Source organism: Prunus avium, chromosome 1, assembly GCF_965620075.1.
Source record: "Prunus avium chromosome 1, drPruAviu1.hap1.1, whole genome shotgun sequence".
Classification (NCBI taxonomy): Eukaryota; Viridiplantae; Streptophyta; class Magnoliopsida; order Rosales; family Rosaceae; genus Prunus; species Prunus avium.
In genome coordinates this window covers 6,713,461-6,856,286 of record NC_142284.1, presented here as the reverse complement: position 1 = coordinate 6,856,286, position 142,826 = coordinate 6,713,461, and the positions used below count along the sequence as shown (strand labels likewise).

General features: G+C 35.5%; 13 protein-coding genes across 19 annotated transcripts; 10 read left to right on the top strand and 3 right to left on the bottom strand.

Annotated features, from left to right (window-relative positions):
* The first annotated feature begins 7,041 nt into the window (after positions 1 to 7,041).
* On the top strand, positions 7,042 to 9,566 carry LOC110753463 (P-loop containing nucleoside triphosphate hydrolases superfamily protein). Its single transcript, XM_021954373.2, has one exon. The coding sequence runs from the start codon at positions 7,701 to 7,703 to the stop codon at positions 9,297 to 9,299; it is 1,599 nt and encodes a 532-aa protein (XP_021810065.1). The 5' UTR covers positions 7,042 to 7,700; the 3' UTR covers positions 9,300 to 9,566.
* An 8,537-nt stretch (positions 9,567 to 18,103) lies between these two features.
* Positions 18,104 to 25,721, top strand: LOC110753429 (SET domain-containing protein). 2 transcript variants are annotated; one of them, XM_088252703.1, is made up of 12 exons: positions 18,104 to 18,257; positions 19,151 to 19,243; positions 19,758 to 19,886; positions 20,133 to 20,424; positions 20,606 to 20,721; positions 21,369 to 21,501; positions 22,775 to 22,851; positions 23,720 to 23,917; positions 24,258 to 24,447; positions 24,614 to 24,792; positions 25,078 to 25,178; positions 25,300 to 25,721. In XM_088252703.1, the coding sequence occupies exons 1-12, from the start codon at positions 18,243 to 18,245 to the stop codon at positions 25,460 to 25,462; spliced, it is 1,686 nt and encodes a 561-aa protein (XP_088108829.1). In that variant the 5' UTR covers positions 18,104 to 18,242; the 3' UTR covers positions 25,463 to 25,721. The 2 variants fall into 2 exon arrangements, with proteins under 2 accessions (XP_088108829.1, XP_088108833.1); XM_088252707.1 differs by lacking the exon at positions 19,758 to 19,886.
* A 2,448-nt stretch (positions 25,722 to 28,169) lies between these two features.
* On the top strand, positions 28,170 to 33,271 carry LOC110753447 (uncharacterized). Of its 2 annotated transcripts, none has more exons than XM_088246781.1 (6): positions 28,170 to 28,601; positions 29,645 to 29,759; positions 30,123 to 30,767; positions 30,999 to 31,131; positions 31,844 to 31,916; positions 32,862 to 33,271. In XM_088246781.1, exons 1-5 carry the CDS (start codon positions 28,519 to 28,521, stop codon positions 31,867 to 31,869), a joined length of 1,002 nt encoding a protein of 333 aa, XP_088102907.1. In that variant the 5' UTR covers positions 28,170 to 28,518; the 3' UTR covers positions 31,870 to 31,916; positions 32,862 to 33,271. The 2 variants fall into 2 exon arrangements, with proteins under 2 accessions (XP_088102907.1, XP_088102906.1); XM_088246780.1 differs by having other exon boundaries at positions 30,123 to 30,797.
* Positions 33,272 to 37,233: 3,962 nt separating this feature from the next.
* On the bottom strand, positions 37,234 to 38,863 carry LOC110753430 (uncharacterized). The gene has a single exon (XM_088253470.1). It carries the CDS (start codon positions 38,679 to 38,681, stop codon positions 37,908 to 37,910), a length of 774 nt encoding a protein of 257 aa, XP_088109596.1. The 5' UTR covers positions 38,682 to 38,863; the 3' UTR covers positions 37,234 to 37,907.
* A 5,968-nt stretch (positions 38,864 to 44,831) lies between these two features.
* GS1 (Haloacid dehalogenase-like hydrolase (HAD) superfamily protein) lies at positions 44,832 to 49,733 on the top strand. Its single transcript, XM_021954386.2, has 6 exons — positions 44,832 to 45,093; positions 45,602 to 45,826; positions 46,038 to 46,098; positions 46,289 to 46,436; positions 46,823 to 46,902; positions 49,387 to 49,733. Exons 1-6 carry the CDS (start codon positions 44,838 to 44,840, stop codon positions 49,517 to 49,519), a joined length of 903 nt encoding a protein of 300 aa, XP_021810078.1. The 5' UTR covers positions 44,832 to 44,837; the 3' UTR covers positions 49,520 to 49,733.
* A 6,650-nt stretch (positions 49,734 to 56,383) lies between these two features.
* IAA33 (indole-3-acetic acid inducible 33) lies at positions 56,384 to 57,461 on the bottom strand. The gene is made up of 2 exons (XM_021954385.2): positions 56,917 to 57,461; positions 56,384 to 56,667 (listed from the first exon to the last, which is right to left on the bottom strand). Exons 1-2 carry the CDS (start codon positions 57,336 to 57,338, stop codon positions 56,589 to 56,591), a joined length of 501 nt encoding a protein of 166 aa, XP_021810077.2. The 5' UTR covers positions 57,339 to 57,461; the 3' UTR covers positions 56,384 to 56,588.
* An 8,056-nt stretch (positions 57,462 to 65,517) lies between these two features.
* Positions 65,518 to 68,294, top strand: LOC110753418 (putative small nuclear ribonucleoprotein F). Of its 2 annotated transcripts, XM_021954327.2 has the most exons (5): positions 65,518 to 65,679; positions 66,278 to 66,365; positions 66,499 to 66,536; positions 66,679 to 66,743; positions 67,876 to 68,294. In XM_021954327.2, exons 1-5 carry the CDS (start codon positions 65,674 to 65,676, stop codon positions 67,949 to 67,951), a joined length of 273 nt encoding a protein of 90 aa, XP_021810019.1. In that variant the 5' UTR covers positions 65,518 to 65,673; the 3' UTR covers positions 67,952 to 68,294. The 2 variants fall into 2 exon arrangements, with proteins under 2 accessions (XP_021810019.1, XP_088108744.1); XM_088252618.1 differs by lacking the exon at positions 65,518 to 65,679 and having other exon boundaries at positions 66,272 to 66,365; positions 67,876 to 68,182.
* Positions 68,295 to 72,614: 4,320 nt separating this feature from the next.
* On the bottom strand, positions 72,615 to 77,684 carry ATR2 (P450 reductase 2). The gene is made up of 18 exons (XM_021954347.2): positions 77,072 to 77,684; positions 76,879 to 76,938; positions 76,685 to 76,761; positions 76,516 to 76,573; positions 76,307 to 76,390; positions 76,129 to 76,165; positions 75,918 to 75,987; positions 75,612 to 75,809; positions 75,423 to 75,515; positions 75,064 to 75,289; positions 74,881 to 74,964; positions 74,626 to 74,777; positions 74,339 to 74,435; positions 73,977 to 74,126; positions 73,801 to 73,878; positions 73,555 to 73,677; positions 73,346 to 73,459; positions 72,615 to 73,074 (listed from the first exon to the last, which is right to left on the bottom strand). The coding sequence occupies exons 1-18, from the start codon at positions 77,420 to 77,422 to the stop codon at positions 72,994 to 72,996; spliced, it is 2,133 nt and encodes a 710-aa protein (XP_021810039.2). The 5' UTR covers positions 77,423 to 77,684; the 3' UTR covers positions 72,615 to 72,993.
* Positions 77,685 to 86,576: 8,892 nt separating this feature from the next.
* Positions 86,577 to 92,568, top strand: LOC110753462 (Afadin/alpha-actinin-binding protein). 4 transcript variants are annotated; one of them, XM_021954372.2, is made up of 16 exons: positions 86,577 to 86,822; positions 86,905 to 86,933; positions 87,062 to 87,173; positions 87,254 to 87,351; positions 87,641 to 87,737; positions 87,821 to 87,910; positions 88,018 to 88,080; positions 88,232 to 88,306; positions 88,402 to 88,467; positions 88,543 to 88,620; positions 90,258 to 90,368; positions 90,452 to 90,529; positions 90,623 to 90,742; positions 91,714 to 91,757; positions 91,857 to 91,884; positions 92,306 to 92,568. In XM_021954372.2, the coding sequence occupies exons 1-16, from the start codon at positions 86,790 to 86,792 to the stop codon at positions 92,318 to 92,320; spliced, it is 1,137 nt and encodes a 378-aa protein (XP_021810064.2). In that variant the 5' UTR covers positions 86,577 to 86,789; the 3' UTR covers positions 92,321 to 92,568. The 4 variants fall into 4 exon arrangements, 2 of the variants coding, with proteins under 2 accessions (XP_021810064.2, XP_021810063.2); XR_015833024.1 differs by having other exon boundaries at positions 86,578 to 86,822; positions 91,683 to 91,757; XM_021954371.2 differs by having other exon boundaries at positions 86,580 to 86,822; positions 91,827 to 91,884.
* A 1,171-nt stretch (positions 92,569 to 93,739) lies between these two features.
* Positions 93,740 to 94,776, top strand: LOC110753477 (uncharacterized). The gene has a single exon (XM_021954387.2). It carries the CDS (start codon positions 93,775 to 93,777, stop codon positions 94,579 to 94,581), a length of 807 nt encoding a protein of 268 aa, XP_021810079.2. The 5' UTR covers positions 93,740 to 93,774; the 3' UTR covers positions 94,582 to 94,776.
* Positions 94,777 to 102,183: 7,407 nt separating this feature from the next.
* Positions 102,184 to 107,277, top strand: LOC110753421 (replication protein A 32 kDa subunit B-like). Its single transcript, XM_021954329.2, has 10 exons — positions 102,184 to 102,414; positions 102,749 to 102,859; positions 102,932 to 103,029; positions 103,134 to 103,175; positions 103,458 to 103,535; positions 104,855 to 104,933; positions 105,044 to 105,103; positions 105,183 to 105,262; positions 106,749 to 106,817; positions 106,940 to 107,277. The coding sequence occupies exons 1-10, from the start codon at positions 102,313 to 102,315 to the stop codon at positions 107,022 to 107,024; spliced, it is 804 nt and encodes a 267-aa protein (XP_021810021.1). The 5' UTR covers positions 102,184 to 102,312; the 3' UTR covers positions 107,025 to 107,277.
* Positions 107,278 to 111,391: 4,114 nt separating this feature from the next.
* AIL5 (AINTEGUMENTA-like 5) lies at positions 111,392 to 115,118 on the top strand. The gene is made up of 9 exons (XM_021954388.2): positions 111,392 to 111,888; positions 112,007 to 112,418; positions 112,584 to 112,666; positions 113,082 to 113,090; positions 113,339 to 113,427; positions 113,537 to 113,610; positions 113,747 to 113,797; positions 113,871 to 113,947; positions 114,038 to 115,118. Exons 1-9 carry the CDS (start codon positions 111,765 to 111,767, stop codon positions 114,757 to 114,759), a joined length of 1,641 nt encoding a protein of 546 aa, XP_021810080.2. The 5' UTR covers positions 111,392 to 111,764; the 3' UTR covers positions 114,760 to 115,118.
* Positions 115,119 to 128,824: 13,706 nt separating this feature from the next.
* On the top strand, positions 128,825 to 130,139 carry LOC110753449 (uncharacterized). The gene has a single exon (XM_021954360.2). It carries the CDS (start codon positions 128,889 to 128,891, stop codon positions 129,822 to 129,824), a length of 936 nt encoding a protein of 311 aa, XP_021810052.2. The 5' UTR covers positions 128,825 to 128,888; the 3' UTR covers positions 129,825 to 130,139.
* The last annotated feature ends 12,687 nt before the right edge of the window (positions 130,140 to 142,826 follow it).

Genomic DNA, 142,826 nt, shown 5'->3' with positions numbered 1-142,826 from the left:
CATATTACTTAAACTCTCATCTCTCTCATCTCTTTCCATTTTTTTATTCTTTTTCTTCTCCCCTCTCTATCTCTCTTTTTTTCGGTTGTTTTCCTTCTCTCTTCTCTCCCTCTTTTTTTTTTTTCTTTCTTTTCCTTCTCTCATCCCTCCTCTCTTTTTTTTCCGTTCTTTTTCTTCCATCTTCTCTCTCTCTCTCTCTCTCTCTCTCTCTCTCTCTTCCTTTTCCTTCTCTCTTTTTGTTAGAAAAATATTACCTACATTACTTATGATTATTTAAAAAAATTTGTCTTGCACAAAGATAACTATTTCAGAAATTATGAAACATGATTGATAGGGCTATAGAGCTCGAGGTGGAAAGCTAAAAACGGATGTCATAATAAACGTTTATAAAAGGAAATAAGGGGAGAAATGAGGTCACAACTGGTTTTAAAAAATTAAAAAAAAACCTAGCTCCGCCAATTTTCTTCCTTCCCATTTCTCTCGAAATAAATCTAATTTTTTTAAAAATTAATGTAGTCCCCTATTTTATCTTTCTTTTTAATGTAACATTTTTTTTTTCTATTTTTTTCTTTTAATTTTTCTTTTGGTTTTTATTTTAGTTTTTGTATTTGTAGATATAAATGCATTTGAGAGTAAGGCTTATTATGTCTCCTCTCACTATGTAATTTTTTTTTTATGTTTATTAATGAAATTCACTCGTTTCGTCAAGTTTGTTATATAAATTTTGCCCGGCCGGCTTTCGAATCCTGGAACCGCCACTGCCCTAAAACGATAAAGATTTGCATGATTAAACTCTAAACGCTGGCAAACTGGGTCTAGCATAGTTGAAAAGGGCCTTGACTTGCAAATTATTAGTTTCATGTTCAACCCCATGACACTTTGACAATGTGTGTGAGAAAACTCTCCCTTAGCTAACTTCGGCAACAACAAAAAAACCTCTAAACCTAGACCAAAGAGGGAAGGTTTGCATGAGCAACACAAAAAGAGATGGCAATGCAAAAAGGAATATTTGGCGTGATGATACACATCCATTTATTAAGAAATGTTGTTGTTTCTAAACACTCAAACGCAAACCTATGCAGAGGAAGAAGTACCTTGTAGATGAAGAATTATAAGCTCAAGTTCTGGATGTGGAAAGAAAAGAAAATTATTTAAGTTGAAATATTGAAGGAAACTAAAATGTTGAACTGTATTTGCCCAAGTTGAATACGACTTATGAGATTGGCCTAGACGAAGTCCGTACTGGGAGGATAAGGCTTTGATGAGTTTTGGTCTATTGCGTCATTATTTCTCAAATGAAAAGGAAATGAACATTTGGGCTCCAATTAATAGTCAAAGTAACCAAGAACATACAGATGAGAGTGAAATCCAGAATTTGTTGGAATTGGCTTAAATGCTTTCAGCTTTGTTTTGGAAAGCTCACGGCCCATCTATTTGGCTGACCTAAAGATTTTGGAATCAGCATATATCATGTCACTTTTTTGGTCTATTTGGTGTGCTAGACTGCAAGAAGAGATTGTAAGATTCTCTTTTTTTTCCTTATTGTTTGCTCTTTTGTGCTTCACACATTTGTATTAGCTCTGGTTTGGGTATTTGTGTGAGCAAGAAATGTGAACTTTATTCTTGGCTTATTTGTATTTGACATATTTTGCGTATGTTTGTTATCTGTCTCGTATTTGTCACAACACTATACACAGGGGCGGAGCTACAGCAGGGCTGCCATGGCCTTGGCCCCCATTTAATTTTCAATTTCTTGTTATATATTATAAAATATATGATATAGCAATACAATTACTGAAATTATTAGTGCTGGCCCTCCAGTTGAAGGTGAAAAACCTATGTGGAAGTGATTTTGAAATTTTAGCCCCTCCATATTAAGAATCCTAGTTCCGCCACTGACCATACACAATCCTCACCTCAACATCATTACAAAAGATTTCCACCAAATGACTTATTGAAAATTTTCTCTACACTTGTCAGCATCTTCATAATTCTTGTAAGAAACTTATATTCCAAAGTTTTCCTTTCAAACTGAAATTCATACAGCAACAGATTTATCTTTTTACAATTTCTCTGCTTTCAATCTCTCATCACCAATGCGCGTTGAAGAAAATTATGAGAATTTGAACAATGAATAGATTGAATTTGGAATCTCTCATGTTGATATTTAGGTCTTTGTATTACGATGAATGAAAATAGGTTTGTCAATTCTTAATTCTTAGCGAAAAGTATGACTAGAAAACATGGAAGGGAAGATGTGCAACGGTAGGTACATACATGGAACTCAACTGAAATCATTGATGCTTATAATACATTCGGTGAAGTTCTTCTGTTTTGTCTCTAGGAATTTTGTACTCGCAATAGTTTCAAACGTAAGAGTTCAAGTACATGAAAAAATGCTCTTAATCACTTGAGCTACAAGCTCTTCACAGCCCGACCGCTAACTTAACTTGACTCTATTAATTTAAATTTTGAAATGTGTCAACTGAATCAATTGATCTACCCCCACTCCCCATTGGTTTAAAACGTGTATACAGTTAGTGAGATGCCAAAAATCTAACAGTACAGCAACCACAGAGCATCATGTCAGTGAGATGCCATACCACTGCAAACCCACAGTGTGATAAAATCCATGCTAGTACAATAATCAAGTCAATGTAAACCCGTTTTAATTTTTGGAAAGGGAATTTACTACTACCATAAAATGAGTTTAGTTGACCAAAACAGCATCCAGGAAAAGAAAAACGCATTTGTAGATAAAGATTGTGATGCATATTTGACCAGATTTTGATGTTAAGAAAGTCAGAAGTGCAAGATTTTGAGTGAAGGCTCAATGGGGAAAGCAATTGCAACACCTTTTGCATTTGATTCACATGTTGTAACGTTTGGTGAGCAAACAAACACTTCCTCCATTAGGATTCTGATGAAGTAAAAGGCAGAAAGAGCTTTTGCTGCATTTCCTCCTTAAGAATTTGGAATTGAGTGTGATAGGACTTGACAGCATAACTTAAGGCTCGGCAGTCGGCGCCCCCTCAAAACTTTTAAAACAAATCAAAGGCAAACTATGATTCCTTTGAAAAACCAGTTCAATATCCTGAGATTAGGCACACCTTACTGTTTTAGAATTTTTTTTTTTAGAGTGATTATGTATAGGCCAAAAAGCATTTCTATAGAGAATCACTTCTCCATATAATCACTTTAAGTGGTTTGAAGTGATTTGATGGAGAAGCATTTGCTTCTCCTCAGAATCACTTAAAATCACTTAAAGTGATTATGTGGAGAAGCACGTGGAATGTGCTTCTTCCCAGAAGTGATTATGACCTATCCAAAATCACTCCCAAACAAACCCTAATACTTTTTATTATAACAAAAAAAGGAGTGTAAGTAGATAAAAAGAGGAGTAGGAACATACAATTTCCAACAAAGGGAGTGTAAGTGGACAAAAGATGAGTGAGAAAATCAACTTCCTTTTTTTATGGCATGTGATGTGTTCAAGTCCGGATTCTCTTCTCTTTTCACATTCCAAATTAAAGATAAGTACAACATTGTCAAAATATTTGGCTGGACTCCTATAAATTAACGACAAAAATTAATTAATTAAAGTTGGGCTTAATCAACTTTCCATCATTCTTTTCTTTCAATGCATTATAAAATAAGTGTAGGGTTTCTTGTTTCAATGAGTTTGTGTATGAGTTTATAGGATGTTTAAAGAAAGATGGAGCCCATAAAGTTTAGAGGATTTATGTGATCAGCTCAAAAAAAAATAATAATTAAAAAAAATCATACCATATAAAAATCAACATAGACATACATGATGATTCACTCTATCTAATATTTGACAAGCTAAAATTCATTCGTGGTACTTTAATCAAATGGGTGAAAATTTATGTCAAATATATGGTGCCGAAGATCCATTTTTATTTTATTATTCTTGTAAGGAATGGCTTGAAATAAGGTTACAATAATGAATTTTATAAAACAAGGGGTTTTTAACTGTAATGGTCCATGAACTTATACACGAGTTTCATTTTTGTAATCCAACTCGTTTTTTTATTCATTTTGGTCCTTACACGCGTGTTCTAACTTAGTTATGCCGTCAAATTCCATCAATTTAAGGGATAAAACTGTCAACTTGGATACAATTATCATCTAAAAATGAAAAAAAAAATGTTGCACATAATGACTAAATTAGAACATGTACTAGAGTTGGACCACCGAAATTACTCAAACATGAGTGTGATGATAAAAAGAAACTCGGGTACAAAGTGAGGACTATTGCGGTTAAAATAGCAAAGAAAAATGATCATATTCCTTCCTATTAGCAAGACCTATGAACCTATGGACCTACGGTGTATGAATGAATGAATGCAGTAGACGTGTCACGTATGGAAGAGCATCAAATGAAGGGCATGAGTACTGTGTTTGTGTTTTTGCCCAGTCCCTCCCTTCTGTATTTTGTAACTATCATTTTTTTGATTACGTGTGAGTGGAAGAAATTGTACGGTCCCAAAATCAATGGCAGGTTGCTTTGCGTAGTGGACGAGCTTTACGTGCAAGTGTGGTTGATCCTATCTCTCTGCTGCTGCTGCTGCTGCTGCTGCTGCTTGCTGTGCTCTCTGCAGCCTCTGTTCACTTTGTGGGGTTGAGTTTCTATTATTTTTTTTAATTTAGATTATGAGCAGGTGACGAAATGATGGGAAATTGAGTCAGAATTAACGAAGCCCAAAAGGATTCTCTTTATTTTTCGATTTAACATCTCATGCAAGCAAAAGGCTTTTCAGAATTTATAAAGATCCACCTCTCTCTCTCTCTCTCTCTCTCTGAGACACACATCAAACAGTTTTTACACACCTCCCCAACAAAACTAAATAAAAGAAGAAGGAAAAAAAAAAAAAGGAAAATGGAGGTAACTATTACTTCACTTCTCAGAACCAAATAAAACAAAACAAAACAGATGAGGAAATAGAGTTGTATTCTTATCATGCCCTGGTATCTCTTAGCTGGTTTTTTAATATCTTTTTTTTAAAATTACTTTGGTTAATCTTTTTTACAGTTCAAAATGTATTTATTTCTAGCTGGCTCAAGCCTTTTTTTATTTTTTTGGTCAACTAGCTGGCTCAAGCCTTTTTTTATTTTTTTGGTCAACTAGCTGGCTCAAGCTGTTTGTCATGTTGGAGGAGACATTACATCCAAAGCTCACAAACCAAAATTTCACACAACAATTATTATTTCCTACAAAGTTTTTTCTTTTTTGCTATGCTCGCTCAGACCCTTAATAATAGATAGATAAGGTCCCCACCCTTGAGAGCAATGCATCATAATCTAGATTCTAAGCACTTCAATTATACAACAATAATGCAAACAAACAACAAAAGCAAACTATATTTGGGAAAACTAAAGTGGTCCATACCATTTATCAAGTGTGGTTTGAAATTAGTCTTTTGTAATAATGGTATATGTTTCCCAAATTGTTTTAGGTTGGTTTGGAATATTTTTTTGTGTGGATAAAAACGATAAATTGCATTTATAATTCACGCACAAAGGTCATCTGTCACAAAAACCAATACAAATACAGATAACTACACAAGGTTATTACAAATACGAAGCACAGTAACCACAACGGGTTAATCCAAATACGGAAGACTTCCGTCATAAAGGTCACAAACTTGCAAAAGTTAGGCATAGACCACAACGCACATAACTACAACTGCAAACTACAATCTTTAAATTCTCACGAGTAAAAAAAAATTACAAGCAGAGACTACGAACATGCAACAAACTCAAACACATGAAGTAAATCAAGTGCTGGAACCCGAGATTTGCAAAACGACCCATCAAAACCAATAAAGGCAGCCACGTAGTCCTCAAGCAAATTAAAAGTCCGAACCCTAGATGTGTTAAAAAAGAGAAAGTAGAGGGAAGGTCGGTGAAGGGATGGGTGGGTAAGAAGGAAGGGGAGGTAGAGTGGAAAGGAGATGAGAGGACAAGAGAGGGAAAAGTAGGGGAGTAGAGGGGGATTTATGTGTCAAAGAAGAGAGGAGGGGGGAGGAGAAGGAGCAGTGACCTCCTCCCCCTCAAGGTTTGTGTGGCTAGAGAGTTTTTTTAGCTGAGGATGAGGCTAGGGTTTACCAAGCTGGAAATTAGAACTTAGGTTGGTTTGAAATTATTTGATTAGTTTTTGTTTTTGTTTTTCATAAATTTTAGGTGAAGACACAATTTTTATTCATCACACATATATTATAGATACCTACCAACTTATATAAAAAAACTAACCATTAATTGGGTAATAGCATAGGCTTTGAATATCCAATTAATATAAAGGGTCTTTCTCATACCTCTAAGACAGGAGAAACAGGGATAACACATTTTGTTATTCTCGCCCAATAATGCAATGACACATGGGCTAACTTTTGCACATGTCATTGTGTTATTGACCGGAATAGCAAAACAGTGTTATCCCCGTTACAAACAAGCTTTTTTTTGCTAAGACTGGCTAACAACATGTACCTCTGGGCCATCATAACAAACCTACAAATGCATTAATAGGCAGCACCCTAAACCAAAAGTGGCCTCAAGTTCCCAATAATGTTAATTTCAAAGTTAAGATCTTCTCAATCTTTCAAGATTTCCTTCACCAAATGAAGCAACTTTGGCAGAATATATGGCAATTAGTAACTAACAAACCATTAGATGTGCATATTGCATCCTCTAAACACAAACACCATATAAATATGTTTGACATGTGACCCAAAAAAGTTTAATGAGTCCAATATTCTTTCTGTTTTTCTTTCTTATTTCATACAATTTTGTTAAGTTGGTAAATTCATTAAATTATAATAATGTGAAGAATTGCATTATATCATGCCTGCAAACCCGACATGCACATATCCCTATCAAGTACTTCCCCTGAGATTTTTTTTTAAACTTGATTTATAAGCAGGGGCTGCAGCCACAAGGAAAACCCTCCAATGGTTAACCACATTCTTTGTCCCATTCCAAGATCTTGAAATATCATCTCCTCTCATTTCACAATCCCTTGGTCCTTCATGACAGAGCAAGTGAGCAACTCTTTCAAATCCTCCATAATATTGTACAGGGAGAAAGTCCAACAAAACCCCCTGGAAATCACTCAACCTCTCAACCCAAAAACCCAATAGGCCCCATCTCTGATTCTTCCCAACTCCAAACTCCAGAAACCCTTTTTGTTTTTTAGCCCCTTCTCTTGCTGTTCTCCTTTGTACTTATATCCCTCCTTGGCCAGCCAATTTTCCCCATTTCAAAAGCTAGCCCTTTTCCCTTTTCAAGCATTTTTTTTTTTCACCCTTGCTTTATTCTCTCCCTCTCTCATCCACTAATTTCAAAGAAACAATTCCAAAACTCCACCACTCCACTCCCCTCTATAAATTGAGCAAAACCCATTGCTTAGAAAACCCAAGAGCTCCAAACTCCACCACTCCCTCTCTAAATTGAGCAAAACCCATTTGCCAAAACACTCAAAGGTTCCAAAATCCCATCACTTTTCTATAAATTGAGCAAAACCCATTTCTTAAAATCCCATCACTCCCTCTACAAATTGAGCAAAAACCATTAGATTAAAAATTAAAAAAAAAAAAAAAAAAACTCTCATCTCCTCTCCTCAAAACCCAATTACACAAAACCCATAAATCTTCTTCAAAACAGATTTTCAAACCACACCAGAAATGAAAGAATATTGGACTTCTTTGGCCTCTTTGCTAGGCGTTTTAGCCTTCTGCCAGAGCATCCTTCAAACAGTCTTCCCACCAGAGCTTCGCTTCGCCTTCTTGAAGCTCTTCAACAAGATCTTCCACTGGTTCTCCTCCTACTACTACTTCGACATCACGGAGATCGACGGCGTCAACACCAACGAGCTCTACAACGCCGTCCAGCTCTACCTGAGCTCCACCGTCTCCATCTCCGGCAGCCGCCTCAGCCTGACACGTGCCCTCAACTCCAGCGCCATCACTTTTGGGCTCTCTAACAATGACTGCATGGTGGACGCCTTCAATGGCGTCACCGTCCTCTGGGAGCACGTGGTCACGCAGAGGCAATCCCAGACGTTCTCATGGCGGCCATTGCCGGAGGAGAAAAGAGGCTTCACTCTGCGCATCAGGAAGAAAGACAAGTACCTCATTCTCAACAGTTACTTGGATTTCATAATGGACAAGGCCAACGAAATTCGAAGGAAAAACCAGGATCGGCTTCTGTACACAAATTCGAGAGGTGGGTCGTTGGATTCTCGAGGCCATCCTTGGGAATCTGTGCCCTTCAAGCATCCAAGCACGTTTGACACATTGGCTATGGACCCAAAGGTGAAGAAGGAGATTATGGATGATCTCAAGGACTTTGCCAATGGCCAAGCCTTTTACCAGAAGACAGGGCGCGCTTGGAAAAGAGGGTACCTTCTGTATGGTCCTCCAGGCACTGGGAAGTCAAGTATGATTGCTGCAATGGCTAATTTTCTTGGGTATGATATTTATGATCTTGAGCTCACTGAGGTGCACACCAACTCTGAGCTGAGGAAATTGCTGATGAAGACAAGTTCCAAGTCTATTATTGTGATTGAGGATATAGATTGTTCAATTAATTTGACTAACAGGAAGAAGAACAATGGTGGTGGTGGAGGAGCTTCTGGTAGGACTTATTATGATTCAATGGAAATGAGAGGAGGTGGAGGTGGGGGTGGTGTTTCAGTTCCTGGAGAAGAAGGTGGTGGTGGAAATTCAATTACACTTTCTGGGTTGTTGAATTTCACTGATGGGTTGTGGTCTTGTTGTGGGAGTGAGAGGATTTTTGTGTTCACAACCAACCACATTGAGAAGCTTGACCCTGCATTGCTGAGAAGTGGAAGAATGGATATGCATATATTCATGAGCCACTGTTCATTTCCAGCGTTGAAGATTCTGCTGAAGAACTATTTGGGGTATGAGGAGGGTGATTTGGATGAGGAGATTGGGAAGGAGTTTGAAGGGGTTTTGGAAAAAGCTGGAATGACACCAGCTGATGTGAGTGAGGTGTTGATCAAGAACCGGCGCGATAAGGGCAACGCGGTGAGGGAATTGTTGGAGGCATTGAAGGCAAGGGCAGAGAAGAACAATGTAGGGGGTGGTTCAAGGGAAAAGATTAATGGAGGCCATGATTTGGAGGAGGAGGAGGAAGAAGAGCAGGAGAAGAGGGCCTTGGAGAGCCCTAAAGAAGAAGGGTGTGACTTTGTTGAGGGCAGCTGCAAGAAAGGTGATGAGAAGGATCCAAAAGAAGATAATGAGATTATAGAAAAATGAAGGGCACCAAGGTTAGGTTTTCTTTTTCCTTTTTGTGTTTCTTTTTATGGGTGCAGAGCAGAGAGAAGATGGGGTTGGAGATTTGGAAAAAAGAAAGGCAAAAGGCTGATTGATTATTGCATTTGGAGTATTGGATCTTCAAATTTTGTTTTGTTGGGATAAGAAAAGTTAGAAGCTTTCTAGTTCTAATATTATCCAAATTCTAACATGTTATAAAAATCTGTCTTTGTAGTTTCCAATAATGAAATCAAAATCCATTTACTTGCACACTTGCAGCCAAAGGAATAATCATATCAATATTATTGTATTATATGATCCATAGATAAGGCTTGTTTATTTGCATGTGGTTTGGTTGGCCATATGATATGATTTCTTGTCTACGTTGCTTTATGTGTTAAACAAATTGGTGCAAATGTTTCTGTTCATATCTTCGATCAGTTGTTATCCTCTATGCATATGCTTGCATTGAGCTTTGCTAGCTGGCTCAGTTGCTGCTGCTGCTTCTGAGACCACATGGCCAGATTTTCTTCTCGATGGAGATGCTGGAATTAAACTAGTCATACTATTTGAACATGAACATTTCTGGTCATATATATTTGGATCAAAATCCCATGGTTAGCATTAGTTTAAAAAAAGAACTACTTTAGTGGTGACCAAGTGATGAAACTCGAAGACGTTGTTGTGACAACAGGGGTATGGTTTGGTTTTGTACGGTTTCTATTAGTAATTAGGTAAAAATGTGAGGTGCATAGCTTTAGAAAAGAATATTACTTATCGTTCACATGCTGTTCAAACTTGGAGATCCGAGTCTACAAGTTAAGATCATTTTCTACTGGGTTAGTTGACCATTTTCTACTGGGTTAGTTGACCATTAATATGATCGGTGTCATTTCAACTCGTGACAAAAAAAATTATTGAGGGCCATTGATTAAGGGCTAAAAAAGTATTTCATTGCTGATCACAGGCTGTTTTTGAAAACAAAAAAAGGGTTTGGTATCCCAATTGAAGTTTGGGTTGTCGATTTGTACTTAAGTTTGTGGTAATGATAATTATGATATTGTTGAAAAAAGAAAAAGAAAAACTGTGTCAATGGATAGGAAGAGAGGAGGGGTAGTTTGGGAAAAGGAGGCTTGAAAAGGTGAAACAGGTAAACAAGGCCCAGATTTTGTGTTTGGAAAAGGAGGATTGAGTTTGCAAAAAGCAGCAAGAAAGTTTTGGTTTCTAATGAGTAAAAAGTTGACATTTTCTTGTTGTTGTTGTTGATTTTGATATTTGAGTTGGAAAGGCACTGGGTTGTCAAGCCTAGAGTAGATCTTGGCCTACGTGGCGACATGTGAAGTTTTTTGTTTCATGAAAAACATGCCTTGTGAGTGAAAGGTGCACCTTCTCTTGCCTGCTTTATTTGCACGCATTATAAAATGCAAATAATTTTGACCATTTTAATCATTCTTTAACCAAGGCCAACATGGAATATCCCTGGCGCCTAATACAAATAAACAACAAGTTGCAGATAAGGTGGTCTTGAGATTTTGAGGGCCCTGTACTAAATTTAAATTGGGGTCTCGCATAATCTATATAAAATACTTATAACTAAAAGTCATCATCAATAAACATGTAATAACAAAAACATACCTTACTATTCAAAAATCATTCATATTGTATTTGTTATCTTTATTTAAAGAATTAAAACTATTACAATAGTTTTTTTTTCCCAAAGGAAAAAAAAAACACAACCAGTACAAACTTAATGTATGAAAATTGATTTTCTTGAATTTTTTGAAGAGAAATCATCAATCAAATGTTCATAATCAAGTTTTTTTTTCTTTCTAGAAGTTCACTTCCAATTGAAATCAAAGTTAGTCCGTTTAATCTTTCTTGTGACAAAAATTGTCAAAGGATTGAAAAAAATGAACCAAAGAGAGATTGATGAATGATGATGATTACTTACCAGAAAATCAGAGTTTAAGAGAAAGAAGCTAGGAAGTTATTTTTTTTAGTGGAAGAAAGTACTTTTTTTGGAGGAGAAGGCGTTTTTTTTTCTTTCTGAAGAATGATAGGGAGGATGACTTCAAATTTGTTGTTATAATGCAAAAAATAATAATAATAATAAAAATGGGTAGAATGACTTCGAGCCCCTTCTATTGACAAATATGCACTACAAAGCCAACTCCGCCGCACACACTTTTGTGATAATATGCAGCATGCTAAAGTATATATATCATTCCTATAATATTAATACATAAAATATAAAGAATTTTTTTTTCGGAGGCCCTCCAAATTCAGGGGCCTTGTGTGGTGGCGCCACTTGCACCACCCCAAGGCCGCCCCTAGTTGCAGAGAAGATTTGGCTAAACAAATAGCAACGGAAACTACGACTAGAAGATTTGGCTAACACCATATAACTTATATGCCAAGCTAAAGAAGTTGTTATCATGAAGCTTTTTCAAATGAAAACGTGTTGTGGGCAATTGTGAATTGTATTATTTTGTGTCAAGTTAGAAAATGAAAATACGTAGTAAGCAATTGTGAATTGTTTGTACTATTTTTTGCTCCATTATGAATGAACATTTTGTTAATTAATATTTAAAATCTCTCTTCAAACTAAATGCTTCACACTTCCATATTTCACCCCTAACACCGGATCCGCCACTACATACAAGATGTAAAAATTTATTATCTAAATTTTAAATGTATTATAAATGGTTGTTCTATGTCTATTATATATATATAATTTAGTGTAAGTGATAGTCTAAATTACATAGGGAGGGGGGTTTTCACACAACTACCATGGTGCCATGGGGGTTCGAACCTGAGACCACTAATCTACAAATCAATGACATTTTCCACTATGCTAGACCATATTGACACTGAGACATTATTTTTTAGGGACAAAATCTACTCTTAAGGACAGTAATTACACGCCTCAACCTAAAGCTCTTAGTCCCATCAAGCTTATATATATGAAGATCTGGTTTCTATATTCCAAAAGATAAGTATTTGACAATAATTTTATTTAACTTGATAAGTCAATGTAAATTATAATTTTTCAAACATTTATTTTATGTGATGTACTGCAGGAGAAGTAACATCCATCAACCAAATTTTCCAACAAGAATTTAGTGCAAGTAGAATGTAAGCATCTCATGACCATAATGCAATAGCCAGTGGCGGAGCCACTCCGAGACCTGGAGTGGCCCTGGCCCCCCATATTTCTATCCCTCCTCTATTATATTATATATAATATATAGAATTTGTAATAAACAACTTAGAATTTAAGTTAAAATTTACTCCAAAACAAATTAAACATGAGTCAATTAGAAATATTTAGCTCTAAATATTTAATTATTGAATACTTAGGTGTTTTATATACTTGTATTTTCTACTTCGGCCCCCTCAACTTTACAATTGTGGCTCCGCCCCTAGCAATAGCCATCTATTTTCTAAGAACTTGTAGCTCGAATAGTTAAAAGTATTTACCTTTCACCTAACCATGTACTTGTTCCTACAGGAGAAATCTTGTGTCGGTCTCCCCTTCCACCATCAAAACCCACGAAATGCTAGCTTCATTGCAACAAAATTAGGCTCCCTATAAGAATGATGAATCCGACAAGACCCAATGGTTCAATGATGATGGCCAAATAACCACTCTTACTAGCAATCTCCAACTCATAGAAAATGGCCTACAAGCATACAACAATTTTCAGTCAAACGTAGCTTCCCAAATTATCAATGTGAAATATTACATGTTGTTCGGTATGTTGTTTGAATGTGCGGTTCAAATTGAGTCGTTTGAATGTGTGATCTAAATTTAATCATAAATATACAGATACTTAGCACGAGAACATTCCATCTAAAATAAAGATGAGCATGCGCGCATGACCCCTCACTGAGTATGAGACGTCGGAGGTGAAGCATGCAACATGTTTTGACCCAGCCAGCAGGGAACTCCACTCTTAAACAACATAGTCCTATTCTTCAGTATTTCTCTCCCATGGAAATCAATCAATAGAAAGATTTTTATTCTTTTTGTTCCCCATTGAGCCATGTTACTTGTCCCACCAAATAAATATATAATAAAGGAAGTACATTTTCCATTGGCATATCCAAAAATGAGAATAAATTCAATGGTGTGCGGCTTACTGAAAAGTTAAGGAAAAAAAAAAGAAAAGAAAAAAAAACTTTCCAGTATGAGGATCTTAGACCAATTTGTTGACTGGACTAAAATAAGATTACATGGATATGGATTAAAATCCGAATAAAATTATATATAATTGTCACAAATGTAGCCAGCAATTTGTCAAAAGAAGAATCTATATCGCTTCCATTCCATGCATCTGTGAACCATTGGAAAAATATGCAAATCCAGGCCCTGCTGGTCAATGTGGCCATTGGTAAACAAATTCTTCACCAAGAATATAACCATGAAGTCTCGGGAAGGACCTATAATAACAATTCCAAAATAAATAAATAAAACTATAAGTTGACCCAAGAACAGTATAGAATTATAGATTTTCAATATAGCTATAGTGGATGGAGACATAAGCATTTTTGTATTGTAGTAAAGAATTGTAAATTTATTATGCTGATTTTTCATTCTTGGTGGAGATAAATAGTGGTATTCCCTAGTAGAGGAGGTGGACAGGTGGGTGAGGAGATTTGTATGTTCTCTGTATTTTGTTTTATATTGTTGGTTGGCAATGGTGAATTTATGTAAATGAAAATGATTGGGATTCTAGCATTAGAACATGACATTAATTTGCTAACTCTTTTTTCTTTCCCAATTTTAGATAAGGAGAAGAGCAGGAGGTCTACCTCTCTCAAAACCCTAACTCCCTCTCTCTTAAAAAACACTCTACAACCGTTTTCACTTTGACTCTTTTCTGCCCCTCTCCCCTTCTTCCTTCCTCCCTTCTCCTCTTTTACTCAATTTTCAGAGACAAAAGGCTTCCTCCATTTGTCTTCGTTTTATAATGATTTTCCTCCACTCATCACATGCGGATGCATCTCGGCATCAGATCTTCACACGCATTTCAGTGTTGGATCTCTACCACCATTCTTTTTTAGGTTTCTTTATGTTTGGAATAAGTCGCAGAGACTCTTTAGAGTTTTATGTGTAGTTTTCATCTCTTCTTTGTGAGAGCTTTCCACCTCTCCTTTGTGAGAGTCTTTTTTGTATTGTTATGGCTTGATTTTTTCAAGCTTTATCTATTTTTGGTTGTTTTGAGTTCGCACTCTTAGTTAGGATACCTATGTTAGAGTTTCTTTGATCCTGCGTGATTGTTAGTGGAGGAGCCACAAGGTGTCTTAATTTTTATGTTAGATCACTCTGTTATTGTAATAGCCCTTTGTGGTTAGTTTGTATTGGCCCTTTATGGCTAGTGGTTTTTTGGCTGAATTATGAATGCAATTCCAGAATTTCTCAAAAAAAAAAAAAAAAGATAAGGAGAAGAGAGAAACTCGGAAGTGTCAGAATAAGTGCTCTACCACTATAATTGCAATGCTAAGAAGTCAATACATTATATGCTAATTGGATTACATGACAATAAGTACTTCTTTTCAAAAAAATTTGAGGTCATCCAATTTATCCTTTTTGTGGTTAGTTTGATTTCAACACCCCAACAGTTTCAGACCAAGAAAAATAGAGGAAAAACTAGAAATAAAAATAAAAATAAAAATTATTCGGATAGCAGAAGAAGAATCAAATTCTGATTTGGTGAAAAAGGAGTGGTGACAATTGTTTGTATAGTACATTACAAATTTAGACCAAAGAGGAGTACGGATGATTTCTCATAATTCTTTCACACTGTTAAAAGAAGGGCATGGATTCTCTCATACCAATAAAAGCAATTTGGTGAATTGACCAGCTAAATGTTTGCGTTTTCTTATGCCGAACTTATCTTGGATCGATTTACTTTATTTCTGTCCAATCACTTGAAAAGATAAAAAGATCCAAAATTGAAGTGGAAAATTGAACAAGAGTATCAAAGAAGGGGGAAGAACCAAATATGTTTTCCTAGAAAGGTTCATGTGAGCAAAACAACATTATTTACTAATGTGGGAACAAATTTGTACGAGCTAAATGCAATGACGACTATTATATTAAAAAAATATGAGTTCTTCGTACATTGGTGTGATTTAGCCAAAGAACTTCGGATGCCTAAGACTTTGAAAATTTTAAGAGTATGTATTCTTAGAGGGCAGATCATGTACCTCATGTATGTTGATCTCAATTGACAGTGGATGCATGGCTGGAATTAAATCTTTCCACCATTTATGTGTTCTCACAACTACATACATATCAGTTTTCTTTTTACATATGATGATATTTGAATTCCAATCTGTCATTTTCCTACTTTACTTCAACGTCACGTAAGGAAGATAATCTCTCAAAACAAAACAAATTTGACTAAGATCATGTTAAACAACACAAATAGTCTTATTCATTTTAACATCGAAATTGTGATTATGTTTTTATTTTTTATTATAGAGTGGAGTGCCGTGATCCTTTTTATTTTGTTTTGTTTTTTCTAGTACAAAACAAAGCCCAAATAGACCTTCTGTTTTTTTCCATTATAGAGTGGAGCGTCGGTGATTCTTTTTGTTTTGTTTTTGTTTTTTTTCTAGTACAAAACGAAGCCCAAATGGACGGTTTTTTTTTCGGTCAATAGCCCAAATGGACCTAGGTTGAGTAATAATAGGTAGGAAGGGTTATCAGCCTAAGTTTTGCTCCAAAGACCAAAATCAAAATTTGCAATAGTTTTATATGATGTGGGATAAAACATGATGGAGAGTAAATTGTTATAAATATTTGAGGGTGCTTATGTGTGAAGATGGATTCAAGGGTAAGGATACGGTTGTGGTATCAGTCAAAGAATCTTCAATGCTTTATTTATTTATTTTTTATCGGAACTGAGAAAAAAGAAAAATATACAACTTCAAGCTCTCCCGGGATATACCAGCAACAGCAGCACAGAGACTAAAAGAAAACAGATTGTTTTGAACAAGAAATGGAAAAAGAGCCCAATAAGGGTCGTTTTGGGTATGCCTGCGCACGGTCCGATTCTCACCCCAAACAGGAATCAGAATTGATACTTTTCACATGGTCCAATTTTGTTTTTTTATACAAAACTTATATTAGAACCGAACCAAACCAGATTGGTTAGTCTGATTCGGTTCCCAGTTCTCACCATTTGGGCCTACTGTAAAAGCCCATTTGAGTTTTTTGTGTGTGTGGATATTTAAGCTTTATGACCAAAATTTTAAATTGTTGGGCTTAAACAAAGCATTCTTTGGCAACAACAACCAAAAAAAAAAAAAAATCCCTAAATGAATGAAGAGTCATTATCCCAATCACAAGAACCACCAATGTCTAACATGCTAACTTTAGTTGCATCAACACCTTTAATGTCTAACATGACTCTAATACTGAAACTTTTAAAAAAACTATAACCAATGGTTTCAAAATTACAAGCCAACAACATAACAAATAAAATAAAATAAAACAAATTTGTTATAAAAATAGAGGAAAATTGTAGAGAGAAAAAAAAGAAAGAAAGGAAATAGAATTTTCTCTATCAACTTGTTATATTCATCTTTGATAAACGCCTATTTATAGGCTTAACACAGAGGTATTTAACCCACAATTTATAGCTATTAATTACAATAATGAGGGCATAGGTTACAAAGCAATAAGGGGTGGAGGTAATGGATGTTATGATGGTCATCCACATTCTATAGATTTATAACACTTCTCATTGGATGACCACCAAACAATGACATAGTTGCCTTATTAAAAACCTTGCTTGGAAAACCCAGTAGGACTAAACCAAAGCAAAGGGAAAAAGAGTGCAACATTCTTCTAGATCATTGATATGGTGTTGGATGCGCTTATTCTGCCTCGTTAAAACCTTACGAGGAAAAATCACATGGGAGAAAACCTACTTGAAGGGAAAAGAGTACAACGCACATATGTCATGTATATGTAGTAGAACTGTGATGCTCTCCTTGATTGATATCCCCCATGTTCTTCAACAACTTAGTAAAGAGGTATGCTTTCATCACTCTTGATGAACCCTTCCTTGACTTTTGTTATACAAGCAACAATGTATTCATACATGATCCTCGAAGCTTTTACTATTTCAGGAAGATCACAGCTGTTCCAAACATAATGTTGAAATATCAAAGTGAGTTATATCCCCTGGGTGCAAGTCCATAGGATCAATTTCAAGTGACAGGTTTACAAAAATCCCTTAAATATTCACTAAAGAAATGATAATTAATACATAATTACTAATTAAAGTAATCCAAAAGGGCTAAGATATTGCTTAATCACATATATTAAACTAAAGAAGTTGGCCAAAAAAAAAAAGTAATGAAACTAATTTTATATATTTAAAATTAAAAACAAAAAACAAAAACACCTCTCCCGACGAAATTTCGTCAGCACAGGTCTATGCCAGAAAATATTTACTGGATTAGAACTCTTTCAATGAAATTTCGTCGGCAGAGGTAACTTTCGTCGCAAGATGTCTAATCCGACAAATATTTGCTGGCATAGATCTATGCCGACGAAACTTCGTCAGGAGAGGTTTTTTCTTAGTTTGCTATGTACAGGATATAGCCGGTCGGCTATACTTTAAAATATTCTTTTTTTGTGGTATAGCCGTGCGGCTATACGGTTAAGATATATATTTTTTTTATATAGCCGCACGGCTATACTTAAAAATATTCTAAATATTCTGTTTTGGAGTATAAACAGAAAAAGAGGAAAATAAAAAAAGGAAGCGTTTCCATTAAAACAGAAAATAAACAGAATAAACAGAAGATACGTTTCCCCCCTGGCTTTTCCAAGTTACAACAACTCACTCTTGCCGCCCAAACTCACTCACTCACTCTCTCTCTCTCTCTCTCTCTCGTTACGGTTCTTCTTTGAGCTGCGCTTCAATGGCTGTCAATAAAGTAAACCCCCTTACTATTCAACTTCTCTTTCTTTGTTTAACTTCCTGCGACTTTGTTGCTTTCTTCTATGTTCTTGAAATTTCATTTCCATAGATTGCATTCTGAATTACAACTTTGTTGCTTCTTTTGTCTTCTCTTTACGTGCTTAGAAATTGGAAGAACACCTAAAAACTTTCGATCTTGTATTCAATTTCAACTCCTTTTCTGCAAGATTCTTGAATTTATTTCGTCTCTGACGATTTCCAAGCAGACGGTTTATTGCCTCCATTATTTACAAACTTTGATTTTTAACCTAATTTGTCCCTCATATCTCATGTCTGTGCTTAGAATGTTTTCGTTGCCTTTCTCTTCTTTGAAGGACTTTTCCTCAATAAGCTTCATATCTCATATCTGTGTAGGGTTTAAGTTTTGATATAGACACACAGCTATACACAATGCTATATATGCTCAAGAAACAAATGATCTTTGTGTTCTTGACTGTCTTTTATTGGTGGGTTTCTCCTTACTGTTTTTTATTACTGTTTTTTATTGGCATGTGCTTTACCACGTTATATGTAAAAGTCGTGAAATTTGTGCATTGCTTTCTAGTTAGGATTAAAATAACTCTGACTCTTCTGGTTTCTTAAATTTCTTTGATCAGTTCTTTTTTTAGTCATTTCTACAAGATTCCTATAAATCCCGTCTCATGATTTAACTGCTTGTATGCATAATGTGTAAACAAATGGAACCTAATTTTTTATGTGGGACAGTGAAACATTATTAAGTAGTATTTGAATCCCCTCCTGTGGTACTCAACTAATATTAGTGTGCCTGTGTTCGCTTTGTTGTGGGTTTTTTTTGTCCTTCATTATCTATGGATAAATTGTTTTTTATGCTTTATTTGTAAATCACAGCCATTATCATCTCATGATGCCATGGAGTTGGATAAGGACTGCTCAATTGTGCTTGAACTATCTGAAAGTGACCCCCTTTTTGATAAAAAGAAGGTGAGAAAGCAATAAATATGAGATTTTTTATTTGTTTTATATATGAAATATGTTGTTTATAGGATTTCATATGAAGTCTAAATGATAGTAGTAAAGGAAATGTGAGAATGGAATGGTATGCAGTATGTACAGTGGAGAAACTGAGCAATCACCCCTTTTTGTCAATGAGCTTCTGATACTCTTAGATTCAATGACTTATATGTGAGCTGTTGGACGTGTGCTGTTAACTAAAGTAAGAAAGGCCAAACTAATTACTGTATGAATTTTTTGTTAGATTCTTGTTAATTAGGCAGTTTAACTAAAATAAGGTGAAAACTACCTGGGGAACAACTGTCAATACTTCCATTTACTATTTGTACAAGATTTGTACATGCTGCTAGTTTTTCTATTTCTGGTAGATTGTATTATTCTTTAATAACAGTTAATTTCTGGTGATTGGCGTATTCTTCTGAATTAGTTGAGTTGTTTCTACCATCATTGTTTTAAATTTTTTTTTCTTCTCATCTTCTGGCAGAAATTGCTACAAGATATGGGATTTAGTACCAAGGAAGAAATACATGTTAAAAGGTCTTCAGATCCTAATTGGATCAGAACCTCCTTGAAAATAATGCTTCAGATCGAAAGAATCATAAACTCAGATGAGGTAAGTTCATGTTAAGGATTTACTGTAGAACTAGAACAAAGCCAAATTCACAATATTCTGAAAAATGAGGCCTTTCCTACCTAATGAATCCCTCTTTAGATACTTCAAAACGCATAATTCTGAGAACTTCTTGGACTGTTTAGGCAAAAAAGGGGAGAGAAATGGCTTTAGAGTTGCCTGATAGTACCTTGATTGCACTGTATAATTAGCAGACTAATGATGAAATAATGGGTTCAATCGGTGCAGACAGAGCTTTATTTTGCTGGAGATGAACCAATGGATATGTATGGCCCCAGAAATGAGCTAGAGGCTCTCAATTCAATCCTTCAGCTTGTTGAAAGCTCACTCTCTAGTGCTTGTCTAATGCAAAAGAATGTCCTGCAAGAATTCCACAATGCTATTGTTGATATGATGAGTCAGTCTGGGAACAAGAACATTTTGGAGACTACAATTGTAGAAGGCTACAACTCTGATAAAGAAAGAAAATTGTTACAATGGGGTGAAAACAATGGTGTCAAGACAAGGTTGGAGATAGCTTGTAAGTCTTAGCTCTTCACTGCTATGATTACTGCTGTTGTAACTTGTTTATTCTTTCCCTCATTTGATGGGGTTTTCTGAGAAAAGAAAAGAAAAGAAAAAACCTAACCATGTACAATAGAAGGAAACTAGTGTGTAGTGTGTACTATATCATGTCTTTTGTGCTTCATTCATCATAATAGATGTCAAAGGGGCTGGCAGAGGAGCCATAGCTACAGAGGATCTGAAAGTTGGAGATACTGCTTTGGAGATCCCGACATCTTTAATAATTGTTGAGGAGCTTGTGCAAGCTGATATGGTATGTTTATCACGTGAAAACCCTTTTCAATACTTTTAACTTTCCTATAAGTATTACCTCTGTGTTTAGTCAAGAAGTTTCTAAAAATATATGGGCAGAAACAGAAAATCAAAGTGAACCTACATAGACTCCACATCTAGCAAGGGGCTGAGTTGCTTCAAGATGAAAGTGAAAGAATTTCATGAACTTGGCTTTCTTCATGTTCACAAAGTTGGCTCTAGATTTTGTTGGATGTAGAAACGATTGATGAATGATGATCAATTTTTATGAACATCTGTTTATCTGCTATATGTGGAGTTTGAGGTGTCATTCTACTGAACGTCAATGGTAATTTACCTAGCTGCATAGAGTTACCATTTGAACCACAAGCAAAAACCAGACTTTATTCCAGATGTAAATCATAAATAAACTTCACTCCACTATGTCTTGATGTATCATGTTGGATCTCTCTGTTAGTGATGCTTTTTTTCTTGTTCTTTCTGAGGTGGTATAAGCATGGACCAACAGCTAAAGTAGGTTTTAGGTCTGTATCTTTCATATGCATATAGTCTGTTGGCTCAAATAAATATTGCGTGGATTATTAAATGCATAGTCTATGAACAAGAAAAGTGGCCCAATATATTACTTTTTTTTTTTCTTTACTGCAGTATCATGCATTAGAGAAGTTTGAAGGCATTTCCTCTGAAACGATGTTGTTGTTGTGGAGCATGAAGGAGAGGCACAATGGTGATTCACAATTCAAGATCTACTTTGACACACTGCCAGAAGAATTTCATACTGGTACATGCTTTGCCGATGAAATTTCTATTTTAATTTTGTGCAACTGCAAAGTTCATTTTATGTGAAATAGCATTTTGGATTTTAGTTTTCTTTTTTAAGAATTTAATCTTTCTTTCAGTAGATAGTAATGGTTTGATGTAAGTCAAATATAGAATTTATACATTTGTGTAAAGTTTATTGTTAAGCTGCTCAAGGTTTAGTATATCAAGTAATGATAAAAGCAAGATACGAAAACAAAATTAAGATAAAATTATATGTAACTCAAAAAAATAATTACCCATGGGAATGAGAAAATATTATATTCATTACCTTTTTTATTTAATACTTTCAGAAATTTAAGTGTGAGGTAAGATAGTAACTTGCATCTAATTTTTGTGCAAGATTTTAATTTTTAATTTTTAATAAATGCAAGTTGAATAATTGGTATTGTTTTACTTTATCTCAATACATAACTATGATTTTCTCTATGGTCACTTTTGTTATAGTTTTTCTTCTTTGGGAGTAAAACTATTTAGATATGCTGGAAGAATTAGGCAAATGATTTTATCAAGTACAAGAAACATCTGGGGATATCAAACTTACTCTAGACCCCAGGGAAGTTTACAGTTGTGCTTTGTTATATGTCAGTTTTTTTCTGCTAATTTAAATGTGAAGACGTACCTCTTCTCCCGTTGTTGCTGCGAATTGTAAAATATACGAAAAACCTTTGCTGTCTGCAAGTTAGTTACACTAGCCTAAGGTGACAATCATTCCTTTTGCCGTGGGTTATTACTAAACATTTTTTGTAGATGATGAAAAAAAAGACGCTACAAAGAATGATTGTACGTTTATGGATAGTGTTTCATAAAACTCCAAAATTCTCATTCTCACATTTGCACCTTAAAATCTATGAACTAAGATGGACTTGCTATAAAGGTGTATACTATAGGGAACAGTGTTGGTTTCTTGGAAGTTTGAACACCTCTTAGGAAGTAGGAAATAATGGTACCTAGAACGTTAATAACGTCAAGTCCGAAGCAACTCATGTGTAACCGACTTTTCCCTGCTATGGGTTTAAAACAACCATGATAAGTATACATTGGAAAATTTGGTGGGAGGGATGAAGTTATTTGTAGAAATCAAGAAGTGGATGAAGTTATTTTGTGTTAGATTATATAAAATAAGCATGTGTATTTGGAATGGATTTGTCAAGTCTGATATGATTACACTGATTTATTTGTTTTAATTTATCTCATCCTTTCTTTCTTAATATTCCTTCCCCAATATGTTGCAGGGTTGAGTTTTGGAATTGATGCGATGATGGTTTTGGATGGAACCTTGCTGTTGGATGAGATTACGGCAGCCAAAGAGGTTATTAGCTTTCCAATAGTCTTATTAGATTAATTTGTTTGGCATTTATGCTCTCTTTCTTTCAGTTATAAAGAGAATATCAACATTGTTAGATGATTCATCCATACAGAGGTGGCAATTTGGTTTGTTTCATCCTGCCCCTATAAGAATGGTTTTAGGCATTCCTAAGTAGGCTTGAGGGAGAAATAGGGAAGAGATTAAAATACAAGTGCCAAGGCAAGCTCAGGGTGAGGAATTATGGGTGCTCCATTCAGTTCTGTCCAACAAAAATCACCTGATTTAGTATACAGTTTTAGTAGTCCTTCATAATCTACCTGAGTTCTCTCAAAGGTCCTACACTCTGCAGTGATCACACTCCTACTCTACTCTTCTTCTCTAAGATTGTTTGCATCTTGGGGAATATTGAAGTTCACATTCTTGGCTGATAATGTTGCTTGTTTGCTGTCTTTCCCATTTATAAAAGTAGGATTTGATTATTTGTACCTGGTCTTGAGTTATTCTATATGTTGCCTTTTCAAGTAATCTTTAATAGAGAATGCTGCCCAATAACAAATCTACTATGAGAACAAGGTCTGACCCAACCTGAATGAGTTAGTAAATACAGGAAGAACATGGAGATGCCCAAATCAATTATGGAGCCTCCAGCCAATACCTTTCCAATTGCCATTGAAATATTTGATCTCTCACTTTCGTATAAACTAAGAATGGAATGTTGTATTTGCATCCCGTTTCTTTCCTTTTTTTTAAAGTTTCTGATAGGATTTCATCATAGAACTTTCTCATACCTATATATATATATAAACTTTATTGAAAGGAAAAGCTTACTAGTAATTAAACATTAAGCATCTAAGTCCTTTTCTTGTCACAGCATTTGCGTGCTCAATATGATGATCTCTTCCCTGCACTGTGCGAAGATCATCCTGATATCTTTCCACCAGAGCTTTACACATGGGAGCAATTCTTGTGGGCATGTGAACTGTGGTACTCAAATAGCATGAAAATCAAGTTCCCTGATGGAAAGCTGAGAACATGCTTGATTCCCATTGCTGGCTTCTTGAACCATTCGGTATGCCACCCTTTCTTTGTGCCCCAACATTTTATCCTGATTGTTGAGATAAAATAAAAGTTTAAAATATACTGAGAATTTCTTCCAACAACTTATCATAACCATCTTCCGAGTGTACTTTTCTGAATTGGTTGCCAGATTCCAGAACAGTTTCTTTATATTGTAGAAACTAAGAGGTTACAAGGACAAGAATGACCTTGTGTTATCTACTTTCTGGACAGTCAGTTTTGGGTTTAATTAAGATGTGTTTGTAATGGTTCATGTCATTGAAAAAAAAAACTTTGAGTTCATATCAATGTGATATCCTGTAGTCATGTTTTTGCTTTATGCCTTATCACAGCTAGACCCCCATGTAGTGCACTATGGCAGAGTAGATTCTGCAACAAATACCTTGAAATTCCGTCTATCAAGACCATGCAATGCAGGGCAAGAATGCTGTCTTAGTTACGGAAACTTCTCTAGTTCTCATCTAATTACGTTCTATGGCTTTGTACCTCAAGGTGACAACCTATATGATGTCATTCCTCTAGGTGAGTTTTATTGCTCTATCTCACTCATGGATATTTTTTACAATTGATCAAGCAGTACCAAACGTGGCATAGTCCTGATATATCTTCAACATGCCATTGTATTGTTGTTGAAAAATTGTCGAGGACTTGTGCTCTCAAATATTAACTAGTAACATTTCCCATGCAGATATTGATGCTGCCCAAGATGATTTTACTGAAGGCAGCTCCATATCGAACTGGACTACTCACATGGTGCGGGCTACTTGGTTATCACATAACTGCAATATTTTCTATTACGGCCTGCCTTCCCCATTCTTGGACTGCCTAAGGAGAGCTCGAAGCCCCATGCCGCATACTAAGGACCTAGTAATTTTCTTTGCTTATTTATGTTATAGTGGTTGACATCATCTTCATCTTCTTTTGAATCTTTTTCATTAGGAAATGGAATTTATTATTGTGTATGATCTATTCTAATGAAATGCTATTATTACTTTCACATTACTCTTGTGTGTTAAGAACAAAAAAAATATTTTTCAGATTTGCATTTTCTTTCCAATATTGTTTAGCTTTAGTTTGAAATTTCTTTCTTGATTCGGTTTTTATGTCGATTCAATATTCTCATATATGAACTTCCAATTCTTTATTTCACAGCTGCCGGAAAATTTGAAGAATGAAATTGAAATTCTTGAAGATCTTCGCGCCATCTGTGATGACATGATGGATAATCTTGGTGATGCAGACCTTGATGACAGGTAAAGTCTCCTAACACTTTATCACATAATCTGTGAATCTGTGATTGATTGAAGCGGCAGAAATTTTCCTTTGTTGAAATGAGAATGTGTATCTTTTTTTCTTTTCTTTTTTTTGTTGCAGGAAAAACACTAATTGGGATGTAAAGCTGGCAATCAAGTTCAAAGATATTCAAAGAAGTATTGTCTCTTCAGTTTTAACTTCATGTTATTGTGGCCTGAAACTGGTGAAAGATGAATTGTCTAAATGCCTGGCTGAGGACACTCCAGGCTCAAAGCAGATATAAGTTTACAAATAAGAAAGCTTTTTAGTGTACAACTTTGATAGGGCACAATTCTGTTTTAGTAGAGAATATACCAAACCAAACTAGTGATCAAATTTAGGCCACAAGGTCAATGATCTGTCAATATGAGCTGACAAATTGACAGAATTTTGTTTGTCCTCATTGTATGAAATGAGCTGCTTGAGCATAGAATATTACTTTGGTAAAGCAATTATGCTTGTCATTGTGCTGTTTTTTGTATAATATCCCTACCTCAACTAAATCTATATTTTGTGATTTTTGTATTTGGTGGGGAGGAGGTGGGTTGAAAAGAAGAATCATGAAGGGCCAAAAACGAAAGAAAACAAAGGCATGGACATTGCTTTTTGAATGTGGTCAGTGTATTCTTGTCAATTTTATATTATTGTAGGAGGGCAAAAGTATACTTTTTGGAATGAGATAAGGATGCCAACGTTTGACTCAGAGCCTTCCATTAATTTACAACTTTAAAGAATGACCCTCCAAATTATGTATAAGATGCAATGAGTTAAATGGCTCTTATTAGCCTCCACAAATTTGAAGGACTTAATTTCAAGATTATATTCCACATGCAACTCGTTTCGCATTAATAATTGAAGTATATAAATATTTAAATATTATATACTTTCTTCCCGAATCAACTCTAGAAAAATAGGTACAGCTCAATGGTTTTACATGACCGTTTGGCCATGCCAAAATTATCTACCGAACTTGGCAAAAGAATAAGAATAGTGACATTGACTTAAATTTTATTCAATCAATAATAACTAAACATACAACAAAGTTGTAATACAATGAATCCTAATAAAGCAGAATAGTGACATTGACATACGTTCTAGGGTTCTTGCACTCGATGCCCTATCACGATATAACTATCTATGTTCTACGATTATAGCACTCGAACTCTAGATTTTGGCAAATTGATGTTTGCTGTGACACTTTATTAGAATAGACATATGAACAAGAGCATAACTACATGGAGGTTGCCCTGGATTGTAGCCTAGTGCAACCTTGGTCCAAAATATTTTTTAGCCACATTCACATTCACCCTTGAAATTAAGATAACAAAAAAATATAAAGATAAATGAAAAGGGTTAAAGGTAGGCTAGCAGCCATAACTAACGTTAGTTTTGTTACTAAGTAATATTAATTATAAATATAATTAAGGCAGATTTTTTGTCAAAACAAAAGTAAGAGAAGTTTGAATAAGGAAATGGTAGTTAAAGTGGTGGTTAAGGAGGTTGTGATTTTTATGTTGAATATGATGTTTACGTGTTTCCTTCCCTATGATCAATTCATTACATCATGATGATGATTAATTACTTTTAAAATGGCGTGGAATATAAAGTCCTTTAAATAATGGTAAAAAGTTATTTTGGGTCCTTGTAGTTTGTCACTTTTGTCACGTTGGTTCTTGTCGTTTCAATTTGATTAATTTTGTCCATGTGGTTTTCAATTTAAGCAATTCAAAGACAAATTCTAATTTATGTCAAAATAAGGCATTTCCATTTATTCTCATAAAAATGATTTTTATACCTGTCATCCTTAGACTCGTTTGGGAGTGATTCTGAGAAGGCCAAAATCACTTATGGGGAGAAGACATCTCTCACGTGCTTCTTCATATAATCACTTTAAGTGGTTTTAAGTGATTATGCAGAACCATGTGAAGTGATTCTTTGTAGAATTGATTATTGGCTTATCAAAAATCACTCACAAACGAGCTATTAATCAATTGATTTATAATATACACTTAATTAAAAGATATTTCAAATACGAATATTATAAATACTTATTTTGTAGTTTTTCTATTAGACTTTAGTTAAGAAGGAGCCCTCATTATAAAAAAAGAAAAAAAAAGGAAGGCCCTCATTATATAATTCTAACCTTTTATTTTTTTTGTTTTTTTGTTTTTTTGGTTGTATAGGATAAAACAGCACTTGATTTCGTCTCTTGTTGGAATTTTTAACCAAAAGAATATTAACAAAACAAAAATAATAGGAGTGAGACGAACTTGGGCTTTTGGATATAGCGAAAAGGTTATGGTTCACCTCAACACTAATGACAATCCAATTATGGTTCACCTCAGCAAGTAATGAATAAGACAACTCATGTAAATGAACTATTAATTTCATGGATTGTGTTAAATGTACTCCTTAAAATATTCAAACACAGGACCTAAGGTGCATGAATAACTGCTCTTAAGTGCTTGAATTATAACTGCTCTTAATCGCTTGAACTTGTGGTAGTATTTTTCAAAGGAGTAGAAGGCTAAAAAAAATCAAAACATTCCTCCAAATGTTGATGCAGAATTGATATGGATGACGTGGCACAATGTGACTCATCACCCATTTTGTTGTTGATGTCTAAGCTGGCAAAGGTCCCATCCCAATAAGAAAACATACATTGGCTGTAGCCAAGTGGGCAGCCCACCACCCCTTCTTTTCTCATTTGTCTCCAACCGCCGACGCCATCTTTTACTCTCTTCCCAACTTTTCTCCTCTGAGTCCAATAAAAACAGCTTCTTCTTATGTTAACGAATAGACACTTCCTAGTCGTTGACCAAATGCCAATCTGTCAACGTGCCGAAACCTCAGTGGTTCCTCACTTCATCTGCTTTCTAGGGTGCCGCACCTGATCACGGCTCTATCTCATAAAACTTATTTAATATTTTTAATTGTTAAAAAAAAGGAAAAAAGAAAGAAAGAAAGAAACACACAAAGATACAGAGGGAAAGAATGTAGTGAGAAAGTAGAGAGATAATAGGAACGCTTTTACGTCTCCTTCTCTGTCTGTGTTAGCCCTCTCTCTTCTTTCTTTCTCTTCCTTCTTTGCTTGGGAGAAGCAAAGAAGAGAAGAGACGAGAGGAGACAGCCGAGAAACAGAAACCCACCTGCCCCAGCAAGAAATACGTTTTATTTGAAATTTTTTTGAAGCTTTGTACAGGAAAATTATTTTTAGAGCTTTTCTGCTGGCTTTAAGGGTCGGACTGGAGTTGGGTTTGGTTGCTTTTGATTGATTGTGGGTTTTCGGTGTTGGTCAAGATGATGGTGGCAAGCAGTTTTGATCTTTGGAAAAAAGATGTCTTCTTTCCTGCAGCTGAGGAGGTGCAAGAATCAGTTGATATGTACGTTTCCTTTTGCTTTTCGTTGGTTTTGATCATGTGGGTTTCAGCTGCTTTAATTGGTTTCTGCTTATATGTGGACTTTGTTGTTGGAATTTGGAGATGGGTGTGTTGAATTGTGTTTTTATGAGATTTTCTGAAGTGAAAATGGATTGTATTGGGTTATATCTTTCATAGTGCTCTTAAGATGTGTAATTTGTTGGAGATTTTTCAATTATGTGGTTGTGCTGCTGGTTTTGAGTTTCAATTCAATGGGGGATTTTGGGTTCTGGTATTTTAGATTATATCTCTTTTTCTCTTCCCCTTTTCCTTCTTCTTAAAGTTTTGATGATGTAGGTGATGCATATTGGGTTCATTTTCAACTTCTGGATACATTTATGATAAATATGCTCTCATGGTGTTGTATAAAAGATAATTTGTTTACAAATATACAAGGTTTTGCCTTTTTTTTTAACCATATATTTAGAATTATGTGGGTTTTCAGTATAGCTTATAAGTGCTATAATTTAGTGGGTTAGTGTGATTGTATCCTTTGTTTTGGATGATAAGAAAAAATTCCGCACTGTCTGAGAACGGGAAAAGATTACATTCTTTTATCCTAATCATTTGGCTAAAAAGATGGAAGGGACATGAACATATGGTGTTGGATGACTTCGTGAGCCAGTCATATTCGGTAATGGTAAGGCTTCTCTAGTTGCACTGTTAAGATGATGATAGACCGCCCTATATCCCAGGAATAGGCAAATGAAAGCTGAAAAGCCACTTTCTTCCGCTTCAAAAAAATTTGAGTTGTTACTGGACAGGTTGTCAGCTCCTTATGTTCAGCAATCAATGATCATAGGGATTAGGTCGTACTGTACTACTATTTCATCTTTAAGTTTTTGCAAAGATTGAAAGGAGCTTATTCACATTTTCCACTCATTTGAAAAGTATAATTCATTGGTATTTATCTCTGTCTAGAATGTCCAACTAATTCGGAACTCGAAATAATTTTTCCTTTGGCCGCCCCTTATTATTATTATTTTGTTGTTGTTGTGGTTTTTCAGAATGGAATCCACGTACAGGGCATGGGTTCGACAGAAGAGAGAAAGGCTAGCACCAGACGATTTGGATGGACTTTGTAGGGAGCTGCAAACTGCTTTAGGTACTGCCAAATGGCAGGTAGGTCTCTTGTCTCTGATTAAGCTGACTACTCTTTCCCGCCTGTTTATTCACTGTATAAAAATATTAATGAGAATATGTGATCCTACCCGATCTAGATAAGGTTTCCATCAGTTTGGTTTCTGGAAAGTCAAAGACTCTTCTCAGCTTTAACCATTGTTCGGTCTTTTGTTTCAAAGTTTCCTAAGATGGAGATATATACTTTCTTTAGTGGCAATATCCATTCGCACTCAATTTCCTGATTTGGTTTCCCTTATTATACCAATTAGAAATCAGAGAAAGTTTTGTCTGCAAGCAGTTTAGCCGATATTACAATTTTACTTACTGTAATTCTGTTGTGTTGAATTGTGAATGCTGGTTTAGTTGGAAGAGTTCGAGAAAGCTGTCAGGTTGAGCTATGGACAACGTGGTGATGATCATACAACAGCTAGACATAAACAATTTATTGCTGCCATTGAAAATCAAATTTCTCATGTTGAAACAGCATTAAGGGAATCATTTAGTGTGGAAGGAAAGCAACCCCTTCGATGGGTACACCTGGATGAAGAAGAATCTGATGATTTTGCTGCATTTCTGTCTGGGACACCCCAGAGTATGCTATGTGCCAAAAATGAATATGTAGAACTTGGACCTTCTGTGAAAAGCTCTGAGGAAAATGACTTTAGAAGAAAAGACGTGGACCTTAAATCTAATGCTGCCTGCAGCAGAGACATTTCTGATGAAATAAAGGGTGTTAAAGATGTTATTACTATATCTAAGAATCCAAATTTTGTCATGGAAGTAAAGGGGAAAGAAATCGCAGGAATGAGGGATGATATAATTTATGATGCAGATAGAACAACTAGTACAAGGAAGGCATGCAGTTCACCAAATTTTGGTGAGTTGAGGATCATAATAGCTGACGAAGTTAAACACAGACAAAAACTAATTCCGGGGTGCGAGGACACACCTAAAGAAAAAGGATCCAAACTTGTCTTTTGGAAGCAAAGGTGTGCGCAATTGCATCAGGTAACAGCAGCAGTTAATTTGTTCAACCAGGTCAGTCTGTTACATATTTGAAAGGAAGAATTGATTATAACATTAGATTAAAAGGCGATACATCTTACACATGCAAGGAGAAAGAAGAGAACAATCATGGATTCTTATATTCTATTTGTTCTCTCCCCTCTGCTTTCTTTCAGTTGATAGATTATTATCGTTTGTTAATTCCAAGAAAAACTTATAAATTGTCTTATGCAGCTGTTTGGTCGGGTCGGTGCATCTCAGAAGCAAGTACAAAGTCCACAGAAACAATGGCAAACACCACTACGCTTACATAATCGTTGTTCTGTTCAAGCTACCCTTGGTTTAATGCTCACTGTTTTCCTGCTTGGTAAGCTTGATTTGCTTTAACTTGAAGCATTTCAATCATCAAGAAGTCAATATACCATATACTAAACTGAAAATGGTCAATACTTTCCAAACTGTTTTAATCAATTGCTTTAATTTATAACCTTCTCAGGCAACATGACATATTAAAATGAGTTAGTAGAAGATATTAGCTGTAGGCTGGGCTCTGTCAGGAAACAGTTTAAGAAATATATTTCTTTATATGTATGTAATATAAACAGAAACAAGAATAGGAGTTTTCATATCAGACTTTGGTGATAATTTCATGTTTCAAATTTGTGCAATTTCTTTCCCCAAAAAGAATACAGCCCTTCATTTCAAACAGATCTCATCCTTTGTAACTAAGACTTGATTGCAGCAGAACTCTCTGGGTATTTGTGTATCTGCTGGTCATATTTAGCAGGAAAGCCTTTTAACAGCCACTAGATTATTGTTTCTGGTCTAGTTTATGCGGACACATGATAAAATTTCATGACTTCTAGTGCCCATGTACATCATGTTGCTTCACTTGCTTCCAGCTTGTATGCTGTCTTATCTCTGTTGTTTCCAGTGACATTATTGAATAATAGAGGATATGGGCTTACAAGTATTTAGACGTAATTATTTGAAAGTGTTAGTACTTTTTTTTTAATGAAAAAAGTGTTAGTACTTTTAGTTCTATAAAACTATGCTTATGAAGGGTTCTCTTTTTGCAGTACCGTTTGTATTTTATTCAAACTGAGATAAAGTGGTACATACACTGCATCTGATCAAGATGAAAACTGAAAGGTATTTTCAATTGCTTTCACTCATATTTTATCTTATAAATTTTGAAAATTCTTGAAGTGTAATGAGGTTCGGAATACAGTTGTATGTCAAAAAGAAAAAAAAATTCCTTATTTCTTAACAGAAGTCCTATCTTGGTCAAATTCTGACAATAAGGTGGAAAATTTATTGGATGTGTCCTAGGGATGAGTTTATTTATTTATTAATTATTATTTTTAACTGTTAAGAGCTTCTATGAGGAATTTTTCATTGTGAATGACAATATGTTGAAATATGAATCACATCACATGATTATTCTCACAGCCCCATTGCAGTTGATAGTGAAGTGTATTATTCGTAGGAGATTTGCTTAATTAGTTTGATAGTGTGTTTCTCTGTTGAAATGTATTCTCAGTCACATTGTCAAATTCTAAGATTTAAAATCCTTCTGAATCCAGTGATGGTCACGTTGAGCTCTGATCTGATCATTAGTTCCAAAGAGGGGGAAGTATTTCAACAACCCTCCCTTGGCCTCTGTTTTGTGGAAATATACTTTGAACTGAATCAACTTCCAAACAACAATTTCTAATCTTTGTCCTGGGAACATTTTGGCTCATCCTCAATTGAGTAAAGCAGAGAGTTTGAGTGAGCATTTATGAAGAGTTTTTCTGCCTTTGAAGGCAACACTGTGTGGTGTGCTCCAAGTTAAACAACACCCTTTTTCATGTGGATGCTTAACCTCCACCCCGTTTTGCCTTTGCAATTAAGTAATAATGTAAAATGATCTGACCAGCGAATGTAGCCACATTTCTTCTCTAAACCCTAAAGAGGTCTCGTAATTCACATCCCTAATCCCACAGATGGTGTTACTAAACTAAAAACGTTAAAACAATAGCTCGAGCCTTTTGCTTTGCTGGAATGATATAACTCAAGTCATTTACAAAACATCTCAATGTTGTTTTTCTGTAGGTATTGAAGCTGTTTCTAAGGTGAGAAGAGTCTGAAAAGGGAATGCTTGCGACTAACGTCGCCTTGGTTGTTGTCAAGGCTATGGAATAGGCCAAGCTGCCTCGCTTTTGAGTACTAGGAGAGGAAAAGGCGACGGGAATGGGGTAGCCATCCTTTTAGATTTCCTGATTCCATTAAATTGTAAATGCATTCAGGTAGCTTCTAAAACATAAGAACAACATTTGTAAGTGTAGACATTCCACAATCTCACTAAGCTTGAAACTTCGATTATGACATTATGGTATGATGCCAACGGTGGACATGGACTCGAAAATCCATGCCGAAGATGTTCTGCCCACCTTACTTGTAAAGTCCTTTTTAGTGCAAGGAATGAGCACAAATATAATACAAATGCAATGTTGTGTGATTCACACGATTCATTTCCACCAACATTTTGATGAGAGACTGAGACTTAAAATGTGATCAAATTATGAAAGTACTTTGTAATTCAACTTTCGCATGGGAAGAACCCTCATGATATGCTGGGATTCATGTGGGAACTTCTGTACTGAAAAACAGAAAACGAATGGCTAGTAACTCAAATTCGGGTGGGCATGGTCGAGTTTGGCAGGTAGAATGGACGACGAATGACTAGTAACTCAAAGTAGGGTTGGGCATGATCAAGCTACAAATGTACTTTCCTCTATGGGACATTTTGTCCATGTTTGTCCTCGGATTCTCTCATGTCGCTCAAATTATTGTACTATAAATATCTAGATCCTGGAAATAAACAAAAAGATACAATAGAAGCACGACTCCAAAAATAAAAAATAAAAGATCAATCAATATTAACACAAGTTATGAGGTTAAATAAGCTTAATAACAATGTGACCATCTAAGAAACTCCCTCTAAAAAAACCCCTCAGCAACTCTCTCTGTAGGCATTTCAATTTCTAAAACTGATAGCATTTGTCAAATCTGTGAATCTTGGGCGTTCCGAGTACCGAGTGGAATATTATCAGTGACAGTTTTCCTCCCTTTCTCCCATGTTTCTTGTTTCTTGTTCGACGACGATGTTGTGATTCTTATCTTCCAAGCCTGTAGAGTGAAGTGTCTCTGAGGTTTTGGTGGAACCATTTGAAATCAATTCTGGGACCACGACGTGCTTCAACAGTTACACTAACCAAACTGGGAGGGTATGAGCTAGCAACAGACAAAGTAGTGCATGAGGAGTCTATTTTTCTTGATTGCCTTCTTTTCTTGGTGAGGAATGGATCATTGCTCAGAAGATTTTTATTTTTATTTTTATACAAGCGATATCGAGGGTAGGGAGAAATCGAATCTAGAACCTCGAGTGTAGGGGTAAACGCTCTTAATTACTTGAGCTACAAATCCCTTCAAGTGGATTTTACATCTTCTAGGGACAGTCACATACATGTAGCCTTCAATGCTGATCAAAGTTAACAAGCTTGTGATCAATAGCTGCCAAAATGTATGGAGACAATGATCTGTTGCTAACTTGTGTTGCAGTTTAAATTGCATATCGCACTTGGAGGACAGGTGTCATAAACTCATTGGTTCATCCAATTTCCCCCCATCAGTGGCAAGACCTCATCTGAGTGGGTCCCAATCCAACAAAACTTCGAACGTAAGACACATATTTGTGAACATTATGGACCAACATACATCACACCAATTAACTTTTTCTAGTGTCTAGTTACTTTCCTCTAAATTTCACCTACTCCATGTATTGTCTCATTTTACAATAATAAATATGAAATTGCGTAACTTAGAGTAAACCTATTTTTGGCTAATGATGTTGCAAATGTTATCAATTAAAATTATATTATCATACGTGTGGCCAAATTACACACGTATTGCCTTTTCTTGAGAATATCTATACTTTTTTTGGGGATAAAATTGCAATAATACATAATAGTTTTAAGACTGGTGTAGTGTTGTCAAATGCTAATACAATCATTTTACTTTGCATTATTTTTCGGTTCATGATCATACATATATATATTTTTTTTATACAAGCGATATTGAGGGATGGGAGTTTTCTCACACACACACACTGTATGGATGCCATGGAGCAGTTCATATCTTAAACCACTTATCTGCAAGTCAATGCCCTTTCCGTTGGGCAAGACCCGGTTCACACATACTATTTAACAAAACTAAAATAAGTTCCCCGTAATAGGTTTGTTACAAAGATATTTGTACAATGGGATAACACACATGACGAAGTTACGTCTTCGTAATAAGGCTAGCTACAGCGAGTCAATGCAATAAGTCAAACCTCCAGCACATGATCTAGAATCATCAGCCGGCCTTCAAAAATTCAAAACTCGACAGCCCTTGACAAGATTTTCAGGCTTTAATTGCGAAGAAGAAATCAGGGTTTCTAAGTCCTGCATTTGAACTTTAGTTCCAAGTCTCACCCAATAAATTGGAAATATGTTGTCGGTTCTTCACTATGAATCCTTTCAATCCTTCGAATTTTTTAATTTTATTTTTTTAACAAAAACGATATGATATTATTGAAATAAAAAAGTAGTACATAACTTATGCAGTTCCGACGAGAAGTGCACCTCTTCGCGTCTTTGTGGATCCGCCATTGTACATAGAACACCCTCCGAAAGAATTAGGCGAGTCACTTATCTTTACTAACCAAGGGTTAGATCAATTCGTAAAGTCATGCATCAATTAATGTGTTGCATGGAAGATTCCCAACCTATTGGTGGAACACTTCACAAATGGCATCAGCGTACAACATATGGACCATATAAATGGTGTATATTGGGTTTCAATTTTCCATTCACTTCCATTAACATAGTAATTATATAGGGTTTGGCATTCTTTTTCCTCCATCTTAGGTTTTGTCTCACTGGATTTTTCTGAGCTAAGTTTAATGAAGTCACGATTGTTCGTTCGGATCTATAACCATTGATAATTTAATGAAAATTTACTACTTCCTCTATAAAAATAAATTTAAAAAAAATCATAGGTTTGGCAGTGGTGACAATATAATATTTGTTGTAATGATTTTTAGCACAGTGCACTACTAATGCTTATTTGCTTCGCATGCTAAAATATAATTATTTAGCATTCATTGAAAATAAGTGGATGCAATGAAACAAGGCTATAAACAATAATAACTTGGATTTTCCCATATTCAACATACTTTGCCAAAATGGTTCGACAACATTATATTTTAATAGTTTAGATTTAGTATTCTCCATTGTTAATAGACTACTACATGTACAATTAAGTAGCACTTGATGATGATTCTACATAACCATTTAGATTCATTGCTTGCAAATACAGAAAGGGATGAGTCAGACGAAACAATATAATAATCCACATCATCATACCTTCACCTCTTTTAATTCAAACATATAATAATTTTATCAATGATGCATGTTCTTCACGTCTTAGATATAGGTACTTGGTCGATGATGGTGAATAAAATTCTTAGTCCAAAGATCGCACCAAAACGAACACAATTACACGAATTATTCCTCCAATTTTGAAGCTATAACATAATATCTTACTAGCTAGACGCAATTTAACATGTTATGCACTATGTCGTTATCAAGGAAATGATTTACGCTATTGATTTTAGTCTTGTTATACAAGCAAAGTTCCTGAACCTGTAGCTATTTAACATGTTATGCACTATGTCGTAATCAGGGAAATGATTTACGCTACTGATTTTAGTCTTGTTATACAATCAAAAGTTCATGAATGGGTTCAGGGGTAGGAATCTCATCCACTTAAACTACAAATCCCTTGCAGAATACTGATAATATTACAAATATGTTTGTTGATAGAATATTTCTTGATATTATAAGCTATAAACATACTAAATGATTAAAATCCTTGTGCTTCTGACTTCATATCAGTATTTTCTCATAACCCAATTGCCAACTTGCCTTTTGAACATGTGGTACAACGTTTTATAAACATATATATATTAAATAAGTTGGGTGTCGGCCTAACAGTGTTCACAAGAAGTATCCAAAAGGATAACATTCTGTTTAGCGGACATTTAAATTCCCTTTTTATTAAGTCACCAGTCCTTATCAATACATCATTGGTAATATATTCCACTAAGCACTAGAATCCAACCATTTAGATAACAACCAAATAATTAGAATTTTAAAAAAATATATTAAAAAGCTTTGCTTTTAGCTTCATGCAGTTGTTGTGGTTGTACAAGATTCACTAATTAAAACGTTTTAATTTATTCATTAATGATGATTATAAGGTTGAGATTACAAAGTAAAACAATAAATCAATTAAATTCTTGTATTTATCTATGGATTTATATGATAAAGTATATTTATCATGATATCACCCTCCACCAAATTCCACAAAATCACAAATATAATATCAATAAAATCGATAATAATAATTTCCGAAACTGATATTTATGAGCGTCACATAAATATTCACATCAAATTAACAAAATAAATAAAACAAAATTACAAAAAAAACATGAGAATTTAATGTCGTAATCGGGGCTCTCGTGATTTTCATTCATTTCATTTCTGTGGGCGCACCGGCCACCTAACAACCAAAACCTGCTTCATCCTCAATTACCACTTAGAGTGAGAGAGGGCACCATCGTCAACCATGGCTTTGCTACTGTACTTAGTCCTTGCTTCTACGGAACGTCATCAACCATAATTATAGTAATTTATCCCCACGTCCAAGCAAACCCATAACTTCCGGTGACCATTTTGCCCCTCTCATGCAAATCAAAATCATTATCATATTCAAACCTTGATCAAGCCAAACTCCATGTTGATTGTAGTGAAAATATTCTATTATCATACAACCGATCGAACATATTATATTATCAAACTGTCAATCTTTAATAGTTAATAAAATAAGATTTTGTTTAAAGATGTGATTCGAATTGACAATTCGATAATATAACATGTTACATTGTATGATAAAAAGAATAATACCTCAATCGTATAATCCTATTCATGAGTTAAGGGAACAAAGTTATGATGGCTCAGCACATGCATGGCACGTGACGAGAAGTAGAGCCTCTCACACTTGTGTACAAAACGGCGTCGTTACGGCAACACTTGCATGGTCCTTGCAGCTCAATGCCTTGAGCAGTCTCCAAGAGCCCTTCCCGGCAGCGGCTTGTCGTGGAAACATCGTGGTGGACGGGTTTCGCCGAATCTGCCGGTTCTTGATGTCGTTGAGGTCCATCTCCGCCGGGAACTTCACAATCCCGAACATAAGAAAAAACCACTTCGGCTTATTATTACCACTCTTGACCTTATCGGATTTTCCAACGCTCCTCACCGAAGAATTCCTCTCCATCTCCCCAGGCGTCGGCGACACCATCGAAGATTGCCGGTGAAGCTTTCGATAGTCCAATGATCGGCTGTTCCTCATCATGATCTGGTTTTTTGAGCTGCTCGATCTTGTCACCGAGCTTTGTAACTCGGAAAGTGACTCGGACCGCCTTCGAAAAGATGGTTGCTTATTCTTGTGAGAATCGTTGGTGTTTCGAGGAGCCTTGGGGACTTCGGTCATGTGTTGTTTGAAGGGTATGAGTTTCCCGCAGACGATGATGTCTTCGGCGGAACACATGAAGCTGTCGGAGCTGATGTCGCTGAAGAACTCGAATAACTGATCGGAGGAGGAACGACGAGCTTGTAGGTGCTTAGACGACATGTCGTGGAATTCGTGGACTTGGTCATGGGTATTGTCTAGTGGAAGGTCGCATAGAGAGAGTGCCTCTTCTGCATCTTCTTCTTCTTCTGATTTGTCTTGGTAATGGAGATGGTCAATGTAATTATCGTCTTCCATTTTTGATGAGTTGATGAAGGAAATGAAGAAAAGGGTATGGGGGGTTTGGAGAAGAATGGGTTTGTGTGTTGAAGAATGGCTTCTATATATTTCGAAGAGACCAAAGGGAATATATACATAAAAGGGTACAATATTAAGAGAGAGAGAGAGAGAGAGAGGGGAAGGTGTTATGTCGATGATTTCTTGGAATATTAATTCTAGATTTAACTTTTTTGTTTGGAGTTTTTATAAAGCGACATGATATTTGGAGTCTTATAGTCTTCTAGAAGAGAAGAGAAAAAGAGAGAAAAAAGATAGAAAAGGGCATTTCTCTATAAATAATTTTTTTTTAAAAACCCAAAAACAAAGTGAGAGAGAGAGAGTGACTGAAAAGAGATGAGTCCAGAAAAAAGAAGGGAGACCTCAAAGGGTAAGAGACTTAGCAAAGGGAAAAGAGATACTTGACTTTCCCGTCCATTAAAAAAGTTAGCGGAAGTTTCTGGGTACCTTGCACTTGCAGCCGTCGTTAGGTCGTATGGGTGGTGGTTATTGGTTGAAGTCACTTTTGTATATGACATTTGTTGGGCGGCTACAAAATCCCCAAATGACATGATAAGGATTAGCTAACGATGACAATTAAGGTAAATGTATAACTGAAATTTATAATCAAACAGAATTAGTTAAAAACAATAATAATACGTCGCGTTAGCTAATGTAGAATAAAACTAACATGATTTTGACACAACAAACTTATCTAACTCGTATTGAATGAAGACTAATTAACTTTTTTCATTTTTTGATATGGTATTTTACGACTTCTCGTTGAGTTATAGAATTATGTGTTATTTTTTGGTATATTAAGACCACATCGATTTTCTTTTCCTTTTTTTTTTAATTTATAAAGAGTGCATGGTTAAAAACTAGGGAGCTTCACTAATATACCAAAAATAGGAGCTTAAATTATATTAAAAAAACTGCCAAACTAGAGCTGAGTTAAGTGCACTAAGAATTGCACTCCAAAAAATCTCTCTCGAGCGACAAGCGAAGAAACCCTAGGAGTCATTCCCGCCTTTGGGGTCAGTGGCTTCCCATCCCCCCTCCATTATGCTCCTCTCACCTTCCTTGCCACTGTTTTCCTCTTGCAAATTTCTTCTTCTTGTTTTTTTGTTTTGTTTTTCTTTTTTGCAGACTTGGTTATTACTGGCTCTAATTCTATTGATTTTCACATCAAAGTGTGTAGCAGAGGGTGGAGGAGAGTTAGAACTAGAAGCTTCATATCTAGTCTAGGGTTTATTCCCCGTCGAATTTTCAGTATTCTCTCGTGCCTTGGCAGACCATGATGCTCTTCTCTACTCTTGCAAAATCTGGTTGTCTGTGTTATGGATCTGGATGCCTTTGGTTATGCATCATTTGTACAGCGAAGTGTTGATGCTCCTTTAGTCGATGTTGTTTGGTTTCTTAGATTTGGTGTAGTTTGTTATTAAAGTCCACAAACTCTATGAGTTGTCTGGTTTTCTCTTGTAATTCCCAGAAATTTTGTTAAATTTGTTGAGCGGTCTAGTTTCTCTAGGAGAGTTATGCCGGTTAGCATCCTTGATGTAAATTTGTTGTCTGGTTTTCTCGTCACTCAGGAAGCTTTACCCATATCCATCGTATTACTAATCAAGATAGCTTTCTATGTACTTTTTCAATTGATCTAATAAACTACTCTCGCTTCTTTGGTATATTATAAATAAATAAAAACAACCTAGAGTTGAGTAATATGATACGATTAATTGAATAGCTAGGTTGAGTTTAGAGTTTATTTAGTATTCAACATGGATACGAAATGACAAGATTTAAATGGGACACAATGTGACTCAGCTATCACTCGTGCCACTGCCATCAATATGCCTATATCTAAAAGCATTGGGCAATCTCCAATATTGGGTTATTATTTTGCTTTTCCATCGAACACCCCCACCACCTACAACTCTTGAACATGACTTGTAGGGTGAGATGTAACTATCGCTTCCCCTATTATCTAATTCGAGAATATTGTACATTGATTTGTTTCAAAACACCTATCAAACGTTCGTTTTTTTCCTTACAGATCGAATATGGAATTTGAGAGATGTCAAAACAAAACAAAAAAGAATTGGGGAGATGCTTGCTATCATTTGCACCTATACGACCTACCTATGTTTAGGGCTTTTATATGCATATAAGACAAGTCCAAAATATAATTAATCCATCATAACATAAATTTAAATATTCCAAATCAAATCCTAAATCATATTGGAAACGTTATACATGATCACATATTCATATCCATATTACTATTTTCAAAATTTTCAACTCCTTATTTACTTTTATTTGTTAGAAATAAATGAGATTCAAAATGATCATACATATTAATAAACGAAATACTGCTTATATCAGTTGAGATCCACAAATTTGATACATGCATGCTCCTTTTCTTGATCCTTTTATCTTTTTATGAGGTTGGGGGCTGGTGGTGATAGACTTTAAGAATATCCATCTTTTAAATTAATCTAAACCATGGAGGAGGGGATTCGAACTCGAGTGTAAAGTAGGGAGCACATCCGCTCTAACCAATTTGGCTAAGCCCATGTCTACAATGGAAAAAGAAGAAGAAGAAAAGAATTCAGCTTTATTACCATTGTTTCTGGATACTCAACAAAGAATTTTTGTGTGATGGACAAGGATTGGTATTTTAAATACTAACATTTGGAACCACAACTTGGATTATTCTTTAATTATGGCTCAAGCAAAAGGGACGTAAGAGGTATATTGTGAATAATGTGGAAAATGTCGTTCAATGAGGAATTACGGCACGATAATATAATCTATACACCCATACGAAGAAAATAATTCATGGTAATTAATATAAGGGGCAGGTATTTCGAAAGAGACTTATTCATATATATATATATATATATATATATATATATATGAATGTTTATTAGGATCTCCAGCTTCTTACATATATATGCTATTTTCAGTTATAAAGATTTCGGCGTCAACTCCTTGATCAAGATTTGCTATAAAAAATTTACTTGATCAAAATCAATGGGTCATGATGACCCATCCAATATCCCTAATAGGGTTTTGTATGTAGGTCAACAACGAAGATGATAATGAGCCAATGACAAAGGAGAAATTCTTAGTTTAACATTCATGCTAACTCAAAGTTGAATAGTCTCCTCTTAATACACAAATTTATAAGTTAATATCAGTTGACTTGTCACATATACATGACAATTCTTATTCGCTGTATGAGATTCACAGTGAGCGCGAAAGATAAACAAATGAAATACTATCCCATCAGTTGAGATTTAAGAAGTTAAAATATCAATCAGTGCCCAGATAATTATTATTGGTTGAATAATTGAATCATGAGAGCTACAATCGCCCAAGTCTTCTTGAGGAACCCAGGGCCGGCCCTGACTTTTGGGTGGCCCTAGGCGATAAACTAAATGAGGCCCCTTCCCGTAGTATACAATTGCGAAAAAACAATAAATAAAATGATTTTATGTAGAGCGTAGAGTGTAAATAAAAAAGGTAGCATGCATTAAAACTAATATCATGAAGGAAATTACAAATTTACCAACCAACATTCCAGCAACCAAAAATGGGAACATGTCAAGATACATTAAAACTAAGTTTTTGTTCAAAATACTAAACCATTTCCCTTAAGATTGGCTTCTGGCTTCAAGCTTCATCACATGAATTTAGCAAAATCCTCTTTGTGGTCTGCAGAAAGAATCATACAACATAAGAAAAGTAACAAATGGTAGGACAATTGGACAAAGAAACTACAATAAGTAACAACATACATATTTTTTAAGACATAAACCTAGTTAAAGCTTATATAAAAAAAGCCTCAATCTTGCAGAGCTTTATTCAGGCTAACTGTGTTGAAACTAAAATTTGAGAAACTCCACTCCGTTCCTCCACCTAATTCATGTACATTTGCAATGATAAGATACATGCAATTCAATCAAGTATTCATAAATCTGATTACCACTCCGTATCTCTCTGTGTTTTGTTCCTATTGGAAATTGAAACAATAGTTTGCTGGGTAGGAACAAATATAAAGAAAAAATTATAAATCTGATTACCTTTTCAATTTCTCATGCTCCTCCCCTCTTGGTCACCATCAATCTCAAAGACAATTTGTGAGCTTTTTAGTGTGAGATTGAAACTTAGGGTTATAATATGATATGAGAAAAGAGGGATGAGAGAAACTGAAAATAAAGGATATGAATTGAAGGGAGATAGGGAAAACAAAGAAAAATATGATGGTGGATTATTAAGAGATTGGTGAATTAAATAGAGTTCCATGGAGAAATAACTAGGAGAGGGGCTGTTGCTCTTGCTGGCTGCGTAGCGTAGGAAACGAAGAGCTTCTGGATGGGAAGAGGAATAGCCTTCCTCATTCAATTACATCGCTGACTGTTTTTTTTTTAAATATTTTTTTTTAAGTTTGACAATAATATATATATAATATAAAAAAATTTGAGGCCCCCTTAATTGGAGGCCCATGGCCAAGGCCCTTCTCGCCTACCCCCAGGGCCGGCCCTGGAGGAACCTAATGGTACGAGTAGAACTTTACTAAACCTAAGAAGAAGAAAAAAAACTATGGTCGCATAAAAGATGACTCGGTTACAATTATCATTTAAGAGAATATCCTGAATAATAATATCATGGGGGCATCTTAAATCATTCAAGAAGAAAATAGGTATGCATGCATGGGGTTTGAATTAGGCCCAAGCCAACATAAAAAAGATCCATGTCCACCCATCGGGCTCTAGGCAACATAAAATAAACCCTTAGTTTTGATGTTTCAAAATTAAGGGGGCGTTTGATATCCTATTCAAATAAGGAACTCAAAAACTCTGATTTTTCTTAAAACAAAGAGTTCTTAAATCTATTTTTAAAATTCAAAAACTTGTTTGGTATGCAACTTGGAAACTATTTACAAATCTTAAAAATTTGAGAACTTGTGGGTTGTTAGAAAAAAATTGAAAAAACAATTATTTTTTGTTTTTAATAATTGGGATGTTTTTTAGTTGTTATTGAGTTTGAGTTTTTAAAAATAGAGCTACCAAACAGGTTTTCTTTGTTTTGGACTCAAATTCTATTTTTGAGTTAAAAAAATTGGATTCAAGTTGAATACCAAACAAACCATTTTCTTGCATAGAAGGGTGAGCAGATGCACCTACCCACAATGCATCGTTTTTTTTCTTATATACAAAGTTTTTGTTGGACACAGTTTCTTATTCTCATAATCTTTTTCGAAGTATTTAAATTTTAATTGGCTATTGCTGTTTTATGTATGTGTGTGCCCCCTTAAAATGAATTAATTGTGTTTTGAAAAAATTTCTTCAATGAGGGCAATTTTAGCTTATTCAAAAACACATCCATAAGGGCCGTTTGCTTTATAGATACGTAGAGATTATTATAAGCCCAAATACTAGGCTGAAAGGTCAAGCCCACATTGATGACAATCCAATTTACTAAGAGCCCGATTGGGATTATTTTTATATGAAGCACTTATGCTCATAAGCAATTTTTTTAAGCAGTGATTCGATTAGAATAATGCCGAAATTTCTATTAAAAATCAAAGGATTGAGATTGGATTAAGTCTATCGCATTAGAGTTATCTCTAAGAGTTTCTTGATGGGCAAGACTCCCAAAGAGATGCTTATAAATAGAAAGCTCCCTCCTATAGCTGAGACACTTAAGCTTTACGAAATTTCACCCATCTAGAATTATTGCTATAAGGCTTAAGGAGAAGAGAAGATCTCTCTTTTGTTCTTTGCTATGTTTTCAACATCATCGCCATGTGTGAGTCAAGTTAGTGTTTGATGTGTTATTACTAGACATAATAACATGCAAAACCTCTTTTTGGCGCAAATGACACGAATGACAATTTTGATAAAACTTTGCTAGTAATTTTTGGGTGAGATCATATTCATTCATTCATGGTATAACACGTGTATTTTCAAATGCAAACTGATAATATAAACTCATTATTCAGTCACATTATAACACGCTGATTAATATCACGTGCTTGAAACTTGGAGATAACTAATTGCTTATCAACTTTTTAACTGCCTTTACAAGTGGAATTTGTGGCAGACGATAAAACGACCACCCGGTCCGGCCCATATGGATGCTTTGGAAGTTGGATCCAGTTCCAACTCTATGTTAAGACTTTGCCAACGACTAGCTTTCCCAAATCCTATTGCTCCTCCACCACGTTCCTCTGTGCATTCTTCTTCATCTTCCTCCAAAAACTATCCATTTTTGCGCACAAGCCCAGAAATTTCAAGACTCCATTTTGCAATGGCAAATCCATCTCAAGCTGTCTCGAGCAAAGGACCAATCACTCATGTCATCTTCGATATGGACGGCCTCTTACTCGGTAATTTTATCAAACACTTTCCGTGCATTGTCTCTCTTTACAATCGGTTTGTGTATCGTCTTCGTTTATCTGTAGTTGGGCTCTTGCCACGTATGTTACACTACCACATAACAAGTTATTGCTAATGGTTTTCAGATTTTCACTTGGTTTTTGTTTTTGATAATTCTGTGGACCAATTTTAGTATTGTATCTCTTTTTTTGTTGTTTTAAGTACGGGCTGCTGTAGTTTTGGATTCTTTCTGCTCTTGCATACTCTGCTGAGCTTGGCCATAGAAACTATATTGGTTGAAGTAGAACAAATATGTTGCTGGAGCTTCGAACATTTGCAACTATTTTTGCTCAGGAATTTTTAATCTGTGGTTGCTAATAATTAATGACACAACAATTTTTCATGTTGTTTTTTATTGATGAGTTATCAAATAGCTTGGTTGTTAAGTTGGAGGATTATGGTTTATGCCCAGATTCTAGGAATGAAACTGCTGATCTGATATGATTTTTGCTGATTCAGACACAGAGAAGTTCTATACTGAAGTCCAGGAAATTATACTGGCTAGGTATAATAAAACTTTTGATTGGTCTCTGAAAGCCAAAATGATGGGGAAGAAAGCAATAGAAGCTTCTCGGGTCTTTGTTGAAGAGACTGGAATTAGTGACACCCTTACTGCTGAGGACTTTCTAGTTGAAAGAGAGGCAAAGCTGCAGAGTATGTTTCCGACAAGCGAGCTTATGCCAGGTACCATTGTTTGAGTACTGTGAAGCACAGATATTTGCTTGCACATGCCTGCTTCTATTCGACTTCTATTTGTACTCCTTATGCTCTATCAAATACCCATTTTAAATTTAATCGTACCCAGTTTAGCTTTCTATTTGAACATGGCGAATATCGTTAGTATACAGCATGGTTTTGCTAGTTTTAATTTATCTTTTTCTATGCTAAATTGTAGGGGCTAGCCGCTTGATCAGGCATCTTCATGAGAAAGGAATACCGTTTGCCTTAGCAACAGGGTATAGTTCCTTTATTTATGTTTTCATTTTGTACTTCTAACCAGTTTTACCAAATGCAGATCTAGAGCAGTTTGTTTATAGCATGTTCATTAACTTCAAACCTTTCAACCTTTTTGAGTCGTCATAATTTATACTGAGAAAATCACAAAGACTGGCACAAGCATTACTTGTTTATAAATATATCTTGCAGTTCTCATAAGCGGCACTTTGAATTGAAAACACAACGCCATGGTGAACTTTTTTCATTGATGCATCATGTTGTCCTTGGCGATGATCCAGAAGTTAAACAAGGGAAGCCCTCTCCGGATATATTCCTTGCAGCAGCCAAAAGATTTGAGGTATAACCATCTCAGATGTGCTCCTTTGTTATATTAGTTTTCTGACCCCTGAAATGCTCGCCACATCAGCGTGGCGTCCCAAAATGACTAGTCACTGATGGGGTTTTCTGTAATCAATTTTATAGCCCATTTGAATAAACGCACAACCAATGTATTACTGTGCACTTGTTTACACAACTTATACACAAACAAAATTAGGATATCAAAATATTCGCATGATTTGATTGTCACAGCAACGAGATGGTTATGACATTAGGTTATGATAGTTATGGGAATATCTATTCAGCATGGGCCATACTATTATTGCACCTTTACTCATTAGTATTTTCAGTCAACATCAGGAGTGATTATGTAAAAGTGACTGATGACAAGATTTGTGTAAACAGGGTGCCCCAATTGATCCAAAGAAAATTCTGGTGTTTGAAGATGCACCCGCTGGAGTTCTTGCAGCTAAAAATGCTGGGATGTAAGTGCTATAATTTGAAATTTTTTCTTGTGTAAAATTTCAGTTATCATATCATATAGGGTAAACTGTCGATTTTACCAAGTGTCAAATCGGGGTCTAAACTTCTTATTTTTTCAGCCAGTTTGTGTTAAAAACTTTTTAAATAGGTGAATGTGGGGTTTACCATCGACTTTTAGGATTCCATCCAAATTTCTGCCCAAAAATGCACGTGAGGCACTTTTTTCGGACAATTTTGACATTATATGAGATAAAACAATAATTTTAAATTTAAATTTTAAAAAGTTCAAATTAGAAAACAGACAAAAAAAGGGGGGGAAAACCACCCCAACCTCACAGTTCACCCCTCCTCCCATGACCAAGCAGCTCGCCCCTCCCCCTCTTCCCTCCCCGAAACAAAGAAATAATAGGAAGAACAAACCAATAAACCAAATTCACTGACTAACATAAAATAAATTTGTGCAATGCCCATATGTCCGAAGACTGAAGAGAGATTCTTAGCTGGTACTTGGCAAACTCTCTTAAGTTGGTTCTTTCTGAAATGGGAAACAAAAAGTACAAATCACAAAAATATGGATTAAATAACGAAATTTTCAGGTGGGATTCTCCCAAAATTCAGTACTTTTGTAGTTACAAACAAAATCAAAGAGGGAAATTGTACTGTGTTTAGGTTAGGATCATGGGGTGGTGGTCAAAACGAGAATGAGATGATGGCCTGGACTGCTGTTTTTTCTGTTGCTAGTGTTGATGTTTCTTGCAATGTGTTTAATCTTTGGGTACAATGAGGGATGAGAGAAAACTCAGAGAAGAGATATCGGATGTTGTAATTTATGGACAGGCTGAGATTTGGGGAAGAAAGGCTTCCACAGCTCATGCTATTCCTCTATGAAATTTCTGGATTCAATGGGATTTGGAAGAGGGCTTGTAGATGTTGTTGCCCAGGCTATTGAGTAGTAGTGCAAAAGGAAGGAGTTGCAGCATGAGCTGCGGGGAAAATGGGTGACGGAGGAGCTGGGCCGTTTTTCTTTTTTTCTTTTTCCTTTTCAAATCCTAATTTTTTTTATTTTTGAATTATTATTTTACCATAAACTGACTAAATTGCCATTAAAAAGTGACTCACATGCCCAGCACGTGACATCTCTTTTGAACGCAAATTGGATGGAGCTTACAAAATCTGACGGTTGGCCTCAAATTGGTGATTTTAAAAAGTTAGTAATTCAAATTGGCTGAAAAAGAAAAGTTTTATGCCCCAATTTGATACTTGGGTAAAAGTCAGGGGGTAAAACGGCAGTTTACCTATCATAATAATTCACTTTCTCATCATATTTGCCAAATTTTGGAAAAATCTCCAAATTTGATTCAGATGTTGAAGGTTGATTGATAATGTCAGTGCAAAAATTAAAAACAAGTTGTTAAGTCAATGATATTATTGCTATAGACCTGTGTACGTTTGCTGGTTTGGTTGCCAGACATCAAAAGGACACCTATTGGCTAAATGCTTGGTAAACAGTAGGTGACATTCTTATCTGTCTGTAATTATCTAGGCATTAATAATTTCACAAATGAAAGAATGTGATAAATGTTTATCTTTTATAGAATAGAACATTGAATATATAAAGAATTTTTTAGCAAGACAGTGGGGGATTTGTTTTGAAGTATTGCAAAGTGGACTTGTCTACTTTGGAGAAAACTAAATATTAGTATGATTGAATACAATCGTTAAAGAAGGACAATGAAGTTTACAAACTAAATGTGAAATATAGTAGTACATGTCTAGAGTTTAGCCTGAAGATCTGATTATGCCACTATAACATCCTCCTTCAAACCAAAGGGGGGTTGAGCCTACATGCTTGTGCCCCCAGCCACTGATCATATTGCCATGAAACCAAATAACTTGAGCCATAGGCAGAATTGGATTGCAGTTTTGTAGGCTTAACCACTAATGGAAGGGCTAGAAACGTTTCCTAACGTCTTTGAATAAGGCCTTCTTTCCTTTGGCACAGAAATGAGTTTTTGATTCTTAACCGTTTGAATCAGTAATGGATGGGTAATATGCATTCAGAAATGTAAGGACATAATGAATCTGTAGTACTGAAATGAATGCTTTAAAGTAGAGAAGTTCTGCTTGCAAACAAAATTCAAAATATGCATTTGTTGCTTGTTCTCGATTGAACCGGAAAGGACCCTGCACCAAATAGGTAATATGCCTTCTCTACTAGTGCCCTACCTTGAGTCACCTCTTCATTAGAATCTAATGATTTTTATGGCTTGTACTTGGTGGCATCCCAACTTAATGACCTCCAATAGAGGTCGTCTGACCTTTATGTTGTTTTGAATATTTGTTCTCTGCTTTTGTGCTGCAACACTGAACTGTCTACGGTATCTGCTTGCCAATATTATATTTATAACATCTACAAAACACCGACTTTTTGATTCAATTGAACATTTTGAGTTGGGTTGCTAATATTTTAATCACCCTCTTTGCAGGTCGGTTGTCATGGTTCCAGATCCAAGGCTGGACAGCTGTTTTTATGATATTGCAGACCAAGTTCTGAAATCCCTGTTGGATTTAAACCCAAACGATTGGGGTCTTCCTCCATTTGAAAATCCAGCGAGCTAAACTATGCTTTGTGGCACATTTATGCTGCAATAGGGAAACAACAAGCAACTTTGATTGATTAGAATTGAAGGCACACCTTGATGGTTTTTGCCAGAATATCATTATTACGTTATTCTAAAACTGGTCAGCCACTTCAAACAGTGATTATTGAATTTTCTGTTTAAAAATCCTTGCTGTTTCTTATTAGTAGCTTTACATGTTAGAGCTTTTGACAGATGATACATTAGTACACCTGCATCAACAGCATTATTTTGAGAAATTATTTCGTACAACGCTTCGCAGCGTTTTGGTTAGGAGTAGAATTGCTGAAATAAAATATTGATATTCTGCAAACCTTTTGTAATACTTTAGGTAAGTTGTAAATTAAGACCAATTCGCTAAAAGGAAATTCAGAGGTTATGAATGCAATTGTCACTTAACAATGTAAGTTTGGTAGAGGATTAAGTGGGCTTTTCTCTTATATCATAGAAGTGAATGTTTAGCTTTAGACATATTATGTGTATGGGGTTCTTCTTGAAGTTGTTGCAACAACAAGATGATTAAGTTGAGGCGTGATTGAACATGATAGATGGTCAGGATTGATCAAGAGGATTGTTGAAAATGATAGGCTAAATTTGGGAGTATATAAGTGGGATATTTGTTCATCTTAAATTTGCTTGATTAAAATAGAACCTTACATAATGAATATTTGTGTAAACCCCCCTCCCCCAATTGTTTGTACTAAAAAAATAGAACCCTACACATGGACTCCATTGAAGAGGCTCATGTTGCCATTGTGGAAGTTGGTTGAAATAGTTTGCGTTGGAGCATAGATTATGTACTTGTTTGAGAAGTATGACATTTTTTTCGCTTTTCAAAATGACAGTGGATGGGGGTGCTTGTAAGAAATCACTTCGACGATTAGGTTAGTGTTTATTCAGAAAAATTCCAATAAAATATAGAATAATGTGATACCCTTCTTTCTGTGTTTGTGGGTTAATTGGTCTTTTATATGCATTGAAATCTTGAACTCCAAGTCTCATATTCCTTATTTCTCTCCATGTTCCATGGTAGTGAATATCATATCATGTTTTTTGATTGTATCTCCACTCCCACAAGTTTAGGATGCATGGAAGTTGCTTGTTACTTGAGGCTTAATTTTTGCTCACATTTACTTGAATTCAATTATGGTGATTAATTTGGGGATAATGTCAATGCATGATGCAAGGTACATGTCAGCCTCCAACAAGCATCAATTTTTTATTTTTATTTTTTAATCCAGAAAAGATTGACAACCATGATTCATGATTTCTTTTATATGGTTTTTCACTGATTTTAAATTAAATTGGTGGTTGAGCGTTTAAATTGAGGCTTTTAGGACCCAGGTTGGGCCACACATTTAAATGCCTACATTCTTGGTGGTTGCTACCACTGAGTCACTGACTGGTTGTAAGCTGTACAATCCTTAAATGGATTTGATGCTGAATTTCGCTGTCATGCAAAGCCTTAATGTCAAAGGTCGTCAGGAAGCACAGGGTTTTGCCCTATTTGGGATTAGATGAGCACCATATTTGTAGACAACATTATGCCTTTGGATTTAGCAAAAATTATATCCAGTGATTAATTTTAGGGTTAGCTACATAAACTTTGGAGGTCATTTTAAATTGGATACTCAACAAACTCACAAATTCATGAAAACTCTACACCCAAGTACATCAGTTAGTCTTTGACCCCCAAAAAAAAAAAACGTAACCCTAAAATTTGGAGGGGTTTCAAGTAGGTAACCCTGAATTTCATCTATCTCATTCTCTCAAACAATTTAATCATCATAAAATTTGATTTTCTTCAATATGGTAGTATTTTTCTTCTCAAGTTTGAACCCTCCCTTTAATTTACAAAAATAAAAATAAAAATAAAATAACACAAAACAAAATAAGCAAGTGAATCAATCTCTCTAGTTTAGTCAGATAAATCACGCTCAGAGTTAGGGCTAGCAATGGATCATGTCATGTCAGGATTATAAACGTGTCAAAAATGCTCAACTCAAACTCGACTCATTTAATAAACGTGTCGTATCTAGTTCAAGTCATGTTAAACAGGTTTTTAAACTTGTTAGCTGGTTAATAACATGTTTAACAAATTATTAGGATTGCTATATTTGATTTCTTATCATAATTTAACAAAAAAATAATTCTTATCATAATCAAATTATAATTTTTTTTTTTCTAAAGCCCTGCAATAAATTGACTTTAATTGATGACATGCATCTAGTTTATATTCTCCCAGATGTGTGCATCATCATGGCCCATACAACTTACAAGAATCACTTGGATAATTGAGTATTGGGAATAAGTAAAAATAAATAAAAAGAAGGAATTAAAAAACAACAAAGACCTACATCTCAAATTCACAAGGTCATAAAAAAACAAGTAAAAAACTTGAATTTGGATAATTTAATCAAGTAATTGCACTTTTGCAATTTTTTTTTTTATATATAAAAAAAATAGTGATTATATTTTGCCTCTCTGTATGTATGATGATTGAGGAAGAGAAATTCCAAAAATGAAGAAAATGAAGAAGAACTAAATAAACGAGTTATGTGTATTTCACAGGTTGACACAACCCGTTTAATAAACAAGTTATATATGTATTTTATTAAACGGATCATGGTTGATTGACTCAAAAATTTAATCATGCGGATTAAATGGCTAATTTTTTGTGTGGGTTGAGTCGTGTATTGCATCAGTATCGGAAATTGCCACCACTACTTTGAGTGTTAATGCATGTGAATGATTTTAAATACAGAATATGAAACCACCAGCCCTTTTGGTTTGTTTTTCTTATTACAACACAATGCCCCTGTTTGATACAAACTTTGTATCCTTCGCATTTTCAATTGTTTAATTTTGTTCCCCACCAAAGACACCATTGATGTCGATGATGCCACTTGTTGGATTTGATTGAGAATTTAAGATCATTTAGGGCTCGTTTGGTACACTGGATTGGCTTGGACTGGCTTGGACTAAATTTAGTACCATGTTTGTTTTATCTAATCCTAGTCTTAGATGGGATTGCTAATACCGGGCCCACCAAAAACACCTCCTTAGGAGGGGACTACTAATCCCATGTGAAAAGGGAGGATTAGCTAGTCCAAATGCTCACCAATGTATAAAATGCATATATTATATTGTAAAATTAATAACATATATTATTATTATTAAACTTACTTACACATATACTATAATGTACATATATATATATATATATACATAAATATATAATATATGTATATATGTATATATATACATACACATATATATGTATATATATATACATACACATATATGTGTATATATATACATACACATATATACATAAATAATATATATATATAATATACATATACATATATACATGTATATTATTATTATAATATACCCATATACACATATACATATTAATATTATAATAATAGCATACGTGTATATATGTAATATATATTATATATTATAATACATATATATATATATATATATATATATATATATATGTATATGTATATATATATATATATATACATGTATATACATATATGTGTATATATATTATACCCATGTATGTATTATAGTATACATATACACACATATATACACATATACATTATATATGTATTATATATATTGTAATATACATATATACATGTATATACATGTATATATATATGTATGTATTATACCCATGTATATATTATAATATACATATATACACCTATATACACATATATTATATATGTATAATGTATGTATATACATGGGTATTATACCCATGTATATATTATAATATACATATATACACCTATATACACATATATTATATATGTATAATGTATGTATATATATATATAATATACATATATACATGGGTATAATACATACATATATATATATATATATATATATATATATATACATATATATATATATATACATATATATATATATGTATTTTATAATATAATATATATATATATGTATTTTATAATATATATATACATGTATATATATATATATATATATATATATATATATATATATATATATATATATACACATACATATGTTTATATTATTTATAATATACATATATACATGTATATACACATACATGTCACATATATTATAAAATACATATGTACACATACATAATATATATACATGTATATACATGTATGTGTACATATATATATATATATATATATATATATATACACACACATACATATGTTTATATTATTTATAATATACATATATACATGTATATACACATACATGTCACATATATTATAAAATACATATGTACACATACATAATATATGTATTTATACATATATACATATACATAGATAGTTTTGAAAAAATAAAAAAATCTAGTCCTAGTCCAAGCGTACACCAAACGCAGGATAAGTGTTATCCAACTTAGACCAAGCCAAGCCAAGCCAAGACAGTCCCTAAGTATAGTCCATGCCAAGACAGTCCTGTGTACCAAACGAGCCCAAAATAGAATGAAGTGCTAATTATACTGTATAATGGTATTTAGGACCAGACAACTGACAAATTTAAATAGAGTACAATGTGGAAAGGCTACTTGTACCTACTTTACTTTTTGTCTACAGTTGATGTTACTTTATTTAATTAGCGAGGTTCAATCTAGGTAGATACTAACTACAAATTTTTCTGTGTGTTGGGGCCGCCAAAAAAGAAATGTCCGGCATAATCAAACCCTACACCTTAAAGCTCCGTTTAGTTCGCGAAAAAAATTTGATGAGAAATAATTTCTCATGTCTTTCTCAAAGAATGAGAAATGAAAGATGTTTGGTAATGCTGGGAAAGTAACTAGGAAATACCACTTTATTTTATTTCACATGTTTGGTTTGCATAGGAATGTAAAACAAAGTTTGTTTAATTTTTTAATTATATCAATCAATATAATCCACCAATGAACTACATATTTTAATTAATTTTTTAATCAGATTGAGGGTTTAAGGGGATTCAAATTTGAGACATCTTCAAACAAAAAGCTAGCCATGTGTGGCTGTGAGGAACCATCTATTGAGAGCTTGCTTGTTAAGTGTCTTATGACTATATTACCTTTTTTTTTTTTTTTTTATTTTATCCAATGACTATATCCAATGACTATATTAAGCATAAATATCGTACTGTAAGCTTAAAGTTTTTCCGGTCTTGAATTCACATTAATCAGTAACAAATAAAAACTAATTAATGACGTAATTTATTTCATTATAGTTTAATTTAGAATTTAAGACAAATTAAGGACAAAGGGTATGCAAGTTTTATACAGCTAGCTTCTTATGAAAGTACATATCCAGAAGGTATATATGTTGATGAAGAAATTGATCTTCAATTATACGTACATCAACCATAAAGAAAAAAACCCAATTTTATTTAACCTCACAAACAAATTACGCTATTACATTGTGAAAACCCTAGATGCCTCCAATGCCATTGAGATCTGAGCATGGATCGCACTAAATAACCACAAGGGCTTGCTATTAAATAAGGGCACTTGTTATTCACTAACCCAAAACAAGGTAAAGAAGAGGATGGGAGAGAAGGGAAAGCATAGGCTCTTCTTCTTCCTCCTTGGTCTTTTCCTTTGGGTCTCAGAGAAAGAATATTTTACTTTGTGGATAGGGTTTTTGCAAAAGAGATTACTTAGGGCCGTTTGATAACCATATTTCAATTTTAGTTTTTATTTTTTATTTTTTATACTAGAGTATAAAGGTAAAAGAGGGAGAATACAAGTGAGAATGAGAGTGGAGGATGAGATTGAGAGGAGAGAATGAGAGAGAGGAGTAACAAAAGTGAAAATAAAAACTAAAAACTGAAATCTATTTCAAATTGTTTTCACTTTTGTTACTCCTCCCTTTCACTTTTGAAAACTAGATTTCACTTTTTTTGAAAACTGAGAAACTAAAAACATGTTTGGTAACAGATTTTGTTTAAAGTTTTCAAAAAAGTGAAATCTAGTTTTCAAAATCACCCTTAATTTTTTTAAACAACTTGAAAGTCTTTTCAATTTTTATTTTCATTATTTTGCAATCCTTTATGATTCACCAATTTTACATCACTGCACATGCATTGCACTCCAGTTATTGAAACTCGGTATTTGGGACCCTCCAACTTGGACTTGTCTGCTCGATTGTTGCATTTGACTATAGACCCAGTCCAAGCCTGGGGACCTGCAGATCCAAAATTCACCCAAAAAAATCACCCTAACTCCAAACAAATCACATAAAAAATTTAAATAAAAAATTTAAAAAAAAAAAAAAAAAACCTACAAACACTTTGTAACATGCACTTTCATTCTATGATATCAAATTCACAATTTGACCCCAAATTTTTTTTATTTCCAAGTTCCACATAAAACTGAAAACTGAAAACTGAAAAGAGTTACCAAACAACTTTAGTTTTCAATTTTTTTTTTGAAAACTAAAATTGGTTACCAAACACGTTTTCTGTTTTCAATTTCTTAAAAATGAAAACTAAAAACTAAAAACTGAAATGGTTATCAAACGAGCACAGGCCCTTAATTAATATCCCATGGAGGAACGTGCTTGCGTATTATGAATCTCTAACTAGTTAGCCAATTTTGTGCCATGCTGGTAATGTACCTAGATCAGATCGAACCTAGCTTCAAAAAGGAGAAAGTAGTTTCTCCTTGAAGCTAGCTTTCTATCAAACTAGCTATGTCGGTGTGTTTCTTCAAGCTGGGGAAATTAAAGTGAACACAAAACACATAGCCGGATGGAACAAGGAAGAAAATTCAAGGATGTGAGACAATCTATATGAGAAAAAGGTTTTTTATTCATAAAATTATAAGGAAATAAGTGAGCCTGCTTTACATTTCATTGGGAAAAATACATATGATTCCAAGAAGTAGCTAGCTATATATGACATTAAAATCCATGTTTCCATGAGACACAAGTTTCTCGTTTATGACTTGTATATATAACTTCCTTGACTTTCTTGCCAACACCGTCTGCAAAATGCCAAATTCCAGCATACGCTAGCTATGCACCCCTTCTCCCTCTCCTTGAATTTCCCTTGGCTGGTAGTATCCGAATTCTCTTGGCAACGCGCACAAAATCCCTATAACATCCACACGCACGCATAAATAGATCATTAGAGAGAATCAAATTAAGAGCAACACAAGTAGGATGTTAATAATCGGAATCATCGATTAAAGTAAATTATTGTCGAAATGTGATTCAAATTCACAGTCTAACTACATAATATGTCAGATAGAAGAAAATTACTCTCGTATCATGACCTTAAAACTTTGTATCATTTATGAATTTGTCAAATTAGAGGCAAAAGAAGAGTACTATTAGAACTCACTTCCAATTAAGGTCACCGGCAAGAAGAAGATCATTTTCCATGTCTTCATAAGCAATCACATGACCAGGAACAGCATTTGAAAGATCAAGGTCCTTGTCATTAACAGCCCCCACATCGCTACCATCCACGAACATTTGGCGTAGGGCCTTGGCAAGACTTTGGTAACTTGCATGCTTCTGGAGACTAATGCGCTGGCAGATAGAACGGCCTTCAAGAACGACGGTGACCGGAGGGACCATCGTGGAAACGAGATCATCATCAAGAAGTCCCGGGAAGTTGTGGAGACTAGCACCGTTAGGGTTTCTGATCAACTGAGAAGAAGATGGAGTAATTGCACCACCACCACCACCAAGTTGCTGCCTCCTCTCCTCCTGCCACCTCCTTTTCAGGGAGTCTTGTCTCTGCGGTTCAAAAGCATTCATGGTTTTAGTCGATCTCTTCACACTTTAATGATTTTATGTTTTGTGTCTCTAATATACTTTGATACTTGAGAGAGAGAGAGAGAGAGAGAGAGAGAGAGAGAGAGAGAGCTTTGGAAGTGAAAAGGTTTGGTCTTTTTGGTGGGATTTATTTTGTTAGGGAGAGAAAGGAATTCATTGAGGAAACTGATGAGAAGGGGCTTGGTGTTTGGTGGGTTTTGAAAAGAGGATGGTGTAGAACTTGGAGTGTGGGGTGTTGCTATAAATAGAAGAGTTAGGGGAGAAGAGAGAGAGAGAGAGAGAGAGAGAGAGAGGAAAGAAGCACAAATATCGGGAGTGATCAGTTCTGTTAGGTGTCTGGAACCGGGTTCAACTTGGAGAGTGCTTTCCATTGTTTTCTCGAAGCTATTTAATGGAGAAACTTTTGAGTGTTACTGTCATATCATCGTGTAATGTTAATTCATATGATATATAGTATTATACCACATAATGGTGTGAGTGTCACACCGAAATAGTACTCCATTTAACGTGGCACGGGTGAATACTTCATCAATAAAATTGATGTAAATATATGTGTAGTATATACTTACTATTACTAACCATATTATTGAATATCAAAATAGTTGTAGAAATTAGAATTTAGGTGGACTTGCCTATGCAATTAGTTGCGAGATCTATCTTTCAAGGCAGGTCCTATAATCTTTATTGTTGGTCCCTATGAAACCAAACTTTATAGTTCAAAATTAATCATTATCCATGATTGATTATAAAAGTCTTAATTCCAACAATAATCAAAATAAATAAAAGTTTCGGTTATCTAGCATTTTCTAAAATTGAATAAAAACGACAACTGGTTAATGCATGCGGGGTGTGACACGCTAATATATCGCGTACATGTGTATATTCATTAATATTATTATATAAAAAGGTATAAATTCAATATTTAGTTTTCACTACTTGTTATAATTTATGTGAAATAGTAACACACTCCAATATTAATCATTATCCATGTTCAACCACACCGTTTTGGTTTTCTACACAAGGTACCATGAATTAAGTAATAATCAATGCATATTATACGTCGAACTATGAGCTAGAAACTCACCCCCGCCCGTATTATTTATGTTTATCCACTTCACTTGGCACTTGCCATGAGCTCTCTCTCTTTGATCTGATTTTATAGGGAAGGGGGCAAAACCTGTGTTTTTTAATGAGTAACCAAAAACAATACAGAATTATGAAATCCAGCACAAGTGGCTTACGAAAACAAACGTAGGGTGAGAAAGAGTGAGTGATGTTTGCTTGTGAAAGCAAAAGAGGGGTGTGTGCGTGTGTCTCCATTCTTGCACTTTTTCTTTAATATTTAATTTCTGTTTTTTGCATTTATATATGTGCATGGTTGGTGCTGCCATGAATAATTTTTTAAATTTTTTTTTATAAAATAATAATTGTATTGGGATGGTGATAAAAATGCGTGAAGAAAAAGCAAGCTGAAGCTGTAAAAAGACAGTAAATATATAATTAAAATAATGCAAAAATAAACAATGGATCTTGTAAATTGAAATGCATGGGCTTTGGTGACGACCGCGCTGCGGTCGCCGAACGGCTCGCTACTTTTGACTCTCGGATGGTCGGAAGCCACGCATCAAATGGAAGTTATGTTTCTATCAAAAGACCATTATGTCCCTTATTAACTCATTTTCAAGGGTTTTTAACTGTAGAGGTGGTGTGAAATTATTGTAAGCGTACAATCCGCACAAGTAATATAGAAATAAGTAAAGTGTTGTTCTCACGAAAATTGTAATTTTTTAATAAAATATCAATTATGATTAATTTAAAAGTTTATTTGAACAATTGATTAGTGAGAGTGATTGATTTATTAAACTACATTAAAACAAATATGAAAAATAGCAATTTAATTAACGGTGGAAAATCAAGTTGATGAGACACTAGAGCCTCTGATTTCACCATAACCAATTCCACTTAATTCTTGTAGCCAAATAACCCTAATTACTACCCATGTTGATAGTTAGTTTCTCCTAATTCATTCAATATCCCCTCTCGGGCTCAACTAAAAGTATTCTCAATTAACAACTCATTGCCTCTCTCGAGTAACGAATTTAGAAAATTAAGAACCCATTAAGTTCTATGAGAACCTAAAAGAAAACTACATGTGTCATGTTAGTTCCTCTCGGGCACTCATTCAAGACATGATATTTGTTATGATAAGAAAACACCAAACATCTCCTCCCAGTCTCCACTTGGATCATCAATTAAATATTAGCTAGATATTTAAAGCATTAAGAACAATAACAAATACTCAACATGGAATAGTAATCAGAAATTAATATAACTATAAAAATTAAGTATTCATGGTTGGGCTACATCGTAGCCCTAGCAAGAAAAATTAGTTCATGAAAAAAGAAAAGATAAACAAGAAAATTATTGTCATAAAACTGATTTGGCCGATGGATTTGATCTCTTGATTCTCCACAGCAACACCTTCGTAAGCTCTAAAAGCACCGCCGCAGCAAACTCTTAGCACTCTCTCTGAAAAAGTATATGGTATCAAGATGGTTTGGCTCTTAGGTTAAAGCTTTGTATTTATAGGCCAGGGGAATCCTGCAGAAATAAGGGAAATATATTTGTAGAGAATAATTGGGAAATAGAAGGACAATAGAAAATTAATGGAAATAATATGAATAATGGGAAAGTCCCAATTGGAAAATGAGAAAAGGAGTGGCTGAGACTCTTTTAATTCTTTTTACAAGTCTAAGGTTGCACTTCTTTTATCGACTGAGAGAAAAAGTGACGCAACAAAGAAAACCCAACCATGGTAATATTGAATCTCAACATGATTAATAAAGCCCAGCCGATGCTTCAGCAAATGCCAACACTTCATTTTGCGACAACTCCTCAGCAAGCGTGAAATGGGTCTTTTCCAATTTCAACAATTGACGACAATGGCTGCAAAAGCATATCAACTAGCACCTCCACCGGTCTTCGCATGATTTTGGCTCCAAAATAATGGTAAATTTCTCTAACTTTATATTTTTGGCGCTGGTCACTGAGACCAGTTGTGGGTATAAATTGACACTTGCACATATGCACTCCATGTGTTCAATGAAATGATACAGTGAGTTCTTGAGATTTCGTTGAGTTGATAATTCCACCCATTTTGATCCCTAAAGCTTCCAAAATCATAATTTTAGCTCCAAACCCTTGCTAGGAATAATTGCCTACAAAATCCTCATTAAATACATTAAACTAACCAATTTCACACGAAAATAATGCAAATAAAGATAGATTATATATGCAAAATATGAATCTATCAAGAGGTCCCTAAAGTTTAACCTGAGTTTCAATTGAGTCCTGGAATTTTTTTTAGGCAAATAGGTCATCCAACTCTCTCATCTATTCCAATTAAGTCATTCTGTTACCTTCCATCAATATGGCTGTCAATTTGAGGGTCAAAATTGTCCATATGAACTAAAATATTAATAAAGTAGAATAATGTAAAATGAAAAAATGAACCCTTCTTCCTCATACAGCCGTCCAAAACCAACCCTAGACGCCAAGCACAGTTCCAAATATGTCATATGGAAGAAACATGTGCATTCTACTATTTCAGATTCTCTCCCTCACCTCATATGAGAAGCAGTCCATTCCAGATTCCTCGGTACCACATATAGGTCTGTTTCCCTTGCCTTCATCGCTGGCACTTGACCTCCTTCTCTTACTCGGATTCCCAAAATCATCCCATGTGTCAGCACCTACTTTGCAACCCCCACCCCTACCATATAAAGTAAGACGCCTCAAAGATATTCCCATCGCATCATCCTCCTCTTCTCTTTCAAGTCTCTGATTCTTCCTCCTCAACTTATGGCTAACACTTCTCATCAAACGCTTTGATACACGCAAAGCTTCAAATCCTTGACAAATAGATTCTTCACCAGAGAGTTTATCCAAAAAGCCCTTGTGGTGGTGAGGGGTGGCTATGGTGTTGAGGGGTTGAGAAAAGCCCTTGTAATGGTGGTGATGGCTATGGTTATGAAGGGTTGAGGAGGTAGAAGATGAAGAAGGGGTTGAGGAACTATAAATGACATTTTTAGCCCTCATGTTGACGGCCAAATTGACTTACCGTCACGGTAGGACCCAATTGGAACTACTTGAGGAGTTCACGGATGTAATTGCCTTTAAAAAAAGTTGGAGGACTCAATTGAAACTCGAGGTAAAGTTGAGGGACGTCTACAGTTAAAAATCCCATTTTTAAATATTAGGTATAACCATAATTACGGTGTGTTTAAATGAGAAAATTTAAAGGCTTAAATGCTAAAATGGTCCCTGTATTTTACTCATTTTGCCAATTTAATTCCCGTGTTTTTAATTTGGCCAATTGAGTCCCTGTATTCTACCCTACTAGCCATTGTTGTCAATTCCATTAAATTAACTTAAAAATTCATTAAAACTTTAAAAATTAATTAAAAAAATTTTAAAAAGTTCAGTTTACAAATAAATAAAAAATATGAACACAAATTTTAAAAAAAAATTATATAAAAAATCTAGAAACTCAACAACCTTTATGTCCTTCTCTCATTCCGCATCCACCGAGAACTAAATCAAAACTAGGCCTTCATTCTGGTTTCTTGCCATACTCGTAGCAAGGAGCATCATTCTCCTCTGGCAAGTACAGATACATCGCCAGGAAAAAGCAAGAAAAGCTCGATGAAGTTCAGCCCAATGGTTGGCTTGATGCCATGAAATCCTCTTCACCTCCCTAGAAGAAGCTCAATAAGGATTTCAATGTTGAGGTTGCCTGAGATGATGTTAATAATGCTTGCTGCTAAAAATTAAAAAAAATGGACTCCAGTATGTATTCAAAGAGTGTAGCCGCTATACTATACTATTTATTTAAACAAAATTTAAAAAAAGGACCACAGTATAGCCGTTCGGCTATACTACTTATTAAAAAATACAAAAAAAAGGACTCAGTATAACCGAGCGGCTAAACACTTAATATATTATATTTAAACAGTCTAGCCAAGCGCCTATACTATTTTTTAAAATAAAATAATAAAGGACCCGCCTCATTCCTAAGTGGGCTTTTAAAAAAAAAGTAGTATAGCTGCGCAGTTATATACAATTAATTTTATAAAAAAAATTTCAAAAAACACCACAGTATAGCCGTGCGGCTAATGCGATTTATTTAAAAAAGTATAGCCGTCTTGCTATACTACTTATTTTTATAAAAACAAAAACAAAAAAGGACCTTAGTATAGCCGTGTAGCTATACTATTAATTTTTATAAAAAAATCGCAATATAGCCGCATGTCATCATTTAACGACTCCACTAACTGAGGCACTAATTCGTATGTTTTTGGTGAGATTGGGTATGTACGTGAAAAATTTTAAATGTTGGGTACTAATTTGAAATGACCCCCAAAGATTGGGTACTTTTATGTAGTTAGCCCTAATTTTTTTTTTTTATTTAAACAATGAACAAGGGAAAAATTGAAGGAAGAAAAATTCACAGAACCCAAACTTGTTGCTCTAAATAAATAAGATAAATAAATTTATAAAATAATAAAAAAAAAGAAACAAAGAAACAACAACCAAGAGAAGCCAGATGCATGGGAACTAAAATCTCCCAGCTGAATTCCTCTTGGATTGGATGGAGGAAAATAACTCGGGAATTAGCTAAAAGTTGGGAATTGAATAGGGGAAATTGATATTTACATTGTTTGGCAACTTAAGCATGGAAGTTATTAAATGACGGCAGAAAAAATCGTGGAAATTGAGGATCAAGATTTCTGAGTTTATTTTCGGCTAAAAGAGGCGTCATTTCACAATTTTTATTGAGCATGAATTCGTTTTTAGTGTAATTTTTGTCATTAACAAAATTCGACATACCTAAACCCAAACACTAGAATTATTAATTGCCAGAAATGTAAACGATGGATATCTAAATTTCATCATTTAAGAATTCTATGTAATTTTCAATTCCTTCATCCAAACGGAAAGTCATTGAATTGTAGGATTGGAATGTCTTGGTACCCTTATGATTTTTCAATTAATTTTCAATTAATGTGACTTAAAGTTGAATTTGGATGGTGAAGAGGTATTGTCTTTGTCTCTTGCCTTGGCTTGAGATTTTGTTGTACCAAGTGAAAGTGATAAGGAGCTGCTTCTGGGTTGATAGGTTGATTATGTCTACCCACTAGATCCTCAAAGAAGAATCCACAAAATCCCTCATTCTAACATCACTAATTCACACACATAGAGGCATGAACTGAGTTCTAATTTAGATTAGTAAAAGGTGAAGGCGAAGTTGAAGCTTCCATGACGACGATGTTTCCCAACAATATCAGCGCCGTTGCCACCGCCACCATCGTGGACGCAGCACCACCCGACAACTCTAACCTATGCATCTTCCCACGATGACACGACGATCGCATGTTCGAAAGGCCGACGCAACTCTGAGACAAGGCAAGCGGTTTGATTCGTCCTCTACCACCGGCTTGCGCTATCGAGATGAGTGAGCGTTTAGAGCCAAGTTGAACAACGAGTGCGCAGTTTGTTTTTCCTTCTTTTAACCTATTACCCAAAACAACCAATTTCCTTGGGTTTTAAAAAAAGGTAAACTGGTGAAATGCCCCCAGAACTTGTATCTAACTTTCAATTGACCCCTTATCCTTTTTTCCATAGAAAATTAAGGATATGAATTTTTTTTTTGCCCATGTCTCCCTTGCCGTCTAAATCCTCAATATTTCATCCAATTTGCCATTAAATATGAGGGCAAAATGATCATTTTGTATGTTAAAATTAAATAAATATTGAAAATTTGAAATAAATCTCTCTCTCTCTCTCTCTCTCTCTCTCTTTTTACAGGGTAGGTTAAGGGCTTAGTTATGGGTCTACAAGTGGGGGATGGGAGCAGGGGTCTGTTGCTGCCAAGGAGGAAGGGAATGTGGAGAAGAAATCGAAAGGGGTGAAGGGCTAGGGGTGGATCTTGGGTGGGGATGGGGTGGTTGTATGGTGGCATTGGGCTTGGGGGAGGTCTAGGGAGAGAGAGAGAGGATGATGCGGGAGATGGAAGGGGAATGAGGGTTGGGTTATGCGCATAGTATGAAATATCGATAATATTGACGAAATATCGAGGATATTTTGATTTTTTCGAATCACGGATATTTCGGAACATATCCATGTACATATCGTATAAATATCGACAATATCGACGATAATATTGGAAAATATTGATGTTGATAATTTCGCTCACACTTCAACAATATTTTTTCAAAATATCAGTGTAATATCGCTAAAATATCGAAAATATCGATGTAAAGGAAAAAAAAAAGGAAAAATGGGAGAAAAAAAACATAAAGGGGATTTGAATCCCTCCCATTTTACTCCTCCAACACCTTAACCATCATATCACTTATGTTTTTTGTGATAATATGCTAAAATATTTATATTTATATGGGTGGCATGTTAACAATTACATGCAAAACTATTTTGAGGATTTATCATTTGATGACTACTCTTCACAATACACTCATAGAGATAATGAAGATAGTGAAAAATTTAAACCTCATAGGAACTCTATGTGGTACTAAGTCACTCATGTATCTTACCATTCAATGTATAAAGTGTAAAATATTGTAGTAAATCATTATATATAAATAATTATGGTGTGTTTAATTTTTTTCATTAATTACTACATATTTTCTATACTCACAGTGTTTGCCAGCTCGCTGTATAATCAACTTAAATCAGTTAAATCCATCATACAATGCATTTCCTTCTAATTTTTTTGTGATAAACTAATAGATAATTGACTAAATAAACATTCTCCAAAGTTTCAATAAAAATTTCCAAGTTTTTCTTACAATTTTTCGTGGTTTTTATTCAATTTTTATCGATATCGATAAAATCCCGATAATTCCATCGAAATTTCCGTATTTTTGGACTACCGATATTTCCAATATCATCGATATTTTAGACCTTGGTAATGCGTGTGGGGGGATGGGTTCTGGGTTCCGAGGTTGGGGGGGTGGGAGTAGGAGGTTTTAAACGACAAGGGGACATTGGCGTAAAAAAATAAAAATAATATCCTTGATTTTCTATAAATGAAAAAAAGGATAGGGAGGGTCAATTGAAAATTAGGTATAAATTTGTGGGGCATTTCACCAGCTTACCCTTTAAAAAACCCCACGTGCCCCACACAACAACTCCTAGAAAGAAAGAAATAACTCCTAGCTCAAATTGTAAAAACCCTAAAACCCTCTTTCTCCTCTGCTCCACTGAAGCTCTCGTCTCTCTCTCTCTCTCTCTCTCGCCAATGGCTGTGAGTAATTTCTTTTGTAGATATGCTTCTCCCTCGCATATTCGTATTCGTAAATTATTATGTATGTTGTACTGTGAATATTTTTCTGGTCTTTATCAAAATGGTTTCAAAATTGTCCAGTCTCTAAAATTATAGGATCTCTTTTGAGAGTTTTTAGATGCTTAATGCAAGATTTTTGGAAGGTGTTTATTTTTAACCAAATATTGCTCCTTTAGAGATTTATTTTCTGGGATAATTTTGGGTTTTCTAGTATAACATGTGGTTTGCCAGGATTTTGAGCTGCTGGCTAAATGGTATGTGGGAAACATGGAAGTATGTGTATTTGTATTAATTTTATGATGTTTTGGTTTTTAATGGGAGATTATAAACATGGTCGCTTCTTACAAGCGTAGAACAATGTTGAACTAGGGAAAGGAAAAAAAGCACAAGAATATCGTTGCAATAGGATCTTGCCCCGTACTTGATTAGTGTAGTTGATTAATAATCTGAACATTAAGCTGTACAAAATATGTTTTTTTCCCTGGTATAATTAAATTCAGTTGTTGAACATAATGTCATGCTCTGGATCTTGATACTTCTGTTGTTTTGTAAAATGCAGACAATACCAGTTAACCCGAAACCTTTCTTGAACAATCTGACTGGAAAGACTGTCATCGTGAAACTTAAATGGGGAATGGAATACAAAGGTATACTGCTTACGTTTTCTGGAAAAGTATTTGATCATTGTGGCATAGTTTTCCTTCGCTTCCTCATGCAATTTAACTCTATTTAGCATGTGCTTGATTATTTCTAATTCTGTTTGATAATGCATCCTTTCAGGTTTTCTTGTCTCAGTAGATTCCTATATGAACTTGCAGGTACTCCTTTAAATTTCAACTCTTTTTGTTTACACATTTTAAATGCGTATTCTTTTTGCTTCTTTTTTCCCCTTTCTTTTTATGTGAGACTAGAAATCTGAAGCTGGTAGCAATGTTTAATAATATGAAATCTTATGCATAGTTGGCAAACACTGAAGAATATATCGATGGACAATCCACTGGGAATCTTGGAGAGATATTGATCAGGTGAGTTCAGTTTAATGCTTTGACCTTCTTAACTATGTTCTTCCCTAGAAATCTAATGTTTGAATGTGCCTTGTATTTCTCTTACTGTTTATTTTATTCTGGTTTTTACCATCGAGAATAAATTTGTTTTTTCCTGGGGAAAGCATATATCTCAAGTAGTATAATTTATAGAGGCCATATATGACATAAATGGATTTGAAGTTTCTGTTCGGTGTGGTCAACATTAGAGGTTGTCTAGTTTATCGTGATTCATGTCTGCATTGAACAGGTAGTATTAGTAGGCATATGAGTCTCCCTCTCTCCCCGCTCCAACCCTCTTTATCTAGAACATAGTACTTAATGCTCAGTGCCATTTTTACCCCTCGTGTACCTCTGCTTTGCATATTATACGGACTGTTTTGAAGTCATCTTTGTGAGCAAGTTTGCTTTGTTTTCTTATACCCTGCTGGTCAAATTTAGAGGTGTGAATTGGAGATATAAGCCAAGATAAGGAAAGGTATATTGAGATAATTCTCAACAACCTTGATGAAGAAAGTTGAACCCATAGGATGAACAGAGATAATGCAAAGGAACAATGTTAATTTAATAAGAGTAAGGAAGGTTGAGGACCATAGATATTCATCGGAGTTAATCAGCCCTCAAAAGGTGCAAGAGTGTGTAGCATTTTCTTCTGCTAAAACGGTAATATGTGGGAGGCGCAACTCTTACGGTCTGTACTATAGAAGCCTAAAATTTATGGATGTTGAAATGCTATTAGTCAATTCCTTGTTGCTCTTGCATTTTGCATGCCTTGTATTTTTCTTTTTAGCCTGTGATATATGGCTGTGTAATGTATAGCTACAAATGAACTAAATATAGGATACATAAGAACAACTCCTTGAAGGATGTAATATTCAAATTAATATATTGTGTCTTATGGAAGAATTCTAATCTCCCTTTTTACCAGATGGAATTTTAGTGAGTTTGGTAACAAACTACCATGCAGTTGAACATAGTAGATTATTCAAGTTCTAAATTTTCCTCTAGTCAATACAACCTGTTTCCTCCCTGAAGCTATGGATATTTTTACATCAACCTTCCACATAATTCGTTTTCCAATGAGTTAAAAGTCTTTTCATCTTTCCCTCTGCAGATGCAACAATGTTCTCTATCTTCGTGGGGTGCCAGAGGATGAAGAAATTGAAGAAGCTGAACAGTTACAGGACTGAGATGTGGACTTTGGAGCAGTAGTCTTGCTAAAGGACGGAACGAAACGCAAGTACTAGAAACTCTTGAACAAAACAGAAGTTCAGTAATCAGTTTTTTCTCTACTTTTGTTGCTTTTTTATTTTAACCTGGAGTGGTTAGGATGTATTTGTATTATGTGTAGAGGTAGATGTCGTTGGATGTTCAATTGACATGTCCGTGTCATTTAAAAGGGCCCTAGCTGACAAAAGGTTTTCTAAACTTAAATGAGCTCCAGTTCGTCGCTGTACAAGAATCATTCCGTTTTCATGTTACAAAACCATATGATTTGAAATGGAACCTTTTTAGTTATTCACTGCACCAAAATTGAAGCATTTCATCATTTGGATGTTCATTGTAGCATTTCTGTAGACGGCATAATTTACTCTTTATTTTGGAGATGTGACGAAGTTTTGCAGGATCTTCATTTCTCGTTTTGTTAACTGTATGTATGAACTTATTTTAATACAAAAATTTTACAATTGTATGCACTAGAGACCGCCTAACTAACCCATGTAGCCTGCAATCTAGAGCATGTCTAAGAATCCTGGATTTGTGAGATTTTTCTGGATTTTTTGCATACAATTTTCTCTCTCATAAATATTTGATTTCTGTTGTAGCTTACTATATGCGATTCATTTAGCTTCTACTCTAATGGTACTTTTTGTGAGTACTTCGTTCCTGTTCAAACCTTGGCCACCATTATGGTAACAGAACTGATGCAAATGCAAATCCAATTCTTCTGGATTAGAGAAGGCAAGAAAGAAAGCGATAATAATCATCATTTTGCTCATAATGTAGATCAAGCATAAATTCTCAATCGCTTTTTCGCTAATCCGCTCAAATCCATGACACGAGCAAAATTCAATAAACAAACAATGAAATGGGATCCCCTTTATGAAGGGCCTGTATGTATGTTTAAAAAAAATGTATATATGTCTACATTAACAATTTAGAATGACAATGTTATCCGACCGTAGTTTACTTTGCATTGATAATTTATGGGTATAATTGGAAAACTAAATAAAGTTTGTTTCTATTTCTTTTTATTTTTATTTTTATTTTTTGAAATGGGGGGATTAATCCCTAAACAAACAAAAACTAAATGACAAAGACTATACTAGTTTTAGGAACTCTTAACAAATCATCATCAAAGGTTTCCTATTCTTGCACAAACCAAATATGAGAAAAGAAACATAGGTGGGAAATAAATCTTCTTTTTCTCATTCCATAAAAAAAGAAACGGAGATTCATTTCCCCTCAAATCTTTTCTGTGGACCAAATGGAGCCCCATAATTTTAGTTTCGACAGTTTTTTTGTAGTCATGAATTGGATGAATGGGAAGTATTTAGTTGGTTTCTATGTATGGGCAGTATTTAGTTGTTCATGTGTGTGGGACTTGCATACACGTCGGCCAGCCCCTTTTACACCAAACACTTTAATCACTTCATCCATCACTTCAACTTGCCTCAAAACTCAAGAGTTTCACACACCTGCCCTTCCTATTGTATTTAGTGTTGCTTGACGTTGGTGCTCACGATTGAATGTCCTTGAGTTCTCAACCGCGAAAAATTACAGGTTGATCTCATTGAAACGTCAGACTGAGGACCCAAACAAACATGAGAAAAATAAAATGTCACAATCTACGTCCACTCTCTGCTCCAATTTCTATCAGAGAAATGATTCCCGGTTTATGAGTGGTTGTAAGCTGTTAATGAAAGATCGGCCTCACAACCCATCGATATCCGTCAACAGCTAACAATCACTCATGCACCCGTATAAATCAAACATGTACCACCCTGTCACCTTGAAACTTATGCTAAAGCTAACTGCAATGCAAAGATAACCTCATGTACATTGTCCACGTAAAAATGACAATTGATAAGCGTCACTACTTATGTCGTACCTGAATTTGCTGATTTTTTTTTTCTTTTGGTGGTGGTAAGATATACTCTTCCTTGCAGGTAAAGACTAAAAGGTGAAGTACTGTGTGGTTGAAATTCTTGCTTACCTAACCCCCTTCAATTTATGTTCTTATTTGAAATAAGCAAGGGTGGCAAACTGTCAACCCCACATCTGGGCCAGGGTTTGCTTTTATTTAGTTGCTTGAGTTGTTCAAATTGCTAAACTTTTCTTTTTTTATAATTAGCAATTTTGGCAACCTGAATTTTATGCTTTTTTTTATACAAACAATAATAGGATATTACAATATACTTCTATAATATGTCAATACATCAATAACAAAGTTACACCACAATTTATCAAACTCGTCGCAAATATATATGATCATCATTATTCATGTGAGTCAAACCTGAGACCTACTCCAATTAATTGGAGACAAATACCAATAATCCAAGAGCCAATTAGTCTGAATCATATGCTCATTAAGTAATTTGTCCAAACTTCCTGCATTTTAGGTATTGCATTCATTTTTTATTATAGTTAAAGATTTGGACAGCTCATTTTGACGTAGAGAAGTTTACAGTTTTTTTTTTTAATTTTGGCCGAAATAGACTTTAAAGTTCGTTTACTTGGAAATAACTTGATCTGAAAGAAGATGACAAAGCCGAAGCAAGCCAATTATTGAGATCAAATTGTTTTTTAATATAACGAGATCATTTCTTAGACGTTGGCAGATTGTGTGGAAGTATAAATTATAATGCATCAGCAGCTATCTGAGATTTGTTTTTTTCTTTAAGTTCTGAGATATATTATTTAAGTTAGAAAATTTGAGATCGTTGATTGTCAGTGGTACTTATTAACTAAACTAAAATCTCGTTATGTATTTGTTGCGTTTATTTGAAAAGAGAAGTATCATTAAATCAATAGCTCGTTAATTTGATAACTATAACTTTAACACTGAGTTCTCATTTATTTATTTATTTATTTATTGTCTGGGGCAACTTCTTATTTCTTACCAAACCTATCTATTGATATGTTCAAGCTTTGCTTGGCCTATGTGACTATGTCAATTTGGTTAGTCGTGTTTTAAAATAATTTGACTTTGTTTATATATGGTGGCGCTTATGAATTCTTGTTAATTACTCAACGTTTTAATTCCATGTAAGTTTCGAGTTAGGTTGAAAAGAAACTTTACTAATTTATACTTTTCAATTTCGGTTAGTACTTGGGAAGATGTTTCAAGTTTGAATCTTTCACCCCAAATTGTTTTTAGTTCAAATAGACACAATTATAATGGTATATTTACTAATCTGTAATCGGATTTGGATGAATTGAGGATAAATAGACACAATTATAAGCATTTTTACTAATCAGTAATCGCGTGAGGATGAATTTAATTAAAGAGGTATTGGATTGAGTAAGAATCTGAATTCCCATTGAAACTATTTACTAAACTATCTAGATTAAAGTTGGTTGTTTTTTTTATAGTAAATTTAGCTTCACCCCTTGAAAGTCATTTTTCCTCAACTACAACCCATCTATTTTATTTTTGTCTGAATAAAATCCTATTTGTTCTAAATAAAACCCGATGATTGAGATCCAACTCGTCAAGTTACCTAATCAAGCGCAAAATCGAATTTATTGTATTTTTTTTACTCCTAAAATACCCCCAACTAAACCATTATTGCATTTTGTATATTAATGTAGAAACCAATATAGAAACAAGTTTTAATTGGATTGTAACTAATGACACATGTTGAATTTGGAAAGATCTCCAAATGGATGTATAAATTAATTTGGAAACTTTTTTAAAATTTAACAATAAATTTAGATTATTTAATAAAAAAAATATTTTTAAATTTATTTATGAAGTATACGTGATTAATTATCTATTATATTATTGTTTTATAAATATAATAGCATACATACATTTTAATGTTGAAAAAATAGCGTACCTATTACTTCTTTTTACGAAAAATAATGTACTTAGTATGAATTTAATTATTATTCAAATAATAGGGTTTAGGTTAGGATAATACCAACTTTTATAAATGCATTTTGAATATAATTTACCTAATAATTGACTATTATGCAATAATATAACTTGTAATTTACCTATTATGGGTATATTGTAGGTATATTAAAGTCAACACATTTATAGGTATATTGTGAAAATAATTTACCTGCCCAACTTTTATAAGTACATTGACTATTATGTACCCAGTGTGGCTATATTGTAGGTATATTAAAACCAACACATTTTTTCTATGAGTATTGTACCTATTAGAATATATATTATACTGTAGGATATTAGTTATAATAAAATTCATTTATTTAAGCTATAGGAGGTTAGGAGGGAATATTTGAAGTAATTTGATTGTAGCCCCTTATTTATGAGAGTGAAAACATAAATGTGCAGTGAGGTATTATTCATTTGCCTTAATTAGGTGATTGGAAAACGGTTAGCAACCAAATAAAGATCTAGTGGCATGATTTGTAAATAAATCAACCTATATGGACAAATTTTATAATAATTTAAAATTGGATTTTACTTAAACATTGTATTATTGGTGGGTTATTGTCCAGAGTTTTTAAATTATAAGGGCCTAGTTTTTTTTCTCCTTTTTCACAGCAGTCTACATTTCCATATCTATTGTCCATATTTGTCCCCAACCAATCGTGGGGTTAATTTGACAACCTTGTAGCGGCAGTAGCAGCTGAATAAAGGAGATTGAAACAAGGTACTTGGGATACCAAACTTCAACTACATTGATCCATCTAGCACAATTAGAGATGGGAAAGAAACCACATTTGTCTGTCATTTGAACCTTCTTGTAGGTTCATACATTACAAGGAAAATTAAGAGCTCATAAACTAATTCCTAATTATTATATATATAATATGTATATATATAAATTACACGAACCAAAAAATCCTTCATATGGGTAGGGTAAAAAGAATCGCAGAACCGAATGCTATTATCACAACACCAGCAATTTTCCTTCTGAGGCATCCGAAACGAGCATTGTTTAACCCGAACTTAGCCTCGGCACATAAATATTTTATAGGGATATAGCTGTAACTTCCCTTCTCTCTCAAGGTGGAAGGCTTCATAGAGAAACTATTACCACACATCACGCAGATACCTGCCACTCATTTGCAGATTTTTCACCATGCTCTCGGCTTTGGAGCTGTCCAGAGATCCCTGAAATTCAAAATCACCCAACTTTAGTTTTACATGATCCAGCAGATTTCACCGCACTAGTGAAATTACAATCCTGCCAAGTTAAAGAGTTCCAGGCATTGCATGAAATAGCAGTCCTGCATCCACAGATTTCATTTTTATCTTTTCTATCTTATTTTTTCTTTGTAACCACAAGGTTTTATGTTTTTATGTGACCTTCATAACTGGTAGGTGACAATTTCAACCACATTTATCAAACTAGTAACTCTAATATCCACGCTTATTCACATACCTGCTCCTGCACTATTGTGTGAAGAGTCCGGTGGACATCCCTGGCCATGCCCTTAGCATCACCACAAACATAAATATAAGCTCCCTGAGATAGCATGTTCCAGATGTCTGAGGCCTGAACACAAACAAAAACATGTCGTTAATTTCTCAAATTAACCAAAAATAATGTCAGGACTGAAGGTCGGTAGTCGATGAGAGAAGGCACCAAACCTTCTGTGTCATTTTATGCTGCACATATTCCTTGGTGGGTCCCTGGCGTGAGAATGCAACCACTAGCTCAGAAAGTGCACCAGTTTCTAAGAAGTTGTTCAGCTCATCTTCATAAATGTAATCCTGCAATGTTATGAGTATATCAATTATCAAATACCACAATTACATTACACAAGCAAAGCAACACAGCATGCACCAACAGTCACACACCACAACCATAATAGATTTTTTCTAGGGCACACTTACCGTTTTACTATTTCTACATCCGAAGAACAATGTGGAGGGTCCCAGTTCAGCTCCAGCTTCTATAAGAGCTAACCTTTCCTGAAAGAGTAAATCCATAGTTACTTATAGTCTTCTAGGATATTGAGACTTATAAAGAGTGTGCAAAATGAATGAAAATCAAATCATCCAATAAATACCTGCAGGAAACCCCTGAAAGGAGCCAATCCAGTCCCAGGACCAATCATGATAATGGGTAATTTAGTGTCAGTAGGAAGTCTGAAGTTTGATTGCCGAACAAAAATGGGTGCCCAACTAGAATCATCGCTCTTCTCCAAAGGCACAGAATTCTGCAAAGGGATTAAAGAAAAAAAGAAATTACATCGGTTCAAAATTATAAGAAACATAAGAAAGCTCCATTCACTATAAAATTGTGCTGATATTTAAAATCAGTATGACAGGAAAACTCCATTCACTATTTTTTAGCACGAGATGTCTCAGTAAACAAATTGTTATGCTCTTCTTGACCAACAAGATTGCAAAAAGAGAACATGTAAATTACCTTCATCCAGGTTGAACACACTCCTTTGTGAATCCTTCCTGTTGGTGTCTTCTCATAAACTAATGCACAGGTTACATGAATTCTAGAAGACGCCATCCTGTTGAATATATTTGTAAAAAGTACATGGTCAGTGGTCACAAATACGTTAAATAGGACATAAGACAATAATATAACTACAGAAAGAGAGATAAAAAAGGCCACTCTATATCTTATAGCATTTGCCTAGTAAAACTCTTATGATTTATGAACTCAATTTCCAGTTTAAGGAAAAAGAAAGAATAATTTACCTTGGGGATGACGAGATTGAATAGTATCTAGGCTGCAATCGTGGGGCAACTGAGGCAAAGAAGACACCAAGTGGGGGCTTGGCTGATGGATATTCAGCCATGACCTCAAGAAGGCTTCTCTGACTCGCAACCACCCATTGTGCATATTCATCCTGCACAAATTTACAAGAAAAAGTCAACACACTGACAAACATCTAAGAATAAGATATTAGTGAAGTAATATTAACATAAGGTACTTAGTATAGATTTTACTACCTTTCCAGCAGGTGATGCAAGATGTCTTAATCGGTCTGCTTCAGTTGGGTCTGATGCATGAGCGGCTAAAGCGAGTAAGGAAGACTGGAAAAAAACCAAGGACCCAAAGTCGCACAAGTTTTCATCAGAAAAACTGTGAACCAACCAACACTAAAAAGGAAATAATTGGGGGTAAAAGCAAACCTTTTTCGGAGAACTTAAAAGATCAGCATATCGAGTTAGTGCTGTTCTTAGTGTGCACGGTGGGAAAGGAGGTGCCAAGGAGCTTCCACTAAGTGGTGTGCCATCCTCCTTATCAGTGTGTATCGAGAAATATGTTTCTGGCGACAAGCCTAACAAGCTTAGCGCCTCTTCCACAATTTCAGGAAGATTCTCACAGTAGACACCAACATGATCCCCAGTCTCATATCTGTGAAAGAGAAAAGAGACAAGAATGTATTAAGCACCATGTGGGCATTTTACTTCCCACTTTCTTTTAAAACGTATGATAGCTTCCATTCTCAGAAGACGATGAAAACAGTTTCCACGGCAAAGCAACTTACGTAAGTCCAGTGCCAGCAATATCAAATTCGAGATGGGTGCAAGAACGGTCAGATGCAGGAGTATGAAGTTCCTTTCTCACAGCCACATTAGCTCTTCATGCAGCAAAAAGAAATGTCAAATAACATTTACGGGAAAAGTACAGAACAAGCTGCAATCTTCGAACCTTAAAAAGTTTTTTTTTCCCTCACCTGCATGGATGTTGAGCATCAATGACAGCATGACCATTTGCATTATTCCAGCTCTTATTCTCTACTGATGCATCTGCAGAATCTTCAATTACAACTCGATACTCCAACACAGCAGCAGTGTAAGGTGTAGAAATTGGTGTCATTGCATCATCCTCATCTCGAAGCAACTGATCCAACTCAGGCCAAACAGACTCCCGCCTAGAAGAGCATCAGTCAATGTAGATATGTATGAGAATTTAATAAATAACTGATGAATGGTTATGCTCTCAAGCTATTAACTCAAATGGCTATCAAACTTTGCAGTACCATGCACTGAAGTCATCCTCAATGCATTGATCATCATCTCCAAGACCCACTGGAACAAGTCGCTTCGCACCTGAAAATGGTAACATTCTTGTTAGCTAAAGTAACATCCTGGCGACGTGAATCATCTCAAAATCCAAAAGGTCCCACTCCCACATGACTTCCATCAGAAAGGAAAAAAGTCAACAAAAAATAAAAGAAAGATGGTGCATACCCTGCTCAGTGAGGACATCATCGACAACCACAGCAACCTGATTAACAACAGGAAAAATTATATACAAATCAAACACGATCCAACAGGAAACCAAAGAATTTATAAGTAAAAGTCAAGCTCCAAAAGCTAGAGTGACATGAAAATAGAATTTACTTATAAACTAAAGTTCATTCCAAACCTTGTTGAAATGCTCATACTGCCTGTTTCCAAGGCCGAACACCCCGTAATGAAGCTTCTGAAGCCACTCTCCTCTCTCATTCCCCTATAACCATCATCACAATTCGCACATTAATAATAATAATAATAATTTTTTATCTAAAATATAGCGCACCATAATAACAATACCAGAAAAAATATATTAACGAAATTACCAAAAATAAAATTTACCTCCGTAAACCACTTGTAAAACCTGGCAGCATTATCGGTTGGCTCACCATCACCATATCTGCATCCACCACCAAACAAACATGTTATTTATGAAACCAAAAAATTAAAAAAATCAATAAATCAATCAACTTTTTTCAATAAAAAGTTTCTAGTTGAATTTTAAACTTACGTGGCCAAGAAGAAAAATGCCAAGCTCTCCTTCTTTAATTTCTCCTCATATGCTTCGTCATCAGCAGCATAATCGTCCTACCATGTAAACAACACCATCCAATTTCATCATCCCAAATATATTTAAATAAATAAACCAATTGCAACATAGCAAAAAAAAAAAAAACCATAAACTAAAATGAAAAGCAAGCATACCAAATCAACAACTTTGAATGTGACCTTCTCGTATCGAGCTTTTCCTTCCTCGGCCAAAGCCTGCATTTTGAATCAAACAAAACGTTGAGACAAAAAGAAACACCAACATCCAACAAGTAAAACCAAGCCATGAAACGAGCTAACAAAGCAAAGATATTGATTGAAATTGAAGTGTTCTGATGTAAAACCAGACCTTCGCGAAGCCTTCGGCGGTACCGGTCTGGGTGCCGAAGAAGATGGTGACCTTCTTGGTCCCGTCGTCGACCTCCGGCTCAGGCTTCACGATCAAGGGCGCGGGAGCCTGAATGACTCGCGGCTTCGGAGGGGCCGACGATCGCCGCCAAATCAACACGACGACGCAGCCGATTAGGACGGCAATGGAGGTGGTCAAGATCATGACGAACTCGCGGTTCTCGAGCATGACGGAGGTGACCTGGGCGCCGGAGAAGTCTGCGGAGGCGTTGGAGGGGTCCATTTTGCCCTTGATGATCGCCGCCATCAGATCCAATGGCGAGATTTTCATGGAGCTGGACGAGGAATCCATCTGAGCACAGAAGGTGGTGGTTCCAAGGAGGCAGCGGTGTGTCCCGGAATCCGGTGGCGGGAAATGATAGCGTGTAGGGGAGAGTAGCCGGATTCCCGTGGCCGAAGAGTCACCGTAGGAACTGTAGAGACTGTAGTGGGGAGAATTCGAGAGGGAAATGCGTGGTGTGGTGGTTGGGGTAGTTGAAGAGAGAGAGGGAGAGATAGAGAGAGAGAGAGAGAAGTTTTATGAAGGGAGGGAGCGAGGGAAGGAGGGCTTATAAGTGTGTTGGGGGAAGATGAAATGGGGTGTGCGTGTGAGGGTGTGACTGAACCAAACGCCTACCAAACCAGACTGGTCAAACCCACCTAACACGAACATATTTTGGGCTTAACCATGGTTAATCAGCACTCCAATAATAACACCCTCTCTTTCCCCTTCTTTCCTTCCTCCCTTCCTTCCTTCCTTCCATGGTAAAAACAAATACGGAAAATGCTAGCTACATTCCCTCTTGTATTTCTCATTCACTCTATGTCACGTGTATTCACACCCATTAACGCACTCTAGCACTCAAGTACCATTGGCTCTCTTTGGAATTTTTTTCCCTCCACTTAGAAAAACATTTAATGCCCTTTTTAGATTAAATTACCTCTATTTTAATTTTCAAATACCAATTTTAATTAATAAGTTTGAATATAAAAATAAAGGATATTATTGGAAAACTCAACAAATTTTCATTCCTAATACTTCATAAACCAAACATGGAAATAATAGAAAGTCTATTTCCTTATTTTCATTCCTACCAAGTTGATTCAGCGAACCAAACAACGACCCCAAAAAAAAAACCAACCCCTAAATAAATAAAAGTAAAAGGAAAGAAGAAAGGTCGATAACATTCCTGAAATAATCATAAACTAAAATGAGTGGAGGAATTTTCAACAACAATGATTATGCTTTAGGCGTTGCTCTTTCTAAAACAACATGCTCTATCCTGTCTTTTTCTCAGTGGGGAATACGTATTAATTAGAAAATAGTAGTAGATGCCCTCGTTTGTATTGTGCGTGTTTTTGGGAAAGAAAACATGTTATAAGGGGAGGGGAGTCTACCCCATCCCAAAGTCAGGGCATACTAAGGTCTCTTTGAGGACTTACAGATGGGATCTTAGCCCAATTTTTGGTTTTTACAAATTACCCACTAAGAGGGATTGTCGACAGCGGTACTTGAACCTAGACCTTGATATCGAAGAGAACGATTCTTACCAACTCAACCAACCCTCGTTGACATATATAAATATTCAATTGTGCAACGATAAATATGTTTTCAATAACTTTAATTAATGTTTTGCATTGAAAAAATAAATTATTCTTTGTAGTTCTTATTTTTTGGTATAATATTTATATTGATTTTTAAATAAAAAAATACAAGTTGTAGTATAAACTACAAGGTGAGGGTAGTTTCTCACACACACACTACTAAGATGCTATGGGAATTTGAACATAAGACCATTGGTCTGTAAGTCAATGTCATTTTTCACTAAACTAGATCCCGTTGATTATAGAACTTGTAAAAGTGGAGGCACATGCAAGCTTGAGGTGATCCTGATCTCATACCGTTTAGGTGGCTCTGTTCGGTTTTTAAATAAATAAATATATAGTAATGTTGAAAGTTTTGATAGGCTATAAGTATTGGCCCCCTGAAGACAAGCAGGTAGCTCCACCATTGAGGAATCAGGATTTGGTTCTTAGTTTTACTAGCATTTGACTGAGTGAACTTCTTTTTAACGTAGAAAGGGGAAATTTTACAAATAGATAGATGGTATTTTTTCAAGTTTTTACATAATTTGAACAGGTCGGGTTTATATTAAATTATTTGAGTTACGATTGATTAATTCTTTCAAGTTAGGATTAGCATTTTCTTAATCCCTGTGCGTAACAACAACATTATATAATATGCCGGCATGGTGTGACGAATCCGGAAAATAGAACTGGGTATCTAAATCTAACACGACTCGTGACAGACTTTTTACAGGATCTGAGCGATATTTTGCAGGGCAATCAAATTCCAGGATGGAGCTCATTGAAAGAGACCCAAAAGTCGGCTCTGCTCCAATACGTGGAGGGCATCCCATTCACAAGAATCCCTCGGTTTAAAAGCATGCATGAACCAAAACCATTAAATTCCATTCCCTTCTAAAAATAAATTTATAATTCTTATAATTTTTTTCAAAAAAAAAAGCATATGGGTATAAATATCCAAAAATGCGCCTGATAGGCAAAGTTTGGCAAAGTTTGGCCTTTTGTGGGGTTTAAAGAGAGAAACTCACACACGCTTTTAATATCCGTTAATCTGGTTGAGGGTTGGATTTGTAGCCTGCAACTTCTAACTTGTTCTCAAGTTTTTTTTTTATTACTTTAATACTAGCAATATTGGAGGATGAGGAAATTAAACTTAAGACTTTGGGCGAATGGGTAAATATTTTTAACCACTTGAGTTACAAGTCCCTTGCATTATTAAGTTAAATTTCAAAATAGCTTAATAAATGTTCATTTGGAAGAATTTCTGTAGGAAATTCTAGAAATCTTTTTATTTATTTATTTATAAATACAAGCAATTGGGGGATGGGTTTACACAAATATTCATTGGGTGTCTAGGGGTTTCGAATCTATGTCCGCATTTGTGAAGGTTGAAGAGTTCAACCAACTAAGCTATACTTCATTGGCCTAAAAATGCTTCTATTAGAATGGTGTCAAAACCGTTATTAAAAATCAAAGGGTTTGAAGCACTTTGGAGTGTTTATGATGTAATAAATTTTAAGCTTTTTTAGCGTTTTAACCTCTAGAGAAGCAGTGCATCGAAGGTTTGTATTATTGAGGTTTTGAATGTTGTTGTTCGTGGCTGGGTAGGTAGGCGCGCAAGCTGCGGGGACCATGGCTCTACCTATCACTATTAAGTTGCAGTTATGGCAATTTGCCAAATAATTGGCTGGGGGTTGGGCCCAAAATATTGAGCTAATAATTCATTGGTTTTTATTATTCACTATTTTTTTTTTTTTCAATCTTGGTTAATTCATGCCCCAAAGTTATGGGGAGGAAAAAAAACAAAGATTACAAGAGCCGAAAATGCCAATACATAGGAACAAAGAACAACAAGCATATGTGAGTTCAAACTAAAAACCATTACAGTCTAGCAAAATGAATCTTCCCTGTCACAAAGTCAAAACAAAAGCAAACAAAGCCATCGCCACAGAGAACAGGGACTGCACCAACATAGCCAAAAAAGAGGAGATACACTTTCCTTGCAAAATCAGCACAGCTGCACAAAGAGACCCACTAATTTGCCGCCAAGGAACAAATTTCCCCAAAGCACAAAAGTACATCCAGACAAGAACATCCATCCAAGACTCACAATCTTCGTGGAGGCCGAATCCACCTCTGTACCATAGAGAAAACAACAACCATTCAAACCATGGTATATCCCTAAAGACCAAAATCAAGAGAGTGGAAGGTGGTGGTGCAAACACCAGAGCACAAGGGCAGAACCACACCAAGGGCTACAGTGGGCTGTAGCCCAGTGTGGTTTTTTAAGAAAAAAATATAAAACCTATATATTTAACTTATTTTCAATATTAGCCTAGTCAGTGGCAGTGTACAGATTACCTTATTTTCATTTTCAACATTTAAGTAAATGTTTTTGCCATTTTACTTTTATTTATTTTTATATTACTCCATTTACTTAAGTTTACAATGTAAATAAGGAAGTAACCCCCATTTAGATTCAAATAAAAATACTAGAAAATCAAATTCCAACCAAATCAAATTATGAAAAATCGATTTTAGTGCAAAATACGATTTAGGCTAAAAATGATGGCTCATTAAGTCAATATATACTTCAATCAAGTTTTCTTATTTTCTGATTAGTAATGAGTCATTTGGTACAATACATAAATAAGTTGAATTAAAATTAATTAGTTTTTGACACTAAGTGCCCGTTTGGTATTGCGTATTTGGAGTAATAAGTGATTTTAAAAAAAATTTGGAAAGCCCAACCCGTTTGGTAAACTATGAGAAAATCACTTAGTGCTAGTTTGGCATTGCTTATTTGGGGTAATAAGTGATTTTTAAAAAAATTTTAGAAGCTCAGCCCGTTTGGTAAATTATGAGAAAATCACTTATTATTAAAAATTGATGTGAGAGAAAGCTATAAGGGAAAGCAGCTAATGAGGTGCTTTCATTTTCTGATTATACAGGAATCAGTTTCGAAGAGGCGCTAAGTTTAATGATTATGCGGGAATCATTTTATGATTATGTGGGAATTAGTACCAACAACACTCTTAACAAAAAGTTTACCAAACGCCAAATTGCTTTCTCTCACAGCTGATTTCTCTCACAGAAAGTCTAACATCGATTATTTTCACAACACAGCAATGCCAAACTGGCTCTTATTATTAAAAATTGCTATGAGAGAAAGCTATTAGGGAAAGCAGCTAATAAGGTGCTTTCATTTTCTGATTATATAGGAATCAATTTTGAAGAGGCATTGAGTTTAATGATTATGGGGCATTCATTTTTTGATTATACGTGAATCCGTACCAACAACACTTTTAACAAAAAGTTTACCAAACGCCAAACTGCTTTCCCTCACAGCAAATCTGACAGCGATTATTTTCATAGCACAGCAATGCTAAACTGGCCCTAACATAAAATGACATGACACAAACACAATCGATAACACAAATTTGCCACACCTAGTTTTGAAAGCATTTATACCACTTGCTTGTTGCTATGCAAAATCTTATATATGATAAATTTAGTATCTTTTGATTAAGCATTAGTATTAGTTAGTCCTCATCTTATTAGCATTAGTATTAGTTACTCCCTGCAGGTTAGGGTTATTATTAAAATGGGCTTTGAGGTTTCAATTTCATCAAATATGAAACCCCAACGTTTTTAAATATGGCCACATTATGCACTCCATCAACTTCACTGTTTGATTTTTTGTAAAATTATCTTCAAATTACGCACGCAATTGCCATTTTATTTATTATTTTCTTTACACATCAGCATAAAAGGGACTATCCTACTTGTCACGTCATCAATTTAACAGAAAATCAAACGGTGAAATTGACAGAGTGCGTAATTTGGTCATATTTAAAAATGTTGGGTTCTCATATTGATGCAATTGAAACCTCGGGACCCATTTCAATAATGACCCTAAACTTGAAAGGAGTAAAATGTAGTTAATCCTATTTATTATCTTTAATTAGACTATTTAGGGTATTTTTCTTCCCTCCCCTTTGATAATAAGAAAGAGACATTAGGGTATTTTATCAAGTTTTTTTTCTTCGGTCAAACTACAACAAATTTATGCCCTTGTAGTCAAATAAGTCCAAAGATATATACCTCTATATGATGTATATAAATAACGTAAAAGTTTGCCTACCATACATCTAGTATATACTATTAGTTTCAAAGTACACATAATTTATACAAGATGATTATCGATACTTCCAAAAATATATATTCAACATGATGCAACTTTTTTCTTCTTCTTCTTCTTCATTAAAAATGCTTGTATGATAAACTACATTATGGTAATGACAACAATTCTCAGTCGAAAAACCCTTTTTCTTTTTTCTTTTTTTCATAAATATGCTCTCGTGGACTATCAGATCGAAGATCCAAGGTCCAAGGGTCTTATGTAGATTAAAATATTAAACAAAAAAGTCAAAAGCCAGATGTAATATAAACATAAAAACTTTATAATATAATTTATAATAACAAATAACGTGCGATTTGGCTCACATGAAAAATTGATACAGTCAAAGCCCTGAAAATCATGAATAATAATAATACGACACACTTTGAATAATAATACCATACGAAAGATGTGCTGCTTATAAAATCAGGCGTCGACCATTCCCCTTGGATTTCACCAGATTCACCTCCACCTCCTTATTCTGTATTTTTAATGATATTATGTTAACCATAGGTATGCTGTACTCAGGCTGGACATAAGAGAGAGGGAGAGGACAACTGATTCGATCTCGGGACATCTTTCAATATTGAAAAATGAAATATTATTATACCTGAAAGCTAGTAGGGTGTTTTTCTTTCTTTCTTATAATCATCAAGTTTTGAATTTTTTTACAAGAAATTTTGCAACTCAAGCGGTTAAAATTATGCGTTTGAAAATTCAAAGAAAGAGCAAGAGGAAAAAGTCAAACTATGCATACTCTACGATGCCTCAATTATTGAAGTGTACTTTATAACTGAGCGTCAAGTTTGATACAGTTTGACCTTAGAAAAGAAATGAAAACAACACATTGCATGGGAGGTGCATAATTTGTTGCGGCATGCAGCAAGTCAATGGGTCCAAATATTCAAAATTGAAAAGCGGGAGAATTTTGGAAAAGAAGAAAGAAAAACAAAAAGAAAAGAGGGAGACTAGAAAATCATGCACAGGTACAAAACATAGTTGTTAAATATAATAATATATATATATCTTTACAATATTCTTGCTTACGAACCTTCAGCCCGAGGATAGCGTTCAATGAACAAGTGCATCAGATTCATTTACTTATATTAATACCTAATTAAGCACATGATTTGTCTTATAATCATATATCTCATTCATTCAATTCATACCCATGTATCTATTTCATGTATGCATACATTGTTAAGGACATTTGTGGTTATAAGTTTACGAACATATTTATGATATTGAGACTAAATATGATACTATCAATTGTCGAATTAAATATGGTAATTGAGTAATTATCGAATTCCTTAGTCAATTAACTTCTTATAGAAAATATGGAGTAAGGTTTTCTATCAAAGTGGTGATGTTCATGAACTTATGTTTTGATATACTTCTTAATAGATTAGATACGATCAGATTATCATCTATAAACACTGGCGGATCCATTGAGGGACGAGTGCATGCACTTGCCCTCCCTCCACTCAATATGGGATCCACTCATGATATTGCCCAGCTGGTTTGTTGTTTTCTCGAAGCATGGGGGGAAAAGCCTGCAAGGTGTTCAACTAAATGCCCCAAAGAGGAGATTGAGTATGCTGTAATGGGGCAAAATGTTTGGTAAAAGTCCTCAGAGAGAACATGTAGGGACGAAGTTATGAGGGCAGCTGAGCTTAAGTCTTTTAGTGATTTGAACTTCTACATTTTTCCCCCAATGCCGAAAGTTTCTGGATCCACCACTGTGCACTCACATCAAGTTGCTCATACGTACTTCAATTAAATACATTGAGTGGAGATGTCGAGAGTAGAAGATCCAAGCAAATTTCCTATTTTTCCTATTTCATATCTTCATAATTGTTATAGTAATATTACATAGATGTGAACATGTTTTTTCTTCTAATCATTGTGGAAAGAGAAATCAAACTTATTAGAATCTTTCTCCATATAAACAAGATCTTATTGTTTGCACAGCAGGCAGTAGCACATGTGATATAATTTATTGAAATCATCTTCTTACAAGGGGGCATGACAAACACTTTTCTTCCTCTTTAGTTTCCATCACCCAACCACCACACCTTACTTGATATGTGAGAATTATTGCTGGAGAATTCTAGAACAATCACCATTTAGGATCCATGACTCTTTTGTACATATTTTTTTAATACAAGCGAAAGCGATATTGAAAAAAGGAAGAACGAAACTTAAAATTTCGAGTGTAAAGTAAATGCTCTTAATCATTTTGAACCACAGAAACCTGTATATAGTTGGAACCCACATGAGCATGGCCCACCCACGCTAACCCCACAAGCTTCAACTTTCCAAGATCTACTAAGTTTGTGGGGAAAGTAATATGCTCCTACCTACACAACATCGACACAAAAATAAAAAGTTTGGGAATTAAATATTCTACTTGTGAGGCATGAACTTAATTAGGATCTGTCACCAGCGCCACACACACTCATGCCTTTGTTTCTTTCTTCATATAATCAACGACATTCATATGCGCCACATGTGACATATGCCGCCCTCTCGTCTCCTCCTTTTGCATGTAATGTGTGTTTCTTGTGTGACCATTTCTAAGATTTACTATCAAACCAACAACCAGCTCTTTCACCTTTATAGTCACACCACCATCCTTGTCTTTTTTTAAAATTATTTATTCAAGATTCCTAATTTTTTTAGACTTATAGTGGCGGACATTTTAGCTAAAAAAGAATATACTTTCGTGGATATGTTTATTTGGTTTGGGATTTTTCCCAAGGAAATGTTCTATAGGCCAATCCTAGGCTACAAGTACTTTTTGAATGGAAGGATTCAATTGGCCCAAATGGGCTACTATACAAACAATGTAGTAGGCCCATGAAGCAAATGGGCTACTTTTGAACGTTTTTACAAAAATTGACATTTATAAAAGTACAAGGTCCATTTTTGCTATTTTGTATAAAATCCCACGCATGCCAACTATGCAGATGAGGTGATTTAAGTTGTGGACAGTATCGATGTTGCTAGCACAGGATTGCATGTATGTTTCTTTGACATTGAATAGGGATGGTAATGGCGCGTTAAGGGTATTGCATTACTGAATTCAAGGTGTGACCCACATATTTTTTTTGATTTCTTATGTGTTAATAAACATTAAAGAAGTTAATGATAAAATAATTCATTTTTTCTCATACCTATTTCTAATGGGTATATTTTTGCTCACTACTTTAACCCAAGATGTACCTTCATCACTCTTCTCAATACTTGATACGTGTCCCTTAACATAACTATAATTAACTATTTATTTTGTATTTATGCAACCATGATTATGTCAATAAACATATGTCAAATGTTGAAAAGGATAATGAAAGTACACTTTAGATTAAAATGATGAGCAAAAATGCTCTCATTTCTAACAAGCAAACAGGCCCATAAGTTAGAATTCGAACTCTTCAATTAATAATCTTTAATAAATATCACGTAATTTATGGAAAATACATTATAGCGAGGGGTCCACAGGAATCACTTTGCTCACGCCTTTTGTGGCGTCTGGCGCCATTTACTATATATCCTCTACACTCAAACGGCACCATTTCACCACCAGTCCACACTAAAAATGTACCACGTCGGTATACGAAATTGACCCAGTCATACTGTCCTAAGGCTATTGGTTCCTGCACAAAATGTAAATAGACTTGTGCGCAGGTGAACTTGAGCGTCGAAACTAACCCCCGGAGTCTAAACCAAGTCAAAAAAAATTTGAAAGCAGCGAAGTTTTTGGACACCGCTCAGATCTGTTGAGAGAGACGCCCACTTGAGAGACTGCTCCGAAACCAAAACCAAAACCAAATCTCTCTCTCTCTCTCTCTCTCTCCGTCTCTCTCCGTCTCTCTCGCTCTGTGCGAGCTTGGAGAAAGCTCTGCCTTTAACAATGCCAGCCACTGACGCAGACTTCGATCTCAGAGTACTATTCTTCTAAACCCTAACAATGCACTTCCTTTTCTCTCTCTAATTTTCTCACGTTATCTCTCTCCGTTTTGTTGCAGCCGTCTCCTCAGTCCGCCTTCGCAATCGGGTCAGTTTCCCTCCTCCATTGCTAGGGTTTTTTTTTAACATATGCGTTTGGGCATTGTGTTTATGTGAATGTATATGTGTGTGTGTATGAGTGTGTTGATGTCTAGGTTTTTTGATTTTGTGCTTCAGAGAGTACGCATTTGCCGATGTCGGGAATTTAGAGCATTGTATTAAGTATTTGAATCAGACCCTTGTTACCTTCGGATTCCCGGCTTCACTTGATCTCTTTGCAAATGATCCGGTCAGTTTGCTTTAGAAAAATTCAAATTTATTTCTTTTTGATTCATGTATTTATTTAGATTTATCTGATGCAATTGGTAGGTTTCTGTTGCTCGGACTTGCAATTGTATGTATTCGTTAATTCAGCAGAGACAACGCGATGTCGAATTTCGAGAGTCTGCTAACGAACAGAGACAGCGGTATGATTCTCTCTAGGACTTATGCGTTCTGTGTTTGGACTTGGATCTCTGAATTAGTAAATTTGGGCGGAAAGTGTATAAAGTTTTTTCCTTTCTGTTTTCGTAGGGGTTTTATATTCCATTTTGGGTTAATTTAGTGTTATGCATGTATTTGCTTGAGCACATTGTCATTAAGTTTATGTTTGTCCACTTTGTATGGACTTTTAGTTTACTAAATTTTTTTGGAATTTCAGTAGTCAGAATGATACCGGTGGTCTTTTTTCTTTAATTTTTCCTTTTCGCTATATAGGCTATTGTCAGACATATCAAGATTAGAAGCTAAAGTTGAGAGGCTTGAGGGGCAGTTACAAGCCAAAGATAGGGAGATAGCAACAATAACACGAACGGTTAGAAACTTGCAATCTTGCAAAAGTGACTTCATATTGGTTTCATATTTTTATTGATTATTTTGGAACTTATCTATGATTAGGAAGCTAAAGCTACAGCAGCTTTTAAGTCCCAAATTGACAAACTACAGCAGGAGCGCGATGAGTTTCAGAGGATGGTCATCGGCAATCAGGTTGGGACATTTGATTTTAATGCAGTTTCTTTGCTGAATTTTGGTAGCTACTATGTGAAAATGGACAAATCCTGACAAGTATCAATGATCTGCTGATGCTGCCAAAGCAAGTTAGGACTCAACAAATGCATGAGATGAAGAAAAAAGAAAAGGAGTACATAAAGTTGCAGGTACTATATTTTCTACATGTATTCATATATTGTGAGGAGAATATATTGGTTACTTTTGTTCACAGATTAGAATTTTATAACGTGACTGATTACATAAGTGGATGAGATATTAGAATTTTGGAAAGAAAGAGTCATATTATTTTAATTTCAGGAGAGGCTAAACCAAGTGTTGATGGAGAAAAAGAAGGAATCCAGATCAGGCATGGAGATAATGAATTTACTTCAGGTATTAGTTGGCTGACTTACTTAAATGACCTACAGGACTTCATATTCATCCACCTAATTTTACTTTCTTTCTCCCTTAATATTATGTGCAAACAGAAAGAAGGGCGGCAGCGTGGAACATGGAACGGAAAGAAGGCTGATAATGAATTTTATAAAAAGATTGTATGTAGCTTGATTGGCTTATTTATCTTTTTACAGCCACTTCATGTCTGATTTTTGCCTTTACATTATTCGCAGGTGGATACTTATGAGGCAAAAAATCAAGAATTGATTGCAGAGAATGCTGATTTAAAGGCATTATTGCGATCAATGCAGGTAATGTTAATCACTATAGAAGTGCTGCCATTATTGTCAACTTTGTGGGTTCATGACTCCCAATTTTCATTAGGGGTACATAGCTTTCTGTGGTAGTATCTTGAAGAGCTTTTGTTGATTGCGATGACATATTTTTCTTCCTGTTTTTCTAAGAGTAATTTGACCGGTGTATTTTATTTTGCTATTTCATTACAAAGACTTATTGAACATATGAGTTCTTGGCTTTCATTCACATCAATAACCTAAATGGATCAACTTTGTCTAATATTCCTGTTCCAGTGGGTGAGGGTTGAATCAAAAAATTTGCTAGAAACTTGATGGTTATGTTGAAGCAAACTCTTTGAGCTATCTACATCAGAATAAAGATAAAGAAAGTAATTTCCTGTACTTGAGTTTGGCAGCAGAAGTCCTACATGGGGTTAAGGGAGTTGGGATCTATTTTCATTTTGTTTGTTGTATCTGCTGTCCTAATTTACGTCGGGATGATTTTAAGTTTGTTTACTTGACACACTCTATTTTATCCCCTTTCTGCATGAGGATTAAGGATCAGTAACTCAATGCATAATCTTACTACACTCTATTGTAAGAAGTTTACTTGCTACCTTTCTTGGGAACAAGCATGAGTTCAGGATCCTTTAGTGTATGTATGTGTTCACATTTCTATGTTAATTGTGTTTGTTAATGTTTAATTTTATAAGTTGAAGGACACACGTGCATAATTGCCCTCTTTACGTCTCTTGTCTCATTTGTAATCTGTGTATATGGGAAACAATACCCTGGATATTGGGCACTATGGAATTGAAACATTATGTACCTCCATTGGGTCCCATGGATGTTGTCCCTATTTGTTTTCTTCCCGGAAAAATTAGCAGCCTTTAACTTTGCTGCCCTCTTCTTCATCTCTTCTTCATGTTCGTTCATACGTTTTTAATTCCTATTCCCCTGCTCTGTCTTTAATGCGTAATTTTTTCTTTGGCCCCTGTTTACTTTTCACTCTGTCTATCCTATTGCATGACAACAGCTTTCTAAAGAACTGTCAGTTGCTCTATTGTTGCTCACATCTTGTGACACCCATTTATGATTCCTTTCTGTCCTTTTCTTTTTGTTCTCTATATACTGATGCGTCAGTTTTCATGTTTCACTATAATGAGAAGTCCGTAATTTGTTGTATGTCATGTCCACCCTATAATTTATCCATACGAGAAAATATGTCATGCTAGGCTTTGATTTGGCACAATATCCTGTAACCCTGATAATACTAATAAATTCTCTAAGGTGCAAACTAAGTCTTTAGAACTCGTGTTTTCTTAGTTTTTGGGCATTATCCTCGTGTTGTGTAGATCTGCATTGGATGACACCATAATCTGCAGATTCTTTTGTGCTAGGAGTTCAACTTCTGCATTTTGTGTAGATTCTGATGGTGTTGCTTATGTGCATGTTAAGTGGTACTCTAGTCAGCATCTAGGAATTTCTCCCCTTGCACCTCCCCCTTATCCAACGTCTTTACTCCACCAGATTAATTTATTGTTATTTCATACTTCTTGTCGTATTTGTGGTGAGAAATTGAGAATTCTTCAGTTTTATTTTTCTTTGCATATCAATGGGTTGTAAGTTATACTGGAATAGTTTCTGTACAGGTGGATATGCGTGATTTCATAAATGCTCCAAATGGGCAATCCAAGCAGTCTCTGGCTGCCAATGAACGAGTTGAAACTGACCACACACAGTCTCCATTGGGTGGGAGGACGGTATGACATTCTCTATGAAATGTATGGGTGAAATTTTTCATTCGTTCAAATGCTATTTGTATTACCGAGTTTGCTCCTTGCAGGATGTCTTTGATCTGCCTTTTCACATGGCGAGAGATCAAATAGAAGAAAGTCTCCGAAATAAGATGGCTTCCATAAAGGTAGTTTGTTTTCCGTTTACACATGTTCCTCTTGTGAATCTTGCAAAATATGAGCTATTGATGGGTTTTGTTTTTTATGTAACAAACTTGAAGGAGCGCATGGTTCAATTGCAAGATGCACAAAAAGAAGCAGAGGTTACATCTGAAGTAACTGAGAGGGAGCTTGAGCTTGAAGCTCAACTTGTTGAGGCAAGGAGCATAATCCAAGAGCAGGTCTCGTTCTTTTACTCTTATGCATCAGAAATTAGATGTGAGGCAATCTACGTGTTAATTGGATATAGATTAAATGAACTTTCTTTGAATGAGTCTCTCAATGCTTTATACAAGACATCCCATCTTTATTAAAGACAGGACGCGTTGAGAAAACCTCAGTTCCACACAATTTTCTTCAACTTTGATCCAATTTAATGACAGGGTTGAATATTTACGGTACAGAATGGGCCTTGCCCAAAATTTTGCTACTTCAAACCTAAATCAAAGCGATAAACCAATGCGAGACTATAAACCGAAAGTCTAAGATCTAAATTATGATTCTACAACCCTAAAATAATCAACAATGTCAATGAATGAGTTTAAAGTTGAAGAAAATTGAGTGGCAGCGAGATTTTCTCAATGTGTCCTGCCTTTAAGGAAGATGGGTTTAGGGGGTATAGAGAATAACTGAACTCGTGCCAGATATTCGGCTTATTAGTTGCCAGGCTGTGAATCATGACCCCTCATTCAAACATGATTCTACCTAATCAACAATTTTGATCTGCAGTCAGACAAGGTAACATATTAGGTTGTTTGACATCTTAGGCATTGATTATTTGTTAAGTGATTGTCGTAGACCATGCTTATATGGACTTCTTCTCCATCTCCTCTTGTATCCCTCTTTATTTAAAGAAGTTTTAATTTCCTGTATATCTCTTTTTAACTTTTTTTGTTTGTAGCGTCACCAGAAAAGTGCACAAAGTTGCAACTTTCTAAGGAGTTGAATCTCCAAGTTTTTAATCATGTTACTTCAAATACTAGAATTGCCTTGAATTTTTTTATCTCTGTACCCTGTCCAATGACGTCCTTTTCTTGCCTTTCAATTTGTGCAAGTAGAGTGCACTAATCCATCTACCAGTGCAGTGATGTAATTCTGCTGTTTATTATGTTTTTGGTTCAGGAATAAATATAGAGAATTGGTTTTGTTGCAGGCATCCATAATGTCTAAACAATTGGCCAAGTCTGAGAGACCGAGGTATTCCCCTTTCTCCCTTTTAATCTCTATGTGAAGTAGACATTTATATGGTTATATGTATTCATGCAGGAATCTGAATGGCCATTTTAATTCTGGCAGGGAGTCTATCATTTCATCTCCCGCTGAGGTAAACATAAGATATTTATACAATTTTTTTTGTAATTTCTGGGTTTTAATGAAATTGAGCTCCCGGGGTAGATAACTATCTCTAAAATTTACAGTTTAAGGATAGGCTTAGATAATGCATGCCTCGAATATCAAGTCTACCATGGAAATCCTAGGAGTCTGTCTGGGTTTGAAAATGGTCATTTAGGTTCCTAGAAAAAAAAAGGTCATTTAGGTTTTTCATATTCACATATATTGCGAACATTTTTTTTGACTAATTTTACAAGTTATTCCCCATTCCCTTTGAATCTTAATGGTTTTACGTATGAATTTAAAAACCCCATAATGAGTTACTATTCAACATCCGACTGAAAAAAGAAGTGAGCTATCAAATATGAAATGCTAGCAGTATTGGTCTTATTTTCTTCTTGATTGATGTTCAGGGGGTAAGAAATTAACCAGCTTGGTCTCACCCAAAATTTTTAGCGCCAATGTCAAAGATTATTTGAAGTTAGCTGTATGCTGAGATGAATGGCAGCAAGCATGTAAGCTATTGTAGACTTATTTCTGACCAGAGCGCCCAGAACAGATATTTCAGCATGTATAACCTAGAAGACTTAATCTGTATTGCCAATGTAATTATTATCTAGCTTTCCTTATGAATATATGTTTAAACCAGTTCTAGTCCAGTTTAGTTTATCCTTTATATTTTCCTATCTTTACTTTCTGCATGTTCTTGCATAGTTCTTTCTCAACTGTTCTTATCCTTCAGACTTTATCTTCAATTTGGATCTACGGCCGTTTTTCAGCCCCAACAAGACTTGTCAGTGGATCGGATTTTGATTTGAGTTCGAAAGATTGAGATTTTCAGTCCTATAATCTAATCATGATCCGAATCCGATAACATTTTAACTTCAAAAATCAAATATGGATTGAAGCCTATAACATACTGCATTGTAACTCATGGCCATCTATATGACCCAAAACCATTTCCTCTTCATATGAACTTTTGAATTTTTATTTTAGTGGTTGCTTCTTAATACACTTTATAGCAATTAAGTTTTAACATCACCTTTATCAGTGGAGAGATTTATGGGATGACAGAAGAACATCTCTTTTGTGTAGTCTACAAGTCTAATGAGTGGAATCTAGTTTCTTAGTAAAGTTTGGTTATCCACTTCCTCTCTAATCTCAATTAATTAATGTAATTAATCATTCTATCTTTCCAAAACATCAAATATAAAATGCAAGAAAAACAAAACATGCAAAGTCAACTTCTTACGTGATTTTATGGTCGGTTCATGGAATCTAAGGTCCTCTCCATTGCTACTTTGTTTCTTCAAAACTAGAAAGACATAATCCTAGTAGAAAAAATAAAAACAAGCCAACAGAGTCTAGCCCATTGGAAATGGCTTAACTTGCAAACTCGTGGTCTCAAGTTTGAACTCCCATGACAACATTGATGACAGTGTGTGAGAAAACCATCGTGCCCCTATATCGTTTGTATAAAAACAAAAACAAAAACAAAAACAAAATAGGGGCACTTCTAACCTTCTAGATTTCCAAGATGGTGTGGCACTTTCTCATCCCAAGAACTGGTCGAACTGGTCGATTTTATTTTGGTATATATTAATGCATGAAGTGGTAAATAAGAAGCAAAGGTAGACTTGTCTTAAGGGTTTGGTAATTGCACATGCACCACAGGCCCCCCAACACAGCCAGAATTGATGCATATGTTTAACGTAAGCTTAAGAAGAAAGATAAATTTCCTTTTTCTCCATGGTTTGCTTGCCAAAATCATATTCATATGTCAATATTCAAGTCACTCGAAAGACAAGTAACAAATTAAATCACTAGTAAATGAAACTGAACCTGCTTTAGATTGTCAATCAATCATCAAAACAACAGGATCATGCACCCCCCAAGACACCATCACATGCCTTCAAAGCCGGATTCAAATCCCTCTCTCTATATATTTATACACTACTCTTCCCATAAACTCATATACTTGCGTCTAACTTTTCATCATTGCCGAATAAGTACCCAGAAAAATCAAACTCTGAAAACACACCGAAAACCGATGGATTTCGAGCTTCAAAGGAAGATGGAGATCAAAGGAGTTTCAGTACCTGGAGGGGTTGATCAAGAGCTTTTGTTCAACAGAAACCTATCAAGAAACCCCTCAGTGGGTTGCTCTTCTAGGATTTATTACTGCAGAAGCAGTGAAGGGGTTCCATTCAATTGGGAAATGCAGCCAGGGACACCAAGAAACCCCCCAAAAGAAGAAGCAATTCCACCAATAAGTCCTCCCCCAGCTGCGCTCAGCTTAGGACTGCCCAAACCCTACATGGATCAACAGCCTAACAAAAGGCCTCCAACAAGTCCACTACCCAGGCTCAAGTTTTGGAGAAAAAGTAAGAAAAACAAACAACGTAAGAACAATGTTCATGACAACGTTAATTATGTGGCTGGGGGGTCAGATAAGTTTGATAAAGTGGAGTTTTGCAGCTCTGACTCTGAGTTCATGGCATCAACTTCACCTCATAACTCGAGCCCTTCGTCTTCGTCCTCGTTTTCTTTCTCGAAAGGTCGGCTTTCGAGGCAGTGCTCGAGTTTGCAGAGCACTCAGGCAAGGGAGTCTTTCAGTAGTTCTGGTCATTTCAGCTGCAGTCCTTGGAAGTTTAGCTCTGTCCTTATTAGCATTGCAAGGCGAGTTTGATACAGTATAAGTTTGTGTCATTGAGTTTTGCATTATGCTTTGTAATATATATGTATTCAATTAATCTTTTTTAGTAAGATTCTTAATTAAATCCTGACTCACTCAGTTCTTAGCCATTAATTAGATCATAGATATCAACGGTATTGTATGGTAGTGCTGTAGTACTGTAATACATGGTATAATATGGGTGGAATAAATATACAATGAACTTGTACCTATTACTTAAGGGATGAATAATGATATGAAAAGTTAATTAAATTCTAACTTTCTCGGTTCTTAGCAATTAATTAGATCATAGATATGAACGGTTAATGAGATATATAGGGATGATGAGATATATCTTATTTTATGCTTATTCATTGAGACACAATTAATCCACACCATATTGTGCTAAAGAGGGCAAACACATGAAGATTTCTGAGATTGAGAAAAAAAAAAACCACTAGACCAATAACATTGTAAACTTCAAAATGACTTTTTTTTTTTTTTTGGGGTTATTGAGTAATTCATGATTTCCACCCTAAACTATATAGATAGTGTCAATTTACCCCTTTAGCAATTCCATTTAAAGATGTCGCCAAATAAAATCACGTATTTTGAGGGCTTTTTGGTCATCTTAGATGTAGTTGGTAGAAATATGTTGGTGAGGACAAATCCACCAATTTTATGTAGAAAATTGACTGAAGATAAATTGATACTACTATCAAATTCAATATAGTTAAGGAGAAAGCGGCTGATTACCCTTTTTTTGTTTTTGATTTGGTCAACCCTCAATCTATTTTCCCATTTACATTTCTTGAGGAAAAAAAAGGATGGGACGACCCTTTTGAAAATAAAAAATGCATTAATCATATGACTTCTCCATTTAGTCAAAACTTGATTTCTGAAAACTTTAAAATCAATTGCAACAAAGCTCTCTCTATTACCCTTTTTTGTTTTTGAAGATGGAATTAATAATATATATTATTCCTATTTGACATCCACATTCTCAATTACCTTATGGAAAAAATAGATTCTAATTCCCTGCATCATAGACTGTATGGTTAGCTAAGTCGCTATAATTATGCCAGAAATTAGGAATTAAAAGGTAGAAAAAAAGAAATTGCAGGCCTGCTAACTAAAAGGTAGAAAAATAAGGAAATTCAAACCAGGCATATTATCCCTTTATATTTCATAACATATTTTAAATTTGGAAAGAGACTACAAGTTACTGATTTAAGTTGTGATTTCTCGGGTTTAATTTCCAGAATATATGTGAAATTGGTATGACTTTTATTTACCTTCCATCTATATACTGACCTAATTCCATATATAATAAACATAAATGTGTCAACGTAACAGACTGTTAATTCTCTCAAAAGAAAGCAAAAAAATCCATGGAGAAATCACCAGCAAAAGGTTCTGATCTCAAAACCCTTGCAATTTTTCCAGCCAATGAGTTTTTTTACAACAAAATTCTCTCAAGAAACTCATCTGTGGGCAGCAGCTCTTCACGTTCTTATTATTTCGGTCGTGTGACTGGTTCTGTTCCTTTTCAATGGGAAGCAAAGCCTGGCAAGCCCAAGTTGGAGGCACATGATGAGGAACAACAACAACATCAAAAGTTCGATTTTGTGCAAAACCCTCCATTGATTATTGGTCCTCCACCAGCTACACAAAGCCTGAACATGAACAGTTTGCCCTACTCCTCAGGCCCATTCAGCAATTCTAGGGTATGGTTGTGGAAGAAGTTGAAGAAGACTCACAAGTTGAAGAGGAAGTTGAAGAAGATCAACAAGAATAATGGTGAGGGAAACTTTGATGTTGCTGGGTTGGAGCAACTTTATCATCAGGCTGACTTGTGCAAATCTGATGAGGAGATTATGAAATTTGGTTCATATGGGTCATCATCAAGTTCTTGTAATTCTTCATCATTATCATCAACGGCTTCAGCTTCAGGTTCTTCATCATCTAGTTCAATATCTAATCAGAATTTTCGACCCTCAAAGATACAGAGGCTGGCTAGGGGTTTCATCAGATGGGCCTTTTAGGTTATATTTTTCATGATTTGTTCATGTGGATTTATCACCAACTTCAGCAACAATGTGCCCTTGGTTTGCCTTTGTTTGATTTTGCATATTAAATCTTAGGTTAATAATGTGTAGGAGTATTCATGTGATGCAATAATGGTGAGAAGGTGATTGAACTTTTGATTTCACGAAAAACTCTTATTGTGAAGTCATGATGAGTTTAATTACCAGTGTTGGTACAATGCAACTTTTGAGCCTTGCTGGATGGAAAACCACAACAAAGTTGGATTAATTGGACTATAGAGAATACGTACTTGTTGTACATTCCTTATTTATGTACAAAAACAATTTTCATAAAAGAAGTGCAAAATAATCTTTTTGGAGTGCCAATAAAAAATTCCCTTATTTTATTTCAATTTTCCTTTTGTGTTTCTTCTTTTTTTTTTTTTTTTTGGGGGGTAAAAAAGGGGAGGGGATTTAAAGTTTGTTCTTTCCCGTGAGAGTAATGTATCATTGAAGTTACATTATCTCACTTATCTAATATCAACAACTAGTGCTTTTATTTTCTCAATTCGCTATATTGACTTAAACTCTGAGGCTGTCTTGAATGATTTTATGATGGGCCTTATTTTGTTTATCAATTCGCTATATTGTTTATTTTGTTGACTGCAATTGTTATACAAGCTCACTTGTGTAAATGGGTCTTACTTTTGTAGGAAGTGTTATCATATAAACAATATTAATAAATATGTTTATGGAACACCCAGCAAACTAAGTTTCTGAAATCATAAGAGAAAAAGACAAAAAATTCATAGAGTTTTTGGACTTTATTGAACAAACTAAATCAAAATAAAAAAGCTAAGCCGGCAAAAGGAAAACAAACCGCTACTAGTCCTCCTTCGAAACATGACATAGAGAGTGCCACCTAGTTACTCTAGGGCCCCACTGCACCGATGGACAATAAATCTACCATAACCAAGCTACAACACCTTAAAGAGTAATCTCGCAAGATGAGGTACAACCAAAGCCAGCCTAGATTTGAGACAATAGATCTACCAAAAGAAGAGGAGATCAACATAGGTCCACCAAAAGCCGAAGAACATCGAAGATCTGACGGCCCCCTGGATCTGAAGCTTTCTCTCTCTTAGTAGCTAGGGTTTTGTGTATTCTCCCAACCATATGTTACATGTTACATTCTTTACAATGCTCGACGCAAGTGTGCATTGGATGATAAAAGACACAATAATACTATTTGTACTACATTTACTGACCACTTTGTTGATCACCCTTCTAATCGAGTTGGGTCCCATTAATGTATGCATGTATTATGTATAAAAGAGGTGTGGTCAACAATGTGGTAAGTAAATATGGTGCAAATAGCAACAACGAGAAAATTAGTAAATATGCTTAAAGCGAAAGTATAGAAAGGGATGAATATACAATGGTCGATCGACCCATTTACACAAGTGTAAATGCTTACATTATGTTGACTTGTACATGTAGTTTGAGACTGCAAGTAATTATGCTTAGAGATAACACAGAATCCGTTAAAAGGATGACCTCGCCCATCAATTTGTTAAGATTATAAGCTGATGAAGCAAAATCAAAGGAGTGAATCAAGCTATCTCTCATATTATTTGACCTTCTGTAATATTTGAATTTTGAAATACAGTTTGCACCTCTATTATATCCGTGTAATTAACAAAATTACTTCTGCAACTGCAAGGTAAAGTCTATTTTTTTCAAATTCCATGTTTATTTTCTCCATTAAACTCAGTGGAAGTGAAATTTTCCAACTTTTTTCTTCCACACAAAAATTGGTATACTGAACCATTATTTGTTCAAATTGACTATTTTCCTTCATGGCCAAAAAAGAAGAAAAATAGACTATTTTGCTTTGACCAATAAAAAACTATTTTGGCTTTTATGGTGCCCCATATATGCCATTTCTTATAAACGTGTTGTATATCTCGTAATACAAGAGGATTGAACCAGGTTCATTACTCAATTTCTCAATGCAGGATGTTCGTTCTTTATTAAAGAATGGACACACATATTGATATTCTTGAAAATATATTAATAATACATTGGTACGTTTTGTTGGCGACAATGATATCGACACATTATCAATGAGACATCGACATTGAAATCTTTAATAAAGAATGGACGCCTAATTCCATAGCCATACTATTATATTACCATACTACTAATTTGGATAATATATTTTTTTGGATAAAGATTGTATCATGTCAGAATGTTTTAGATTAATAATAGTCTGCCAACAAAACGCATTGTGGCATACATATATGAACACATTGAAAGAGTCAGACTAATAAGTTTATATTATATTTTGTAACTTAATCAGTGTAGAGAGTTTGCAGAAAATGGTGTAGCTAGGAACCAAACTCATCACTCTAATGAAAGCTAGCATTTTCTAATTTCTACCCACCAATTTAAGGTGCACACCATTATGCAAGTTTCCTATCTTTTCCTAATATGTACATATCAAGCTGGAAAAATATATGTACATAAATTCTCCCAACTGCAAAAGCATCATTTCCAGTTCTGGGGGGTTTAGACTTATAGGGTGGAAACATTTACAGCTTACAACTGCTTATTCAAGAATAATCAACTGCACATGACTGTGCTGTTCATATATACTTATAGAATGTTAATTAGAGCTAAAGAAGAGAGAGGGAGAGAGAGAGATGCCATTTTCTATGTCATAGTTGTGGATGGAGATGGAGAAGGAAGAGAGTGGAAACAGTGTTGAAGCTAATAGCACCAAAGTGAAGATTAACCAGCAAAGAAAGAGAGGAAGGCCAAAGAAAAGTGCTAAAGGTAAACTTGATCTGGTCAACGATACAGAGAAAGCAGAAGCTGAAGAATCCAACTCCCCTGAACAAAGAGAAGTAGTTGATGCTGCTGCTGATGATGATGATCAGGAGCCTGCTGTAATTACAAGCAACCCACCAATGCATACGAAGCGGCGGAGACGGAGGCGCAAGGGGACACCAAGGCGAGCTGCAGTTTAAAATTCTAGACCTCCTTTTCTCTCTTGGTGATCTGATAATCAGAAAAGCTGAAATTTCTATTGGAAAAAACTTCATTTCTAGCCTATCAATGTGAGGGATGATTTTGCAGTAAAATTTCACCCATTTTTCAATCAGGGTTGTTCTTCATTTCCTCATATTTGCTTGGTTAATTACACAATGTCGCTAGAAATGAGCATCATACATGTTAGAGTCTTATTTTAATTTATTTACTTCTTCTATATATATGACAACAATTGCAACAAAGGTGGATTCATTCACATGAAAATACTTCTCATATACTGTGTACTTCTCATATACTGTATATCTCAATATGTAAATTCATCATCAGTCTTTCTACCTATTATCAATTGAAATGTGCAAGTTAGGTATATATGAAACTAGTGTAATGAAGGATACTGTAGGTTTTCTTTCACTACATGTTTCTCAATTCAGGATAACTTTAATATTTCCAATTATATGAGATGAGAGGAAGTTGCTCTGAGTTTTATGGTTGAATCTAATTAATTTCTTAACTAGAAGCACTGTGGTGCCATCTACTTGACATAATTCCAAATGTTTGAGCGAGTTAATTAATTACCTTCATTGTAATTTTCTTTCTATTTCAAAAAGAGCAAAGAAAAACAATATTTTTTTTCAGTTCACATCAAAGCAGGGTCGGGGAACAGATCACAACCTTTAATAAAAGAAAAAAAATGCTTTCTTATTCTTCAATGTTTTATTCTGTTCATAATTGTTACATCCCTTTTTCGAGGAATGTCATACTTCTCAACCACTCATTCATCTAACAATTAAACTCTTCATATAGCAAATTGGAGGTTTTTGAGGTCCTCTCGAAAGGAGCGCAAAAAGAAAAGCTAAAATAGAAAAAAGAAAATCATAGACTAAGGATTTTCAGCGGGACTAGTATTTTGGCAGATCTGATGTACTGATACTGATGGAAGTTACGTGTGGGGAACTTTCAAGTTTAATACGTGAACAACATATATTAGGTGATGCACGTACGTGTGAAGCCTTGCTTTGATACCATGATGGAAGTTGAGGTTCACCCCAAAACCAATTGGCAATGGGGGATTAGCCCAACTCCTTATAAACACAGGCTAGGTCACTTAACTTTTCAATGTGGGATAAACACTCTCAATAGATACTCTATTTTTCTGGTTTAGAGGTCATCAACAGGTTGCAGTTGTGTGTGCCTCGTGTTGGTTTGTGGCTATTATGGAATGCGAGGAATGGAGTACTTTTCAGTTTTGAACCAATGCCTATGGAGAAAACTCTTATTTGTGCAAAAAACTATGATGTTGAATTTCAACAGTCTCATTTGCTTCATCATATGAGGCCTTCTTTGTCAGTTCGTGAAGTGGCCGTTTCAAGATTCGAAAGCCTATTGGGTAAAACTTACATATTAAACTCGACGATACGAGTGGATTTTGTTAATAAACATATAAAGATACACATAGTCAGAGAGACGTAATGAGCCTCACCCTCAAATGCATCTCTATCAATAAAATAAAGTTTAACAAATACAAAAACTAAAACTAGACAATGTAATCATGAATCACGTTTAAGATAATTGATATTAAAACCTTTATCATCATCGACTCTTTGATTCTCAACTCTTTCCAACTTGAGGCTTAATAATGGGAGATTCGGGAAGATTTTGCCAAGAAGAGAAATCAAACATCTCAACAAAAATAAATCAATTCTCATAATAGAATCTATGCATTTAATTAAATATACCAACACAAATAAAAAATCTCAACAATACCAACAACAAATCAAACATCTCAACAAAATTCCTAAAATCAAAATCCTCAAATTTTAATTCATTCCTAATTAAACCCTAGAATACTCAATTTCAAATTAAAGATGCATAAGATAATGAAAAAAGTGAGAATGAGAAGAATAATTATTGCCAAAAAGAGAAGTTGCTAGCAAGAGGAGAAGTTGATGTAGACAAGACAAAAGGGAGAAGTTAGCCTAGTCAATTTTTTTTTATTTTTTTTTGCAAAAATTGGGTTGGGCAGCTCTTAACATAGAAATGCCCTTGTGTGAAAGGCATTGGCGATGGAATCCGCTATATGATGGCTATTTTAAATTTATTATTGTTGGTGTGATGGATTTGCTTGTGTAAATTTGACTCTTTTGTCAGTCGAAAGTTTGAGTTGTACTATTTCCTCCCTTGGGGTTTTGTCCCACATGAGAAAGGTTTTAACGAGGCCGCCGTTAATGTGATGGTTCTCACTCTCTATTGTTTCTTGGTTTTTAATGGAATATTTTTTTGTATAAAAAAAATTAACTCTTTATAGTTTCCTTTAGAAATTTAACTCTTCATAACATAAATAAATGAAGTGGACAAGAATAAAAGTAAAAGAAAATTGGTATAGAGGTCGAATTTGAGTACAAGAGAACGATCACATTACTTGACCAACTGGACTAATCCACGAATTACTTGAAGCTACCCGCGAGTTACTTGGAGCTAAATTTAAACTTTCATTGTTAATAAAAGAAGTGGAAAATAATAAAAGGAAAAGAAAAGGGGAAAAATGTGGCGGGAATCAAATTTCCATTTATACCTATTGGCTCTAAGTTTCAGTCTTGCAATACTCAGCAGGGTCATTTGATTTGATCAAACTAGCCTGTTAGGGTTTCTCATAGATCAGAAAGGCATGAGCTTCACCCAATTCGATGGCACTGCGGCCTTCTCAGGCGGTGGCTTCATGCCCCCTCAGGCCACCCAGACCGCCGACCCCTCTTACAATACCTCCAAGGTCTCTCTCTCTCTCTCTCTCTCTCTCTCTCTCTCTCTTGTGCTTACTCTGTTTGGTTACGAACAAACCGGAGGAAAATTGAAATTTTCAATGCAGCAATTGTGAACTTCTAGGGTATTGAACTGATGGGTAGTTTATAACACTGTTCATTTTCTCACGATTTCCATTCTTGTGAACCAAACAGTATTCGGGATATGGATTGTCTTGTGCTTTGTGAGATGGCAATGCTTAATTACAGCATATATTTGTGTCTTCTAAAAATAAAAGCACATATATGTATTATTCATTGACCAATTAAAGTGCGGTTATTAAGGTAATTGTGACACTTTTTCAGAATCGTGACGTTCAGACATTGCTGCCACTTACAGTGAAGCAGATAAAGGATGCATTTGTCTCAGCAAATGAAAAATCAGAATTTGTTATTGACGGTGTTGACGTGAACAATGTGGGTTTATTTTTTCAGATTGTTTTCTTCCTTAAATTGTTGGTGGGCTTTCTGACTTTTATTTGTTCCTAGGTTACACTTGTGGGGATGGTCAGTGACAAAGTTGGAAGAATTACGGATGTTGCTTTCATTCTTGACGATGGGACTGGACGGTTGGATTGTAACAAGTGGTAAGTTTTCTCAAGGCTTTTCTTGTCATCAGATTGATAATTATATGTTAGTGAGTTTCTTAGTTCTGTTAAATTGTCAATGACGGCTTCTGGTGCTTGTTTAGGTTTGATGAAGCAATAGACGCAAATGAAATGGAAAGAATCTTGTATGCTTCTTTCTTGCCTAACTAATTGCACCTGTTTCTGTATTGTACTTCGATTAACATGTATCTTTATTTGGGTGTTTCTCACTCACTTATTTGAATAAAGCCATTTCTCTCGCTTTTCAAGTGTTTTCTTAATTATCGAAGATTCAAAGCTGTTCATATTCCGATTGAATTTTGTTCCACTTTTTCAAGATATATTGCAATTTTTTTTCCCTTCCCCTTTACTATGGAATCAAGTGAAATTATAAATTAATGCATTATAATATTTATCCTTAATATCAGGGATGGAATGTATGTCCGGGTTCATGGACGCTTGAAGAGCTTTCAGGGCAAAAAGACCTTAAATGTCTTCTCTATTAGGTATATTCCCTTTTGTTTCACTTTAAGAGATTATACTGATGAGTAGGTCTCTAATTCAGTATTTCAGTAAGCTTTGTTGTACTTTGTGGAACTCTTTGTCTTGGGTTAGTGTTAGCATTTTGTTTGCCATTTATTTCATGAAGTTCACTTCCATTGATCGCTTGTTTGCTGTTGGAGAGACTATAGGCTTGAGTTTTGTTTATGGCTTGTTTAGCTATTAGGAAAACAATAATCATTCCATCATTAGAATGAATGAGTCAAGGAATCGCTTGAAACTAGGCTGCAAGTACAGTGATTGATATAAATTCCCTTGGAAAGAAATAATTGAAGTCTTTACCAGGATTAGTAGTAATTAGTATATTGGTCTTTCTGATGTAAAATCTGGGCCTGACAACTTTTCGTGCATGTGGTAGAGAGTGGATAAGTTTTGCAGGGAAGGTAGTGCGTGACTTATATCTTGCAGAGAAAATAATAAAATTGATTAAGCAACTAAAACTAGTTATACTTACAACTAAAAGAATCTATCAATTCTATCTTAATAACCGCACTTTAACTAAAAGAATCTATCAATTCTATCTTTTCATTATCTTTTTATGAAGAAGAAACTTCAAGGGAGGTTACAAAGTTTCTTATGATATGGTACAGTTGAAAGGAAAATTTGTATCAGTACGTATGGTTGTACTTGTGTCTTTTAGGATCTTGAATTGTTTCGTTGATGATAACTCTGTGGCTAATATTATTGTTCTAACTGGAATTTGAGGTCTACCCTGCATTGATCATGTTACGTTCTAGAAAAACCTTGCACCGAGATACTCAATATATGTCATTTTGTGTAAATACAATATGTTGTCCCAATTATTTTCTTTCCAAGCATTATTGTGTGTGGCACACGAGGTAGTGACTTCAAACTTAGGTGGAAGTTTTTTTTTCTTCATAAAGAATTAGTACGGGCCAAGTATGGGAGTTATTTTCAGAGAGTGTAGTAATTTAAAATTTGTGAGAATGTTGCATTCTTGATCTTGTTATGTACTCTGGGTCCCAAAGGGCCACTTAGTAAGTGAAGATTTAAAAGCTTCTTATGAGAAGCATCCACAAGGTGTGACCGCTAGAACCAGTAGCATCATTTCGCTACCGTTTTCCTGTAATTGTTTGATATGGCTCTTAAGGAGGGTCCAAATGATTGGCCTAGATATTAGAAGTCTTGGAAATTACTAAGTCATCATTGGATTTCATGAAGCAGGGTCCAATTCATTGACCAACATATACTTATGCTATCGTTCATATTGAGGTTTCAACATTGAAATTGGTGTGATTTTCAGGCCTGTGAATGACTATAATGAGATTGCAAGCCACTTCATTGAGTGTATATATGTCCATGTCTACAACGGCAGGTTACAGGTATTGGCCTAACTACTGAGAATTTGATTGTAACTTGGATTGCATAGTTATTACATTGACATGGAAGTGTATGCTCGGGTTTTCTGATGTCTTTGTAAATATTCTGATAGAAAGCACATGTTGATGTTGGTGTCACTACTCAACCACACATGGCAATCCCAACAAATCAGGTTTGATGTTCAACTATAGATTTCAGTCTGATGCATTTTTTGTTATTGCCTTCCTAGTCTAATTCATTGTTTCCTTCAGTTTTCTGGCCAATATAGCTTCGATGGACAGAGTAGCACTGAAGTAAAGGTCTTAGAAATTTTGAGCCAGCCTTCATACCTGTGAGTACATACCTGGAAAATAGTCATGTTTAGCTATGAAAATATTGCTGTGAAGTGGCCCAAGTGGCAAAACCGTCTCAATATTTAGCTGATTGTGGTAATGTGTTACTTTTAAAGCAGCCTCAAACTAAAATCAAAGCTTAAGAAACTAAATATTGACATTATGTGGGTTTTTGGGACAGCAAAAATCTTTTAGCATGTTACAAGTCATATGTTGCATGTTTAGTGGCTTGAAGTGATCTATAAGGCCCCATTTGGTGGGCTGGCTTGGACTGGTTAGGATGGGCTTTGAAGCATTGGATTGGAGGTTTGCAAAACCCTTTGGTCGGGGCAGCATTTATTATATTTTTCATACAAAAACACTATTAATTACCCAAGTGTAATTGGTGTATTGTGTTGATGAGTGCTGCAAAAACAGAATCACATTTGTGAATCTTCGACAATAAATTGTCAGATTGACGTTGATGGCCTGAGTAAATGGAAATCACATTTGTTTGAACTTTGAACGAGATTGAGATAGATTTTGGCCCATGAGAAGTTGATCAAAGTTATTTATGGGGGAAATTACTAGGAACACTCACACAGAGGGGAAAAAAAGAGCCCCGGACAAGATTGTTTACTAATCTAGTATTCTGTTCGATTATTGAATAATTTGATATAGGTATTCTCACTCAAGGACCAATCTTATGTTGGAAAATGATAAATGATAAATGCCAAATCATAATTATAAAATCATCTATTTGCATGGTGTTACTTTGTTTTAATAGTTGCTCAAAGTTTTGACAAGATTGTGGCTATTACTTGTTTTTGGCTAGAACTCGGGAGTGCGTATGTGAGTGACATTTCTATTTTCTGTTAAATAAATGTAGTAATTAAGGAATTCGCACTCAAGCTATAGCTGTATGTTAATACTTGATACAAGGTGATTGTCAAGTGGCTCAAGTCACAATAATAAATCATCTGCTAGTGCTAGATGTTTAGTATAGTCTTCCTTCTTTGTTTTGAATATTTCTTTAATTTTTGGCTTGATCTTGGTCGTTTGAATATTATTTGCAGTCCATGCTTAATTTTGACAGCTTCAAAATTGCAGTAGTTAATAACCAAAAGCCAATGGCCTTGTGCCGTAGTCCTCCTTTTATAATCAAGGAGGTGCTTAAGAAATGGCATGCAGATCAATGATGTACTGAATGAATGCATATACATATTTGTACATCATTGTATGATAGGTTCAATTTGTTTCTTTTGTATGCAGATGTGAGAAATTCACATGTGCCATAGTCCGCCTTTTATAATCAGGGAGGTGCTTAAGAAATGGCATGCAGATCAATGATGTACTGAATGAATGCCTGTACATATTTGTACATCATTGTATGATAGTGTCAATTTGTTTCTTTTGTATGCAGATGTGTGAAATTCATGGTGTAAGCTTTTCCTTTTGCTTCCTTTCTGTTTCCCATTTAATTGTAACTAGCTTTGCTTGTTTCAGTGCAAGGGAAGAAGGGGCACACCTTGATGATATAGCCCGACAACTGAAAATTCCAGTGAATGATCTCATGTCTCTCTCTCTCTCTCTCTCTCTCTCACACACACACACACACACACACACACACACATTTACCTGCACATTTGCGCAGTCAAAAGAATATCTAAATCTTACATCTTTTGGATTTTGAACAGGTTAGCTGTTGATAATCTAGTACAGGAAGGCAAAGTTTACTCAACAGTTGATGACTTTCACTTCAAATCAACTGCCAATGCTTAAGTCTTTAGCCTTGGGCTCTTTTACTTTGTTCTGTGAACCCTTTGAATACAGAGGATTGCATATTCAAGCAACTCTCTGCACTTTGTTTTTAGATGTGCATCTTATAGACTAGCTTATCCAAAATGTATACGGCTGAGATATTACCAATAGGCCCATTTCCATTTTTACCTGAGCAAACTGTTTCTGTTTGTTTTACTTTGTACATAATTCTTCCCTTTCTCTTGAATTATTAAAACCGGTTTCCTATCTTCTATTAGAATTGCTCAAGTGATTAAGAGCATTTACCCTTGCACTTGAGGTCCTAGGTTCGATTCCCCCTCTCTAATATTTTGCTTGTATAAAAAAATAAATTACTGCATATGAGTTCATATATGAACAATTCGAAGCTTAATAAAACTCGCTAAATTTAACCTCGGGCATAATCTAATATAATTCTCACATAAGTAAAATCAAGGAGCTTTAAGTCAAACTCAAGTTTGGCACAATTGGGTTATGCTCATTTTAATTATCCTCTAATCTCCTTTGGTGCATTTAAAAGTTCTATTTATTATATAGTTGAAAATTTTGACAAACCTGTCCTCACATAAAAACATGTTTCAACTCCAATCATACAGTCTTTTCCTCACATACACAATGTGAATACAATATAAAAAATTCTTGCAATGACAATAATAGTATCTAGAGATTATAAAAAAAAAAAAAAAAAAAAAAAAGAAGGTTGCAAATAAGAAACAAAAAGAAGAAAAAAGATGTCATGTGAGATGTGATCATGAAGTAATAATAAAGAAATGGGGAGCGAACGTGAGGAATGATTCGTTTCTCTGACCACAAACCCACCATGCACATTGCTTTATTAATTACTTTAATTTAAACATAGTTTGACCGTGGACAAAATTTGGGGTTTCAATTATGAAAGCCAGCCAATTTCATACCAATATGTTTTTTTTCTTCAGCTCTTACTATAAAGAAAGAAAAAACAAATGCAAATTCAGCCGAACTCTCTGCCAATCTCTGCTTTCTCTTCTTTTATTATTACTATTATTATTTTATTTTTCATACATTCTTTTAATATGTGGAAAACATCATAATACAATGAGATGAGTAATTTCATCTTTACAAAAGACTATGCAATGTTTCCATCGCTTCTGTTTAATAAACGAATTTAATGTGATCTAATTTTATAATTAATTGATTTCAGATTGAGCTCAAAACTTGAAAAATATCGTAATATAGTGACAGGAGTTTCGAGGCCTCAATACTCGTTCACTTGCATTGCACCCTTTTGTACACTTGTGGGGGGTTGCTTAGTGTAAAAGCAGTTTTAGCTCTTATCCGGGTTTTGAGGCTCTGACCTTGTCTGCCCACCTTGCAATATATACCTAATCTTTTCTTTCTTTAATTACTTTCTCATTCATGTGGATTTTGCTTTGTCCTGCAGCTTCGATTGGGTGGTTGGTCAACTTGGTCTTGTCCCTCACTCACTATGCCTTAGGCCTATATATTTAACACTTGGCCAGACAAAAAAAAAAATATTTAACAGTTGGGGGCATGTGGCCGCAGCTTTCGGAAGCAAAAAAAACTTACCTATAATGGGAATAACACTGTTATGTTATTCTCGGTTTATAACACAATGACACATTGACAAGTTATCTTACGTGTCATTGTGTTATTAACCGCATGTAGCAAAAAGTTCTATCTTCGTTGCATGAGAGTTTTTCTCCTCCATAAGAGAGGTGGCATTTCGGAGAGAGAGAGAACGAATAATAGAACATTATGTAAGAAATATTTCAATGACTAAGTTTAGTGAGAGAATAACTTGATTCCAATGACTAAGTTTCAAGTGATTAAATAATGCTTGTGTTATTACATTAAAGTAATGATTAAGTTGGCGTATGTGTAAATATGTATTGAACTTTTCTGTAGTTAATTGCCACCTGTGAGCTATGTAACACACATCCAATAAACTTTGGTCCAAAAGCAACATACTTCAACTTTTCTTCCGCATGTTATACAATACCCTAGAGGCTACAATTAGAATATCACAAGATCTTATGACTTTTTGAATCGTGTACTCTCTTATCCAAGAAAAGAAATCATCACATCAATACATATCTTCTAGAAAATGAAAGCAATTTTTAATATATGATACTAGACCAATTATATGTGACAATGTAAATTATTCTCATTATTTTGTGTGTATATACCCTTTTAAAACCTTACACGATTACCTTTCTGTATTGGGTCATATTAGATAAGAAATTCGTTAATGTTAATTGTATCAAAGTAAAATTATCTTTAAATTGCTCTAAAAGGAACTGTAATATTGTCAAACTGTGAATCTATAACATACATAGAACAAATTAAACCTTCTACATCAATGATCCAAATTTACATCTAGCAACATAAGTAATGAAACCCCATGTTAGAATTTGACAATCTAGAGAGCTATAGGAAGAATACAATTCTATAAATAATATTGAGAGAGAGAGAGAGAGAGAGAGAGAGGCATGGACCCCAACACCACCAAGAAGATCCCAATAATAAATTGAAGACCAAATTAAGTTGAGTGATAATGCATTCATGCTGCATGTATAGCAGCAGCTTCAGGTACCACATACCCTGCTGTTGCTTCCTCTATAATTGCTTGTCATAATAAAGACTCATAGTCATAGTAAAAGATATTAATTAATATTCACAATCCGATTTCATTTTGGTTTCGTGCATGCAGCATGACACGTACGCATCACATTTATAAATAATTGATATTATTTTGTTGTGTACACGTGTCGTTGAGATGACATGCACGCATGTGGATGCCATTACCAAATCTATCCTCTCGCAGACAATGCCACCACTCCCACCTCTCTCTCTCTCTCTCGCTCTCTCTCTCTCTCTCTCTGAATTGTTTGGATGCTAATAAGGTCACGTAGGAAGCAATATGCCAAGCTAATGACATCCCCCACTCGCATCTTGGTCACTTTCTTTCTCTCTCTTTTTATGCTCTATGAATGAAAATTAGAATTAGTGAAAGTTCGGATCGTTTCAATTAATGCAACACAAAAGAGCATTTTCAACATATATATCAAATTATTAGAGTATATAAAAGCGTTCTCTTAATTGAAAGAGAATATTGTTCAAACTGAGTAGTCAAATGATACATGTAGAATTGATTTTGAGATTTTACGGGCCCAGTACAAAGTAATACGACCTCTTAAAAAGAATTGGACCGCATATATTAATAACAAATTTAAAACAACTCATCAATTTTTATTTTTTAAATATTGTAAAGAAATATCAAACAATTCAATAAGGAACATAAATCCAAAAACCCATGGTTCCTCAAATTAATAATTATAATTAACACAAAGAAAATTACACCTATCTAGTGAAATTAGTATTGACAAAGAGCTCCTATTATATGTAAGTTTAATTTATTAATATATTATGTGGGATCAAACGCCTTCATTGATAACAATGAAATTGCCCCCGTTTCCATTAATTTCTATACATGAAATGAAATTGCCTAATAATATATTTTCTATAAGATTCTCTTTGAACATGGTTGCCAAGAAGCAAAATGTTCAAATATATAACAAAAGCCTTAAAAAAGGGTGATGAGGCCAGAAAAAGAGTGAAGGGCAACTGGCGTGATGTTTGACACATGGCAGCCCCAAAATTATAGTTGTGGTTAAAAATGGAAGGGCGCCCGAGAGGTGCGAGTTGTCCTGGCATGAGGCTTGAGTGTTAAGCAAATGAAGAGGATGAGGAAGAGAGGAGGTATATTTTTACAGAGGGAGGGAGGGACAAAAAGAAATGACACGCGGCAAAGGAAGGGAGGATCTGAAATGATTTTATTTACGAGTGTCCTCTAGTAATTTTTGAGTGTTCCCGGTACACCACGTGGTTGTTGTACCATCCAATAGATGGAAGACATATGGAATATGTCCAATGCAGTCCGCCACATGTCATAAGAAGAAATGTAGTAGGTTGGATAATAATTCCACATGTTCTATGTTTATTGGATGGTACACCAGACACATGGTGTATCTGGAACATTTAAAAATTTCTCACTATTATGGGTCACGGTGTTTCCTTTCTCTCCCTCTTGCTTCCCCACATTCATACACATCACATACCCTCTCTCTCTCTCTGAAAAATCATGTAATAAAGTAATGGCTTTCTTCGGTCAAGAAACCCAAAAGAGAAGAGAAGATGATATGAGAAGAGAGAGAAATATAGACACACACACACACCGCTCAGTCATCCAATAAAAAGCTTCCACTATGCTTTCTTTGCCCCCTCTCTCTCTCTCTCTCTCTATCTCTCTCCATTTATTCTACTATTTAATCTCCCCTTACTCATAAAACAAAAGAATCTCGATCCTCGTGCAACCCTTAATATCACCCTCTCTCTCTCCTCTCCTCCCTCTTTTATTTCATTCATTCGTTCATCTCTTTCTTCATTCACCCCATCAAACTTCTACTACTACTTCTAGTCTTTAAGTCTTCTGCTAATATCACCTCCTCAATATCTGTGTCTCTACTCAAACTGAACCCTTCCCATTTACCTTATAACTTTGACATTCACTCTCTATCTTTCTCTTTCTGTGAAAGAAAAAAACCCACACGTCTCTGAATATTTTGCTCTATTTCCAAAGACAAAGAAAACCCACAACCCAACACATACATCTCTTTCCAACATCATCACCATCGTCAAAACGAATTGGAACACTCAAAAAACATGGATTCTTCTCCTCAGAACTGGCTCCTCGGCTTCTCTCTTTCCAACCACTCTCATCACCGTCACCCTTCCCATGATCTCTCCCTCTTCGAGGCCTTCACCTCCTCCCCCTCTCACACTTCAGGTCCCCAAAAATCTCTCTCTCTCTCTTAAATAATTACTAATCTATTTTTTTCTAATTAAATGAATCCAAATCTATTTTAACTTAACATCAACTATTTTTTATGTTCTTGCTGTTGCAGCTCATCAACAACAAGATCACTCAAACCCTGGCGGTGCAACTCCCTCTTCTCCAACCGACCTCTCAATCTTCAGCTCCGGCGTTGGCGGCCCCAAGCTCGAGGACTTTCTCGGCGGCTCCACAGCCACACCTCCCTCCCTCGCTCACTTCTCTGGTACTACTGCTGATCAACCCCACAACCACCAGCAAACTGCTCCTCTTGCTTTATCCGAAAACGAGATTTACGACTCCGAACTCAAAACCATAGCCGCTAGTTTCCTCCGCGGTTTCTCCACCCCGGCCACAGCCGCCGCCACTAGTGTCCAAACAATCAAACCCCAAAACCTGGTCCCTCTCGCCTCATCCGAACTCACCCCCAAAAAAACGCCCGACACCTTCGGCCAACGCACCTCCATTTACCGCGGCGTAACAAGGTAAAAAGGAAATAACTGCTCTTAACCGCCTCAGCTACAAGTTCATAAGTTCATATCTTTATGGATTTTTATTTATCTATTATTATTTTTGAGAATATTTGCTTATTATTATTGTTACTGATAATTTTTGTTCGGGGGTTGGTGGTGGTGGGTTTGAATTTTTAGGCACAGGTGGACAGGAAGATATGAAGCGCATCTGTGGGATAACAGTTGCAGAAGAGAAGGACAAAGTAGGAAAGGCAGACAAGGTAATTTCCATTTTCTTCATTTTTTATTTTTCTCACCATGTACCAAGCTTCCTAGGGTTTTAAGGTTCTTCGCCCTGTTTGATTCTAACGTGCGCTTAAGGTGTACGATAGTTGCTTTAAATTCAATGGGTCCACTGGATCCATTTCTTGGTCTAGCTCTGGCAACGGTCCCGATCATTCAGAGCAAATGAGCAGAGAAGGGCTCTTAGACCTCAGATTGAGATTAGATCTTATGGCCTGTGACACCTAAGGCGCACACTAGCTGTTCGCAGCCAGTGATGCTATCGTGCACATTGTGTCTAATTTCATGAGTGGTGAAGATTCTGATGTGGGTTTGCTTTTTTGTGGCATGTACATGACGCAAATGATTGCTGCTATGGATATGCTTTAATCATCATCATCAACTTCTCTGCAGTTTATTTGGGTGAGTTTTTACTGGTGGCCTTTTCTATAACTATTTGCCCATTATTAATTAAAATCATTATTTTCAAGTACAAGGATGGATCATGATCAAGTTTTACTTGGATTAGATAGATTCACTCTAGATTTTGGTCACTGTATCAGAGAAATATTCTTTGCACGAATGCACCAAATCATGGCTCAGATTCTTATTTATGAAAAAGTAATTAAATTAAATAAATAGTTATTGAAATTGTTTTGTAATATTTATAGGTGGATATGATAAAGAAGAAAAGGCAGCAAGAGCCTACGATCTGGCAGCTCTCAAATACTGGGGTCCGACTACAACCACAAACTTTCCGGTGAGATCAGTGGCCGGCATGCAGTATATATGTTTTGAGTTTAGGATTTTTCGTTTTGTTTTTTGTTTTCTTGAAAAGCTTTGATCTAACTTTGTTATCAATTTCAAAGGTTTCTAGCTATGAGAAGGAATTGAATGAGATGAAGAACATGACTAGGCAGGAATTTGTCGCTTCTCTTCGAAGGTAAATAATAAATATTTACATGTTGTCGATTACTTTTTTTATATATATTTATATATAAATTAATACTTTTTCTTGTTGCCGGGTTTTAAGAGATTTTGTTGCTGATTTTTTTTTATATATATTTTTTATGTTGCAGGAAAAGTAGTGGATTTTCTAGAGGAGCTTCTATTTACAGGGGGGTCACAAGGTTTGTAGTTCACCTTTTGTTGATATTAATATATATATTTTTTCTTCTAATTAAAATCCATTTTTTATTTCAGGCACCATCAACATGGTAGATGGCAGGCAAGAATAGGAAGGGTTGCAGGCAACAAAGACCTCTACCTTGGCACTTTCAGTAAGTCCCTTCACTTTTTCCTTTAAAAAATTTCACAATCAAGACTTTGTGTTGTTAACTAATGAAGACTTTAATTTTTGCTTTGAACAGGCACCCAAGAAGAAGCTGCCGAGGCCTATGACATTGCTGCCATCAAGTTCAGAGGCCTAAACGCCGTGACCAACTTCGACATGAGCCGCTACGACGTGAAGAACATCGCCAACAGCAACCTTCCCATAGGAGGAATGTCCGGAAAATCCAAGAACTCGTCGGACTCCGATAGCAAGAGCATCGAAGGAAACCGCTCAGCGGATGATCGAGATCTCTCCTCTGCATCCTCTGTGACCTTTGCATCTCAGCAGACTAGTTCCTCCACACTAAGCTTTGCAATTCCCATCAAACAAGACCCGTCAACAGATTACTGGTCCAACATTTTCGGGTACCACCACAATGCCAAGAACCCTAGCACTGTCTCAGTTGCACCATCATCCTTGTTCCAATCTTGTACGACCAATGTGCCCTATGGCAACAATTCCTCACAAATACCCTTCAGCATGGACTTCTCAGTCTCAGCCACCTCTAGCACTTCTCCCTCTGAAACCAACAACGGGTACTTTGTTAATTACAATGCCCATGGTCAACAAAAACAACAACAGGACCAAAGTACAAGTGGTACAAATTCAATCCCATTTGCTACACCCATTGCTTTAAATAGCAACAATGGATTTGAAACTTCTTCTGGTTATGGAAGCTGGATTGGGCCAAGTCTTCACACATTTCAGACCCATGCGAAGACCAATCTCTTTCAGACACCAATTTTTGGCATGGAATAAATTTTAGCAGCTGAGATCACATGAGGAGATGAAGATGATGAGGACCTCTGCGAAAAACTATGAAAAGTGAAGGAAGGACAAAAGGAAGAAGACAATGTTTGGGGTTTGCATGCACATGTGGGAGTCAAAGCTACTTTAGTTGAATTAGAGATGAGGTGGACTGACAGGCATAGGTCATAATTTGACACAGGAGAGCTCAGCTCACACTGTACTAACTCAACTTCTTTTGCTGAGATGGTGTTTCTTACCTTTTCTTTTTTGTAATTTTTTTTTTTCTTTTTGTTCTTTTAGCTTTTTCTTTTTCTTTCTACTGACATGATTCTATATATGGGTTTAATGAAAAAGAAATCCTTTTGTAATCCTTTGTTCTTGCTTGTTCCAAGCACAAGTTTTCCATGTGAAAAAAAAAAGAATGAAAAAGAAATATCTATTTCAAAAATTTCTTTTGTATGAATTATGTAACTTAATTTCTCGTAATATCGCTGGTAGTAACCATACATCTGTTATTTATTTATTTATTTTGTGGAGGCATGATAACTCAAAGGAGAAATACTTCCTATCTCCTTTTCATTGTTACTTTCTCTTTATTTCTCTCATTATCTCATAAGTAACATGAGGAGAGAGATAGAAAGAACAGGACAATAATGAAACGGGTATAGATAAGTTTCTCTCAACTCAAAAAGGGATAATGAATAATTGCGTGGCCAAACTTTAGGAATCCCGCTCCTCTCATCTAAAACAGTGAAGTAAACTGTAGAGAACATGCTTGTTAGTGTTCTCTTGTGATTTTTATATTGCTGGACAGATATTGTATTGTCAAAATATGATTACAAGAATCAACTTCATCAATCGTGAATTCTCAGTCTGACATCGTAACAACATAAACATCGTCAATTGTATGTCGTTCATGGTGAAATACTTGGATTCGAAGTTTACATGAACTATTAGTCCAAAAATTGACAAGAACAAAATGGAAAAGGAAAATGTTTCCAAAATATATATATATGAAACTGACCCCACAGAGAGTACATGCTCGTACTAAATTATCAATACTTATAAAAGTTTAGGGAGGTTTTGGTTAGGATAAAATGACTTTATTATATACTTTAGCAACTCAAATCAATACAAATAATTCTGGAAAAGTAACAATAAATATTCAATTAGATTGATTCTTGGTAGCTTTAGCTTTACTTTTGCCTAAAATTCTCTTGTATATGCAAAAAAGGCGTTCCACTCTTTTGAGTCTTAAAGACTGTTGCGCAAGAATGGCTTGACCAAAAAGTGAGAAAGCCAAAATTAAGATAACAGACTTTAACAAGATGATAATAATATGCAAGAGGACAAGAACAAAACCCATCTTGCATGTTTTGGGGTGAGCTTTTTGGTTGATCAGCTCCCAAATATAAAGAATCCTGTCTTTTCTTGTCTCTTATAAGATGATGGCATGCAGTCCTTTCCTTTGCATCTTTCGGCGTCCATCAGATCTTTGAACCACCCAGCTCCCCTCATCTTTGACCATTATGTTGAGATTTGACCACACATATGCATACACACATAAACTCGTTCAAGGGTGCACGACGAGATGCATTACTTTAAGGTGCATAATATATAAATCACTACTGCTTAGAAACTAGACTTAATTCAAAGCCCTAATTCAGAGAGGGAGGTTCTAACTATACCCGGTAATAGTTTCACAATCATCGATATCTAACATTTCTATAATTTAACAGCATAACATGTTACATATCTAATAAAATTATAAAATGAAAAGTGGAATATAATACGGTGCATGCATAAGATTTCATAAAATTTATAACGATAAAGGGCAAAACGAGAACTGGAATATATTCTAGCCAAGATTCGTCAATGGTCACGGCTTTTCCTTCCCAACCAAATTCTGAATGAACGATACATGAAGATCTTAGTTTCAGGCCATTGGAGAATGTAATAATTAAACTCTATCGCATTATTGGACCTAATGGGGTCATCTTGGAATATTATACGATTGTGTGCCGAATTTGCCCCCTAATGCAACAATTGAATGTTGTATAGCTTCTGGATAAATGTATCGATTAAAAATAGGAAGCTGGGCGTCACAATAGTCCATGATCATGATCATGACACCCAAACTATTGTCTAGGATAGGCCGAAATATTGGTCAAACATATTGATTAAGATAGTTGTCTTGCAATCTGCAAAACAAAAGTTAAGGAAGAAAGTTGTCGGGAATGATTCAAATGTTGTGTCAATCAAATAATTTTTTTTTCTTTTTTGATGTATGAGTTTCTACAAATTAAAGTGTTGTGTTGGGCTAGCTAGTGAGTAGTTTTATAGGCAATACCTATCAATAGGGAGGGATGGTTGCCTCTTGACAGCAGCATAACATATTGTCCTAGTAATTCTTGTTCTATACTTGTCAGAGAAAGAATCATGTTGTTAGCTAATTAATATAGTGACGGTTGATGTGTTATTTGTCGTAATAAACATTGACGTAATTGTTTTAGAGAAACGTTGATGTAATTGATAAGTTAAGTTATGTTTTAGCAAATTAACGTGGTTTGAAACAATAACACTAGACGTACGATATTGTATATCACATTTCTAATAAATTGTATAAATGTGGTACCAATTAAGCTGTGGTACAAATAAACTTATTGGGTCTGAAAATGTGGTCCCTCGTGCCTTATTCATGCTATCACGCTCGTGCATATTGAACTCAAATCAAATACTTTGAGTAGATGCTGTTGATTTTTTTAACTCCTAGAAGTAAGCTACCTCTAGGACTCGAGTTATATATTCTTAATATGCTATTTGAAACCTATATGTAATGCTGTTACTGGATGTCAAATTACAGAAGGCAACACCCAGAACTAGGAGATACTAAATGTAGCTATAGTTAAGAAATATTTTTAAAGAGCAGCACGGTCAAAAAATGCGAGATGTTTAGGTAAACTGTCGAACTGAATTTTAATGTTTTTATTTTTTTCTTAATACAACTAATAGTCTAAACTCTCTTCCAAATAAAATTGCGGATGCGTCTAGGTATCAGATCTTCAATTGCGTTTCGGTGTTGGACCTCTACCACCATCATTTTTGTAGTTGCTTTATGTTTAAAATAAGTCACAGAGACACTTTGAGTTTTTTGTGTAGTTTTCACCTCTCCTTTTGTGAGAGTTTTTCACCTCTCCTTTGTGAGAACTTTCCACCTCTCTTTTGTGAGAGTTTTATTTGTATTGTTTTGGCTTGATTTTTTCAAGCTTTATCTATTTTTAATTATTCCGAGTTTGCTCTCTTAGTTGGGGCCTATGCCTGAGTTTCTTCGATTCTGCTTGACAGTCAGTGGAGGAGCCCTAGATTTGCTTAACTTTGATGTTAGATCCATCCGTTATTATAATGGCCATTTGTGGTTAGTTTGTATTGGCCCTTTGTGGCTAGTGACATTTTTGGCTGAATTATGAATGCAATCTTAGAATTTCTTTATATAAAAAAATACTAGAGGAAGAGGGTTTCTAACACACACACACTACCAAAGGTACTATAAGGGTTTGAACTTGAGATTGCAAGTCGAGATCCTTTTCTGCTGGGCTAGACTTCGTTGAGAAATATTTGAATGTTTTTCTTCACTATGCACTTTATTGAATTCTAGAAATTCTTGTACAAAATTAATGGAGGAAATCCAGTACTTTGCAATCAAGCCAAAACTAATATACCTTGATTGTCTCTAGTACTGGATGGCCCTTTGATTAAAAGGGGGGGAAAAAAACACTAAACAAAAGAGAAGAATCTCAGTGATGAGAGCTAGCTAGCTCTAGCTAGCATATAGAAAAGTGGACCCAACCCGAATATTAGTGATTTAAAAGTTTTGTAATGTACAAGAAAAACGTTGCAAATTAAAAAAATAAGTGAAAGGGCACCAAACCCTTTGTACTGCATCTGCATGCATGTCTACCAAAAACTTTGTTCAAAATTGAAGGCCACCACCACCTCACCACTCAGCAGCACATGACATTACCTGAAAAGGCTACGTTTTAAAATGCAAGAAATATTAGTCAAATTCTGCAAATGATCATCCATCTACATTTACCTTTTCTTTATCCCCTTTAAAAGACTTGTGGGGGTGTTTGTGGGGACCCTTTCCCCTTGTTTCTTTGAACTTCAGTCTCCATCCTTGTTCCCTCTCTTTCTCTTTTGGCCTACAAACAAGTTTATGTCGGCCACACCCACCTCTTACTTTTTTTTGGGTTGCTTTGACTGACTGATCATCCAATAGTTAATACAGAATAATCGGTATCTTAGAGACCAAGAACACTATTTGTTTTTGTTAATCAATGATTAAAAAGATAAGGACTAGCTTCTCTTCAGGAAAATACTTTGCTCTTTACGCGTAAGAAGTTATTCCTCTTTGACACTGTGCATAAACTTTTCTTTATTACTTTTGCATATACGTGCCAAACTGTGATTATTCTGTACGGAAAGAATGACTCTTTACATGTAATAAGGAGCCAAACAATGTATTTGGCATGACCCTTGTTAATGTGTTTGGAGATGTGAACAAGGACTCGTGGATTTGAAGCACACAATAGAAAAAAGTTGGGGCTAGTAATAATAGACTAATATCCATCTTGAACACTGCTTTATATTCTTCTTTTTACATTCTTTAATTATTGTGTGGGAGTAATTATTGTAATAATTTGTGTATGCTGTTTGCTAAGTATATAATAATCATGGGGCAATGAGGCCGCACGCACGTGCTGGCTGACTAGGGTTTTCGGCGACGTGTGCGGTTGAATGTTGGACTTGGACTTGGGAAATCGAATCAATATTCCTTCACCTTCATGTACAGAGCTTCTTCTTTTTTCTTCTTTTTTTTTCCATTTATAAATTGATAGGATGTGGCTGTTGATAGCTGGTTCTTGAGACTGGAGATTGATCTTTACCATTTTTAATAGTGGCCACTAGGGCAAGTAGCCTCTTTAATTTATGTACAATAATTGACCAGCCCAAACAAAACGCTGTAAATTTTCTTGTTCTACATATTTGTTCTCTTTGTTTATTCTTTTTACCCTTTTTTCTTAGGTAAAATACACATGCATCAACGTGGACCTTTCAACCTCACTCTCTAGTACTCTTCACTCTCCAATCTCCACCGTTTATCCTTGTTTTTATTATAGTTTTTGGTTGGACGGGGCTCCAACTCTCTCATCAGGTAGAAGAACTTACATGTAACAGGGTATTATTGTGGTTGTATTTTAAGCCAATCACGTATTTATATGTCATAGTTATATTAACATGTTGGAAAGTTAAAACACAAGACAATGAGTGATTGGCTCGGGATAGTGTCATGGTGGTATCTTCGATATAAGTAAGTTTTTCTCCTCATTAGAAATGTTCCACATTAGAAAAATTAAGAAATTTGAATAACTCCTTAAAAGAAAGAAAGAAAGAAATTTAAATAACTGCTCTTAATTCACCACTTGAGCTACAAACTCTTAGTTATTTTCAACTCTCTCACAAATAATAAACACATAATAAGATTTATGATATTGTGGAATCCATTTAGAGATCATGTCATGTGACCCATGTAAGGCCTACTTCATGTGAGAAAGTTGGCAAAAAGACAATTAGGAAAACAATTCGATTATATAGCATTATCAAAGTTTAAACCTTTTGTGGTATTTTTGATGCATCAAATGTAAGTTGTAAGAATTCTATAGGTTGGTCTAGGGCCCGTTTTACATTTGTAAAATGAGTCCATTAATGTTAAGAATCGAAGAAGGAAATAAATAGATCGTAACAAAAAGATCATGTAACCCAAAACCCAATTACTATAGTGCACGAATGAAACTTCATGGGTCTAGTGGCCCTAGTGACCTTATTAATGGGCTTCGACATAATACATGGGGAGGACTATTGGGTATCATCTTCTATTTTTATTTTTTTTCAGGACATCTTCTCTTAATTAAAAACCCTTGGTCTCCCCCTTTTCAAGAATTCTATAATGACTGCTTTATATATGGCCTTTAGGTGAAATCTTATATCTTAATCGTTAGATCAAATTGATTAGCCTGAACTAACGGTTAAGAAATACCGCAAACCATGCTTCTATTGGGCTTAGCCGCCAACACCCACCCCCCCCACCTTTTCATTTATCCGAGATGACTTATCTTCAAGAAACCTAGTGTTAAAAAAACAGAAGGAAGAGAGAAAGTTAAAAAAACAGAAGGAAAAGAGAAAGTTAAAAGTAAACAAAATCAACTTTTAAAAAAGGTAAATGATTTTCCCACTCCCCTTTTATCCACCTATACTCCTTTTTGTTTAGAAAAATGGAGTGTAAGTGGATAAAAAGGAAGTGGGAAAATTAGGGAATGCTTTAAAAATTTGAGTACCACAAAAACGAAAAGGAAAAAAGAAAGTAAGATTTTTTTAAAAAAAAAGAAAAAAAAAGGGGAAAACTTTCAAAATAGATCATTGGATAAAAATTTCGTTTTTTGACAACGGAAAAATGAAAGCATGTTTCATAATATATATATATATAAAGCAAAAGGTAGAGAATGGTGAAACATTCAAAATACTAGAAAATGCCATTGGTTAATGCAAACATATTTTAAAAAATCACGCTTTTTCATATTAAAATAAAATAAAATTAAAAGAAAAATCAGATAATGGATCCTATTTTTATGGAACACAACTACCTATTATTTTTTTCAATTCTAAAATAAATTTTAAATTTTTTTTAAAAAAAACCTCTCGCATGCACGAAAGCACTTGCAAAGAGGCTAGTAGTTGAAAACGGAAACTAGTTTTCAAAATAACGGCGATTTTTGAAAACAACTTTAAAATATTTATTTTTTAGATTCTTATTTTTTTTTGCCCTCAGTTCTCATTCACCAATTCTACATCACCACACATGTACCGCACTCTAGTCCCTAAACCGAGTATTTGGGGCCTCTCAACTTGGATTAGGCTACTCAGGTTTTGGTCAGCAAAAAATCATCATAAACTTGCTATGAACTCTTTATAAGATGCACTTTCATTTTATGATCTCAAATTCACAATTTGACCCAAGAAAAATATCATTTCCAAGTTTCACATAAATAGGGGATTCTTCATAATTCCATTATATTTGAACTAAGTCAAAATAAAACGTATGATATAGGACTCGCCACCTTGAGCAAGCAAGCCTGTTAGCGCTAAAACTAGACGGGTAGTAATTAGGCCAACTTAAAGATGAGGTGGATGCTGAAGGTGAGGACCCTCATTATGTAAGAGCATTCGGTAGATAAATGGACATGCATACAGAAGACAAATGTGCGTGGTTCACCCGAATAATGGGCTACGTCCATGGAGAAGTATGTTCTCATTACGATAATGTTGTATACAATGCACATAGGATTTGAACCAAGGAGAAGAGGAAGAGTACCGAAGGCTGATGGCCGATGGCTTATGGCTGAAGGTTGATGGCCAAAGGCTGAGGATCTGGCTAAAGGCCAATAATCCATGGGCTTGTAAATGGGCTCATGGGTAAGCCCATGAGGCCCAAGTAGCCTGCCCTCACCCCCCCTCCTCTTCTTGAAGGGGAGAGGTCTCCTTTTATAAAGAAGGGAGAGTCCCCTCCTCTTGTGTTTTGTCGATGTGGGACTCCCTTCCCTTTGGCTTGGGAGTGTTTGGGGAGTGCTTGGCCAGATATTGTACAAACAAGAGTCTCCCAAGTTCCCGATTAAGGAGGTACTTCTTGATTGGGGACTTGTAGTTATTAATGCACTGGCCAAGTAATGCTTCAGCTCATTCTTCAGCAAGCTGATGGCTGATGGCAGATGTCAGATGGCGCCGAAGGCCGATGGTGCTGATGGCCGAAGACTGATGGCCGATGGCCGAAGTCAGATGGCGTCGAAGGCCGATAGTTGATGGCCGAAGTCAGATGGCGCCGTAAGGGAGAAGTGTCTCCTGGAAGGTGCCATTCGGCATGGCTTTGAGAAAAGGTGCTGGAGAAGTGTCTTCTAGAAGGTGCCGTTCGGCATGGCTTTGAGAACAGGTCGATGGCTGATGGCCGATGGCCGAAGGCTGATGGCCGAATCATTGGGGGGATGTGACGACATCGCACGCGTCGAATGATGATGGGGTGCCGAAAGCTGAAGGCCGATGCCGAATCATTGGGGGGATGTGAAGACATCGCGCGCACCGAATGATGCAAGGGTGCCGAAGGCTGAAGGCCGATGCCGAATCATTGGGGGGATGTGAAGACATCGCGCGCGCCGAATAATGCAAGGGTACCGAAGGCTGAAGGCAGATGCCGAATCATTGGGGGGATGTGAAGACATCGTACGCGTCGAATGATGATGAGGTGCCGAAAGCCGAAGGTCGATACCAAATCATTGGGGGGATGTGAAGACATTGCGCGCGCCGAATGATGCATGGGTGCCGAAGGCCGAAGGCCGATGCCGAATCATTGGGGGGATGTGAAGACATCGCGCGCGCCGAATAATGCAAAGGTGCCGAAGGCTGAAGGCAGATGCCGAATCATTGGGGGGATGTGAAGACATCGCACGCGCCGAATGATGATGGGGTGTCGAAGGCCGAAGGCAGATGCCGAATCATTGGGGGATGTGAAGACATCGCACGCGCCGAATGATGCAAGGGTGCCGAAGGCCGAAGGCAGATGCCGAATCATTGGGGGAATATGAAGACATCGCACGCGTCGAATGATGATGGGGTGCCGAAAGCCGAAGGCCGATGCCGAATCATTGGGGGGATGTGAAGACATCGCGCGCGCCGAATAATGCTAGGGTGCCGAAGGCCGAAGGCAGATGCCGAATCATTGGGGGGATGTGAAGACATCGCACGCTCCGAATGATGATGGGCTGCCGAAGGCCGAAGGCAGATGCTGAATCATTGGGGGATTGTTCGGTTCATTTTTACACATGATTTTTCATGTTATTCACCCACTATTTTGAGTTAGTTCTTGACATTTTATAGCTTTTTACTTCCTTTTTGTGTTTTGTTAGATTTTACCTTGGTTGGAATGAAAATGAGCTAAAAGTGCATTATTGGTTATAAACTTTGTTTTTGTTCATTTTCGTAGGTCAACTTCTTGGCCTGGGATCAACATGCTCTGGTGCTCGGATGAGGTCATGATCTTCATGAGACTTGTTCCAATGGATGTTAACTACAACATATCCAAATTTGAGCTCCATTGGACAAGTATTGCCTATCCAACCAATCCAGCATGTTACCACAGCTCTGGAAATCCGGAATTGGCCAGCTTTTACCCCCATTGTGTCATCTTGATTATTCTTGTTACCATAACACTTGGTAACAAGAATTTACCTTAGTAGATGAGATATTTTCTGAAGCATTTGGCATCTTTGTGAGGACAAGGCTTCATCATTTGCAAGGGGACAAGAAGACAATGGGTGAAGACTTTGCATTAGAATACTAAAAGTAAAAGCTGGAAAGGAGGAGAGAGGGAAGCAAAAGGAGTGCAAAGAGCATCAGCCATTGCAATCAGAATCATTCCACAATTTGCAGAGATTTTGGAGCTGGAGATGAAGCTTGGAGCTAGGGAGCTCAAGGAGGAAGACAAGGGCAACAAAGCAAGAAGTGGAAGAGATTTCCACCATTGAAGACCTTAAGCTCCCATGTTCACAAAATCTGTAACTTCTTTCTAGTTTTGTTTTGAGTTTGTATTTGAAATAAGTATGAGGAACTAAACTCCATAGCTAGGGCTTAGGTTGAGGCCCTAAACATGATTACCTTATTGTTTTGATGCTTGAGTGTATGAATTTCTAGCTATTGTTGATGAATTCCAATTCACCAAATTAATCTATCCTTGATGTATGTTCTTCTTTGATTGATCACCTTTGAAAGCATGCTTCTTGAGATTGTTGGGATTATGTGTATCTTCATGTTATCCTAAGCAATAAATGGATGAAGTAAGAATCATCCATGTGAATTGGTTTCTTGAATACCTAATGTAAACACCATGCTATTAGGGTTCTTGTGATGTTCATATTCTCTTTGAACTTAATGGGTTTTTCTTGTAATTGAATCAAAGTACTAAGCACACCTAGATTCGATTATAGGGAAGGCACAAGTATTGTAGCACTCGTACTGCACTTTACGTACATTAGAGAGAATCAATGCGTCTTGAGCCACTCGTACTGGTCTTGATTGCGAACATCTTCAACAACACGTTTAGAGTTCATCACTTGAGTATCCATGAACATTGGTAGAATTGTTTAGGGTGGATTCCGAAACCCTAGTGTTTGTTACATTTTAATTCCACTCTTTGATACTTCATCCCTGCTATTCTCATTTAAATTCAAAGTTCATTTACTTTCATGCAATAGAAATAGGTCACTTGAACCAAACCAAACCCCCCCCCCCCCAATGTGTGTGTGAGTTGTGTGTTCGACACGTTATGTGTCTTTGTTACTGAATTTTATTTGTTTCTATAATTTTTTTGGACTTTTGGTCCGCGCTGTGTTCTTGCATTTTCTGTGCTGAATCCAACCGTATAAAGAACGTGAATTTTGGACAAACGGTTGGAAAGTTATAGGCAAAACACTGGACAGAGGTCGAAACTGAAAAGCAGAGAATTTCGACTCTGTGCAAAACGACCGGTCGCTTTCACCTAACGACCGGTCGCTCATCACGTTCAAATTTGAGTTTCGACTCTGCCAAAAACGACCGGTTGTCACTGTTCATTTTTCACGGTTCACGATACTATTCACAGCACTGTTCACAGGTGATAAATAGGTGATAAAAGGGCGATAGAAAGTGCTGTTTGTGTTTTTCTTTAGTTTTCTTGTGTTGTTTCATTTCTTTTACACTTCCTTACTTATTTTTAGTTTCCATTTTGCATTTGTGCATTTGTGGTGTGTCAATTAAGTGTTCTTTACGTACTCAAATTAGAACTTATAGGAAGCCGACAAGTTCTTCGTGGGATCGACCCCGTACTTACATAATCTATACTTCAATAGATTCGTGCACTTGCGGGTATTTTTAATTGGTTGTTTGCACATTAATTTGTGTCTTCTTAGGAATGCAACAGGGATGTGAAGACATTGCACGTGCCGAATGATGCAAGGGTGCCGAAGGCCAAAGGCAGATGCCGAATCATTGAGGGATGTGAAGACATCGCATGCACCGAATGATGATGGGTGCCGAAGGCCGATTGTAGGAGGTGCCGAGAGCACTCGTGAAGGAGAACGACATAGTATTTTGTATCGCTTCCCACAGACGGCGCCAATCTGTTAGAGCTAAAACTAGACGGGTAGTAATTAGGCCAACTTAGAGATGAGGTGGATGTTGAAGGTGAGGACCCTCAGTATGTAAGAGCATTCGGTAGATAAATGGACATGCATACAGAAGACAAATGTACATGATTCACCCGAATAATGGGCTACGTCCACGGAGAAGTATGTTCTCATTACGATAATGTTGTATACAATGCACATAGGATTTGAACCAAGGAGAAGAGGAAGAGTACCGAAGGCTGATGGCTGAAGACTGAAGGCTGATAGCGCCGAAGGCCGAAGGCTGAGGATCTGGCTGAAGGCCAATAATCCGTGGGCTTGTAAATGGGCTCATGGGTAAGCCCATGAGGCCCAAGTAGCCTGCCCTCACCACTCCCCCCCCCCCCCCCTTTTCTTGAAGGGGAGAGGTCTCCTTTTATAAAGAAGGGAGAGTCCCCTCCTCTTGTGTTTTGTCAATGTGGGACTCTCTTCCCTTTGGCTTGGAAGTGTTTGGGGAGTGCTTGACCATATATTGTACAAACAAAGCCCACTTGTTACCCCGTGGCGACGACCCTAAGACTTGTATACGTATCCATGTGGCCACGACACTAAGACATGTATATGTGTCCACTTGTGATTTCAAATACATTCAATCTTATGCGGTTCTAATTAATTTCAAATATCCCGGCGGCTCTGGCCCTGGCCCCGTCCCCGCTCTCATGGACCTCAAATACATTCATCCATTTAGATGTAGTACATTTGAAATTTATTTGAAATGACTATATATATATATGGAAGGAATCATTTGAACTATATTTTGTTTTCTTCCTTTCTTTCTTGTCCAAACCTTGGCATACACGGATTATAATAGTTTATACAAACAATTTTACCTTTTAATTTCATATAAACCCATAAATTTAGAATTATCTTATGCTTTGACCAAAACCCTAATTCTCATGCATGTAGAGTTTGCAAGATATTACTATCATCATACATATATCACTCAACATATGATAATAATATTATCCCTAGAGTGGCATGGTATATGTCTTTATGCCTTTGGAAACTTTAGTTATAGCATTAAAACCCAATGTTAGCTTTTATGCAAAGCCAAATTGACAAATTGCCAATGATGTTGTCATTTTCTCAAATACAATATGCAAATTGTTGGTTAGTGAGTAAGAAGCAAAAGCAGTCAACTTGAAGCTTAACTAAACTCCATTCCTTACAATCCAGAGAGTGACCAAGTCATTTGTTGATAACATCGACATATGCAAAATTGTGAATGATTGAATCTGCTACACAACATCAATTAACAGACAATTTAAATACCTTAGATGATTAGAAAGTACAACTCTCTACTGCTAAGGAAACATGTTCGCTTAAACATAGGTTTCATACCAACCACAATATAAGCTTCTTAATTAAGGACACTGCTTGCTTCCCCTTTTGCTGTAAGGAGACATTCTTCCTTCCGGCAAATGACAATTAATTGACACACGTATAAAAATAATTTATAAAAATTATAAAAAGAAAAATTTCTACATACATATTAGATTATGATTGACATGAAAATAAGAGTTCCTATTTACGGGAGAATACGACAAATATTTTCTCCTACTTAAAACCATCCTCACCCTCGGATTCTTTGGCTAAGATGGCACATGCCACGTGTCATTCTTGCATGTGTAATGTGCAAAGAAGGAGAAGGAAAAAAATGATATGCTAATTGCCAATTTCTCCACTTCACTCTAAAGAGGAATGAGATAATAGGAATCTATGGCCGCACTTAGACGACTATAGTCTTAATCCCAACTACCCAAGGGCCACGGATTCAAGATTAAGACAAAGCTTAGGTCCAATTAACCCACTAATCTCACTGAAAAACAAATCAATGGTCCCAAACCAAACAATCAATATGGGGAAAGTCAAGGGTATTTTGGGAAGGAAAATACAAACAGCAGAAAGGACAAAGTATGGAGTGGTGGGGCCCACCATCATTGGATCTCCAAGTCGCCAAGTACTAAAATCCGAGGGTTTCCTTCGCGTCATCACTAATCATCCAACATATATAAAATTTTAAACCAACTTACCAGCCGGATTTTAAAATTCCAATCCAACGTTCCATATCCGTTCTTTATTTACAAGCAAACAAGCGTGGACCGCCTTTTCTTCTGCTCGATTGTCTATGTATTTTTACATATTTTTTGTCAAGCAGGTTTGGCTCGGCTAAAGATTAAGCCACAGGGTTCAGATTTGTTGTTATACCTACTCATACACAGAGCATTGTTTATGCATGCGAAGAAATTATTTTGTGTATCTAATACACCACGTGATATATATCGAAAATCATAAATTCTAGTAAATTCTAGATGTTAAATTATGAACTCGAACTTGATACGCATGTGTGATATATAATTTGAATCGATTCAATATACAATATCAATATGCTATATGGTAGAACGGAATCAACGGATAGACTGAGACACTCAATATTGCTGAAGTATTTGGTGCTTGAGTTTATTAACTCCACAAACATCGAGTATTTTGTTGAATCATTAATTGTTAAAGATTAGGGCTTTTGAAGTGTTTAGCAGCTAGCTAGCCAAGCTCACGCTTCTTAAGCCAAGCTAGGGCAAGTTGGAAGTAAATCATGCACACGGTTAAGAATATAAAATTGGATTGGGGGATGAAGGTGAAGACAAAAAAAATAATAGAGATGGGTATATGCCTATTATAAACTAATATTCATCAATTCTTGGAGCAAACCTTATATATAGTGCCAACCCAACCACATGTGTTTTTCACATGCTACTCTAGAGAAAAGCCTAATCAAAGCTCAATTACTACACGAGCTCCTAGCTAGAAACCCTAGCTAAAAAATTTGTATTGTGAATGGCAGGACCTGAAGTACTCGCAAAAACTACAACTGCAACCAGCAGCCCCACCAAAAACAAAACCATGGTAACCAAATCCCCATCAACTACGAAAACCGCACTTCGAAGGTACGTTGGGGTTAGGCAAAGGCCGTCAGGAAGATGGGTAGCTGAGATCAAGGACTCATCTCAACGTGTGAGGCTATGGCTAGGCACTTATGACACACCTGAAGAAGCAGCAATAGCTTATGATGAAGCTGCCAGAGCCCTACGTGGCGAAAACGCACGTACCAACTTTGTGTCCCCAGGGCCTGCCACGAGCCCCAACTCAAGTCCATTGGTCTCTTCTGTTTCCAATGGGGGCTTTATGTCGGGGACTGATGGCAGACATGGTGGCACAGGGGGGCTTAGCTTCTCTTCCTTGAAGGCCAAGTTAAGCAAGAACCTCCAAAGCATCATGGCTAGGAGTAGTGATCATAACAAGTCATCCAAGAGTAGGGTGAGTGATCACTTCACTTTTGCAAGTATTTTCAACTTCAGGAAACACCAATACCAAAACCCAAGAAACCCTTTAATTGATATGAAGAATATCGAGAAAGTGGTGCAGCCTAGCATCATTGTGCCTCATAACGGAGAAGGTGGTACTAGTACTGAGCCTTCCTCTTGGGAAAGCTCTAGTATCTCAGACTGCAGTGCGGAGTGGGCTTATGGGTTCAGGCAAGCTGGGGTGGACTCAGAAGGGTCTGAAATTGGGGAAGGGAACATTATGGACCAAATTATGGGGTGGATAGATAGCCCAGATAATCAGATGGGAAGTAGGATTAGTGTTGGTGATGATGATAGTGAGGAGGGGTCAAGGAGTAAGAGGTTTAAGGTTTCTTCTTCAGTCATGGTGCCTCCAACATTTAGCACTGGATCTCCATTTAATAATATTAATGGAGAAACTTCAAACTAAGGCAGGAGGGTGCATGTCAAGATATATGCAAGTGTACTTCTTTGCCAAACTAGGGCAACATGGATAAGGCTTCTTCACAAAGGCTGATAAGTTAGCCAGTAAGAAGTATATTGTTGTTGCATGCTGTTGTGATGAGTGATGTCTCAAATCTAGAAAAGTTCTTCATCAAAGGAATTAATGTACAGAGAGAGAGAGAGAGAGAGAGAGAGAGAGAGGAATAAAAAGATTATAATGACTAGATCGTGAGATATTGTCTGTTTCCAAATGAAATGATCAAGTTTGGTGTAAATGACAAGGAATAAGTTAAAATCAAAGTAGAAGACAAGTCTCGTGTACTTTTTATATTGTTTAGAGTTTTAATTAAAGGCGCATTCCAAACAAACCAACATCACAGATAGAAAAGTGACAAGAATAAAAAGGTGTAGCACATATCTATCTCCTGGATTATTGAACTTAGCCATTGATGAGGCCCCTCTTCAGTCCAAATGAAAGCATCAGCACAACAAAGTACTGCAAATCTTGCAAGTTGATGCACCCTACTGCATCTTCATAGGCAGGGTTTATATTTTCTGATATTTTAATTAGTAAAGTTGACACACGATGGCCACCTCGTGGGCATCAACTTCGACAATGCATTAGTAAATCTGTCGAATCTAAAACCAGCCATAACCCTGCCACTAGGGCCAATAATTATGTCAGGCGGCCTTTGTTTGGCAAGCTGCTATAAGTTTTCGATGATATCTTTAGTCTAGGCAAACTCATACACTTGTTTTGCTTATTCGGCTACTTAGGTTAAAAACCTCCAGTAATTTGTCATTGCCACCATGACTTCCCCATAAGCTCGATTCGGACAATGATCGTCTTGCTTAACCTGTATATATCTTTGGTGCAGGGTTTTGTATTAAGTTTCCAACATTCATGGAAAGAAAATTGTTGAAGAACTTTATAAAACATTGATTGGAAATAGCAGAGATCCGATGGATAAGAAAAATGAAGTGGATGGCAGGGGTAGCAGACATTTGCATTTTCCCATTTGTATACTTATATCAACTTGGCATATCAAATGCATGTTACTCTAATATAATTCCAAGTACGAAAAGGGTGCATGAATTGCATTTAGTTCTGCTTAAATAAAAAACATACAAAGGCCCAATATTCTTGAACAATTCTGAAATATTCATAAATAAATATATATAAAAAAACGAAACTATCAAAAAAATTGAAAACAAAATAATAAAACAGGAGAAAAATCCTAGACATTCTGTTGATCATCCCATAAGGTTGAATTTGCTACTTTTCTAGATCATCCTATCAAACCCAGTCGACACCAACACCACCACCATCCCAATGGAATCACCACCAAACACCCAATCGAACCCAATACACATCATCGCCACCTAGTAAAAAGCAATCGACCCCAGCACCTCCACCACCCATGCCCAATCAAAGCACCATTACCGCCATCACCACCTGATCAGGAGGGAGAGAGACAGACAGACAGACAGACAGACAGAGAGGTGGGTTGATGGGATTCATGCCATGGAAGGAAGGAGTGGGTGCTGCGGCATGAAGAGATAGTGAAAAAAAAAGGGAAGGAAGAAGAAAAGAGAAAGGAGGGGAAGAAAGAAAGAAACGGGCCTGGGAAGGAGTTTTTATCTAGCCAAAAAATTTTAATTAATGAATATAGAATATATATTTCAATAAACCAATAGGAAACAATTCATGATTTTCTTGGTTGACCAAGAAGCATATGGAAATTGTTTTTTTTATGTGTTCTCCCTTATTTGTTTTTTTTATCTTCTATTTTCGTAGTTCTACCTGTTTCGGAGAAGAAAATTCCACCTCTTTATTTATCATTTTCACTTATTATTAAAGATAATTCTAGGTTTTTATAACATTAGAAATTTTTTATTTTTTATAGAACATACATTAGCAAAAATATACTTGAAAAATAACTTACATATTATTATTCTCAAATTGTACTACCAGACACTTTTTCACTGTTTTTATTTTCTGAATATGTTTTCTAATTAATCTACCAGACGCATTCTTGAATCCTGAAAATGCAAATTCGTTTTCTCGTTTTCATTCTCTGAAAATATTCTCTGAAAACATTCTCTGAAAACGTTACCAAACAGGGCCTAACATGCTGGCTATTTTTGTGTGAAGCAACTTGATTGAGTGCGAAGTCCTAATTGGCCATATATATCACCCTACATCAATATATTTCAAAAACAACTACTTGCCAAAGAGATCGAAAACCTTCTATCTCATACACCACTGTGTGTTTGGTTCATTTTTACACATGATTTATCATGTTATTCACCTAATATTTTGAGTTAGTTCTTGACATTTTATAGCTTTTTACTTCCTTTTTGTGTTTTCATAGGTTTTACCTTGGTTAGAATGAAAATGAGCTAAAAGTGCATTATTGGTTATAATTTCTGATTTTGTTCATTTTCGTAGGTCAACTTCTTGGCCTTGGATCAGCATGCTCTGTTGCTCGGATGAGGTGAAGATCTTCATGAAACTTGTTCCAATGGATGTTGACTACAACATATCCAAATTTGAGCTCAATTGGACAAGTATAGCCTATCCAACTGATCCTACATGTTACAGCAGCTCTAGAGATTTGTTTTGCTCCAGCTTTTACCTCCATAAGTGTCATCTTGATTCTTCTTGTTACCATACCATTTGGTAACAAGAAATTACTTTGGTTAAGATATATTTTCTGAAGCAATGAGCATCTTTGTGAAGACAAGAAGAAAAACAACCCATCATGGCAAGGGGACAAAGGCTAAGGCTTTAACAAAGGTGGTAGTTTTATATTAAAAGAAAAGCTGGAAAGCAAGGTAAAGGATGGGCAAAGGAGCAAAGGGAGTGCAATCTGGAAATCATTCTATCATTCCATAATTTTGTAGAGATTTTGGAGCTGGAGATGAAGCTTGGAGCTAGGGAGCTCAAGGAGGAAGACAAGGGCAACAAAGCAAGAAGTGGAAGAGATTTCCACCATTGAAGACTTTGAGCTCCCATTTTCACAAAATCTGTAACTTCTTTCTAGTTTTGTTTTGAGTTTGTATTTGAAATAAGTATGAGCAACTAAACTCCATAGCTAGGGCTTAGGTTGAAGCCCTAAACATGATTACTCCATTGTTTTGATGCTTTGAGTTTATGAAATTTTAGATGTTGTTGATGGATCCCTTTCACTAATTGAATCCTATGATATGTGTTACTTCCTTTGATTGATCACCTTAGGTTGTATGCATGTAGCTAAAGTTGAGAAGTTGTGTAAGATACCCAAGAACATAATTTCTAATTAGCAACTAATGATAGAACTTGTAGGAAAAGTGAACATCATGTGAATTGGTTTCTTGACAACAATTGATGAATTCCTATTCACCAAAATAATCTATCCTTGATGTGTGTTTTTCCTTGGTTGGCCATCTTTGAAAGCATGCTTCTTGAGATTGTTGGGATTATGTGTATCTTCATATTGTCCTAAGCAATAAATGGATGAAGTAAGAATCATCAATGTGAATTGGTTTCTTGAATACATAATGTAAATGCTTTAGGGTTTTTGTGATGTTCATATTCTCTTTGAACTTAATGGGTTTTCCTTGTAATTGAATCGAAGTACGAACCATACCTAGGTTTGGTTATGGGGAGGGCACGAGTATTGTAGCACGAACCCTGCACTCTACGTATATTAGAGAGAATCAATGCGTCTTGAGCCACTAATCCCGGTCTTGATTGCGAACATCTTCATCAATATGTTTAGAGTTCATTACTTGAGTATCCATGAACATTGGTAGAATTGTTTAGGGTGGATTCCGAAACCCTAGTGTTTGTTACATTTTAATTTCACATTTTGATTTTCATTCTCTGCCATTCTTATTTAAATTTAAGTTTCATTTACTTTCATGCATTAGAATTAGGTCACTCAAATCAAATCAAACCCCCCCCCCCCCCCAAGTGTGTTGTGTGTGTGTTTGAAACGTGGTGTATTTTTGTCATCGCTTTTTGTCTGTTTTTGTACTTGGTTTTGGATTTTGATCCGCGTTGTGTTTTTCATTTTTGTGTGCTGAATCCAACCGTATAAAGAACGTGAAATTTGGACAAACGGTTGGAAAGTTATAGGCAAAACACTGGAAAAAGGTCGAAACTGAAAAAACAGAGAAACGAAACTGCCCAAAAACGACGGTCATTACTGTTCAGGAGACCGGTCGCACATGAATCTGTCCAAAAACGACCGGTCATCACTGTTCACGACCGGTCGCACTGTTCATTTTCACTGTTCACATGTAATAAATAGGTGATAAAAGGGTGATAGAAAGTGCTGTTTGTATTTTTCTTTGGTTTCTTGTGTTGTTTCATTTCTTTTACACTTCTTTACTCATTTTTAGTTTCCATTTTGCATTTGTGCATTTGTGGTGTGTTAAAAGTGTTCTTTACGTACTCAAATTAGAACTTGTAGGAAGCCGACAGTTCTTCGTGGGATCGACCCCGTACTTACATAATCTATACCTCAATAGATTCGTGCACTTGCGGGTATTTTTAATTGGTTGTTTGCACGTTAATTTGTGTCAATTAGAAAGTACAACATTGCGACATGCCAATGTGGCTTGGATACCACTGTGACATGCATGCCGATGTGGAACGATACCCTAAATTCAGCATAGCGTATTAGTTATAGTATACATGTTATAATTTAGGTAAATTTGATATACTACGTTGGCATGTCACATGGCATATGAGCTACATATGATAATTTCTACATATTTATGCTTTCAATAAGATAAATTCAACCAGGTTTACCATCCATTTTGCTACCTATATTTCTAATAGAAGCAAGTAAATAAGGATTTCTTAATACAAATGGAATATTTTGGGGAAAAGCCTGATTGATTCAGGTGTAGATGTATTTATAGGGTTACAACTCTATGAACAGAAACTGATAATAATTAAGATGAAGTTAAGGATGAGATTAGTAAATACTGTTCACTTAGCTTTACTATTACCTATTCTTTATAGCATCAGTTTTGTTGATATCCAAAAATGGAACCAACTTGAAGTAAGTCTGCTCTCGGTCGAGCATATCCTTCAGCAGTTGATGCGGAGATTTGTAGGAAAGAGAAGCACGGTAAGAACTTTGGCACCGTTGTGGTACCGGTCGAAGGCACTCTAGTACTTAAGTTAGCACAAGTGTGATTTGATGAGCTAATTCGACAAATAACAATACGCGTACAAATTAACTATTATATAGTGTATTGGAGTGAGTGCCTATTTATAACTATTATATGGTGCATTGGAGTGAGTGCCTATTTATAGGCAAGGAGTGGGAGGCAACTCTTGTGATTTCTTCGATGCCATACTAGTAGAAATATCACTTGTCATAACGACATGCGTCCCTCATGTTTAGCAGCACTGCAAGTGCCTTGGTAAGGACATATGACTTGCTGAAGGCGAGCTGTGCTCTTTCCTCATACTGAAGGTAGATGCCTCGTTCCTTTTTGAAGGGAGGTCCGGTGTGGTCGCCTGCTTTGGCAAAGACAGGTTGTTGAAGAATATTAAGACCCATATCGGAAACTTGACAAAATCAAATATACCATATAATGAATGGTTCAACTATACTAATGACATCGATACCTTTTGTGATAAAAACTCCACACCTATTGGGCTATGTAGGTGGTTAAATTGTGGACAATATCGGTGTTGCTAATAGTAGGGACAGACCTAACCTTGGACATAGCCCAAGTGACTTTCTTTTCACCAGCCCACCCAAAAAGTAAAAAATCATGCTAAAAAAGTAACTTTTGTAACCAACATGTGTCGATCCTGACAATCCCCACTAGACTCAATCAACAAACTACTACAACTTTTGTTTAAATATTTAACACACTCCCATATTTATTGCTTCTATATATTGTTTTAATACTCTTTCATTAATTAATATATATATATTAACATTATATAAATTGCAGTCTTTGTCAACTCGCAATATATTCACTTAAATCATTCAAACTCACTATGCAATAGATTTCTTTCAATTCTTTTTTTTTTTAAATAAAAATTTCTTTCAATTCTTTTGTGTCAAAATAATATGTAACATTTTCTAAAGTTTCATTGACAATTTCCATGGACCACCGATGGGAAACCATCGAAATTTAGTAGGTTTGTACGTAAGGTAAATTTAACCTACTCAATTTTCAAATCCTAAGTTCGTCTCTGACTAATAATTTGATATGTGCCTCTGAAATTTAACACATATTAGGCGGTTCCAAGCTCACTATAGGCTTTCGACATGCGTGGTCGTCATCCTACCGTCGGATTTTTATCAATAGTGCTCGGTCAGATTATATAAACAAGTTTCACTAATATTCTCTCTTCGTTTTTTTAATAGTTTAATTCACTACGTAAATAAATGGTTTAAAGCAAGAAATGGGTTTTCATGTTTCATACAGGTCAAGGCCGAGCACGTTAGCTACTGGTTGGTTTGACATTGGATAAGACCAAATTGAATGGGCCTGTGAGCTATTGCTCAAGTACTGAGGACCTGCAGCCCTCATAATCGATGTTTAAACCAGAAATTAAATATCCCTCTCGGGGTTGCGTTCATGAATTAGGCTGTGCCAAAAAAATTCATCGACTTAATCATTTGATTAAAGAGAGGTGTGCTCACATGGAGGTTTATTTTGCCAAACTTTGGCATGGCTATAATGACTTTCTTGGCTTCGAGTCTGAACTTTGTACAAAAATTGACCCGACTAATTTGTATTTAGAATTCACGGTGTGTTTTGGTAAGTGTAATAATTTAATAAATTACATCACCATCGGACTATTTGGGAGACTTTTTGTAGTGTTAAGCCCTAGGGCAATGGAGGCAAAGAAAATGTCAAAGTAAGAGCTTGCCCTGCCGTCAAGATCTCAAAAATTTGAAGGCTTGGACAAAAAAAAATGATATTCTTTTGTCAAAAGCTGGCGTCTAGTGCACTCAAGAAACTGTTTGCTTGCTTGATCATGCTGTCTTGTATGCACTTTTAGCCAAAAGCAAATAAATGGAGTAATCGCCACTCACTTTGATGCTCTCTCTCAATGATTCTTTACACACTCTTATGGAAAATAGTTTATCATCATTATGAACATACACTAGTCCCCTTTTTTCTCCTTTTCTTTTTATCGTTTATGTGTTATAATATAAGTAAATATTTATTGATATCATAACCTAAACGTGTGAAATATCAACATCATCATCCATGCATATTATACTAATGGCAACAGTGTCGGCAGCAAAGTGCTGGTCTATATGTACACATGAGAAATTGAATAATCTCAATCCCATAATATAATTACAACCCAGGTTTGCTTTGGGACCATTGATTTGTTTTCCAATGAGATTAGTGGGTTAATTGGACCTAAGCTTAATTTGTCTTAATCTTGAATCCGTGGCCCTTGGGTAGTTGGGATTAGGACTATAGTCGTCTAAGTGCGGCCATAGATTCCTATTATCTCATTCCTCTTTAGAGTGAAGTGGAGAAATTGGCAATTAGCATATCATATTTTTTTTCCTTCTCCTTCTTTGCACATTACACATGCAAGAATGACACGTGGCACGTGCCATCTTAGCCAAAGAATTTGAGGGTTGAGGATGGTTTTAAGTAGGAGAAGATATTTGTTGTATTCTCCCGTAAATAGGAACTCCTATTTTCATGTCAATTATAATCTAATATGTATGTAGAAATTTTTCTTTTTATAATTTTTATACATGTGTCAATTAATTGTGGTTTGCCGAAAGGAAGAATGTCTTCTTACAGCAAAAGGGGAAGCAAGCAGTGTCCTTAATTAAGAAGCTTATATCGTGGTTGGTATGAAACCTATGTTTAAGCGAACATGTTTCCTTAGCAGTAGAGAGTTGTACTTTCTAATCATCTAAGGTATTTAAATTGTCTGTTAATTGATGTTGTGTAGCAGATTCAATCATTCACAATTTTGCATGTCGATGTTATCAACAAATGACTTGGTCACCCTCTGGATTGTAAGGAATGGAGTTTAGTTAAGCTTCAAGTTGACTGCTTTTGCTTCTTACTCACTAACCAACAATTTGCATTGTATTTGAGAAAATGACAACATCATTGGCAATTTGTCAATTTGGCATTGCATAAAAGCCAACATATATGATATAAGGCAAAGGGTGGGGTTGGTTATGCACTTAAAGTTTTTTTGATGGATTTCTTAAAGTTTGACAGTTTGTTCGCTAACATGATAGTGCTCCCCATGCCAACCCTAGTTTAGCAATGGTTGGTACCATTCAAATTTCTCTCTATTTTACCCTTATTAATTCTAAGCATCTCTTATTTAATGGCATGCTATCTTTTGACGTGTTTCGTGATTACAAAGTGGACTTGTAACTTACGTAATTGAACTTTCTCTATTGCATTTAAGGTCATGTGTTTCTTGATACCACGTTTATTTCGTCAAATATGACACTAAGTCTTTGGCATTGACAAATTTGAGTATTAGTTCCTTTATTACTAGAAGACCAAGAAAACTATAAAAATTAGATCTAAGTTCCTTGTGCACCTTTAAATTTTTTTAACAAAAGTTCAATGCTTTAGAATGTCGTAACTTTCGTTAAAATATAAAGTGCTTCTTGAACAAGTACATGTGTTGAGAGTGTAAGCATTTAGCAGAAAAAGTTTGTGTGGGTTTTTGAATCATAAAACCTTTGCTTCTCTAGGAATCACTTCCAAGTGTTTTTTCCATGCTTGGATAGTTAATAAAAATTCCGACGTTCTTCAAAAGAGCATAATTGCTTCCTACAAAAGCAGTCATAAATGACTTTTCTTAGAAATCACTTTTATGACTTAAAATTTTTCTACCAAATGTTATCAGAAACGCTTTTGATTGACATAAACCATTTCAACATTTGCATAAGCAGTATGAAGCATGAGCTCAATTTAAGAATAGATTTCGCGAGCTTAGTACTTCTGTTGCAATCATTGTTTACCTACATTAATTGCAAGAAGTATCTGCTGACATTGATATGAACTATATACACATGCTGTGGGGGAAAAAGAGAAGATGGAGAGAGGGGGGTTTTTTATTATTTATATATGGTAATTATTGGTGGTATTGAATGGTGACAGATGATGCTATATTTAGAGTTGATTTAACAGCAATGGATAAGATTGAATATAGTGTCGTCTTCGCTTAAGTCATGGAAGTTCACGGCACGAAAACATGTTTTGCTTTTGAGGGCAAGGACGGTCTCGGTCGTGACTCGTGACTCGCCTAAGCCATTATGGTAGTTTTTGCATGATTTATCTTCTCTCTCTTTTTTGGGTTGTTGAAATGAATTACATAGGATTTCCCAACATTTTCTTTTTCTTCCTTTCAAATTTCTCTTTTTAATTATATGGCAGTTAAAATTTGTTTTATTATTTTCTTTGTTTCATTAAAAAATACTTTTTTTTTTCCAAAAAGTTATCTTGGTCAACGTATTTGCTTGAAGGCTTAAGCGAGTTATTAACACTAACATGCTTTGAAGTTTGTGGTGCTTTCACAAAACCCCTTCAAGTTTCGCAAATTACACTAACACTCCCTCCCCGAAGCTTCAAAATGTTTTCACAAAACTCTTTTCTTTCATTATCCTTCGAAAATTTGCTGATATTATTAAAAATATTTCTTCAAATGACAACATTAATTCAACGATTAGACCTCAACAGTGTATGTGCAATCTAATATATGAGGTTAATTAATATTGTCATTTGAAGCAATTTTTTGATGTTGCCAACAATTTTTAGGTGCAAAATTAACAAAAGGAGTTTTGTGAAAACAATTTGAAACCTCAGTAGGTGTTTGTGTAATTTCTGAAACCTAAAGGGGTTTTGTGAAAACACCAAACTCAGGAGGTGTTAGAGTAAATAACTCCGCTCAAGATCACATTGTCAAACTTCTTGTTTCAACTTCGAAGGCAGCTGATCAAACACCAAATTGACCCTAAAGTCATATTAATACAATATTTTCTCTCAACAAACCTTACAATATAAACTCTCTTGACTAATATAGTGATAATCCAACAAACCCTCAACAAACCCTAGCCTAACTGATGTTTAACAAACCAACCATAGTGCCAGCTAATTAAGTTGACTTCGTCAACTTATATATGGATTCCTATCAGGGCTGGATGTGATAAAAACGTACCTCCTCTTTCCAAGAACATCACAAGGTCTTGAAGTTATGAATATCCAGAAAGAAAAAAAAAAAAGAAAAAAGCTTACGACATAGAATGGGCTACACAAAGAACAATGGAAAATTCTGCCCAATCGGTCCGGTTAATCGCACCACGTTCACCCTAATTGTATGCGTGGTACCATTTTCATACAAATAAAGCTGAAAAAATGTTAAGTAGAAAATTCTATGCTTCCCATGATAAATAATAAGAGGATGGTGTTACATCATGGTTATATATATATATATATATATATATATATATATATATATATATATATCGGAAACCATTTCGATATTTAACTGTGTCCTACAAAATCGCTTTAAGAAAGTACTAAAATTTCAATAATTCAATTGAGTAGTCAAATGATATAAGATTCAAGTGATTTTTTTTTTTTGGTAGAGATGATTTTTGAATGAGTATCTACAAAATAGACGGTTTGGATTAATAAAATATAATACGAAGTCAGCCCTACAAGGGTGCCCCTCAAAGAAGCTAATTTGAAAGGTCCCTCATTGAAAGCTATATGTATCCAAGCCAAGCTCTCATGTGCAATATTATTGAGCAGTAGAAGAATTGGAAGATAAATTATTTTATTCTTTTCAATTATATATTTGAGAAAGAGACGTATGCCTAACAAAGCCATCAAAAGATTAATTATTGGAGATAAGGGGGAAGGAGATGCGCTAATTGGGCGCCGAAAAATTAAGATTTTGTCATAAAACTCCATCTGAAATGGTTGGATGAAATTAAAGAGGTTGTGAATATTCAGCTGTGTTTGTTTTCTTGTGGGTGTTAGGAATCAATTATCAAACCGACTGCTTTGCATTCGACCGAAAAAACAAAAATTGCTTTGCCACATGGATTCCTAGAAATGGACTGGACGGAGTGATTGGTGTGGTAATTATACTGGGTTGATCATCTACTCAACCCCCTGCGCTCGTACAAGGATATTATTATTCAAGAACTTAGCCGCGCCGGCTAGTATTGTATTCTAATTGTAACTTTTATATACATTATTGGTTCATTCCCGATCAAAATTGAATTTTCACGGTTAATAGTTGTTTAATATAGTATCTTTGCAAGCGGTCCTGAGTTCAATTCATGTTCGCCATTTCTTAGTAGGTTAACTTGGTTTTTAAGGGTTGGGATAAACATGCACCAACCTATCTGTTGACAGATAAGATGAACTTTCATTTAAGGAAGTATGTAAGTTTAATATACATTGTTGGCCAATTTCCAACAACTTAAGATATGAGAACCAATGATTGTCTAATAGTGATTAGATACTAATTCTCACAAGGCTAAGAGAGCATATGTTAGTTAAAATGTCTTATTTATAATGTCTATCTAATAGTTTAGAAGCCTTATAATAGAAGTGGACGCTTTAACACAATGTCTTCAAGTATAATTTTTGGTTGAGAAATTAAAATTGAATGTTAAAAGGTTTGTAATTTGTAAACCCGAATAATGCTAGTTATACAAACTAGCTATGAATCTAGTGGTATTTCTCTTCTTTCTCAGCATTAGAAGAGGCCCCAAATTTGAATTCTCATCTCTCATTGATTAAAAAAAAGTACTAAGTACTTGAACATTAAGAGAAAAGGCAAATGGTCAATGAGGTCTAACCTACCTTAACTTGAAGACCAATGATCTCAGGTTCGAATCTCATAGCACCTTGACAGTGTATGTGAGAAAACTTTCCTCCCCAATATCGATGGTTTGAAGACAGAGCAAGGGCAATGGCTAGCTTGACTGCTAGTATTGGAGTTTTATTATTTGGATTAGGTATAGATAATAATGTTTAGAATAAATTACTCCTTGAAAAAAGTAGTCACCTACACTTTAATTAAAGCCACCATGTGTGGCCTTGTAAACCAACCATATTTGCATGTTACCTTCACTTGCGGAGACCCGTTGCACTTTCAAGTATATTAAATTGAGATTTCACTGCAGCATGGAGTTTAATATTAGTTACTTCCTTCCCCCAGACAAGGTGAAAAATATTAACACCACCATGCTGGACGGTAAACTGGTAATTTCCAGTTTGCTCTGCACTGAAACTGCAGCTGGTAAAGTAAATAATAATAATTAGGTTGCAGGAACAAGAAAATCATTAAACGACAACAAATCCACTACCTCAGCCACTTGGAAGAGCAAATGGTTGAGGACAAGGGTTTGGTTTTATATGTGTTGTTTCCTTTCATCTATGTGGTCCTTGTCTACAATTAATTAATTATTAATTATGAAATGATTGCATGGTTTCATGAGAATGACAATTGCGATCTTGTGTGTGATTCAATATGTCGAAAGTGAAGGGTATTTTGGGAAGGAAAATACAAACAGCAGAAAGAACAAAGTATGGAGTGGTGGGGCTCACATCATTGGATCTCCAAGTCGCCAAGTACTAAAATCCGAGGGTTTCCTTCGCGTCATCACTAATCATCCAACATATATAAAGTTTTAAACCAACTTACCAGCCGGATTTTAAAATTCCAATCCAACGTTCAATATCCGTTCTTCATTTACAAGCAGACAAGCGCGGACCGCCTTTTCTTCTGTCCGATTGTCTACGTATTTTTCCTTCTTTTTTTTTTGTCAAGCAGGTTTGGCTCGGCTAAAGATTAAGCCACAAGTTCAGATTTGTTGTTATACCTAATCATACACAGAGCATTGTTTATGCATGCGAAGAAATTATTGTGTGTATCTAATACACGACGTGATATATATCGAAAATCATAAATTCTGGTAAATTCTAGATGTTAAATTATGAA

What these genes read in the sequence shown, in the direction of transcription:
- LOC110753429 (XM_088252703.1), top strand. An exon ending in ATATGATGTCATTCCTCTAG is followed by an intron (nt 24,448 to 24,613) that starts GTGAGTTTTATT and finishes TTTCCCATGCAG; the next exon opens with ATATTGATGCTGCCCAAGAT. An exon ending in GATGCAGACCTTGATGACAG is followed by an intron (nt 25,179 to 25,299) that starts GTAAAGTCTCCT and finishes TTTTTGTTGCAG; the next exon opens with GAAAAACACTAATTGGGATG.
- LOC110753447 (XM_088246780.1), top strand. Translation starts at nt 28,519, where the DNA reads ATGATGGTGGCAAGCAGTTTTGATCTTTGGAAAAAAGATGTCTTCTTT. An exon ending in GTGCAAGAATCAGTTGATAT is followed by an intron (nt 28,602 to 29,644) that starts GTACGTTTCCTT and finishes GTGGTTTTTCAG; the next exon opens with AATGGAATCCACGTACAGGG. An exon ending in CAGTTAATTTGTTCAACCAG is followed by an intron (nt 30,798 to 30,998) that starts GTCAGTCTGTTA and finishes TGTCTTATGCAG; the next exon opens with CTGTTTGGTCGGGTCGGTGC.
- GS1 (XM_021954386.2), top strand. Translation starts at nt 44,838, where the DNA reads ATGGATGCTTTGGAAGTTGGATCCAGTTCCAACTCTATGTTAAGACTT. An exon ending in GACAAGCGAGCTTATGCCAG is followed by an intron (nt 45,827 to 46,037) that starts GTACCATTGTTT and finishes GCTAAATTGTAG; the next exon opens with GGGCTAGCCGCTTGATCAGG. An exon ending in GCAGCTAAAAATGCTGGGAT is followed by an intron (nt 46,903 to 49,386) that starts GTAAGTGCTATA and finishes CCCTCTTTGCAG; the next exon opens with GTCGGTTGTCATGGTTCCAG.
- LOC110753463 (XM_021954373.2), top strand. Translation starts at nt 7,701, where the DNA reads ATGAAAGAATATTGGACTTCTTTGGCCTCTTTGCTAGGCGTTTTAGCC.
- LOC110753418 (XM_021954327.2), top strand. An exon ending in ATGGGGAATGGAATACAAAG is followed by an intron (nt 66,366 to 66,498) that starts GTATACTGCTTA and finishes GCATCCTTTCAG; the next exon opens with GTTTTCTTGTCTCAGTAGAT. An exon ending in ATTCCTATATGAACTTGCAG is followed by an intron (nt 66,537 to 66,678) that starts GTACTCCTTTAA and finishes TCTTATGCATAG; the next exon opens with TTGGCAAACACTGAAGAATA.
- LOC110753430 (XM_088253470.1), bottom strand. Translation starts at nt 38,681, where the DNA reads ATGGAAGACGATAATTACATTGACCATCTCCATTACCAAGACAAATCA.
- LOC110753421 (XM_021954329.2), top strand. Translation starts at nt 102,313, where the DNA reads ATGAGCTTCACCCAATTCGATGGCACTGCGGCCTTCTCAGGCGGTGGC. An exon ending in ACGGTGTTGACGTGAACAAT is followed by an intron (nt 102,860 to 102,931) that starts GTGGGTTTATTT and finishes ATTTGTTCCTAG; the next exon opens with GTTACACTTGTGGGGATGGT. An exon ending in TTGAGCCAGCCTTCATACCT is followed by an intron (nt 105,263 to 106,748) that starts GTGAGTACATAC and finishes TGCTTGTTTCAG; the next exon opens with TGCAAGGGAAGAAGGGGCAC.
- LOC110753462 (XM_021954371.2), top strand. Translation starts at nt 86,790, where the DNA reads ATGCCAGCCACTGACGCAGACTTCGATCTCAGA. An exon ending in ATAAGATGGCTTCCATAAAG is followed by an intron (nt 90,530 to 90,622) that starts GTAGTTTGTTTT and finishes ACAAACTTGAAG; the next exon opens with GAGCGCATGGTTCAATTGCA. An exon ending in GCCAAGTCTGAGAGACCGAG is followed by an intron (nt 91,758 to 91,826) that starts GTATTCCCCTTT and finishes GTATTCATGCAG; the next exon opens with GAATCTGAATGGCCATTTTA.
- IAA33 (XM_021954385.2), bottom strand. Translation starts at nt 57,338, where the DNA reads ATGAATGCTTTTGAACCGCAGAGACAAGACTCCCTGAAAAGGAGGTGG. An exon ending in GCCGGTGACCTTAATTGGAA is followed by an intron (nt 56,668 to 56,916) that starts GTGAGTTCTAAT and finishes TGGATGTTATAG; the next exon opens with GGATTTTGTGCGCGTTGCCA.
- ATR2 (XM_021954347.2), bottom strand. Translation starts at nt 77,422, where the DNA reads ATGGATTCCTCGTCCAGCTCCATGAAAATCTCGCCATTGGATCTGATG. An exon ending in CATTCAAAGTTGTTGATTTG is followed by an intron (nt 76,762 to 76,878) that starts GTATGCTTGCTT and finishes TTTACATGGTAG; the next exon opens with GACGATTATGCTGCTGATGA. An exon ending in TTTTAAGTTCTCCGAAAAAG is followed by an intron (nt 74,965 to 75,063) that starts GTTTGCTTTTAC and finishes GTTTTTTTCCAG; the next exon opens with TCTTCCTTACTCGCTTTAGC.
- LOC110753449 (XM_021954360.2), top strand. Translation starts at nt 128,889, where the DNA reads ATGGCAGGACCTGAAGTACTCGCAAAAACTACAACTGCAACCAGCAGC.
- LOC110753477 (XM_021954387.2), top strand. Translation starts at nt 93,775, where the DNA reads ATGCACCCCCCAAGACACCATCACATGCCTTCAAAGCCGGATTCAAAT.
- AIL5 (XM_021954388.2), top strand. Translation starts at nt 111,765, where the DNA reads ATGGATTCTTCTCCTCAGAACTGGCTCCTCGGCTTCTCTCTTTCCAAC. An exon ending in CTACAACCACAAACTTTCCG is followed by an intron (nt 113,428 to 113,536) that starts GTGAGATCAGTG and finishes TCAATTTCAAAG; the next exon opens with GTTTCTAGCTATGAGAAGGA. An exon ending in CCTCTACCTTGGCACTTTCA is followed by an intron (nt 113,948 to 114,037) that starts GTAAGTCCCTTC and finishes TGCTTTGAACAG; the next exon opens with GCACCCAAGAAGAAGCTGCC.